General features: G+C 42.4%; 2 protein-coding genes across 7 annotated transcripts; both read left to right on the top strand.

The window, feature by feature from the left end:
• Positions 1-3,112: 3,112 nt before the first annotated feature.
• On the top strand, positions 3,113-28,770 carry LOC124857698 (kinesin-1 heavy chain-like). Its single transcript, XM_047349070.1, has 26 exons — positions 3,113-3,636; positions 8,024-8,111; positions 8,200-8,273; positions 9,341-9,445; positions 9,529-9,577; positions 9,680-9,735; positions 9,985-10,072; positions 11,745-11,869; positions 11,947-12,051; positions 15,067-15,212; positions 15,478-15,626; positions 17,039-17,241; positions 17,483-17,551; positions 17,741-17,947; positions 18,044-18,187; positions 19,873-20,061; positions 20,255-20,372; positions 23,215-23,270; positions 23,357-23,466; positions 23,550-23,651; positions 23,739-23,799; positions 24,935-25,006; positions 26,952-27,053; positions 27,141-27,348; positions 27,961-28,072; positions 28,212-28,770. The coding sequence occupies exons 1-26, from the start codon at positions 3,511-3,513 to the stop codon at positions 28,216-28,218; spliced, it is 2,871 nt and encodes a 956-aa protein (XP_047205026.1). The 5' UTR covers positions 3,113-3,510; the 3' UTR covers positions 28,219-28,770.
• Positions 28,771-37,256: 8,486 nt separating this feature from the next.
• Positions 37,257-115,720, top strand: arhgap12b (Rho GTPase activating protein 12b). 6 transcript variants are annotated; one of them, XM_047349811.1, is made up of 19 exons: positions 37,257-37,399; positions 44,374-45,134; positions 99,380-99,652; positions 100,736-100,876; positions 100,953-101,033; positions 101,459-101,581; positions 103,934-104,008; positions 106,189-106,250; positions 107,112-107,193; positions 107,376-107,498; positions 110,386-110,490; positions 110,567-110,665; positions 110,749-110,851; positions 111,087-111,206; positions 111,310-111,408; positions 112,052-112,129; positions 112,234-112,368; positions 113,812-113,917; positions 114,541-115,720. In XM_047349811.1, the coding sequence occupies exons 2-19, from the start codon at positions 44,457-44,459 to the stop codon at positions 114,713-114,715; spliced, it is 2,658 nt and encodes an 885-aa protein (XP_047205767.1). In that variant the 5' UTR covers positions 37,257-37,399; positions 44,374-44,456; the 3' UTR covers positions 114,716-115,720. The 6 variants fall into 6 exon arrangements, with proteins under 6 accessions (XP_047205767.1, XP_047205770.1, XP_047205769.1 ...); XM_047349814.1 differs by lacking the exon at positions 107,376-107,498; XM_047349813.1 differs by lacking the exon at positions 103,934-104,008.
• Positions 115,721-125,611: the final 9,891 nt, after the last annotated feature.

A 125,611-nucleotide genomic window follows, 5' to 3' on the forward strand; every position in this document is an offset into this window, starting at 1 on the left:
CAGTCAAATTACACCATCTACTGCATTTTATTTTATTATTTATTTGGCCACAAGAGCCGTGTGCCACATTGTTCTGCGTTACCAGTTTTACATCGCCCAGATTGCCTGCAGGGTTTTTTAATGGTTGACCCTACTGTGTCTAATCAATAGTTTGACTTTATAAATACACTGGTCATTCCAATCAGTGCCATCAGAACCATTTACTTTCCCAGTGCCACATATAGAACTGTGAATTTTCTTTAAAAAGGTGGAAACTGAAAAAGATCAAGTGATAAACTAGCTGTAACCTTTCCAAGTGGTTTGTATTCCAAAGAAAAGGTTAGCAGCTTCTCTGGATCTATACTTTTCCAAAGTGGCTGGATTTAAGGATTTAGGGGTTTTTCTTTCAACAAAGCTGCAAGCTAAATTGTTTAGAGCACTGCTTGTGACACTGTGGAGAATCTCTTTTGCTCTGTCAAACTGCTTTTACTTGTGCAAGTTCCCTGTGTTCAGCCACCAGAGGTCCTCAATGTTTACTGTCAGCCACTTTAGCTTTCTAATAAAAGGATGGGCCTTCAGAAATGGTTATAGCAAAACATACTAAATGTGTTAAATTTCCAGAGTTTTTATCATAGCCATTCACTCTTTCAAGGTTGTATGAACATTTAATTGCTGAAACTGTCTGGGTGATGTAAGGACAGTCCAGCTGGAATAAAGTTAATTCAGTTTACTATAAATCTTGCAGGAGTTGATGTCAAAGTGAAAAGGTCCTCGGTAAAAATAAGACAAAATTGACTTACATAAAAATAAAAAAAAATAGGTGGAGCATTTATTTCATGTGCTTGATTTCAGACATTGTTGCCCTCTTCTAGTTTGCAAAATATCTGCCTAGTTTGACCTCTCGCTGTGTTGGTCAAGGAATATCACTTACGATGAACACTTTATTGCCAGCTAGTTGAAACAGAATCTGTACAGGTCAGCCAATGTGATAGTTGGTTAACTAGGTAACCTACAGCTCCCTGTTGACTGTTCCAGTCCACACAGGTGACCCAGAGTGAAAGTCATTTGTTCTTGGTTCTATAAGAGGTTGAGAAATCAGTAATGTTATAGTACTTATGCTGTACTATTGGATGAATACTATGGCACTATCTGGGATGAAGTGTTTGGAGTGCACAAGGTGTCAACCCAGTGTAACCAAAATTCAGCTTATAAAGAAAAGTAGAAATCATGTTGAGGGAAATCTTGCCTGTCCTTCACAGGAAACAAATTCTCAGAGTAAACTGATTTGGTGCAGCCTATTCATACCAGCAATGGATTTCAGTTTCCAACCCACCAAACAGTACAAAAGACTTAGAACCCAACAACCCATTAAGTATAAATGTTTTACTAATAAATCAATTAAACAAAGGTTAAATAGCAGGAACAGCCTAAACAGCCATAGATGTTTATCTATTTGCAAGTTAGCGTGATGAATGTTTTACTTGAGCCTTAAGCAGAACGTGTGCAATACTAAATACACGATGATTACATGAGCAGAAGATATAAGCAGCAGTTCAGATGGTGTTCTGATGAGAAGAAGGCAGGTTTTCCATGACTGTAGATCAGTGTTGTCCAGAGTCAGTCTTCCAGAGCCACTGTCCTACATGTTTAAGGTCTTTCCGTGCTCAACACACCTGAATCAGATGAATGATTCATGGCTTCTGCAGAACTTGATGACATGCTGAGGAGGTAATTCATCCAATTAATTTGGGTGTGTTAGAGCAGGGACACATCTAAAACATGCAGGACTCCAGCCCTTAAAGACTGGACGTGACACCGTTGATGCAAGTGATTTAGCATAGGCCATGCTTGAGAAGATGGAGGTGGTTTGCTGGGACGGCAACTGAGATCCTGTGGAAGGCTGAGGATATTGCTGTGAACAGACATAAGTAGGATCCAGAAGGCCAGGGCTAGGTTCTTTGGTGCCGGCACGAGTTGTGAGGAGGACGGCTGGGCAGGTTGGAGTGTTTGTCAGAGGCAGAGGAAGACACTTTTCAAGGCATGCATTGATCGAGGGAGTATTGGAGATTAGGTCTTGTAGAAGAGTCATTTGGCTCTCAAGGTTTCTTCAGTGGAGGGGCAGGATAAGAGATTGGTAAGTATCTCTGGCCCACAGGGAGATGCCATGATTGAAAGGCAGAAATTTGTCCTTTTGTTTAAGGTGGCAAGAAATAAGTTATTACTTGCTAGTATATCTCATATCTCACAATAGCAGAACTCCTGGGAAGTCCTCATAGGTCCCTCCCGTTGTAGTGTATGTCAGTGTTGTAACCCCTTATAATTCAAATTTAAGACCAATCACACAATATTTGTTAGATGTTGCACAAGAAAAACATTCTAGCCAGATAGATGAGTTGTCAAGAACAAGCTACATGAACTCCCAAGCCAGGGCTGCAAGAGCAGAATAATGTCATTTTGTTCTTATAGCCTTGAGAGAGGGAACAAATGTATCTGATCTTGCAGAATATGTCAGTAACAAAGGAACTGAAGACATAAGACACGTGTAGAACCTCCGCTTGTTGTTGAACATCAAGAGTCAAATTAGCTTCTTTCAGGAGCTTTTCTGCAGGTTTTTCAGCAGATCCTGGAGATAGTCCTGCCCTCACAGCCAGGTAAGCACCACAAAACTGAATGGATGAGGAAGCAGACAACAGCAACAGCACCCAACTACCTCAGAATCATGATATAAGAAGAAGTTATAACATTTATAGCATACATACACTAATAGCAATACTGTTTCTGGTATATTAGTTTGTTTTCTGAGATTCTCAAGACCTGAGACTTATTTATTCAGAGGGGATAGAGTGCAAGTGGGGTCCCGACCCCAGCTAAATCAATGCTGCTTTATGGTGGACACTTTAAGACTCTCTTATTAAGGTAATGTAATAATTATTTTTATTATTATATAATTGTGTCATGGCTGAAAAGAGGCCTTGGGGGACACAACAGATCGGAGATTAAAAATAACTTCTTTTATCAAGCCTTTTTTAGTTTAGCTTTATACAGCCTAAAAAGCCATGTGATTGTTCTCTGCACAGAAGGACATGTGCTCTGCGTCTTTAGTTCTGCCCTCTAACAGTTTTAACTCTTTTATAACACAGCCAGTGCATGCAGTCACATCCAGACACTTCATTTCATTAGAAACACAGAATCCTTTAAAGCTCTGTCTAATCTTTCTGAAGGCTTTGAACTACTGGTCGCTTTTTGCTGATGGACTGTATCATTTGGAGGGATTTTATTCTTAACATTTAAGACTGTTAATGTTAAGACTAATGTTTTCCTTTTTGCCTCAGCTGAGTGGTAAGTGCCAGCTGGAGGAGCACCAGTGCTCAGATTGTATTGAAAACTCTCTTTAGTTTTTTTCGTTGTGAGAATCGGTGCTGAGTTCTCCTCCAGGATCCTCCCTTTCAGCTGAGCAGCAGCTTTACTAGAGGTGCAGCCTCCCCTCCTGTGGCTCTGTGAGGCTCCATCCATCCATCCACTGCGGCGGACATGGCGGACCCCGGGGAGTGCAGCATCAAGGTGGTGTGCCGCTTCAGGCCGCTGAACAGCTCCGAGGTGGCCCGGGGGGACAAGTACATTCCCAAGTTTATAGGGGATGACTGTGTGCAGATTGCGGTGAGTGTGTGCAGGCCCCTTAAGCAGATAAGGACATTTGTCAGCGAGTTGTTGACAACAGAACATGTTTTGTGAACGTTTTGTAAAGTTACAATTTCTATACATAGGCTATTTTTCACAAAAAGAACTGTTAGGCCTCACATTTGAAGGGCTGTGGTGGAAATGCTTCATTAAATTACTTAATCAACAATCCATTATTGAGACGTTTGATTTATTATTATTTAATATTTACAAATGATTGTCACCAGTTGTTGAGGGGAGATGTTTTTGCTGTGATGGTCGAGCATTAGACCGAGGTTGGCAGATTCTCCCTAACTAACTGTAAAACACAACCACAGTCAACATGTTGTCAGTATGCCTGCTATAATGCTGAAATGCATGCATTTCAAACTCCCACAGTTTGTTACTTTAGAACCAAAACCTTTATTGTATTTTAATGGGAATTGCTATGATTTCCCAACATAAAGTAACACATCACTGTGAAGTGGAATAAAATGGTAAATGGTTTTCAAAACTTTTTACAAAAACAAAAGATCTGCAGTGTGCATTTTTATTAATTCTCTTTCATTCAGATACCCCTAAATTAAATCAACTGTGACCAACTGCCTTCAGAAGTCACCTGGTTGGCAAACTGTCTCTAACTGTTTAATTTAATCCTGCTGTTCTGTGAAGGCCTCAGAGGATATCTGGAGAACATCAATGAACAAACAACAGCATGAAAATAAAGGAACAGAGGAGGCAGGTCAAAGAGAAAGTTGTGGAGAAGTTTGAAGAAGAGTTAGGTTACAAAACAATATCCCAGGCTTTGAACACAATTGAACACTTTTCCAGATCACCATCTAAAAATGTGAGGGGCTGCCAACCTACTAAAACATGGCCGTCTAGTTATAAACAGGGTGGGCAAGGAGAACACTAACCAGAAATGACCCAAAATGAACCCATGGTAACTCTGGAGAAGCTGCAGAGATCCACAACTCAGGTTGGATAATTGCTTGTGCACTCCACAAATGGGGGATTTTTTTTTTTTTATCATTGCAAAGAGAAGGCTATAAAATGTTCTGTTTAAAGACCACCACAAGTCATTTCAGGGACACAGAAAACATGTGGAAGAAGGTGCTCTGATCAGATAAGACCAAAGATGAACATTCTGACCCACAAACAGAACACTTTTGTATGACCTCCTTGTACATACAGCCAGTTGTACTAAGCAATGGTTTCAATCAAAGCATATGTATGTTAGAATGGCCTAGTTGAAGTCCAGACCTCAATCCGAGTGAGACTCGTTGACAAGAAAATTACTGTTCAAAGGTGCTCTCCAGCCTGTCTGATGGATCTTGAGCTATTTTGCAAAGAATTGGCAGAAATCTCAGTGTGTAGATGTGCAAAGCTGGTAGAGATGTACCTGAAAAACTGCACCTAGAAATGGAGCAAAAGATGATTCTATGAGGTATTGACTCAGGGGGCTAAATACACATGGTCACAGTTTTATTTCTAAAAAAAACTTAAACCATGTATAATGTTTATATTGTAGTACATCCACTTTTTAGTTTAGTCTAAAATCTATGTAACATACATTGAATTTTATGGCATAAAGTGACTAAATGTGGAGAAGGTCAAGGAGTATGGATCGTTTTGCAAGGTACTGTACACTGTTCATTTAGTATTTCTATTTGTTCTTCCTCAGACCTCAAGTAGGTGTTTTTAATGTTCTTGGCAATTCAGCATATGATCCATCCTGTCATTGACAGGTTGTGCCACCCTTCTGATAACTAACAACCTGTGTGAGGTCATGATACAGGATCTCTATCAGATTTAAGTCCAGAGCATGCCACTCCAAAACCTTAATGCCATCCAGAGATGGACTTGCTGCTCAGCGTTGTATCATTATGCTGCTCCTTAGCACAAGCACGCTTGAGCTTAAAGTCACAAACTAGTGGTCGGACAACCTCCTTTACGATTTTTTGCTAGAGAGTTGAATTTACGGTTCCTTCAATTGTCTTGAGTCGTTCAGGTCCTGAAGCAGCAAAGCAGTTCCAGACATTAAGCTACTGCTGCTATGTTTGACTGTAGGTTGTCTGTTTTTTTTCTTTTTCAGAAAATTATTTTATTTCATGTAACAGCAGGAACACCTGCTGCAATGTTCCACTTTGGACTCTTCAGTCTATAGAATATTTTCCCAAAATTATAGGGATTATCAAGATGTTTTTGTGTTATTTTAGGTCTGAAGTGGTTTTAGCCTGGGAACTCTACGATGGAGGCCATTTTTGGCCAGTTTCTTTATTGTTGAATCAGGAATCCTGATCTTATGAAGGAAGTGAGGCCATCAGAGGTTTAGATGTTCTATTTTTTGTGACTTCCTGAATGGATTATTGCAGTGCTACTGGAGTAATTTTGGTAAAGGGAAGTTTGGGAAGTTTCACCAATGTTCTATATTTCCTACATTTGTGGATGATGGCTCTCACTGTTGTTGTCTGGAGTCCTGTAGCCTTAGAAATGTGTTTGTTTCTCATGTGTTGTTGAATTTCTTTAAATTGGGACACCGTGTGTTGTTTTTGGATAGGGTTTTCCCTTAGTAAATGAAAGAACTATTTGTATTTCCAGACATTAAAACATGTTTGATTACCTGAAACAGATTAAACAATGGCAAAGAAGCAAAACGAGTATTTGATTTTGCAGCATCAACACAGTTTTAAAATAGCCCGTGGTATTACTGTACATACAGCCCACAAAACATCTTTGATGCTTGTCTTTGTCCTTTTTGCTGTGTTTTTCAGTTACTCCTGTCAGAACCTTTTCTCCTCTCCTGGATTGGAAGGACATCCTGTATGTTCAAACTTGTATTTATGTTCTGATTAAATGTGCTCGTATCATTCGCACGACCACAACAGAAGCACATTTGCAATGGATGGATTTTATCTTCGCCTCAAATACAAGAAATAGCCAACCATGGTATAAAGAGGTAGCTCAGGCCTCCACAACACTAATACTTTATATGCTTTTTTTCCCCCGATATGCAAACACGTGTGATTTTCCTATTACTGTAAACTTAACCTTTTACAGAACTTATTTTGTTGTCATGTTTGAACAGAATCATAATTTGTGCAATATTAGAATGCTTTATTGAAGGAAATTAGAGATAAACCCTGCTATGGCTAAATATTTCAATGTTTCTTTATGCTTGGATCCTTGGAAACTTTGTTAAACAGATGCTTATTTTTAGAAGTTTATTTCAGTAATTTAATTCAAAAGCAAAACTTATATTACTGTATGGATTCATTGCACACACAATCATGTATTTCAGTAGTTTATCTGTTAATCTTAAAGATTTGGATCTACAGTTAATTCAATGCAAACTGCAGTTTCTCTGAAAACTAGATTATATAGGACTAATAAAACCAATATTACAGTATTTTATTCAGAAATGTTGGCCTGCTGAAAAGCATGCTCATGTTCTGGTCAGAATATGCCCTCAATTCTTGATCATGGCTCTTTTTGCATGCATTACTGTATCAATGCTGTGTGGCCTGAAGAAACTCAGCTTGTAACTCTGCTGAAGCTTTGACTCCTAGTTATTTTCCTCACAACTCTGGAAGGGGCTTTGCTCACAATCTTCTCTAGGTTGCATATTTTTTCTACCCCAGCTGTTCCACATTTTTTCTTTCCACTCAACTTTCCATTGATAGCACCCAGAACTTGCTTGAGGAGGGTGTCAGTGACTGTCTGCTGGACATCTGTCCATTCAGCAGTCTCACCCATGATCATGCAGCCCATAACATGGGCTACTCATGTTAACTCTGGAGATACCATGGGAATAGATCCCCATCTAGGCTGGAAGAATAAATTGAAGTTGGACTACTATTAAGTATGTAAGTATGTAAGAAAGGGAAATCGTGTATTATTTTGGGTGGTGGTGCTATAATTAGCACTGTTGCCGTTCAGCTAGAAGGTTCGGGGTTCAAATCATGGCCTGGGATCTGTCTGCAGGCAGTTTGCATCCCCTCTTCTTCCATGCATGGGTTCTGTTAAGGTACTTTAGTTTCTTCTCACACCCCATAAAACATGACTGTTAGGTTAATTGGTCTCTCTAAATTGCCCTTGGGTACCAGTGTGTGTGTTGCCTGTCCTAGGTGTGTTTTTGGTTGTGTCGAAATGTGAAAAAGTTCAAAGGGTGTGGATAATTTTGTAGGGTACTGTAAAAAATATTGTGCATCTCTAAACTTTTGCATCACACTTACCCAAACAGTATCTAGAGCTAACATTTCATAGTAATGAAAAACAAAACTCTCCCCTGCTGATGTGACTTGTTAACATGGAATGACTTTACATGGAGTTACGATGGTCTCTTTCCATGTTGTTCCTCACTTCATCCTCTCTTTTTGGCTACCAGGGTAAACCGTACCACTTTGACCGTGTGTTCCAGTCCAACACAACTCAGGTCCAGTTCTACAATGCTGTGGCCTTGAAGATCGTCAAAGGTAAGCCCTAGTATTAGTAGAACACAGTAAAGTCTTGCATATTCAAGCTCCACCCTCAGTACTGAATGGGTTTTTATAAATGTTGCAGATGTGCTGGAGGGTTACAACGGGACAATATTTGCTTATGGGCAGACGTCTTCTGGCAAGACACACACAATGGAGGTAATGCAAACCGATGTTTGATACGGTGTTGTAAAAGATAGTTGGCCCACTGCTAGTTTCTCCTGTTTTTGCTATTCTTGCCCCACTTAAATGTCTGAGATCGTCCAATAAATTTCAATATCAGACAACGATAGCCTGATTAAATACAAAAAGCGCAACAGATGAGAAACAAATTCATTGACATCTATCGGTCCGGAAATCTGGAAATGGCGACCATGGTCATTTCTTTGGTTTTAGGACTCCAGCGAGTAACTATATGAGCCACTGTCCATAAAGAAAACATGGAACACTAGGGAACCTTCTCAGGTGTTTCCAACCTACCAAAACTCCAAGAGCAGCAACTCATCCAGAAGATCACATCAGAACCTAGAACAACATCCAAAGCACTGTAGGCTTCACTTGCCTGAGTTAAGGTTAGGGTTCATGCTTCCGTGTGAAGAAAGATACTGAGCAAAAATGGCCTCCATGAGGGTCAAAGCCACTGCTGACCAAGAGGAACACAACTCACATATCAGAAAGACATCTTAATGATCCTCTAGACATTTGGGAAAATATTTTGTGAAATTATGAAACTGAACTAGAACTTTTGGAAAGGGGTGCATCCTGTTACATCTGGTGTAAAGCTCACAACAGTGTTTCAGAAAAACATAATCATACTGACAGAGAAACATGGTGGTGGCAGTGTGATGATCTGGGGCTGCTTTGCTCCTTCAGGACCTGGGTAATTTGCAATAGTTGATTGAACTCTGCTCCAAAAGAAAATGCTGAAGGAGACTGTGGTCAACAGCTCGTGATCTAAAGCTCGAATGCATTTGAGTCATGCAACAGGACAGTGACCCAAAGCACACCAACAGGTCAACTTCTGAAGAAGGGTTTGAATGGCCTTTTCTTTTAACAAATGAAATCATTTTTTTAAATCAGCATTTTATATTCACTTATGTTTGTCTGTGTCTGATATATTACAACATTTAAGTGTGACAAAAAAGCAAAAACAGAAAAAATCTGTGGGGGCTAAAGATTCTGTCATCATTTCTAACTTATATTTTGTTCAATATTTCCATTTGAAGGGGAAACTTCATGACGCAGAAATGATGGGAGTCATTCCTAGAATTGTTCAAGATATCTTCAACTACATTTACTCCATGGATGAGAACTCGGAGTTCCACATCAAAGTATGTAATCGCCCAGCCAAGCAATCTGGAGCTCACTTGTACATAAGTGGTAAAGGTTCTCTTATAGCGCTTTTGTTTGGCAGGTTTCATATTTCGAAATCTATTTGGACAAAATCAGAGACTTGCTGGACGGTAGGTATTTGGATTCCTTGTGTGCTCTTTTAATAAGCTTTCATCTTCTGATGCAGACAGCACATTAACTGCAGGCATGTTGAATTTGACTTTTCTGTACAGTAACCAAGACAAACCTTTCAGTGCATGAAGACAAAAACAGGGTGCCCTTTGTCAAGGTGAGACGTCTCCTATCAGTGTGTTTGATGCTGCCCTCAGCGATTAATAGTTCAGCATTTATCTGATCAGATGATAAACATTAACAATACTGAGAAGATGAATTAATGAGGTCACTTTTTCTCCGCTTTTTCTGAGACTGTGCACCATGTCATTGTCTCTCTGTGAGTCATGTCTTCCTCTGTGTGGCCCTTCATGCTGTGCAGTGGGTGAACACAGCGTCTCCTTGTGATGTGCCTTTGTGTCCGCAGGGATGTACCGAGCGTTTTGTGTGCAGCCCTGAGGAAGTAATGGATGCCATAGATGAAGGCAAAAGCAACAGACACGTGGCGGTCACAAGTGAGTTTGCACACTGAGTTCCTTCACAACTGCTGGTTCTCATGGGTTTAGCCTCAGAGAGTCTCCTGACTGCCATCACACTCAACGCCAAGCCGCTGCCTCCGCTCGCTCCCACAGTCTTGATTCTTTAACTTATTCAGACCTGTCATCAGTTGTTGATTTGTAGAGCTGAACTGTTCTTTTAGATAAAAAATGGAATGTAAATCATGCCTGGCCAAATTATTCATGCCCCTGCAACTTTAGACATTTTGTCATGTTATAACCACATGCTTCAATCTTTTTTATTCGGATTTATGTGATGGACAAATGCAAACTAGTGTGTTATCGTTGCTAAGGAAAATATTCCCCACAGCATGATGCAGCCACCACCCTATTTCACAGTGAGGGGGTGTGTTCAGTGCAGTGTTAGTTCTCCACATAAAGCGATTTAAAAATATTAAATAAATATTTAAGGATTTGATCCAAATGCAACTCTTAATCCTAATTTCAATGGCTGCTGCAAAATAATACTTCATAGTAGCACACATTTCAAATCATATGTGGTCTGAACTAATGAAGCCCTTTGATCAGTTGCATCAGGTGTGGTTAAGATGGAACACCTCAAATACCTGGTCTGTTGTTAGTAATGTTTCATGGCATGTAAAGTTCAGAGAAGGCATCATTGTCTCGATACAAACAAGTAAACGGATACAAAAAGTCAGCGCAGACCCTGAATTTTCCACGAGACCCAGTTGGAAGCTTAGCTCCTTAGTTGAAGAAGAAGTGGCTACGCCACCTAGTGGCAGAAAGATGAAACTATCAGTTTCCATATAAAGAGAACACACAAAACGCTGAAGGCCCCCATGCCAGAAGTCAGCTCCAATTTGCTAAAAACTTTATAAATAAGTCAAACAGGTTTTTGGATTCTGTTTTGTGGAGTGATGAATCAAAACTGGAACTAAACAGGCCTCTGGATCAGTGATATGTCTGGAGGGGGAAGAATGAAGCATGCTCTGAAATGAACACCCCACCTACAGTGAAGCAAAGGGGTAGCTCAATGATGCTCTGGGACTTACTCTGGCACTGGGAAAACTACAGCGTATGGAGGGTAAGGTGTTTTCAATGGAGTACCAGGAAATCCTGGGAGAAATATGCAGTCTGTGAGGCAGCTGAAGCTTAGACATTATTGGTAAATAAAACAGGATAAAGATGTATGCCTCTCACCAAGGCCTGTTTTCAAAGAAAATCCTGGGAGATACTCAAGTGGCCTTTATAGTCACCTTGACTTAAACTTTATTGAAAATCTCTAGTAGGATTTTAAAACGATTGTTGTGATAGGCAAACCTAAAAATATTATTGAAGTAGATGCCTTTGCCAATGAGGAGTGGGCTACAATGCCTCAGGAACACTGGCAGAAGCTGGGGTCTGGCTATGTATCACATTTACAAAGTGCTGTTCAAGATGCTTGTCATGAAAGGGTTGAATAAGTTTGAGACTGCAGAAGTCAATAAAAGAAACATTTTGGGTATAATGTAAAGAAACCACTTGAATATTTACAGTATATTGTCGAATGTATCTGTCTACTTTTACATGTACATAAACTTTGATGACATCCTATTCTTAAACTATAAGGTCAAATTTGTTCTGGATGATGCTCAATTGACATTTGTGAGCTTTTGTCTGTGCACCTCAGACATGAATGAGCACAGCTCCCGGAGTCACAGCATCTTCCTCATCAACATAAAGCAGGAAAACACTCAGACTGAGCAGAAGCTGACCGGCAAGCTGTACCTCGTTGATCTGGCTGGGAGTGAAAAGGTAAGACTCCTCGATTCATGTATTCTTCTTCTATTCTTATTACTAATGTGCATGTGTAATGTTTGTTTTATTCAAAGGTGGGAAAAACCGGAGCAGAAGGCACAGTTCTGGATGAAGCAAAGATGATCAACAAGTCTCTTTCGTCGTTGGGTAACGTGATCTCTGCCCTGGCCGAAGGCTCGGTGAGACAGCTCAGACAGCAGGAAGAGTAGGAATCCTCCCATGAGAAGAAAATGGCAGCATAATGGTCAAAATAAATACTATGAGCCTATACTGATACATGATAATCATTCTTCAGAGCTAGCACATAGCAGCCATTAGTACAATTACACTATCTGACATTAGATGATCATGCCCATTGTTCCTCAAAAAATGGATTTTTACATCTTGAACCTTTTCACATTTTGTGTGTCTGGGGTTGCTGTCCAGGTCAAGCTACACCCCTGTCTCAAATCCTTTGCAGCATCTAACAGGTTTACTTCCACGATTGCCTTGTATTTAGCTCCATCCACCTTCCTTTCTACTCTATCCAGCTTCCCTGTTCCTGCCTAATGGGTATGGTGTTCAAGGTTATGTCCAGTGTTAGTTTTCCTTCACACACAGCACCTACTTCCACATGTTTCCGGTGTCCCGTACATGGCTTGTGGTAAACTGAAAATGGGACTTCCCATGTCTTCTTTTCATACAATGGCTTTTATCCTTCTGCACTTCCATTAAGGGCAGATTTGTGGAGTGCACAAGAGATTCACCTGAGCTATGGATCTCAGCAGCTCCTCTAGAGCTATCCTGGGCCTCTGTCTGCTTCTCTGGTTTATGCTTTCCTTGCCTGGTCTGTCAATTTAGGTGGACTATCATGTTTTGGTAGGTTTGCAGTTGTGCTTTACACTCCATTTCCATATGATGGATGAACAGAGCTCTGTGTGGTGTTCTAAGCCTGGGATATTGTTTCAAAGCCTAACTTTGTATTAAACTTCTTGACAACTTTCTCAATGACTTGTCTGCTGCGTTCCTTGGTCTTCATAATGTTGTTTGTTCAATGATGTTCTCCAACAAACCTCTGGAGCCATCACAGAACAGCTGGATTTATACTGAGATTAACACAGTTGGCTGAACTGGATTTTATTTAGGGGTATCAGAGTGAAGATTTTTATTTGTAAATAAAATGAAACCATTCTTCAACTTTATTAAAGTGTCTGGTATTAATGTGACGAAATGTGAAAAAGTTGAGGGGATATGTGCAGTCCAGTGAAAATGTATTTGCCCTTCTCAAGATTTCTTCTATTTTTGCTTTCTTGTCACATCTACACATTTCAAGTCAAACAAATATGGCAAAGACAACCTAAGTAAATACAAAATGTTGTACTGAAATAATCATTTCATTTACTAAAGGGAACAAAACTATCCAAACCAACCTAGCCCTATATGAAAAGTAATTGCCTCCTAAATACTCCTAAGTGACGGTGCCACCATGGTGGCAGAAGCTATCATCTAGTGTTTGCTATAACTTGCAATGAGTCTTTTACATCACTGTGGCCCACTTTTCTTTCACATTTTCAATTCAGTCCCATCAGAAGCTTTTTGACCATGGACAACCTGAGATTTAAGTACAGACTTTGACTAGGCCAATCAAAAAAACGAATTTAATCATTTCAGCCATTCAGACATCATTGCGCTGCTTACTTAACCAAAGTATGCTTGATCACTTGCTCGGTCACAAACCTATGGCCAGACAGTATCCATGAAGATGTTATGATTGAGGGTGGAATATAAGGTTCCATCAATGATATAACGGTTTTCTGGTCCTAAAGCAACAAAGCAGCACAAGACTACCGCCTTGTTTGTCAATTAATATGATGTGCTTTTTCCAGAATGGTGTAAGGTTTAATGTAATGGGAGGCCAGCCTTCTGTAAATTTTCACTTTTTCTCGTCAGTCCAAAGAAGATATTACAAAAAGTCTTGGGGATCATCAAGATGCTCTTTGCCAAATGTGAGACTGGTCTACCTGTTCGCTGTCAGCAATGGCTTTCACCTCGGATGTCTCCCAAGGAGGCCCTTTTGCCCAGACTCTTTCTTTGAATCATGAAAACTCTGAGTTAGATCTGACATTTATTTTCTTAGTTCTTATGTGACCTCCTTGATGAGTAGCTGAATAATTTTGGTAGATCTCTCTTTCTGTGTTTACTCTATTTGTGGATAATGGCTCTGATCACGGTCTGCTGTCTCATAGCCTTAGACATGGCATTGTAACCCTGTGCAGACTGATAGATGCAATGACTTTGTTCCTTATCTGTTGTTGAATGTCTTTAAATCAGGGCATAATGTGTTTTTTTTTTTTTTTACAATCATTTTGTTGACTTCCTTTTGTCAGAGAGATTTTATTTAAGTGATTTCTTGATTCTACAGGTTAGATAGTAACAAGGCCTGGGTGTGAAAATAAACTCAGCTGTCCAAACATTGGGTTAAATACAGTTCGTTCATGATTCAACAAGAGGGCAATTGTATCGTCACACAGGGCCAGGTTGGTTCGGAAAGCTATTTTTCACTTCATGAAAAAAAATCATGAGCTAAAAACATCTGAAACATTTAGATTTGACGACAAAGCAAAACCTGAGGAACTCTGTAAAAAGGCAAATTCATTTTTAGGCCCTTTACTTTGCATGGCACAGTATTTTGTAGGGAACCACCAGTTTGTTTTATGTGTTGGTTTAAAGACCAGACATTCGGGCGAGGCACTGGTGGTGCAGAAGGTTAAGCGACCCATATACAGAGGCTCTAATCCTCGATGTGGCCGGTTTGAGTCCCGGCCCTAGCAACATTTGCTGCATGTCTTCCCCCTCTCTCCACCCCCATTTCCTGTCTGCCCACTTTTAACAAAATACTGTAAAATAAGGCCACTTGTGCTGCAAAACAAATCTTTAAAAAAAGACCAGACTTTCTTGTTAGATGGGTCTTTCCATGACTGTAGCTATCAATGACTTTTTGTAATCTTGATAACAAACGTCATCTGAGTTTAGTTCAAAGGGTTTATTGTAACTCCAGCTAAACCACCTTCCAATGTGTTAAGACACACGGAGGTGTTTCTTGACATAATTGTTATTACTTGTGTTAGAAAATGTATGTAGCCTAAATTACCTCCACATAAAACATCAAATAAAGCCCAACAATTATAGCTATTTCATATTCCATTCTCTGCCAGAGCTACGTACCATATAGAGACAGTAAGATGACCAGGATCCTGCAGGACTCCCTGGGAGGAAACTGTCGGACAACCATGGTCATCTGTTGTTCACCTTCTGCGTTTAATGATGCAGAGACCAGGTCGACTCTGCTGTTTGGACAAAGGTACACACACTTGTGTGTTGAGCAGCATTGTTTTCCTCAACATGTAAGAAGGTGCTTTGGAAAGATGGTAGGGATATGAATTTTGGGATAGATTTAGCAAGAAATAATATTCTGGATAATAGTGCTATACTTTTTCCCTTCCCCTAAGTATTGCCATGCCTAAACACCTTACAGAACTATATCATTCACAGGTTTAGCATCTCACCCACACATTATGAATAAAAGCTGTGAAATGCCAATGACTTTCCTACATCTGACTCAACAGGGCAAAGACGATCAAAAACACGGTGAGTCTGAATGTTGAGCTGACTGCTGAGCAGTGGAAAAAGAAGTGGGAGAAGGAGAAGGAGAAGAACAAGACTCTAAGGACCACCATCACCTGGCTGGAGAATGAGATCAATCGCTGGAGGAATGGTGAGGGCCAGCAGCTCCAAAACACACTTTACTGTTTATGTGTTGTAAATCCGGCTGTTGGTGTGTGAAACAGGGGAGTGAGAAGAAGTCAGGATTTATTTAAATTTCCTGCATTTCTGTGGTTTTGAAAAACTACACTCTAAGAATTTTTAGGTTTAAGTAACCCAGTCTGATGAACCTTACCATACTTTGAAAGGTATACAGATGAAGATTTGCTCACACCGGTATGAAGCTTCCAACTGTGCATAGCATTCAAGCATCTTTGAGATGGAGTCAGGGCATCATCAGGGAGCAAGAGGAAAGCTGTGATGGGCCCACAGAGTTGCAGTGGACTGTTACACTGCAGTTCTGTAAGATCTGTCAGGATATTTGCAGGTGCTCCCCACATCAAACATGAATGGATTACAGAGCAGTTGCATGCTATTCTTGCGCCTTAGAGACATTGAACGGCATGCCGACTTGGAAAAAAATGGGGTTGAGTTGGTTTGTCATTTACTGGCAACACGGAAAATCCAGCAAGTCTCCTGCATCTGACTGTCTAACCAGCACAGTTTATTTCCATGCTTTGAACCTTGAGTACATCTTGCAGTGCATTATAGGATATGTAGTGTGATTTGTGTGGCACTGGTCTTGACCCTGACATGTCCGATCTGAATCTAGCTATTGAGTATGCAAATGAGCAAAATATATACACCAACAGACATCAGTGGTATGCGTAGACAACCTTTGCTGGTTTGATGCGAATTCTGAACAATAGTCTATTAGGGGTTAACTCTTTGACTAATACCAGGAAATAAAACAATGACGGTATTTTATTGAGGAAAAGAAAATGACGATAATGATGAAGGCAGGCTTTAAAAGCTCAGTCAGAGAGACAACACATGTGGCCTATCACACTGTGCCTGGGCCACCATTATTTAAGCATGTTTTAAAGATGAAGTAGAGGTTGTAATAAGAAGTCTAGACTTAATTTGCATTATTTTATGCTTTTACTCGAACATATTTGCATTCTTCAAGAGGACTGCATACAGTTTTATACATTGATATATTACGAATTGTGAAAGTTACATTGTGTACTTGTTATCTATAGTGTCCCACAATACTCAAGGAAATTGTGTGTTTAATTTATAATAGTTAATAGTTCTATTTATAATAGAACCCAACATTCGGGTTAAAAAATGTACCAGTAGACTTTAGAGTGTAGAGGGAGAAGCTCTTCGGTCATGCACACAAGATATTCTTGTCAATGCATTCCAGAGCTGAGTCACACACTGGTTCTGTTTTTGACCCAAAAGAAAGAATCCTTTGTTTTCATGTTAGCAGTCTCAAAACACAGCTGAGAATGGATATAAATATAATTTTCTGAAATGATTTCAGAATCACTCAGTTTATGTCTCTGCTGCCTTCTGCAGGAGAGATTGTTCCCGTGGAGGAGCAGTTTGACAAAGAAAAAGCTAAAGCTGAGGTGGTGGCCCTGGATGCTGTGCTCAACAACAATGATAAGGCAGCACCTAAACCTTCCCTGGGCAGCCTGCCTGGAGTGGCTCTCACAGGTGCAGAGAAAGAGAAGTATGACACAGAAAGGGCCAAGCTCTACAAGGAGCTGGATGACAAGGTAACAGTTTTGTGTCACTAGGTGTCTATGACCCATATAAAACATTTTTATGACCATTAGTAAAACAAAGCCTATCTTATTGCATAATATGACATGATTAGCAAAGAGTGCAGCATTTCTTTTTGACAGCAGATGTCGCAGCTGTTTATCTGTTAAGTAACAGGCTTATAAAAATGATTGAATGACTTTTTTATTTATGTCTTTTTGCCCACCCTTCATCTCATCCTTTTCCTCTCTCCAGGATGATGAGATCAACCAGCAGTCCCAGGAGGTGGAGAAGCTGAAGCAGCAGCTGCTGGACCAGGAAGAGGTGATGCCACTGTCTCTCTGCTCTGCCTCTCCTGACTCAGTCTGAATCTTGAGAACTGGTTATTAGTGAGACCCTGGTTGTGATTAGGAATATCATTACTTCACAAAAATGTTATTAATACTCCCCTTATTTGCATCTGTTTCTAAACCCAATCACATCACAGTGAACATCTTTTTCCTTGTACACCAGCTGTTGGAGTCCTCCCGCAATGACCATGACACATTGCAGACGGAGCTGAACAGACTGCTGGCTGAGAACGAAGCCTCCAAGGAGGAGGTTAAGGAGGTGCTGCAGGCACTGGAGGAGCTAGCCGTCAACTACGACCAGAAGAGTCAGGAAGTTGAAGACAAAACGAAGGAGTTTGAGGCGCTTAGCGAGGAGCTGAACCAGAAGTCTGTAAGATAGTTAAAGCTCAGATGTTTGGAATCTGGTCCATGCTGTGACTACTTTTACACATACTTGCTTTAAACGAGTGCTTATCTCCATCCTTAGAGCTCCCTGGCCTCCATTGACTCTGAGCTGCAGAAGCTGAAGGAGATGGCCAACCACCAGAAAAAGAGGGTCACTGAGATGATGTCTTCCTTACTTAAAGACCTGGTTGAGATTGGCATTGCTGTGGGAAGCAATGACATGAAGGTGCCTCTCTGCGTCTTGTCCTACTGGTACCTGCTGTGCAACAGTTTTCAAATCCTTAAATGTTTTCATATTACGACAACAAACCTGAATGTATTTTATAGAGATGTTATATGATAGACCAACAAAGAATCCATATTTCAAACCACTTTTTGCTACAGTTATAGCTGCAACTCTCCCATAGTAGTTCTGGCTGTATGTTTAGGATCTTTGTCCTGCTAGAAGGCGAACCTCTGGCCCAGTCTCACGTCCTTCACAGACTCTTATAGTTCCACCAATCTTCCCAACAATTCTAAGAGCTCCCCTGTCCCTGCTAAAGAAAAGCATCCTCACAGCATAATATAGCCACCACCAGGCCCCATGGTATGTTCTTCTTTTACGTTTGCTGTGTCCCTACATAGCTTGATGCAAAATGCAAAAGAGACTTCTTAAGGCTTCCTTTCTACTCTTTCATAAAGGCCAAATTAGGCCCTGTCAACAACCACCTGAGCTGAGGACCTCTGGCACTCCTCCAGAGTTGCCATGGGCCTCTTTACTACTTCTCTAAATACTGCTCTCTGTACCCACGCAGCCAGTTTAGGTGGATGGCCATGTCTTGGTTGGTTTGGACTGATGTAGCACATTATTTCCAGCTCTTCTAGGAATCAATGACACAGAGCTGGTCTCTGGTTACAAACTGGTTACTTTCTGAAGGCAGTTGTTTACTCTAGATTAGTTTTTGGGTATAAGAGTAAAGGGAGCTCAATGCAAATTTGCTTACATTTTTAAGATTTGCATCTGTAAAAGAAAAAAATTAATAAAACCATGATCATCATGTTCCTTTGCAGTTATGCTTTGTGTTGATCTATAGCATAAAATCCCAATAAAACACTGTAGTTTGTGGTGTTAATGTGACAGAATACAAAGAAGTTTAAGGGCTATGAATACTTTTGCAACGCATTGTATTTCCTAGACCACAAGATGGCGCTCCTTTAATATGTTTCATGCCTTTCAGTTAGTTCACTTGTAGCTCATTTAACATTACCAGATATTTGATCTGGTAATGTTAAATGACGAATCATCTGGCCAGAACTGCAAATAGCAATTGATTACCATGGAAAAGGCTGAAGGGCCAGGCAACACACTAAAAAACCTTAATGTAATGCCTAAAACAAAACACTGTTCACAGCAAAGGCAGAAATAAACTGATGATTTATGTTCCACATTTTCATCTGGAAATGACTCCATTAACACTCATTGATGTAAGAAGAAAACAAGAACAGATGATAATGATATATCTCGCTTAAATTGATTAGATAAGTATGTTTTTATGTTTGAGAGAAACTGGTTTTCTACCTTTTCCATTTATCTAAAAGCTGAAATATTCAGGGGTATCAGACAGAAGCACAGGCATAGGCATGATTGAGACATTTAATGTTCAGAGTGTTTGCTACTAACTGTTGTTATCTCTTAGTCATCTGTAGGTTATATCAGACGAATGTTGCACAAGCTCAAGTACCTGTGATTCTGGAGTTTGTTATAGACAATATGCAAAATCTTTATCTGCGGTGGAGATAAGACAAACCTTTCACATCGGTTATAACAACACTGCTGCTGCTGCTTCTGCTCTCCTGCCATCAGAATGCATGTCAATTAATGGTACCCCACATACATCAAAGCTACAATGTGCCGTTTTTATAACCACTCAGCAACAGGACAGCAGCGGTCTCATTGACGAGGAGTTTACAGTGGCCCGGCTCTACATCAGTAAGATGAAGGCTGAGGTGAAGACCATGGTGAAGCGCAGCAAACAGCTGGAGAGCAGTCAGGTCGAAAGCAGCCAGAAGCTGGAGAACACAGAGAGCGTTCTGACTGCCTGCCAGCTCCGCATCTCTCAGGTAACTGCTGCTGAATTCATCCACAAGCACACATGCTGTCAATATGGTGACAGATGCTCCATTCGGATCATTTGGTTGTATGTCAAACAGCTGTTTAACAAGTGAACAGCTGTCTGCAGATCTAACATTCTTCATGTGGGCAAGCATTCATGCAGACTATTTGTGTTGTTTCTCCTCTCCTGTTGGTGTCCAGTATGAAGCTAAGATCAAGTCCCTGACAGACAGCCTCCAGAATGTGGAGCACAAGAAGAGACAGCTAGAGGAGAATGTGGACCTTCTGAATGAAGAGATAGTCAGAGTCAGAGCTGAGGGTGAGCATGATCAAAACCGGTGCTGGGTAAACCTAAGGTGTGCTAGGCTAACTTTAAACTAATTCAACTCTTAGATTTTGATAGTTTGTGTAAAATCACAAACCAGAAAAATGTACCCTGTCTCTATAACCCCTTACTTAAAGTAAATTTGGGTAATTCTTTCTTAGAAAGACAAACATTTGGTCTTGATGTAAGAAGTTAAAATCAAATAAAGCTTTATCCATATGGAAAGGGTAATGTGCAAAAAAATATAGGTTCACCAAAAAGTACAGTAGCATGAGCTTTTGAAAACAAAAGGGGCCAAGCAATCAGCCCTGGGAATACCTTTTCTCTACTGAGCTGAACTAAGGAGCCGAACTCATTAAGTGATGAAAAACCAGCCAAAAAGCTAAGAGTCAAGCCTTTGATTTTTAAAAAAAGACTAAATTATGATGTCCAAATTCTTTAAGCATCTGAACCAAGAAATGACATTTGCATAAACGGGAGCTGGTTGAAACATACGAACATTAGTAGCCACTCAAGACCAAAATAAGATGTTAGCAATCCTTTTTAAATAACAATGTATTTATCATTTCAAGACATCCACACTGAAGTTCCCTTATCGACTTCTAGAACTGCTATATTTAGTGATGACATAACAAATTTAAAGATGGTTCTTGATCTACTAAAATTAAACTTGAGCCAGTCTTTTCTCTCTGCACTCATTAATCACCTTAACAATTCCAGTCTTTTAAACTAGATTGCAGCCTGTGTAAAGTTCCTTCATTTATTGACACTACAGTTTTCCAGATTTCTTAGAAACATATTTTAAAAATACATTTGATGCATGGTATCCACATGGGTGTAGAGTACATCTTTGTCTTCTCTACTATCACCAAAGTAAATGTGATATTTTGATATAGTTTGCTAGAGCTTTAATACGAACAGTGTGTGTTGGTAAATGAAACTAAGATTGACGCCAAACTCCCCAGGTTGTAAACAAGGAATGAATATGTGGACAAGTACTTCGTGTATGGTGAAGGATCTGTGATGCTGTGGGGCTGTATCTTTTCCCAAGACCCTGGGAACCTTGTTAGTGTGCATGGCATTGTGAACTCCTTAAAATAACTGGAAAATGCAGTACAGACCAAAAGTTTGGACACACCTTCTCATTCAAAGAGTTTTCTTTATTTTCATCACTATATAATGTATATATAAACTATAATATTGTAGCTTCACACTGAAGGCATCAAAACTATGAATTAACACATGTGGAATTATATACTGAACAAAAAAGTGTGAAACAACTGAAAATATGTCTTATATTCTAGGTTCTTCAGAGTAGCTGCTCCGCACACTCTTGGCATTCTGTTGATGAGCTTCAAGAGGTAGTCACCTGAAATGGTTTTCCAACAGTCTTGAAGGAGAACCCAGAGATGCTTAGCACTTGTTGGCCCTTTTGCCTTCACTCTGCGGTCCAGCTCACCCCAAACCATCTCGATTGGGTTCAGGTAAGGTGACTGTGGAGGCCAGGTCATCTGGCGCAGCACCCCATCACTCTCCTTCTTGGTCAAATAGCCCTTATACAGCCTGGAGGTGTGTTTGGGGTCATTGTCCTGTTGAAAAATAAATGATGGTCCAACTAACCGCAAACCGGATGGAATAGCATGCCGCTGCAAGATGCTGTGGTAGCCATGCTGGTTCAGTATGCCTTCAATTTTGAATAAATCCCCAACAGTGTCACCAGCAAAGCACCCCCACACCATCACACCTCCTCCTCCATGCTTCACGGTGGGAACCAGGCATGTAGAGTCCATCTGTTCACCTCTTCTGCGCCGCACAAAGACACGGTGGTTGCAACCAAAGATCTCAAACTTGGACTCATCAGACCAAAGCACAGATTTCCACTGGTCTAATGTCCATTCCTTGTGTTCTTTAGCCCAAACAAGTCTCTTCTGCTTGTTGCCTGTCCTCAGCAGTGGTTTCCTAGCAGCTATTTTACCATGAAGGCCTGATTCACACAGTCTCCTCTTAACAGTTGTTCTAGAGATGTGTCTGCTGCTAGAACTCTGTGTGGCATTGACCTGTTCTCTAATCTGAGCTGCTGTTAACCTGCGATTTCTGAGGCTGGTGACTCGGATGAACTTATCGTCCGCAGCAGAGGTGTCTCTTGGTCTTCCTTTCCTGGGGCAGTCCTCATGTGAGCCAGTTTCTTTGTAGCGCTTGATGGTTTTTGCGACTGCATTTGGGGACACTTTCAAAGTTTTCCCAACTGTTCGGACTGACTGACCTTCATTTCTTAAAGTAATGATGGCCACACGTTTTTTTACTTAGCTGCTTTTTTCTTGCCATAATACAAATTCTAACAGTCTATTCAGTAGGACTATCAGCTGTGTACTGTATCCACCTCCTGCACAACACAACTGATGGTCCCAAAGCCATTTATAAGGCTTGAAATCCCACTTATTAAACCTGACAGGGCACACCGGTGAAGTGAAAACCATTTCAGGTGACTACCTCTTGAAGCTCATCAACAGACTGCCAAGAGTGTGTGGAGCAGTAATCAAAGCAAAATGTGGCTACTTTGAAGAACCTAGAATATAAGACATATTTTCAGTTGTTTCACACATTTTTGTTCAGTATATAATTCCACATGTGTTAATTCATAGTTTTGATGCCTTCAGTGTGAAGCTACAATATTCATAGTCATGACAATAAAGAAAACTCTTTGAATGAGAAGGCGTGTCCAAACTATTGGTCTGTACTGCATGTTGGACTGTAAAAGTAAATAGATCCACAGTTTCACCAGATTTTACCATTTTAGTGAAGTATGTGCAAATTTGTTTATTTTGTGTCTTGTCAGAGAAAGTTAATGCCATGGAGAAAGAGAATGAGATCCAGTCGGCTAATGAAGTCAAGGTATTCTATGTCACTAAGCTGACAGTTCTTAAATCAGCTCAGACACATGACAGCATGTAAACGAGTGCTTGCATATATGTGTCCAGGAGGCTGTGGAGAAGCAGATCCAGACTCACCGTGAGGCCCATCAGAAGCAGATCAGCAGCTTGAGAGATGAGCTGGACAGCAAAGAGAAGCTGATCATGGAGCTGCAGGAGTAAGACAAACTCCTGTATAAACATCTCGCTCTGCCATGAGAATGCGTGAACCTGTGCTGATTCGTTCATGCGGTCTGCACAGTTCTAACCAGGAGATTGTACTGGAGCAGGAGAGGCTGAAAGTGGAGCATGAGAAGCTCAAAACAGCTGACCAGGAGAAGAGCCGCCAGCTGCAGGAGCTCACGTACAGCTTTATATTTATTCACAAGGGAACCTGTTACTAGAAGCAGGTGCACATGATCATATTAACAACCTGATTATTGTGCTGCAGGTTGCTGCAGGACAGACGGGAACAGGCCAGGCAGGACCTGAAGGGACTAGAGGAGACTGTGGTCAGTTATTTTCTCAATTATTAAAAGTCTCTCTGCAGCTAAAGGGGTGTGTTCACACTAAGGATGAAACAATATCTATTCACTCAGTACACATTCATAAGTAATCTGACAGGTAATCTGTCAGTCTCGTTTTCATCTAAGCAAAGCACACACTCATCCATCCCTCTATGGTCTTTACAGTCTTATGCATTCAGGGTGCAGGGGAGTTGGTGGTTATCTCCAGTCGAGAGGCTGGGTACTCTCTGAGACAAACTGCCAGTCAATCACAGGGCAACACAGAGACAAATGAAACAAATATTCAAAGACACGCTCATACCTAAGGGAATTTAAGAGAGACCAATTAACTTAACAGTTGGATTGTAGAGGAAGCCGGAGTACCGGGACAGACCCCATGCATGTACGAAGAGAACATGCAAACTACGTGTGAAAAGGTCCCTGCTGCAAGGCAACAATGCTAACTACTGTGCGAACCCAAAGCACACAGTTCCAGTTATAGTTTAGCAAACTTCACATTTACATATGTGGTGGTAGGACAAAAAAAAGGCATTTTTTTCAGGCAACGTTCCCAAGCAACCCGTTAGTGTGTAGACAGTATCTAGTGGTTGTCATAGAGACCTGGTGACCCCAAGATGCCACTCTTTGCTGCAGTGAGTGTTGGAGTTTTTTGGCCAATGCCTAGGAGTAAAGGGCCTCTGTATCACGTAATGTTTATACACCATAGAAACAGGAAGTCTAATCCAATTTTTTTTTTAAACGATCAACTTAAAAGATATATAAGACTAAATCAAAATATTTCGTTACATTTATTTAAAGGGATTGTTACATGTAACAATAAAAATTGCCACTGGAGCTCTGTCAATGTTAAATTTTTGCTTCTGAAGAAATGTTATAAAACTATTGCTTTGATTTTTGATTTTTCAAAAATTGTCAGTTTGAGATTATGTTGCTGCAACAAAAGATGAAAAAATGAAAAAGATGAAATTATGTTACGGGTTTCTGCACGTTTAGTAGAGCGGCCAATAAATGTGTGTGAATATTGAGAACAGGTTACTGACAATCAAGTCAATCGTTCTTAGAGGTCCATTTAAAAGTTAAAAGTGAGGTAATATTTTTTCTCTCTCTCTCTCTCTCTTAGGCTCGGGAGCTACAGACACTTCACAGTTTGCGGAGACTTTTTGTGCAAGATTTATTCAGAAGAGTAAGAAAGGTAGAATTCGTTATTTTGTCTTTCATTTTTACAGTAAAACATGTTCTTTAAAAAATTATTTTCAAGTAATAACTATCATCATTGATTAGATCACTGCGTTTACCTGAAAAGAGTCAAACATCTTCAGATTTTGTACATCAGCCTGCTGTGCTCTGCTTAATTTGCATCTTGATGATTTTTTTATGAATCCAGGGAACACAACAGACAGCGTTTGTGATAAGTAGGCCATCTGATTCTTCAAAGGTAGCGGATGAAAATTAGGGACCCGAGGATCTGCAGCCCTCAGCCTGAGGCTTGATTAAATAAAAAAGGCACATCCAAGCTTTTCCTATAACTCACAGAAAATGCAAATCTCCTACTAATCATGTCATTTAGCCTTAGATTTAGTGGGACTTTTCTAGGCTCAGTGTAATTGGATATAGTGTCTGTGAATAAGTTTTCTTCCAGGATGGTCCTGTATTTACCTGTATCCATCTTCTCATCAATTCTGACCAGATTTCCTGGAAAAGCATTCCCACAGCATGATGCTGCCCTCCCCTTGTGTCACCATGGGAATGGTGTGTTCAGGGTTTATGGGGAGTGTTAGTTTGCCTCATATAATATATTGCACATAGATTTTTTTCCACATGTCTGCTGTGACCTCTAAATGGCTTGCGGCAAACAGCAAAAAGGATTTGTTATGGTTTTTTATCAGCAATAGCTTTCTTCTTGCCATTTTTCTATAAAGGGCAGATTTGTGGAGCGTATAACTAATGGATGTCTTGGACCTGCGTTTGGGTTTGGGGGCATGTGTTCGATATCTGTGTTCTGGTTGGGGGTGGCCCTGTGGTGAAATTCATGTTGGGGTTCATGGGGAGTGGGGGGTTCATGGGGTTGAGATTGGAATTAATTAGGGGGGTTGTGACTGTTTCGTCCTGGGATGGCTCTGATTGGCGGGCTTGTTTGGACCAGGTAGATCCCTCTTTTGTTTGTGGCCCCCTCTCTGGATGGGGATGGGGGTCGTTGGGGGCTGGGGTCGGAGTGGGGGGTCGGGGTCTGGGCCGGGGTTGTTCTGGTTCGGGCTGTGCTGGCAGTAATATGGGCTGGTGCTGGGGATGGTCTGCCCATCTCCATCCGGGAATGAAGGGAACCATATTCTGGGTCTGGGGGCTGGTTGTCCCTCTGGAGTATCGGTACTTGGACCTGGGAGTATAGAGTATGTATGGGTAGTGTGAGTGAGTGTACGACATCTGTTGTTGTGTGTCTTTACGGTGGGTGTGTGTGAGTGTTTTTATGTGTACACATGAGGGTGGGAATGTGTGATTGTGACTGTGTGTGCATGATTTTGTATCGTTTTGGGTCTTGGGCTGCTCCCACTCCTGGATTAGCTTAGGCCCCCCATCAAATGTTGGGCCTATTTCCACTCCCGGTGGTTGCTTGCCGGGGCCTGAGCCCCCTGGTTCTAACGGGTCTCTGTTTGTGGTTGATGTGCCTCCCAGGACCCTTTGGATGTCTGCGGCTCAGCTCCGTGTCTGTCTCCAGACAGGGGGGTGCAGGGGTGGACGTCTGTGGCCCCTCACACTCGCTATTGCATATTTTTATGGATAATTTTCCTTTTTGCCTGACCTCTCTCCTTCTTTCATTTTTTTTCCCTTTTCATTTCCGTCTCCGTGTCCATTGCAATTGAAATAATCCCAAAGCACTTTCTATTAAAATGTTTTTTATATATATCAAGCAGAGCATTATAGCCTTAGCATCACTTGTGAAAGTAAATCTGTTGGGCTTCTTCTTACCACTCAGACAACAATTTTGAGTGCTACTCTGCTGAAAAAAAGAAAAAGAACAAAAAGAAAATACTTTGTTATTGTAACGTCGAAATAGGTGGAAACGTTAAGGGGTTTGAATGTTTTACCAAAGCACTGTAAAAATCAGGTTAAAGATAAAGCTCTTTGCTCTGCTTGGACAGAATGGGCAGGACTTAGATGATGCAGAAGTCAGTGCTGCTCAGAAACAAAAGATTAGCTTCCTGGAGAGCAACCTTGAACAGCTCACCAAAGTTCACAAGCAGGTAAAACACACAAGATCCCCATTTGAGCTCCTCATATAAGTTGTCTCCATCATTAGAACCTTTTGTCTCAAAGCTCTCCTTTTGCAGCTGGTGCGAGACAACGCCAGCCTTCGCTGTGAGATCCCCAAAATGGAGAAGCGCCTTCTTGCCACAGTGGGGAGGGTACAAGCACTGGAGGCCGCACTAAAGGAAGCCAAGGAGAGCGCGGCTCGTGAAAAGAAGCGTCATGAGGAAGAGGTGGAGCGCATAAAGGATACGGTCAAACCCAAAAATATGGGCAGGAGAGCTTCTATAGGTAGGTGAAAACAAGGTAATAATATGGTAATATTTTGATCAGCAGGCAGGGAATACAGTAAGGTAGCCGACAAAGGTAGTAGGTCTGTCAGGGTCAGGTAAACGGAATTTAATTCTGAAGCTGGAGTAAGGAATGTCACATCTTTTAATTTGTCAGCAAATGTAGCTTCTCTTTGGATCCCCTCTGTGACTTTTTCTGCAAATAAGCAACTCACAAAACAAACAACTTGTCAGATGAAACTTCTCCTAGAATATCCTAAAAAAAAAAAAAGCAAAGCTTCTATTCAGATGCACCAATACTTTTTCCTGGTGCTTAATACTTCCGTCACTCTATCTGTGCATGAAGAAGACAGTAAAACGTGACAGTGACGAAAGTAACGCCCTTGCACAGTAAGACACTGTGAATTCTACATCCCTCCACCCTATTGCACACACCATACTAAAAACAATTGTATCATAAGTGACTGGTGTTACTTACCTCATGATTAGATCTGCATAAAAACTGGCAGCAGCAACAACATGCAATAGGAAAGGTTTAAAAGTATCTCTAAATGACTAATCTCTTGATTAGTAATTGTATTAATGAGACATTTTTTCTTTTTGTCAAACCTAGTGAAACCCATAAGACCAGGGCAGCTGCCTGGAGCATCTCCCTTGATTGGCATTAACAGGGCCCTTCTTCTCCAGAACAGCCAGTCTGATACCATTGGGGAGGACAACGACAGGTACAAGAAGGATGTATTAAGTACAATCACTCTGTGCTTCACTGTTGAAGAACTCTATTTTTCCCTTTAGTATTCCTTCAGTGTAGATAGGACCTTAGAAAGCATTGGTAATTTATTGTCCTTTTGTTTTACCTTACAGCAGCTAAAGATGAAGACAGACACCCAAACCTGACGCCAAGGCCTCAGCAGACTGAATTAACTCCGGAAGACTGCAGAAATATTCCAGTGTCAAAGCGTGTATATCATGTAAATTAAAGCTACTCTTTAAGGCTTTCACTAACAAGCTGCTAATGCAAACAAAGTTGTTACAACTGCGCAGCAAATTCTGCTTACGATGTAAGAACTTTGTGTTTTCTTTTCACTGGCACATTAATCAGCAGCTTGTAAAAGAAAGCGAGCCCACACTGCACCAAAAGCCTTGTATACACCAGATCCAAGAAGATGACAAACCAGAGAAAACAGCTGAAACAAGACTGTACAAGACTTAAATGTTTTTCACATGTTGCTTCTTTAATGTTGCTGATGTATTTCCTACTTGGCATTGTCTTATCTCCCCTTAAACACCACAGAATGTGCACTTTTCGGTAACAATGCTGTTGTTTCTGCAGATGTAGAAGCAGTCTTCTAGGGTGTTATCTTGTATACACTTTACCCTTCTTTCTCTCCTCTATTCTCTTCTCATCTCCCTTTATCTCTCTTGCCCCACCTCTCTCCCTTTTTTGCTTCTTTTTTCCTTTCAGTTTCCGTCTCTGTGTCCATTGCAAGTAAAATAATCTCAAAGCAGTTTCTAAAAAAAAAAAATAATAAATAAGCACCACAGACCGACAAACTACCAAATTCCTGATTTGACAGAGGTGGTCGGACTTGCTGATGACGACTTAATCACTTGCATTTTTTACCAGCATAAGGCTGTTACTTTCTCTCTTACATGTTCTAAAACAGGGAAGGGTGTACTTCATTTTTTATATGATGGTATTTTTTAGTCCCATGACTGTCTGTTTGTATGTTTCAAAGTTTACATACACTCATCACTGACATGAATGTCAGATTAATTCAGGTGATTAATTTGAACTCTTTTTTTCTCTAATCCAAATGGGGTTAAAAATATTTGCTTATATGTGTTTTAGCAGTATGCAAGGAGACCAGACAAATTTTTGTAGGCATCAACAAACTTCTGGCATAATCTAACTGGGTATTTGATTGATCTTTGTATCAGAAATAGTAGAACTCATTTAAATTGACTGGTTTTCTGGGACAGAGTTGGGCTTTAAGCATAGTCTATATGTCAACCAGGGGTTGAGGTTGAGGCTATTCCAATAGCTTGATGATTGCCTGCTTTATTAATTCTAAACCCAGTTTGGTTGTGTGTTTGAGGTCATTGTCCTGTCAGAACACGCAATCGTATCCAAGGTTCTAACATCTAGCTGTTGATTTGAAATAAAGACTCAAATCAATCCTCATTTTAATTTTTTCCATCCACTTTGTGTGATGTCCCAGTACCACTGATAGCAAAACAGACCCTGTGCATGATGCTACCACTCCCATGCTCAACAATTGGCACAGCTTGCAGATTTAATCTGAGCTTGAAGAGGTTGAATTTGTAGAAGGTGCTTCTTTGTTGGACGTCATGGTCTCGATCCATGTTGATGATTTCCATGGACAATCTAGGACTCCTTGAGTCTTCGTGGCTCTAGGACATTCTTAGACATCATGACAATTGGGTCAGCTAAATGAAACTAAGCAATCTATTGGGTTCTAACAGGACATCGATTCCAAACATATATTTATTCTGGTTTTGGAATGGTTAAAGCAGACAAACATTAGGCTCTTGGAATGCCCCCAACTTCAAGCCTGATACAAATTCATGGACAATACTTTATGGTGTCTCGCAACTTAGGGAAGATTTATCTCAATATTACCAGGTGTGTGAATATTTGAGGAAGGAAACAGTTCAAATGCATCATTAAAAGCCCAAAGATGAATATGATATTCTCTGCAGTAATGAGTACTAAACACTACGTCTGTGACCACATCTGACAAAGATTCCGATTTTTTTGTGCACCTAACAGGACCTGAACGACACAATGGATCAAAAGAATCCTTCATTTCCCAGTTTTTGTTGTTTTTTTCTTTTCTAAACATAAAAAAACTGAAATGTAAAAAACTCATATTGGTGGATTTATTTCCTTAAAGCATATCTTTAGAGTGAAATGTATTACTGTTTACTCTATTTTATTGTATTTGAAACAACCTGATTCTGGTTGTGATATCCCAGGGAAAAAAGTGCATAATTAAATGATGATATTGCATTCTATGGCATCCATATTTCCATCCTGGAAAGCGGCTAAGTCTTAGTGAAGTCCCATTTCTGTTTATGTCTGTCACTTCCTGCTCACACCAACAGGCTGTGCTTAGACCCTGTGAGACATATGGTGCTTTTCATACAGACACTCCTACATTATCCTGAAATACTGTCCACTTGTTCTTTGTCCTGAGGCTGGTGTCATTGCGTCTGTAGTCTGAGTGAAGACCTGCTGTGCTCTTGGATCATCCAAGCTTTAAATCATTCATGATCCTGCTCAGATGGTGAAACAAGCCGCTGTGTTTGCCAGAGAGAAGACAGCACCGCGGGGTGGGGGCCTGAAGAATGTGAAAATAAATGCCATGTGCCATCAACCTTAAAAGACTCGACTAGATAAGTTGAAATTGTAAATATTCCATATCATGCAGAGAAAGTCCTGTGGTTTCAGCGGTGCTCTCAGGCTGGAAAGCTGTAGGTGTCGAACCGGGAGGGGGTGCACGGGGCTACGGATGCGCTCCATCAGCGCTGAAGACGGGCGGGGTGGGAGAGACAGCCCGGAGTCTGCAGGGTGAAGACCACAGATGCATCAAGTTGCCGAGCAGTGCTAGAGCTATAACCGGCAGGTGCTTCAAAGTAAAAGCAGCGGCAGACCAGCAGGAAACATATTTGGAGGTGACGCTTTCACATTAACAATAACCGACGATTGTGTGTTTTTTTTATGATGGATAATGTAAAAAAAAGAAAAACATTTACACCCCCTACACAATTACACATTGTTTTACATTAAGACCGCAAGCTTCAATGTTGCTTATTCAGATTTTACGAGGCGGGTCCAGTCCCGAACTTCAATTAGAATACCATGGCTGCTTCCAAGGGTCTAAACATTTTGTGAGTTTTTTTTCTTTTTTTTTGTGTGTGTGTAGATAACCAATACCCAAATTTTTAAAAACAATACCACAACTTTAACCTTAATGCAGAATGTTTTTGGAAATTCCAAATAACTTAGAGATATCTAGAATAGCTTTTCATTTTGCATGCCTGAACATATAAACAAGGGGAGTGTAGATATCTTAAACTGGAGCGTTTCCTATGACAGATTCTGTTGCATATGTCCACAATTTCCATACAAATGGAAGAATGTACTTGTGAATTTCTGAACCTGAGAAAATTGGGGTAAGTTGTCATATGGAAAACGACATTTGAAATGTTGACTGTGAATAGTATGAATAGCTTTCTGGATGTTAAGAGGCCCTTGATATTGTGGGAAGCCAAGCTGATGCTGTCTACCTTTGGTTAACGGTTAATTCTCTGGAAGGAGGACTTCCTAGCAAATGAATAATCATGGAATTATTTGTTATGTTTAGAGAAGAAAATGTGAACTGCAGATCGTGAAATCTCTAACATCCAAAAACAAACCAGGACAGACAGAAGGAATCAAAGAGAGTGAATGGCAGAACAGGAACTAAACACAGACAAGAAGAATATGATAAAGTCCAGCATATGACAAGATGGGCTTTTACCAGTTGTTGGGGTTTCTCCTAAAGAAGATATTAGGAAAAACAATAAACTATTTGCATTACAAATTTGAAGCAAAAAGGTCCATATTAAAAGTTGGAAAAATATACAAGAATGCTGCTGAAGAATTCCAGATGTAAATACGTATGTTTCTCACCAACCCCAATCTCAAAATCCAACATGGCTGCCGTGCATTTAAAACATGGCGATAACTGCAGCAATAAACTATTTATTTTCACTTCTGGCAATTCTCAAATACATAAGAAGCAGAGACATACATTGCTATTGGCTTGTATTACTAATAGCAAATAGGTTGTATAGGCTTACTGATTTACGACTAGAACATGATTAAGTTGGGCTTGATATTATTCCCACCTCCTAATTACAACTTCAGAAGTATTAGGAAAACAGCAGGTAGTTATAGACAGGGGTGAAAGTAGTTTTAAATTCTTGCCGGTACTTAGGGGCGGAGCTAGAGGGGGGGCTGGGGAAGCACTGGGGGTAATATATATATATATTTATATATATATATATATATATATATATATATACACAAAATGTGTGTGTGTTAATTGTTACTCTCATCTGTGGCCCCCTCGAGATCATGTGGAATTATATACTGAACAAAAAAGTGTGAAACAACTGAAAATATGTCTTATATTCTAGGTTCTTCAGAGTTGCTGCTCCGCACACTCTTGGCATTCTGTTGATGAGCTTCAAGAGGTAGACACCTGAAATGGTTTTCCAACAGTCTTGAAGGAGTTCCCAGAGATGCTTAGCACTTGTTGGCCCTTTTGCCTTCACTCTGCGGTCCAGCTCACCCCAAACCATCTCGATTGGGTTCAGGTAAGGTGACTGTGGAGGCCAGGTCATCTGGCGCAGCAACCCATCACTCTCCTTCTTGGTCAAATAGCCCTTATACAGCCTGGAGGTGTGTTTGGGGTCATTGTCCTGTTGAAAAATAAATGATGGTCCAACTAAACGCAAACCAGATGGAATAGCATGCCGCTGCAAGATGCTGTGGTAGCCATGCTGGTTCAATATGCCTTCAATTTTCCCCAACAGTGTCACCAGCAAAGCACCCCCACATCATCACACCTCCTACTCCATGCTTCACGGTGGGAATCAGGCATGTGGAGTCCATCCGTTCACCTCTTCTGCGCCGCACAAAGACACGGTGGTTGGAACCAAAGATCTCAAACTTGGACTCATCAGACCAAAGCACAGATTTCCACTGGTCTAATGTCCATTCCTTGTGTTCTTTAGCCCAAACAAGTCTCTTCTGCTTGTTGCCTGTCCTCAGCAGTGGTTTCCTAGCAGCTATTTTACCATGAAGGCCTGATTCACACAGTCTCCTCTTAACAGTTGTTCTAGAGATGTGTCTGCTGCTAGAACTCTGTGTGGCATTGACCTGTTCTCTAATCTGAGCTGCTGTTAACCTGCAATTTCTGAGGCTGGTAACTCAGATGAACTTATCGTCTGCAGCAGAGGTGACTCTTGGTCTTCCTTTCATGAGGCGGTCCTCATGTGAGCCAGTTTCTTTGTAGCGCTTGATGGTTTTTGCGACTGCACTTGGGGACACTTTCAAAGTTTTCCCAATTGTTCGGACTGACTGACCTTCGTTTCTTAAAGTAATGATGGCCACTTGTTTTTCTTTACTTAGCTGCTTTTTTTTTGCCATAATACAAATTCTAAGAGTCTATTTAGTAGGACTATCAGCTGTGTACTCTATCCACTTGCTGCACAACACAACTGATGGTCCAAACCCCATTTATAAGGCTTGAAATCCCACTTATTAAACCTGACAGGGCACACCTGTGAAGTGGAAACCATTTCAGGTGACTACCTCTTGAAGCTCATCAACAGAATGCCAAGAGTGTGCGGAGCAGTAATCAAAGCAAAAGGTGGCTACTTTGAAGAACCTATAATATAAGACATATTTTCAGTTGTTTCACACTTTTTTGTTCAGTATATTATTCCACATATTCCACATTCCAAGAACTGCCATGCATCAAACAATGATAAACCATTTTCTGATGCATAACTTTTCATCTTCAGTTTCCGTCTTTTCTTTTGAACAAAGAAGTTATTGTTCTCTGCATTGTGGTCAAGTTTTGATTTCATTTAAATAAAAAATTTGACATTTCGGTTGTTTTATTTTTTATTTAAATCTGTAGATGGTGATTTTTTGTTCGTCCTGTCCTAATGCAAGCGGCGGTTTTCTGTTTGTGTAAAATCTCCCAGTCCGTTAAATCGAACGCACCGATCTCCTTGGCAACCGCTCTGTTTTGGAGGAAAGCGCGCATGCGCTCTCGTGTAGCGTATGTGAAATCTCTGGTCATAAGCGGTGTTTTCGAGCTGTACAGTGTTGTTGTAATTCAGGAAAATAACATGAAACACAACTAGTTTCTCTCCCTTTGCTTTTAACTGGGGTATTTAGCAGCGACCAGACAGACATTAAACGTAGCGGTGCTCGTTTTAAAGGCTGGCCGTTCACAAATGCCTCGAGCTCCGAGGGGAGAGAAGCAAAGCAAGAGCATTGAGGCTCCAGCATAGCAGAACAGTTCAGAAACTATTTGGAATGAGGGGAAAAAAGCTATATTTATGTTTTAGACAGCCTATTGGTAGCGGATCTGATCTTCTTTGTGAATTTTTGCAGCCGTAACTGGTTCTGGATGACGGCTTCTTCCCTCTTCCCGGTACTGCGTACCGGCGCAGAATCTTTTAGTGGTACGCAGTACCGGACCGTACCGGCTCACTTTCACCCCTGGTTATAGACCTATCTCAGTTCACAGTTGTCTACTTCATTTTCTATAGGGAGGAATCTGAAATGTTCTCTAGTGCTCTTCTCTCTAGAGTAGTGTCTGTTCAAAGCAAGGAGCAATGTGCATCAACCACTTACAGGTCCTTCTCAAAATATTAGCATATTGTGATAAAGTTCATTATTTTCCATAATGTCATGATGAAAATTTAACATTCATATATTTTAGATTCATTGCACACTAACTGAAATATTTCAGGTCTTTTATTGTCTTAATACGGATGATTTTGGCATACAGCTCATGAAAACCCAAACTTCCTATCTCACAAAATTAGCATATCATTAAAAGGGTCTCTAAACGAGCTATGAACCTAATCATCTGAATCAACGAGTTAACTCTAAACACCTGCAAAAGATTCCTGAGGCCTTTAAAACTCCCAGCCTGGTTCATCACTCAAAACCCCAATCATGGGTAAGACTGCCGACCTGACTGCTGTCCAGAAGGCCACTATTGACACCCTCAAGCAAGAGGGTAAGACACAGAAAGACATTTCTGAACGAATAGGCTGTTCCCAGAGTGCTGTATCAAGGCACCTCAGTGGGAAGTCTGTGGGAAGGAAAAAGTGTGTCAGAAAACGCTGCACAACGAGAAGAGGTGACCGGATCCTGAGGAAGATTGTGGAGAAGGGCCGATTCCAGACCTTGGGGGACCTGCGGAAGCAGTGGACTGAGTCTGGAGTAGAAACATCCAGAGCCACCGTGCACAGGCGTGTGCAGGAAATGGGCTACAGGTGCCACATTCCCCAGGTCAAGCCACTTTTGAACCAGAAACAGCGGCGGAAGCGCCTGACCTGGGCTACAGAGAAGCAGCACTGGACTGTTGCTCAGTGGTCCAAAGTACCTTTTTCGGATGAAAGCAAATTCTGCATGTCATTCAGAAATCAAGGTGCCAGAGTCTGGAGGAAGACTGGGGAGAAGGAAATGCCAAAATGCCAGAAGTCCAGTGTCAAGTACCCACAGTCAGTGATGGTCTGGGGTGCCGTGTCAGCTGCTGGTGTTGGTCCACTGTGTTTTATCAAGGGCAGGGTCAATGCAGCTAGCTATCAGGAGATTTTGGAGCACTTCATGCTTCCATCTGCTGAAAAGCTTTATGGAGATGAAGATTTCATTTTTCAGCACGACCTGGCTCCTGCTCACAGTGCCAAAACCACTGGTAAATGGTTTACTGACCATGGTATCACTGTGCTCAATTGGCCTGCCAACTCTCCTGACCTGAACCCCATAGAGAATCTGTGGGATATTGTGAAGAGAACGTTGAGAGACTCAAGACCCAACACTCTGGATGAGCGAAAGGCCGCTATCGAAGCATCCTGGGCCTCCATAAGACCTCAGCAGTGCCACAGGCTAATTGCCTCCATGCCACGCCGCATTGAAGCAGTCATTTCTGCAAAAGGATTCCCGACCAAGTATTGAGTGCATAACTGTACATGATTATTTGAAGGTTGACGTTTTTTGTATTAAAAACACTTTTCTTTTATTGGTCGGATGAAATATGCTAATTTTGTGAGATAGGAATTTTGGGTTTTCATGAGCTGTATGCCAAAATCATCCGTATTAAGACAATAAAAGACCTGAAATATTTCAGTTAGTGTGCAATGAATCTAAAATATATGAATGTTAAATTTTCATCATTACATTATGGAAAATAATGAACTTTATCACAATATGCTAATATTTTGGGAAGGACCTGTATATGTTTGGCTAATAGAGCCTATTAAGCTCTACATCATACTTAAACAGCATTTTGCTTGAGGCCCTTATTCAGTCATCTTACACACACACACACACACACACACTTCAAAGAAGGCCATTTTGCAAATAAAACATTTGTATTATGAAAATTTTAAGAATAAGTGACAGTGACTGACGGGATTTTATTTCATCTAAATGAGTGGATAGGTGGAGGAATGGATAGACAGCAATACTTATGGAAAGTTTGATACATAAATATATATAGAGACATTTCATTAACATTTCAAAGAAAACTTATAACACAAATTTTTTTTTTTTTTACAGATCAGAGGTTTCACAAACCACAAAGGTTTTTTTCAAGCATCTGTAATCTGTGCAGAATAATTCAGTCTACATTTGACCAGTCTGTGTTTTACTGTTTTTACTAATAGTACAATTTCATAAATCTCAAACTGAGTTTTTGAGAATCTCTGATCAGTGTAGAATTATTCAATGTCTGACCCGTGCAAATATTTAAGATTTTTAAACTAGAAATGATCAGATTCTTTTTTTTTTTAAAACACAGTGTAATTGAATTTAACAAATCAGATGCCTCTTCAGCATCATTAGCCCATCTTCGCCAGAGAGCCATATCGACCCCACTGATCATAGATACTTTATTTCATATTTAGCTAGTCAACAATAGACAAAATAGAATTCGAATTACACAGTAACTCTATTAATAAATGGTAACCCACTGAACAAAAATACAATAAAACAATAATTTTCGTATCGTTTCGAAGCTTTTATTCTGACGGCGCTGACCGGATGTCGCCCCTCTTGTCACCCTGAACTTGACAGCCAGCAGAGGGGCGGGGGATCGCGAGCCGAGCGGCTGACTGGAGGTCTGCTGTGGGCTCCGTCGGGGTAACACACGTTATAACAGGGTTCGGGAAAGCCCGCTCTGCTTTCCTTCAGCAGGTGGACACAGAGGCCGATACCACAGGAGCTGTTTCGGGTGAGTGCGGTTCGGTTTTACGTGACGTTATGGCCCGGTGAGAGGCTATTGGCTTCTAACGGAGTTACTTTGTTGCTGTGCACGCTGTTGCAAAGCGGAGGCTCCGAACATGCACTGCTTTCGTCCGCTGACTAACCCTGTGGAAATATCCACGGTAGCGTTCACGAGAGGGAGAAATAACCAAATGGTGTTCGGTAACATCACTTTCCTAGTGGTTGTGCCAGGTGCTGGACATACCAGGTCATAGCATCCCTCTGTTTGGCACACACCTCCCTAATTGTTGGGCTCATTTCCTCCCACTGTTGGGCTACCAGGTCGCGGGTGGGGGACTGGGGGTCTCTGCCCTCGCTCCTGGGAATCTCTGGTGATGGCGAGTGGAAGCCCTTTGTTGTCAACGCACAAGGATTAAACTCCTTTGTGTTGGGTTTGTGGCAGGGAAGGAATGGACCCTGCCCCCCATCTAAACGCCCCTGGGCAACTCTCACCCATCCCTGTTAGCAACCCCCTGAAAAACAAACCAGAATTATAAACCCGGGGTGCTTGTTTACAGGGTTTTAACAGTTCTGCAAGCGTCTTAATAACCCACAGAGGCTGCAGCACATGTTGAGTGGATGCTGGGTCACATCTGTTTTGAATGAGGCACAGGGACAAAGGCAGTCAGTCTCTGTGTGTTTTGCTGCTGAGGTAGCAGCTCTGCAGATGTGTGTTGACAAAAAGCCCATTATCTCTAATGTGGTATTTTATAAAGTCTTTACTCCAACTTACCAATAAGGCTTTTATTTAGATGCTTCAACTGTATTTTTAACTTAAAACTGTTTGAAGCAGTTTGAAGAGTCAAATGGCATGTTGTGAGAACACTAACTGTGGATAGAGTACACAGTTACAGTTAAACAGTGGCAGGACAGTGTTCTTTGAGTAACATTTTGCTATGTGCTCTTTTATAATCTTTTATAAGCAAATGGCAGATTAATTTGTTGTAGAAAAATGAGACTTTCAGCTGCTTCCATTCACTGCCACTGATATTAATGTTAATATGTCAGTTCTTTGACTATGATATTCATTGAGACCTTAAAACGATCCAGCAAAAGGAAATCCATTCCATACTTTCCATGTTGTTGGTTACAATGATCAAGGTTTACCAGGGTTTTAAAGTTTCAGTTTCCAAACTGCTAAAAATGTCTGGCATGGTGTTCCTGCGGTTTAATGTTCTTTAATGAGATGCCAGAGAAAGTGGCAGAGTGAGCGGAGTTTTCTCGAAAAGCTTGGAGCATACAGTCACCCAGTCCTGCCCCTCCCCCACCTGTTACCTAGCACTGCCTTTCTGCTGGTCGCCAGGAGGCTACTACACTTATCGTTTACTTAGTAAAGGTGCAGCTATCCATGAATCAAAACTGGAATAACAGCAAGTTGATGTTATAGATAATATTGTGGAAGCTATGTGTTTAGATCATGCTGTGCATCTTTGGTTGTTTGTAAATTCCTGTGTAATTTCTTTGATTCACTAAAACTTTTATGCAAGGTTCTCATGCTGTGAGAATTTCATACTGGCCCCTGAGTACTGCAGTCAGACTCAGAGTTTGAGTGTTGTTGTAGACTGTCTTTGGGGTGGCATTTTGACTTCTACATTACTGTAGTAGAGGTAAACCTTCATGAAAAAACACAGACTAATAATGTGTAGAAATGTGGGACTTTCAGCTGCTTCCATTCACTACCACTATGTCTGAATATGTTGGTTTTGCAAAGCTGCTGGGATAGGTGGTCTGCAGATGTTGACCTAAGCTGGTTATCTCTACTTTGATATTATTTATTTTTCACTTTCCAGCTTTTCTCCTCCAGATCAGGTCAGATTTTTCAGCCCATTTTTATCCTGATAGCTGATTGAGAATTTCTAGAATGAAATGTATGATGTAGAGCCCACAGCTTTTAGAACCACAATGAAATAACAGCAGAGAAGGGGTCCTGGATGTTTTATCTGAATAGACAGCAATTTGCACAACAGGCTTTCAAATCCCCTCTGAGCAACAAGTTGGCCGACATGATGCTGGGTGACTTCACTGTTCTGTGACACCACACACCTCCAGGGATCCATTTCTCTTCAAAGTTTACTCACTTGGGACATCTGGCAGAGCGCTCAGACTGCAGAGCAGCTGGAAAGAGAAACTGAGCTGTCAGTTTTTTTTGTTTGAAGGATTTTGTGTGGTGAAACGGTAGTGACTCGCCGTAGTGGGATTGTGGGCCCCTGCCAAGGTGAGAGATGTCATGCCTGAACCTCAGCCAGTTTTGGTTTGGTTCTTAAAGCTTTCTCTGGGTTTGATTTCCTACATCATTCATGAACACCAGAATCAAGCTGTCTCTGTCGGTGGAATAGGTTTATTTATAATGGTACTACAGACTGGAACCCTCTATGTGGATCTGGTGTCAGCCAATCCCACCTGGTAATGACTTATGATCAACATCTGTGGCATCAATATGAGTTATCTGAATTTCCTTCGCACAGTGAAGTCACAGTGGAGAGGGTCTTCCACTAGTTCATCTCTGCTGCTGGTCTGAAACGTGTGTGTGGTGTTAGAGCTCTGCTGTTACAAGATTTGCACCCACTTGTTCATTTGTTTGTTGATGTCTTGGCTGCAACCAAAATGTGATACAATGCAGGATGGAACTGTGTTGGCAAAAAGCACAGCCTTTCAACCTTTTCCACATTTTGTCACATTACAACTGGGAACATCAACATATTCTTTTGAAGTTTTTTGTGATAAGCCCACACAGAGTAGTGCGTAATTGTGTGATGGGAGGAAACTGAATCATGCTTTCAAAAACGTTTTAGTGCCGTACATGTGGAATTAGTTTCTGTCAACAGGACAGTCACAAATCTGACATTTTTAATGGAAGAGAGGCAAGAGAGATCAAAGGGAAACTCACTCTTCAAATCAGCCTGAATGCACATCTCCACCATGAGGCACAGAGGTAGCAGTATTATGATGTGGGGATCCTTTTCTTCAGCAGGGACAGGGATGCTGGTTGGAGTTAAAGGGGGAGATGGACAGAGCTAAATGCAGGCCAATCCACTATGAGACATGGTAGTGGCAGTATTATGCTATGGGGATGCTTTTGTAGCTAAATACAGGGGTCTGGAACCTGTGGTTCTTCAGCACATCGACTCTGGATCTTGGTTACTTCAACCAAAATTATTGAGAACACTTATAATGATATTTAAATACAATTATAGGCTAGTATAAACTGTATTATTATTATTATGTATCACCACAATGGAATTTTCATTAGTAAAACAGTAGGAGTTGAGCTGCCTAGTATTTCATTGGCAGAATTGGCTAAATATGACGTGTCAGGAGATGAACCAATCAGTTGGCCAGAGGCTTTAATTTCCCTGGTCCAGTTCTGATTGGTGGTCAGCAGGTCTGACACAGAAAATCTGAATTCTTTTTTTTCCTTTTTTATTAAATGAATCAAATTAAGAGCTCCCAACATTTTCAGCCTAAAACACACATGCCAGTCGTGGCACCTTTTTTTAGCTGAATAAATATCAGATAAATGTTATCCGCATGTGCTGTGATTTAAAACTGTCCTGTAGCAGTTTTGTGTTATAGTCAGTAGGAATCAGTGACTCAGACCTCAAAGAACCAGTTGCAAATGTGCTGGAGAGAACCCTGCTATTAAAATACATTGATGTCTGTGGTTGCAATGTTACAATATGGTTTACTGAAAATGCTTATTGGAAGCATCTAAAACAAACTTTTTCTGCTCAGTCAGAACAGCTCCCCTGAGCGGTAAGCTGGCTCTCAGCGCTGTAAATCTGTTCAGGGTGTGGAGCTGTCACCAGGAGCTGCACTGTTTGCAGGCGTTCTCCTTCCTCTTATAGATTCAGCAGCAGGTTCTCACGCCTCACTAAAAGCACCTGTCTTTTACTGACTGCTGCACCAGCAGTGGCAGCCGCTATTTTTGGGTGGATGAGAGAGAATCTGAAACAAGGGGATCCACCACTCGGCAGCCTCTGTATTTACAGGTCCTTCTCAAAATATTAGCATATTGTGATAAAGTTCATTATTTTCCATAATGTCATGATGAAAATTTAACATTCATATATTTTAGATTCATTGCACACTAACTGAAATATTTCAGGTCTTTTATTGTTTTAATATGGATGATTGTGGCATACAGCTCATGAAAACCCCAAATTCCTATCTCACAAAATTAGCATATTTTATCCGACCAATAAAAGAAAAGTGTTTTTAATACAAAAAACGTCAACCTTCAAATAATCATGTACAGTTATGCACTCAATACTTGGTCGGGAATCCTTTTGCAGAAATGCTTCAATGCGGCGTGGCATGGAGGCAATCAGCCTGTGGCACTGCTGAGGTCTTATGGAGGCCCAGGATGCTTCGATAGCGGCCTTTAGCTCATCCAGAGTGTTGGGTCTTGAGTCTCTCAACGTTCTCTTCACAATATCCCACAGATTCTCTATGGGGTTCAGGTCAGGAGAGTTGGCAGGTCAATTGAGCACAGTGATACCATGGTGAGTAAACCATTTACCAGTGGTCTCCATAAAGCTTTTCAGCAGATGGAAGCATGAAGTGCTCCAAAATCTCCTGATAGCTAGCTGCATTGACCCTGCCCTTGATAAAACACAGTGGACCAACACCAGCAGCTGACACGGCACCCCAGACCATCACTGACTGTGGGTACTTGACACTGGACTTCTGGCATTTTGGCTTTTCCTTCTCCCCAGTCTTCCTCCAGACTCTGGCACCTTGATTTCCGAATGACATGCAGAATTTGCTTTCATCCGAAAAAGGTACTTTGGACCACTGAGCAACAGTCCAGTGCTGCTTCTCTGTAGCCCAGGTCAGGCGCTTCTGCCGCTGTTTCTGGTTCAAAAGTGGCTTGACCTGGGGAATGTGGCACCTGTAGCCCATTTCCTGCACACGCCTGTGCACGGTGGCTCTGGATGTTTCTACTCCAGACTCAGTCCACTGCTTCCGCAGGTCCTCCAAGGTCTGGAATCGGCCCTTCTCCACAATCGTCCTCAGGGTCCGGTCACCTCTTCTTGTTGTGCAGCGTTTTCTGCCACACTTTTTCCTTCCCACAGACTTCCCACTGAGGTGCCTTGATACAGCACTCTGGGAACAGCCTATTCGTTCAGAAATGTCTTTCTGTGTCTTACCCTCTTGCTTGAGGGTGTCAATAGTGGCCTTCTGGACAGCAGTCAGGTCGGCAGTCTTACCCATGATTGGGGTTTTGGGTGATGAACCAGGCTGGGAGTTTTGAAGGCCTCAGGAATCTTTTGCAGGTGTTTAGAGTTAACTCGTTGATTCAGATGATTAGGTTCATAGCTCGTTTAGAGACCCTTTTAATAATATGCTAATTTTGTGAGATAGGAAGTTTGGGTTTTCATGAGCTGTATGCCAAAATCATCCGTATTAAGACAATAAAAGACCTGAAATATTTCAGTTAGTGTGCAAGGAATCTAAAATATATGAATGTTAAATTTTCATCATGACATTATGGAAAATAATGAACTTTATCACAATATGCTAATATTTTGAGAAGGACCTGTATTTAGGCCACCAGGCGAAGGGGTATTCTCTGACAGGCGGATCAGTGACGGGCCTCATCACCAAAATGAGCCCTGAAGGAATGGAGAGGGGGGACAGCTGGTTCCTGACTCACATGCTGCTTGTGTATGATAGCAAGAGGCTCTTAAAGGTTTCTAACTGAGTCTTGTCTGCACTGATGAGTAAATACGGCAAACTGCAGAGCAGGGCACCAATAAGAAGACCAATGCTATTTTAGGATGTGGTCTCTGAGGGAATAACGCCTTTTGTAAAGGAGTGGATGCAGAATTAGTGTTTGAGGTCATGTTGTCATCACCTTTAGCTCCACAAAGTGGGATCAGGTTCCCAGGCTGCTGTGGTTAGTGGTCATACGGGTAACCAGAGCAATCTGAGTGTGGTGGGTTGTGATATTTTGGAGGAGGAGTCACCCTGCAGTGCTCCTTATTTGACTCACCAGTCATGTAAAGCAGTCGATCATATCAGAGAGTGAGTGTGCTGCAGCAGTAGATGTCTGTGGTTGTGGTATTAAGGGTGATTAATAAGCTGGTGAGTAGAAACCAAGACCCTGGAGGCTCTGTGGTTAAAGAGTTTCATGATCATGTGTTACAACATAACAATGAAAAGTAAACACTTAATGATATGAGGTCTGCAATAGCTCCTGCTTTAGTCAGTGGTTCCGTAGTTGAGCAGTAACACACATGCATTGCATTACAGTAAAAAAAATTTTAAAAACACATCTCTACAGCTAACATTGGAATAAAGAAGGTTAGTAACATCCAGGTGCTAATGGTCCAATATGCTCATCAACAGCAAGTGAGACCACTTTAGTAGAAGCAGGAGTTTTGACTGTTTGCTGCTGTGGTGCATTTAGCCGTGTAACATTTGCCAGGGTCGAAAGACACCAACAATGACCTTTTTGAAAACACTTCCACCTACCACGTATTCCACCACTCTGCAATGAGAAATATTAGTCATTACTGGAAAACAATTACTGTACCAATCTTTCCTGAAGTTAAAATCCCATGAACTTCATCTGAAGGTCAGACCATGTAATGTTTGGAGACAAAGCTCCAGCAGCTACATCCCAGACTACAGGTAACAGATAAAATATTACAGTTCAGGATGGTGACTTTATAAAATGACCAAACCAGTAGGGCTTATTTTGAAACGTCACGGCAAACTAGAGGGACCCGGGGCAAATACCCATTTAACAGCTCTGTATAATTTTCTTATTTGACATTCTTGTGAGATCCAGAACATCCTTCATCCTGTGCGTTTGTATAAAACCTTAGAAATGATGGAGGATGTAGTTCATTTTTATGACTGTATGATGCCCTTTGATTTAGATGTTGTGATATTCAGCTACTATGTAACCTCCACTTTCTGCCTTATCTCCTACAGTGCTCAGTGAACAATGAGGAGCCCCCCAGGTCCTGGCCTCTGAACAGCTGAGGGTCAGAGTTGAAGCACTTGCTCCGGCAGTCATGGCGGACAGAGAGGGGCTCCCCATCGCCCCGGGTCAGGTCTATGTCGAGGTGGAGTATGACTATGAGTACAAGGCTAAGGACAAGATGGTGACCATTCGTCAGGGAGAATGTTACATACTGGTGAAGAAGACCAATGAGGACTGGTGGCAAGTGAGGAAGGAGGAAGGTGCAAAAGCCTTTTATGTTCCAGCACAGTACGTCAGGGAGGTGCGGCGGGCGTTAATGCCCCCCCATAAACCCCCCTTGAAGGCCAAGCCCACTGTTTTGGACATTTGCCGGGAATCCAACGACAACCTCAACAGGCCTCAGCCGGAAATGTCCAGCTTTGGCCGCCCGTCACCTTCCTCCACACCCTCACCATCCTCTGACCACGTCACGCCGCCCGTCCTCCCTAAGGACACTAACCAGAACCTGGGGAGTCCTCACCACTGCAAGCTAGTGGCAGAACTAGTTCTCCTTCACAACAACAACAACCATCACCACAGCAACAACTCTTCGTTGCCACGGACACGAGCCGATTCGCCTCCGGTTAAAGTGGGAAATAGCCACAATAAAAGTCTGGATAGCGACAAGAGCTCCGCTCCGGGTGAGGTACCAGGAGAGGGGCCCATCAAACACCGCAACGACTCAGAGTCTGGGGACGAGCTGAGCAGCAGCTCAACAGAACACATGCAGGTAGGAAGAGATTCTAATGCTTATCTCCAGGATCTGAGTCTTTAATGGACTGGAGAGGTTTTAGGTTTGTTTGGTAGTTTTAGGAAAGTAATCCCGATAAATGTCCCTGTGCCAAAGTTTGAAATGACACTAAACACCTTATTAGGTAGCAGAGCGCCATCCCTTCTGGTACCCACTCAGGGATTGTTGAGTTTTGTAGATTTCTTCACGCCTTCTTCCATTTTAACCTGTTTATTTCTTCCTTTCCCCTTTTTGTTATCTTTGCTAGCAGCTATTGTCCCAGTCAGATCCTGTCCTTTCATTCAGATTCCAGGTGGTTTCCTCACATACTTTTAAAAAATGACATTCCTTGATCACCCAGTTCACCATTCTACTTCAAAAGAATCAGTCACAACTAATAAGAGAGGAGAAAAAACTACCAAGAAGGTATTGATTGAAATGGAAATTGGGAAATAAAGGCTAAATGTGCTTTACATTTCATTCAAAATTGGCTTTTTTTTTTACCTCTCTCCAGCTCCTCCAGAGTTACCATGGTCTTTTAGCTGCTTCTGTGATTGATACTCTTCTTGTCTGGCATGTCAGTTTTGGTGGACAGCCATGTCTTTGGGTTTGCAGCTGATCTGTAATCTGTTCATTGTCAGAGTTGAATTGAACAAAGCTCTGTAAGATGTCCAATTTTGGCATAGGGTTTTATAACTTGGTTTTTTACAACCTGCTTTAAAGTTCTCCACAACCTTCCCAGACCTGTGCTGTGTTTGTTGGACTTCATGATGGTGTTTGTTTTCTAAAAATATGTTGCCATCTGAGACCTTTATACTACAGATTACATTGCACACAGTGTTTATAGTTTTACCTCAACTTCACTATTATGCACTACTTTATGTGTTCATCACTAAAACCAAAATAAATACGCAGCCATTTGTGGTTAAACATATGGAAATGTTTATGGGATATAAATACTTCTGCAAAACACTGTAATAAAATGAAATGTCAAACACAGCTGTTAGTGAGTTGTGTTGCTGTTCCACTGTTATTTGGCTTGTAGGTCAAGGTATCACCACAGCCATTGCTGGCGCTTGAAGGTCGAGATTATTTCTGCAAGGTGTCTGCAGGAATTGAGAATTTATAATTCTCCCCTAGTGAAAACATTCAATCATTTCCTTTCAGTTTCCACACTGATAAGTCAGGCCTCCCCGTCTCATCTCTTTGAGCCTGGAGAACGGTGAGAGGGCGACAGGAGCTGGGGTTTATCCTCCTTCGTCTGCTGTGTAGGTAGATCAAAGTAGAAAATAGGAGCTGATCTCGACACAGTGGGAGTCCGAGCAGTGCCGCCTTCGCAAACTGTTTTACATTGTGGCTGTATCCAGGCAAGGGCCAGCTTGTTTGAAAGCTCCAAACGCTGCTTGTGTTCTTTGTTCCACGCGCTGCTGCAGCAGCCTCTTCCACCATGGAGTGAACAAAGAGAGACGAGCTTGAATAGAAACTAGGTCAAATCTGCTGAGGATCCTGCGTAGCCTGCAGTCCCCCTGCCACGGGGACCACTGTGTGAGCACGAGCATGTTGGAGTGTGAATGCCATGTGTGATGTGCCATGTGAAGAAAGGACGTGAGAATGGCAGCACAGTTTGCAGCATCAGAGCCTCCAGTGTTATGATGGCTAAACAATGTGTGGGTCAAGTCTTAAACACACGTCAAAGGGTCCAATCTGGGAGAGAAACGTCTTGCTTTCTTTGTTGCTATTAGTCTTCATTAATGTAGGAATTCATTTCATGCTTGTCAAATCCCACAGACCATTTCATTCCACTCACTTTCCATTGGCAGCTCTTTGGATATTTGTCTCTTTTTTTTTCAAACATCTTTTTATAGTCGAGGTGCAGTAGATCTGGTAGGGTGTTTCTGAAATACACAGCTGACAGGATTCAGCCAGAACTTCAGCACTGTTTGCAGTCGCAGGGGCAGGTGGAGCCCACTCCCACTCTCCTTTGGTGGGTTTGGGGAGTTCTGTTCGGTCATCCTGTTTGGCCTGTTGCCATGCAAGTGAATGGCTCTGTAGAAAACTCAGTTCTTTCAACTCGCCTGCTTGATCTGGTGCTGCAGTTGAGAGAACCAAGATCAAGAGATGTCCTGCAGAGTTTTTAGAGCTTAATGTCCCTTTAAAAGGAAGTCTAATCTCAGTTTAGCAGATATTTGTTTGGGTTTTCCCTTTGCAGCAGGTTTACTACTGGACATGGGCTAGGTACCAGTATTAACGTATATCAAGGATTATAGACGTTACAGTTTCAAAACTGCAAACATTTGCCCTCAAACTCATCCTACAGTTTCCTGTCTTCCTTGTGTCAACATGTTCTCACATTGGCAAACTTCCCAAAAGTGTTGGACGCCCATGATGTCTTTCAGTGGCAGCACTCTGAAAGATTAGATCTAATTGGTAGAGCTGTCTAATATATCAAACCAGATATCAGTGTGTGCAATAATGGCATTGCAAAGGGCTGTTTTGCTACAGTATGGTAGGCTATTGCAAGTGCGATCCATCAATGCTCTGGATGCATTTAATATACGAGTTTGTTGGATGAAATTTGACTGCCCTTGATGCACACACCGGATGAGGCATTTGCTCAAACCCCCAGAGACTGTTGACGACGACATTGCGATGAAAGGGAAGAAAAAGAAAGGAGCAAGGAAAAAGTGGGCTGACCTTAATCTATATTTTCATTGCGATATTCCAAAAATAATATTGCAATTACATATTATTCCATCATCACATGGACCTACTAATTGGATAAAGTTCTAACTCTTCCTGTCCTTCTAAACAACTCGAACTGGATGTGTTTGGCTGTTATTTTCCCCCAAGTGTTTCACTTTTTCACACCTAACAGGAGATCTGGTTTGATTTTTCCCTCCGTTATATTTTCCTTTCCTTGTAATTTTTTTCATTAAAATTTCAGTCCATTTTGTTTAAAAAAAAGCACTCCCCCACTTTTGTTTTATGACTGCTAATCAGCTGGCTGAAAGTAGGCTAATGCCTTTCCCGTTGCATACAAAAAAGACAAGTTTGGCTGCCGATAACAATTGAAGCTGCTTCCAGTTTCTCTTCAGGGGTTTTAATATTGGTAGATTTAAGAACATCTTTCAAAATGCTTTTCTAGCCTCTCTGCTGTGATTAGTTAATAATCACTCATATTAAGAGCAGTGGCTGGTTGCAAACAGAGCTGAAAATACCTGTTTTCTAAAATATCTGTTATTGTTGACCGGTCCTTAGTAATTAGCATGTTTTTGTGGTTTGCATTACAACAACAGCTCTGTTTACATAGCCTAGTGAATATAGATCCCTACGAACATTTCTAAATTCAACATTTTGAAAGGACAAAGGAACTTTGTTGCCCTCCGTTTGGCCTTCCTGTTATCTGCTGAAGGCCTTGCTTTCTTTCAACCTCAATAAACTGCAGATATGTCTCAACATGTTATGGAATTTGTTTCCTTTAAAATAGTTTCTTGCATCTCTGTGCTTCCCGGCTTCAAGTTAAACACCACATTTATATTGCAAATAGCCCACTTTGAGTCTTCTTCACTCAGTAATGGTGTTCACACTAAAGAGTGTGAACACCTGCTAGATATTGGTTATGATTAGTCCACTGATCAGGAAGAGATCCGATGTTTAAGTTTCCAACCACATAGTCACTAGTCAAGGCCGATCAAGCTAAAAATTGGCCGATTGTATTCATCGGCTGATGTCTCGGTGCATTAGAGGGTGACACGGGAGTGGATTTTCTCTCCTGTCCCATCCCGCTCCCACAGAAAAATGTCTTGTCCCATCCCAATCCCAGGCCAGTATAACGAAACAAATCCTGTCCCGTCCCACTCCTAGTAAATTGACTCCCACTCCCATCCCGCTCCCATTCAGAACGACTCCCACTCTTGTGACTCTCCCATTTTTGTTTTCTTCATTGAGTATTTGGCAATTTCTTTGAAGGACCAGTTAGGTCCCTGTTTTTAGTTGTAATAAAGGCCAGTTAAAGTAAAACGAATAATAATGAAGAAATAATAAAATATCAAACAAGGAAACAGACCATGCCTATCTTAGTTGAATAAACAAAATGTACATAGTTGTATTTTACTTATTTATGAGGTGATCGTTTCCATTGAACAATGACATTACTTTTATGTTTCAAGTTGCTGAAACAAAAGAAAAATGCACCTAGCAAGAGAACTGTACTTGTTGAACAAAAGGGCAAAAAGATATTACCTTCACAATTTAGAAACTGTACCTCAATGGTTCACAGCCCTGGTCCTCAGGGACCCCTTCCCTGCAAGTTTTAGATGTGTGTCTGCTCCAGAACACCTGATTCAAATTCTGACATGACCTCCTATACAGGCATCAAGAATGGAGGGTCAAACTGTACAAATTTAATACAATAAAATCATCATAAAATAAATAAATGTTGTGAATGTCCCATAAGTGAAGTAAATGTAACATGAAAGAAATGTAACATTAAATGTGCCATTAAATTAAAGGTACCATTTATTTATTTAATACATCATTAGAAACAATAAATGTACATTATATCATGAAATGGACTATTATGCAATTAAATGTGCCACTGAATAATTAAGTATAATTTTAAAGACGACATGACGTAATTAGTGGTACACTTAATATTTAATGATGTATTAAAATAAATTGTACATTTAATGGTACATTCAATGTTTTTCTATTTCACAACATATTTATTTAATATCTTCCCTTGATGAAGCCTTTCTATACGGAGCCCTCGAGGGGACAAGGGGGGATTTTTTTCTTTTTTGTTTCCCCACGCAATAGTCTTTGCGTTATTTCGCAATACTTTGTGGGATAGTTTCCAAACCAGATAACTGCAAAAATGAAACAAACACTACACCCGTTTTGAGATTTATTGAGTTTTATTTTGAAATCAGCATTAAATAAAATTATCTTCAATCAGACTAAAAGACAGTTTTTATCCACAAGCTGTCAAACAAACTACTGAACAATAAAACTGCACAAAACCACATCTGTGACACTTTATTTCCTTATTACTGCTGCATGATGTGTACTTTTTTTTGTATGCCATTAGTGTTTTTGTTTTTATCGTGATTTGAACGGTTCTTCTTATCCTAAGCATTTAATCGCATTGTTTACTGCGTGTTAACCTGCATATGACAAATAAACCATATCAATGACATATCAGTGTTTGTTTTATGAGTAGTTTATCATCTGTGCTGTTGCTCCAAAATGCCGAACGCAAAAGTATTGCGTAGGGACGCAAAATAAATAAATTTCCCCATGTCCCCTCACGGGCTTCCGTACCTTACCTCTTAAATCTTTAGTGCACATGCAGCAATTTTGTTGATCAGATGAGACTTGACACATGATGGTACTTTTGGTTTGATGAATGAAGATATGCAGGACTGATTTAATCCAGAATCTGTCTTAAAAGTGTCCCTTAATCACTGGTGAACTTGATTACAACTAAACACGTTTTACAAGCAGCAGAGTTAGACATGTTGCGTGTTAAAACCGCTACATTCAACTCTCCTGAAGTTCGGTAATATTTGTGACTTTCCTGTCAGCTCTATGAGTTTAATAGATAAGTCCTTACTTCTGACTTTACGTTGCAAATCCAATTTTACCACGTCCAGTTCTCCACCTGCGTTTGCTCCCTCCATCCTGAACGCAGGTGGAGAACATCGATCAGAAGAACTGTTGGCTTGTGGGTCGTGTAGTTCGTTTGACTCGCATTATAGTATAGGCTTCTTGGAAATAAAACTACACAATGGCGGCGTGGATTCAAGTTTTTTTTTCTTAAAGTTTATAACAAAGTCTCAGTTTTACATTTCCAAAGACAATTGATCCTAGTTTATTTTCCCTCCTATTGGTTAGCTTCCGCTCCCGTCTGCTCCCGTTCATTTTATCCTGTACCGTCCCAATCACGTGATCTTTACTAATGCTGTCTCCCGTCCTGCGGGATTCCCATGGGAATCCCGTGACCCGTGGGACTCCCGAAAAAATGTCAGCCTCTACGGTGCATCTCAAAGAATGACTATTTATAATACTCACTGGTCGTCAAGGTGGGTAAAAAATGTCCCCAAAGCAGGACAGAAAAATGCCCGGTTAGTATGAGTGATTTCTAAGGATGTATTCACACTTGCCACTTTTGGTCCGCTTTAAACGGATCAGAGTTCGTTTCCCCCCTTGGTCCGGAACCTTTGTGCAGATGCGAATACACTCAAGCGAACCCTGGTCTGGACCAAACAACCGGACAGAGACCCACTTTTTGAGGTGGTCTCGGTCCGCTTCCAAACGGACTCTGGTGCGGTTCGCTTATGGTCTGAATATAAACCGCCCCCGATCAGAACCTACTTCAAAAAGCGTACATTTCTTTGGACATAAAAAGCCACCGTAGCCGTATTTGCAAAGGTGTGTGTTGTAATACCTGATAAGCTGGGTGTTACTTAGCAACGCTAACGGCTTGTTGTGGGACAAGGCACGTAGAGAACGTCGGCGTTCAGGACGCATTCTCCGACAGGGTTCCAAAATTATAAATGGAACGTCTCAAAGTCTATGTTGAATGAGCTGCTCTTCACCCTCACAATAATATTACAACTGTAATAACGGCACAAATATGCAGAACAGAGGTGCTGCACGCAGCACGTCTACAGATGTTTTCCCAAATTTCTGGGTCTGGGCTCTGCGTCCCGCCCCCGTCATTTCTGTCCAATGGGAACAATGATCGTCACTCGCGTGGCTTTGTTTACAAGTAATAGTTCACTTGCAAAAAGTACAATGTGAAAACAAATCGCACCAAATGAAAAAAATAAAGTTCGCTTTTGGTCCGGACCAAACAAGCGTACCAAAGGACTTTCCTAGTGTGAATACACCCTAAGAAAGGAGTGTAAGAAAGCCCAAATGTGCAAATGTGTAAAATGCTGAAAGAGTGATAATGACCAGCACCTTTTACCATGTGGTGGCCCTGCAAGTATCACTCACGGCATGAGCTCTGTTAATACTCCCTGTGATTACAAGACAAATCATTCACTTCCATAACATTTATTGACGTCTCTAAGGTTTAGTGATGCTCTAAGGATTCCAGTGGCCACAACAATGCGAGTGGACCAGAAAAAGCATCCAGGTTGTAAAAAAGAAATGGCTGAGTCGAGGCCAGCGCCTGGCTTCCTTATGCCTGCTGTGTGGTCTCCTTATTTGCTGGCAGTGCTTGAAGGGGCATGGGAGGGAGAAGGAGGAGGAGGTGGGGGTGTCCACTGGACCCTGACTGCCACTTGCAGTCATGTATGGGCTTTCAGAGGCCAGACGGATCTATGCTTTTCATGTTTGAGTGGATCTGAGATTAGCCGTGGCCTCTGAACCACAAATGCTCGGACTGCTGCCAGGGAGAGATGAACAATTTGTTACAAGGTCACCGTTAAAGATGGAGGAGAGCAATAAAGCTGCAGGGACATAAATGTCTGAGAATCTCTTCAGATTTTGAAGGATTGTCCATGCCCTGCGAAGAAACACAGAGTGAGCACAGGCTCTGTTAGGCTGACTGCTGCTGAGCAAAGACTGAGTGTGTATCAGTGGAAATATGTGACTGTGTGGGGTTGCTGGGGATCTCTAAGTAAACTTTGAAAATGCTTTCTCTCCTAGGATGGGCTGATCAATTTACTACTGCTATTTAGGCCCAGTGATTTGGATCATTATTGCTGTGTGACAAGAGCTTTCTCCCACATGAAGCAGAATGCATTGTTCTTGGGTATGACACTGCGTTAGCCAATCAGAAGGCTCCTCAGTTTACTGTATGAAAGTCTGTTAGTCTGTTCCTAAGCATCCATTGCCACAATACACGGCTAATTGTATGTTTTGCTGAGTGGATTCTTTGTCTGTGGAATCAGGATCTTCTGTCTTACAGCCCACATCTAAATAAGCTAAAGTCCTTTTAAAGTGTGTCCAAGAAAGTTCATGCTCTCTTTTTATTAAGACCTCGTAAATCCCAGCAGAAACAAGTGTTTCCGATGGAACTCTGCTGTCTTACTGCAGCACAGGCTGAAGATGAGGCCCCAGCTTGTTTTCCAGTGCATACTTGGCATTCCTACCTCCAGCCCTGCCTGCGCGCACACACACACACACACACACACACACACACACACACACACACAGAGGCAGCACGGGAGCTCAGCCAGAGAAGGTCTGCTTTACCTTCTAGAGGGAAGTGCCTCAGCTCTATAAATCTAATATTAAACTTGAGCAAACGGTGCATCGTCTGTGCTTATGTGAAAGGCTGGTTCTTTGATTGTCTGCCTGCCTGCATCTTTCCTAGTTCTCCTCTCTGTCCTCCTCCTGGCCCCCATGGTTTCTTTTCAGCATGTCTACAACTCTTCCTCCACTGCTACAGACCTCGTATTCCTCCCTGCACAGCTGTCTCTGGAGCTCACCTATAAATTTAGAGGACATTGTTCTCCTCCTCACGTCTGTCTTGATAGGTGCCTCTGTGACATAAGTCTAGAGTTAAACCGACAGGCCCCAAAGAGCTAAGATGTCAAGTCTTCCACCAGAGCTGATGTTGACATCAGGCCCAAGGTTAAAGAGAATCATGTCTTTTCAGTTCTCTTAGTAAAGTGCAGGCTCAAGGTGAGAGAGAGTTCTTTATGTGCACGACATTTTTCACTATCAGGTTTTAGGTTAGGAGTTTTAACCACAGCCTGGCTAGGCTGAAGCAGCCAGTAAAGCCAGAAAAACAGTTTATTTTGTTTTTACCACAATGACACAATTGAAAATTGTAACTTGGACAGAGAACAGTTCATCTCAGCTGACTACCCACTCTGTTTGTACATGCTAACCTAAGAAAATTATTCATCATGTACACCTTCCGGTTTACTTATGATCAGAGAAGTTAAACCTGCTGCTGTGTGGGAGGGAGGTTTTGACACTAACTTTTTTTACTTTTGTTACTGGACAGTCTGTCGCTTCCCTCGGCAGAAACTAAAAGGCAGATGTTTCTGTTCATCATCCACTGATAATAAACAAAACGACTGCATAAAATCTAATTCAGCAGATAGACCCAAATGTTCACCACCCTCTCCACCACACCCACCTTCTCCCTCCATCTCTGCCTCTTCATTGTGTTTGGATATAACATGGCTAAAATGCAACATAGGACGGAAAGATAAAATACTGTCACTTCGGTCATCAGTCCAAGGAACACGTCCCTCCAGCTGTGTGTCCTGTTGAGGAGCCTAAGTTGGTTCACTCTTATCCTGAATTCCATATTTTTTCTTTCATTTTTCTAGATTTCATGTTTCACTGTGTAAACATTTTTTTTTCACCAGAAAATGTCACCAAAAATATGCAGAGCCGTCATTGTCCTGGATCAGGCCAATCACAGTGTCTGCTGAGTCTACACTGTCAGAGAAAAGAGTAGTGGGGAGAGACCACCTCCCTGGGGATTGCCGTGTAGTGCCTGTGCAGCTGTTTGTCATTATAAACCATTTATTAGCACTTCTGATGGTTTATATTATATATACTCAGTGGCACATATAGTACTGAACAACCTCTGTTTGTAAACATGTTCCTTTCAGATTGAACACATAACATAATAATACACTTAAAATTGGCTTGTACTGCCCGTAGCAGTAAGCATGAAAACAAATAGAAATCAAAATTCCACTGTTTGCTACTAGAAGAGTCCTTTGTTTTGTAAACTCAAGGCAGATCACACGAACAAGCACTTCAAACTACCTTTCATAATGTAGTGTTGGGATCACTGACTCTCTCCCCAGTTCCGGTGTTGAGGAGCAGTGATATTAATTGCATAAATTGTTTTTACTCTAACTGTTGCCTACTCACAGAATGTCTTTAGATTTTTTTATGTTATGTTTTTAACTCTAGATTTTTGCCAATGCTGATTATCGGCAAACGGGATGTCATTATTGTTATAGCCTGTTTCTTTTAAATTATGATGTCTTTATTGGTTTTTATTTTATAAACAGCAATTATTACATAACATAAGGTGGTTGTATTTACTTGAAATGGAAAATAAATAGCATTATGTGTGTGTATGATGTGCTGAAAGGATGACGAAGACTTATTGCACAAACAGCTTCCACAAAAACAGCGGCAACCGCCGTGGCAGGCTTTTACGGTTGGTCTGGCACCTTCTGGCATCCTCGCAGAATCCCCAGGCTCCCTCCGGCATGCTGTCTTCTGGCAGGCAGCGACATGCTTCTGCCGGCCACTGCCACGAATTGAGCTCCGCCCTGCTGTCCCAGCGCCACCTAGCAGATAGGGAGGAATACGAGGCCTGCAGCAGTGGAGGAAGAGTTGTAGACAAGCTGAAGAGAAACCATAGGGGCCAGGAGGAGGACAGTGAGGAGAACTAGGAAGGATGCATGGAGGCAGACAATCAAAGAACCAGACCTTCACATAATCTTTAAGTGAATTAAATAAATCTTGAAATGAATTAAATAAAAGAAGATAAAAATTTCTTTTAACATAATTATTTTTTTTATTTCATGGGGATATTTACTAATAATTTATCAATAGCGAGATTTATTTACTTATTTCATTTTGAATGAAACAGCTCTCCATACTCAATGAGATTACTTATATTAATGAATAAAAGTAAAACATTCAAATAGAACTGTATTAATATTATGAATACTAACATAACTACAGGATAACTAGTTATTTTTACATCAATAATTCAGGTGAAATCAACCATTTCTGACACCAAACAGAACAGCTATAAAGAGATGAAGTTTTTACCATCGGGGTGATAGTTTCAAGGAGTCCAACAAGTGCTGGATATTAGATGATTTAAATATTTCACTGTTTACTCTCTGCCGGGCATCACTCATGGGATTCCCATCATTAAGACTGTCTAATAGTTTTACAGGCTGTGATTACCTAACTTGTCAACTGTCCTTTAAGCGATGTCACAAACCAATTACAGTTCGCAGCCAGACTACACAGTGCACCCAGCATACTAATGTGTGTAAGCTGTTTTCCTTATGTTTTATACACTCAAAAAAATAAAGGGAACACTCAAATAACACAACCTAGATCTGAATGAATGAAATATTCTCATTGAATACTTTGTTCTGTACACAGTTGAATGTGCTGACAACAAAATCACCCAAAAATCATCAATGGAAATCAAATTTATTAACCAATGGAGGCCTGGATTTGGAGTCATACACAAAATTAAAGTGGAAAAACACACAACAGGCTGATCCAACTTTGATGTAATATCCTTAAAACAAGTCCAAATGAGGCTCAGTATTGTGTGTGGCCTCCACATGTCTGTATGACCTCCCTACAACACCTGGGGGTGCTCCTGATGAGACGGCGGATGGTCTCCTGAGGGATCTCCTTCCAGACCTGGTCTATAGCATCCGCCAACTCCTGGACAGTCTGTGGTGCAACGTGACGTTGGTGGATGGAGCGAGACATGATGTCCCATATGCACCAGCATATGGTCTCACAAGGTGTCTGAGGATCTCATCTCGGTACCTAATGGCAGTCAGGCTACCTCTGGCGAGCACATGGAGGGCCATGCGGCCCTCCAAAGAAATGCCACCCCACACCATTACTGACCCACTGCCAAACCGGTCATGCTGAAGGATGTTGCAGGCAGCAGATCGCTCTCCATGGTGTCTCCAGACTCTGTCACGTCTGTCACATGTGCTCAGTGTGAACCTGCTTTCATCTGTGAAGAGCACAGGGTGCCAGTGGCAAATTTGCTAATCCTGGTGTTCTCAGGCAAATGCCAAGCGTCCTGCACGGTGTTGGGCTGTGAGCACAACCCCCATTTGTGGACGTCAGGCCCTCATACCATCCTCATGGAATCGGTTTCTAACCGTTTGTGCAGACACATGCACATTTGTGGCCTGCTGGAGGTCATTTTGCAGGGCTCTGGCAGTGCTCCTCCTGTTCCTCCTTGCACAAAGGTGGAGGTAGCGGTCCTGCTGCTGGGTTGTTGCCCTCCTATGGCCTCCTCCACGTCTCCTGGTGTACTGGCCTGTCTCCTGGTAGCGTCTCCAGGCTCTGGACACTACGCTGACAGACACAGCAAACCTTCTTGCCACAGCTCGCATTGATGTGCCATCCTGGATGAGCTGCACTACCTGAGCCACTTGTGTGGGTTGTAGAGTCCGTCTCATGCTACCACAAGTGTGAAAGCACCACCAACATTCAAAAGTGACCAAAACATCAGCCAGAAAGCATAGGTACTGAGAAGTGGTCTGTGGTCCCCACCTGCAGAACCACTCCTTTATTGAGAGTGTCTTGCTAATCGCCAAAGATTTCCCCCTGTTGTCTATTCCATTTGCACAACAGCTGTGAAATTGATTGTCAATCACTGTTGCTTCCTAAGTGGACAGTTTGATTTCAAAGAAGTTTGATTTACTTGGAGTTATGTTGTGTTGTTTAAGTGTTCCCTTTATTTTTTTGAGCAGTGTATATCGGTAGTTCAGAGCACTGAATAAATGCTAAAGGCTCTTATTGTCATTGTTGTTTCTCACTTTATTGCTGTGTTGATGTTGTTTAGAAAATAAAGACACTCCACAAACAGTTTGAGGTGTAAAGCCTCGTGTTACTTAGGCTGTTTTAGGGAAGACCTTTGCTGCTACAACCACAGTCCAATTAACTTGACAGGGTGGTAACATAATAGAGACAAAGCTGGCTATTCTGAAGGGTGTGGCTATACTGGCTGCTGAGTGCAGCGTTGTGTTGCTTGCCTTTAAATGTTGTAATAAAGTAATTGTTCACCAGAATATCAATAAGGTCTCTAAATACTTGTTTTCACCTGAGAGATAAATGATTTAAACGGAGAAGACAGCAGACTTCTCCTCACTGTATTTCTAAAAAACATTCATTTCTTCTCCTTGTGATCTGCTGAGGATTTGGTACCACCCATTGGCGCCCTGATATCCAATTATTGTCAGAGCCACTCAGCTGTAGATCTCTGCAGTTCATCCAGAGTGATCATGGTCCCACTTTTCAGTTTTTTATTTGTTAAAAAAGTTTGACACATCCAATAAATTTCATTCCACTTCACGATTGTGTCCCACTTGTTGTTGATTCTTCACAAAAAATTTGAATTTTATATTTTTATGTTTGAAGCCTGAAATGTGGCAAGAGGTTGACCAGTTCAAGGGGGCCGAATACTTTCGCAAGGCACTGTATCTGCTCTGTCGCTATATGGATGCAGGACCGCACTATTTGCAGCTCCAACCACCTACCAACACTCAGACCTGGAATATAAGATCCTCAGTTTGAACCTCCTGCATATCTAGACCCAAATGTTGAGAATGAAGACACATAATTAGCTCCAGCTATACTAAGGAAGGAGTGAATAGATATTCACTGTTGTGTACCAGCTGAAGAACAGCAGAGAATGCGGCTGACAGAGAAGAGACATCAGGCCTGTTGTTGTTTGCAGCTCCCTTCACTCCAGCACCATAAAGTGGCTCCACCAGTCAACCTGTGCCGATTCAGAGAGGATGAGGGCAAGCATCACCTATCTCATTTTCTCTTTTGTTCTCCTCCTCCTCACTCCACTGCTCCCTGTAGTCCCTCCATACCCTCACCTGTTGCTTAGCACCCCTCTCTCTGGGCCTGGCTCACTTCTGTAGCTCAGTGGACTGGAACTGTATGTACCCTCTGAAAGGAAGGACACCAAGCTGGCCTGGTTCTGATAGCGCAGCTCTAATTAATCCTGAGTCCTCTGTTTACCCCTGCCTCTGCTCTTCTCTCCTTGTCCTCCTGAGTAGGTCCAGTCTAAACCATGACTGGGTTTTGACCCACCCCACTAGGTGACATTTCACCGTATAACTTGGAGACTGCCAACACCAGTTGTTGTGTGTAATGTGACTTTATGTCAGGCACTTCAGGGTGTTTAGTGAGTAACATGGCCACCACTGAGCAACAGGCCTCTGTTTGCATACAAGTGATGATGCTCTGGGCGCACTGTGCTCTGTTACATAACCAGCACTAGCTGTGTCCAGAACCTTTTTTTACAACAGCTGCTAGACCTTCCACTAAGCAGCCATTCACTCTGGAACAGACAGACCATGTGATAGTTAAACTGAGCTGATCTGAGAACATACATCAAGTCACCAAGTGCTTTTGGTTTCTCATCTTTTCTCTGCAAAGCAGGTTTGCAGTTGCGCCATACTCTTTCACTGTCAGATGTTGGATTGAACAGTGTTCTGTGAATTAGGGGATCAAAGAAAAAAAAGGGTTTGAAATCTATGTATTATTTATTTTCCAGTTCACCAATATACAAAATGTTTTTGTTTTGGTCCATTTTATAAAATCTCAATAAAATGCATTGAAGTTCTAGCATGTGATGATCATTTCTCAGTTGTAAGCGTTCTGTGACCATGCTTGAATCTGCAAGGGTATTTTTTAACATTAGACATGAATTCTCATTCATTTGGATTATTCTGTTGCTGCATGATTCTTGTACTTCACAGCTCACCTTGAATGTATCTGATCAGTGGCACTTTGTCACATTCCCCTTTGATTGTTTAAGTCACAGATCAAATATGTACAAACCTGTTGTATCGCAGCATAAGATACCCTGTCTTGTTGTGGTTTTGCAGTGATTTGATGGAACTCTGCTGCACATTATTGCAGGTCAGAGATCTGATTTGTGAGCCATCCACAGTTTGTCTGCTCTGGCTGATTTTCCTCAGGAGAGATGGAGCTGGAGGCCAGCATGTGGGAAGATTGCTGGAAGCATCAGAGCGTAGGAGTCTGGAGCCATCAAGGGGCATGTATTGTCTCTGTCATACGCCTCTGATATCCTTAATTATGCGTTGTGGCTGCCAAAGAGACAATAGCTGAGCTGAGAATTATTTGATTTGATTGGGTTTGTCCTAGTTGTTTAAGCAGCAGTGGGTGTAGCAAATATGTGGAAAGGTGTGCTGCGATGTATTATTAACATCATTCATTACTTTGTGGTTTCAGTTTATTTTTAATGGATGTCATTGACTTCCCAGAACTTTTGGCTTGTTTTTGGCCTCAGCACTTTCCAGCATTATCTGTTGCTGAGCAGAGATGCTATAGATTAAAACACAAAAGAGGATACAGAGACAGTGCCCCATCCCACTGTGGATGAGACTGGGTCTTTCTGCTAGCATCACAGTCATTTCACACAGAAAGTCTAATTGTACCACAGCATCAACAGAGTCCTATAACAGCACTTAGATGAACTTTCAGCTCAGTGAGGAGTCTCTGCTAAACTCTGCCATTTGGGGTTATTGTTTCTGTCTCTGTTCTGTGCCTCAAAGCGGGCCAGAAATAGCCTCAGTGAAAGAACAGACATTAGAAGCAGGATCAGAGTTCTCTGCTGTACAAAGCCTGCAGCCTTTCAGTGTCCTTATGCCTGACGGCAGAGAGCCTCTCCTGGTGTCCATTAATGAAATGGATCTGCCAGCAGTAACGGATGGTGCAGTGTTCCCTCTATGCTCTGATGCTCTGCCGGCTCTGCAGCACCATTGGCTGGTTTCATTACCTCTTTGCAAACATTGGCAGTTTGTTCATTAGTCTGTCAGGGAAGGACGACACACACACACACACACACACACACACACACATACACGCACATATACTTGTTAGCGTCACTAAAAACGGCATTCTCCTTGTGTATATTATAGAGAATGTGGAGTGTAACCTTTGCTCAGACATTTCCAATTCCAGCATGTTCTGCAACCAAGGTTAAATGCTCAAAATGGCAAAAGGGAGCACCTTTGCCATAATCCAGTCAGCCTTTCTGTTATCTGTTGAAAGTCATGCTCTGTCTCTCTCATTCACTCACAGCATGGACAAACAACAGATAAGTCTCAATATGTTCTGGAAAAAATCAAATAAATTATTTTGCTCTTTGCAGCTTCTGTGCTTTGTCTCACATTTTAAACACCTCACCTAAACTGAAAATAGTTATCTTAAAGTTATGTCATTCAGTAAAAGCACCCAATCTGAAGAAGGTGATTTAGTGCAACCTGGTATGCGTAGTATGGTGTGTTGACTGTCTGGAAAGGATGGGATGTTTGAGTTTTTGACTGGCTGGCTACTGGTCAAATTCTGAACCACAACGCACACCAGAAGCAGTGGACACAGAGGAAGAGGCAGAAGACTTTGAGTGTTCTTAAGGCCAAAGGGAGTGAATCATCGGCGCATACAGAGGGTTTGCATAGTGTTGCATGGGATTGTGTAAAGTTATTGCGGCTTTAGCTTTAATTTCAGTTATGACCTTTTATGGCATTTTTGAATTTGTTGCATTTCTAAAGTGCTACGCTGATGCTGGAATTTGCCAACAGTACCAATAAATCTGTGGCAGTCTGGCACTAGCATCAGATCCATACATGCATGGAAAACCTGTGAAAACGTAATGTTTTGTCACACCATTGCACCATCTCTATGGAAGCAAATCGTTACCATATTTCAAATGAAAAAGCATTTCAGAAATTCATTTTAAGAATGTGTCTGCATTGTTTGACTCATAAATGAAATTAGTTATCAATAATCCTATTTGCATTTAAATTTTCTTCTTCAAGACTGCTCATTCTTTCACTTAATTAAAAGGAAAAAGAAAAAGACATTTGAGATTTATTTTTCAAAATGTACCCCAGCAAATAGATACCAAAATTCAATTTGAAATGTAAAATTTGAAAATTAAAAAGCATTTCCAGAAATGCTTTTTCATTTTAAGAATGTGGCTGCATTATTTGACCCATAAATAAAATTAGCAATCAATCATCCTATTTGCATTTGCATTTTCTTCTTCATGACTGCACATTTTATGCCATAATCAAAAAGAAAACAAAGCAGACATTGCTTTTTCGCTTTCGTGGTCTGCCCGCAAAGTACTGCCCAGAACTCGAAAATGAAAAAACATTCCGAGCTGCGGGCGCAGAAGAGTGACGTCACCAGCCGCTCTTCCTCAGCTCCCTGCTGACCGAGCTACCCATCTTGTTCGGTGGGAGGCGCTGTGCACGTCTGCATTGCATTACATTGCAAACGTGCCGAGAAATTGATTGAATTGCAGCAGGACCGAGCTCAATTTGTGGCAGTGGCAGGCAGAACTGGTAGTTCCGCCACAGCTCCACAGTTCCGGTGGCAGCTTCGGTGCCACCGAAGCTGCCACCGGAACTGCCACAGTCTGCCGCACGGTGGCACGGGATTCCGCGAGGATGCCAGAAGGTGCCAGACCGGCCGTAAAAGCTTGCCAATGCGGTTGCCGCTGTTTTTGTGGAAGCTGATGCTGATTATCGGCAAATGGGTTGTCATTATTGTTATAGCCTGTTACCTTTAAATAATGATATCATTATTGATTATTATTTAATAAACAGCTTTAGACCCATAACATAAGGTGATTGTATTTACTTGACATGGAAAATAAATAGCACTATGTGTATGTGTGACGTGTTGAAAGGATGACGATTTATTGCACAACCAGCCGGTTTATTATAGAGCATGAGCGGCTATTCTGAATTGTCACTCACAGAAAAATATAAATAAATGCTTAAAAACACGCTGGATCTCCCAGGCCATAAGGCTGCCAGCGGAACTACCAGTTCTGCCTGCCACTGCCACAAATTGAGCTCGGTCCTGCTGCAATTCAATCGATTTCTCGGCACGTTTGCAATGTAATGCAATGCAGACGTGCACAGCGCCTCCCACCGAACAAGATGGGTAGCTCGGTCAGCATCTTTTTCTTTTTCGAGTTCTGGGCAGTACTTTGCGGTCAGACCACGAAAACGAAAAAGCAATGTCTGCTTTGTTTTCTTTTTGACGTGCACAGCGCCCCCTACCGAACAAGATGGGTAGCTCGGTCAGCAGGGAGCTGAGGAAGTGCGGCTGCTGACGTCACTCTGCTGCGCCCGCCGCTCAGTATGCTTTTTCGTTTTTCGAGTTCTGGGTGGTACTTTGCGGGCAGACCACGAAAACCAAAAACAATGTCTGCTTTGTTTTCTTTTTGATTATGGCATAAAATGTGCAGTCATGAAGAAGAAAATGCAAATGCAAATAGGATTATTGATAACTAATTTCATTTATGAGTCAAACAATGCAGCCACATTCTTAAAATGAAAAAGCATTTCTGAAAATGCTTTTTCATTTGAAATATGGTAACGATTTGCTTCCATACACCTCAACGTGTGATTTGTTTTTTCTTTCCTCATAGTGAACTTTGTTCTGTTTAGTGTTATCTAATCAATAAATAAGTAAAACAAACAGGCATGGTTGTGAGTCACAGTGAACAAAGCTGCTGAACAGAAAATATTTGAAATTGTAGCAATTGTTTTCCTACAAGCTGAATTTCACTGAATCTGATTGCAGATTGAGTGAAAACATTAAATTGAGCTTTTATTGATAACAGATTAGGAACATCAATAAAACTTAATGAACTAAAAATGTCATGTTGCTGTCTAAGCCAGCAGAAATTCCTTTGCTGTTTTTGTTTCTGTTGCATGATGTGATTGTTTTCCCACTGTGGGAGGTTGACCAAACTAAATGCTTTCTGCTCATTTCCTCAGCTGATGAACACATTCATCCTATCTTCTGCTATTACAGCCATCTGCCAAGACAGGCCCAAAGGCTTGTTTATGTCTTTTCATGGTATTTCCTTCATAAGATGCAGTCCTGACTGCACAAAGCTGGTCTTATTTATTCTATAGATGCCTGAATCTTGTGCTCCTGTTTGATCAGAGAGTACCATTCTGACAATGTGTGTAGATGTGTTTAAAAAAGAAACAAAACTGATCTGGACACTAACCGAAGGTTACTGAAGGGTGACGCAGTGGGGAGAAGCCTTCAAGGCTTAGAGTTTGTTTTACCAATGGTGAGGAAGTAAATTTGAGCACAGAGCAAAGACTAGAACAGATGGGTCGCTTCAAATAGATTTCTTCCAACTAAAATGTCTGCTACAAATCATGTAAAACAAAGGTAATAAAACTTTCACTGGAACATGGCGTCTTTCTGAAAAGCCTGTATTCTCACTCCATCCATGTTTCCATGGTATTGGGCAACAAAGGGATTTGGAATATTCTGATGGAAAGAAAAATCAAATACAAAACCAAGTTTTAGTTGTTTTTTACAAAAAAGTAATTGAAGCCCCTCCAGACCTCATCCAAGGGTATCCAAATATATGGTCCACCTTCCCTTCCACGCCATCTCCTTAGCAGTATAAGAAACTGTATGATTCCCAAATAGACGATTTTAGGGATAGCTGGGCATACTCACTCTGCTTTGTTTTGTTGCCGCTTTCTAAAGTTGCAGGCGAAACGTAGAGTTGTGCACTTTAGTTCCACACAATAATGTTTTGCTTGTATACAGGTTTAAAACAACGCTGCATTGGTTCACTACATATGCATGCCAAACTGAAAGGGCTGTACACAACATTTTTTATATAAATACATAGCTTCAATGAAAGTATTTAATTAACAGCATCTAAATTTATCTGTCATTTTATAAGTGCTTACGAGTATACTCTGAGTTTTATAAGGCTGTACATTACTATTTATTTATTATTTATGTTTGTCATCTTGAAGCCAAGGACAAGTGTAGTGGTCTTTTTCCAGCTTGCTGATGGGCAGTGTGCAGCAACTGGTAAAGAAGGAGCGGTGCTGTGTTACTAAATGTTCCATACATGATACATACATGCATCACCCATTATAAATCTCCAGTCACTCTAACATTTTCTCTGGTATTTTATTAACAGTACTTGAAACCATAGATATGGCATGACAAAAGATTTTGATTTTCTGAAACACATATGTTTTAAGCCTTGTCATACCTTCGGTTGGCACAGTAGTGCCTTCCTTCACATCTTTCACTGTTTTTCTAAAAGGAGAAAGAGCTACTTAGTTCCAGCTAATTGTTGATGCCTCATTCACAAACTCATCTCTCGTTTATTTCTCAAACAAAGCCCTGAGTAATTATTCCATGCATTTGTTAATTACTATCAGGATGTCCACAAAATGCAGTTAAAAGCCTTCAGCTGATCCAAAATGCTGCAGCAAGAGTTCTGATGAAAATTAAAAAGAGATCATATTTCTCCTATTTTAGCTTCCCTTCATTCTGTTAAATCCAGAATAGAATTTAAAATTCTCCTCCTCACATATAAAGCCCTTAATGATCTAGCTCCATCATACATCAGAGATCTGATTGTTCCATATGTTCCTAAAAGAGCACTTTGTTCTCAGACTGCAGGTTTACTGGTGGTTCCTAGAGTCTCTAGAAGTAGAATGGGAGGCAGATCCTTTAGTTATCAGGCTCCTTTCCTGTGGAACTAGCTCCCAGTTTTAGTCCGTGAGGCAGACACCCTGTCTACTTTTAAGGCTAGGCTTAAAACTTTCGTTTTTGATAAAGCTTATAGTTAGAGTGGCTTAGGTTATCCTGAGCTATCTCTGTAGTTATGTTGCTATAGGTTTAGGCTGCTGGAGGACATGACCACTTTCACTCTCTCTGCTACATTTTCATACTACTCTCCAATTTTGCATTATTTGCTGTTATTTCAGCTTTTAACTTTATGTTCTCTCTCTTTTCTCTTCCTAGAAGCTACACCTGGCCTGACTCTGTGTCTACCTATGACACCTTCCTGGAGGGGGGCATCATCCAAGGTTCTGCTGCCAACAAATTAATGTTCACCTTCTACCGATGATACACTCTGCCCTGTCTTTCAGAGTTTAACCCTATTTTTCTCCTAGGCATAGGTACTGACTGATCATTTAGTGTGACTAACTGTATGTGCTCCCTATCATACTCTAAACTTGAAAACTGGCTCAGAGTTCATCTGTTCTTTCTTTTCTAGATGAAGCCACTAAAGGAACTACATCCATTAACATTTTACTTTTCCTTCCCATAGAAAGTACTCCTGGATTAGTGCTTCTGTGTTCTTTTTGTGTCTCTGCTCTGTTCTCTCAAACCCCCAGTCGGTTGTGGCAGATGTCCGCTCACACTGAGCCTGGTTCTGCTGGAGGTTTCTTCCTGTTAATAGGAAGTTTTCTCTCCACTGTCGCTACATGCATGCTCAGTGTAAGGGAATTGCTGCAAAGTCGAAGCAAGCGACTGTTCACTGTCGCTACATGCTCATCCAGGAGGAGTAAATGCTGCAAGTCACTGACTACAATCTGCTGGGTTTACTTAGATAGAAAAACTTTTGAACCAATTTGAATAAATAACTGAATCTGACTGCACTGTGTGATTGTTAGGTTCTTGCATTCCAGTTAATCCTGACTTGAAATCTGTATAATTCGATTGAATTGACTATGTGAAGTGTCTTGAGATGGCAAGTGTTGTGAATCAGCGCTATATAAATAAAACTGAATTGAATTGAATTATTGAAAGGCGAGTAATCCAGTGTACTTGGAGCTGGGGGTTGGGGGTGGCTGCTTGTGGGGGGTGGCTGCTTGGGTCAGAACCCCCTTTAACGGCTAAAGAAAAAGTTTATTGTTGATGGGACAACCCATCCACAGGTTGGTCAGCCACTGCTGATCTGAAAGGAAAGTGTGTTCGAAACCATGATTACGCATTCAAATCAGGCAGAAGCCCATTTATTTCACATTGGGTTGCTTTTCCTCATGTTGGCCATGCTGTGGCTGTGACATGTGACTATAATGTTGGTGGTAACCCACTTTCTGCACTGAAATGCTCAAATTATGAAACGGTGGCTAGGAATGCTATATATCCTAGGTGAACAATTTATTAACAGGTTTCTGCTATTGTATGTAGGATAGAGCAACTATTCCCTTCCCACACCTATTGCTGCAAGTTCTTACTAAGCCAGAAAAAGAAAAAAACCTTTTCCCTCTAGAAAAATATTGTGCCTTTAAAAAGATTCTCACCTGTTTGTATGTTTTTTTGGAGTTATGGTGTGGCTATAAAGAAACCTCATCACTCTTTGAAGCTGCTTTAAAATGCTTGTATCAAACTATAAGAAGTACAATTTCTGTCAGTAAAATAAACAGCTTATCCACACTAGTTACCAGGGTGGGTAACCACATTGAATAAGGTAAAATTAACTTTTAAGACTCGGTTTCTTTCTGCAAAGCTGTATTTGCATCATACTTACGCTCTTAGTCCTCAACATTACCTTTGTAAGGGGTGGGCGTCTTTACTATATGTATTACAATCTATTGCATTTGGTATTTCCTTCAAGTATTGGTAAACAACAGTTCAATGGCATAGCATGGGTTCATGGTTTTTTTCTTTATAGATGTTGTTCTACTAGAAAGGCATCAGTCATTTGAGTCTAATCAGCTCTAATCGGTTAGCAGTTGGCAAAATATTGAAAATTTTAATGTTTTTTTTTCCTGTTAATGTCAAAGAATCTGGAGCACATATTCATTATCTTGTATGTGTTTTAGTTCTAAGTGAAAAGATTAAGTTAATTTATTCATTCATTCATTCAATGAAGATTGAATTGATAAAACAAAATTGGAATAAGCAGGTCAGATCTTAAAGAAAACAAAAAATCCACCAGGGCCAGGAAAAGTTTGATTGATACATCCCTACTTTCTAGAAAGGACGGAAAAAACAATCTAGGATAGTGTTGTTGGGAACAAAGGGAGATGGAGGTTTATTATCTTAATAACTTCTCGAACAGATAGTAGGAACATCTTTAAATCATCTCAGTGGCTCATTTTGGTCCATTTCCAGAGTCCCTCTGTCACTCAGAAGCTTACCCACTGCTAATGAAGTAGCAGCTCTGCTTCGGATGCCTGTCATTACCCCTCTGCAGGAGAGGACCACTTCTTGGCTCTGGGTTACTGACTGCCCCATTTCATGCCATGCTCGGTACACTTTCTGTCAGCGACCCATGGAAGGATTGGCAGGCAGAGCTGCATTTCACGTGCTCTCACTGTTTCAACAAAACAAAGGCACCAGTCTAGTTAATGTGGCAAAACATGAACAGTGGAAACTGAATTGCGTTCTATAGAAGTAGCTCCGTAACAATCAATTAGCCTACTGGGACCCTTATTCAGGTCACCCCGAGGATGACTGAGAAGAGGCCTCTCTGCTCAGAGGTATTAAAGCCTGGGGAGCAGCTGCTGGGTTCTGCTAATGCTGTCGGTACAGTACTTTCTTTCCACTCATTTGTTGTGGGACAGGTTGTGAAGGGCAGCAGACATTCAGATTCGACAATATGTTGATGAGCAAATCATGAAGAAGTTCAGAGGTCAGCATGTGGTCATGTTTTCAATGTGGAATGCTGGTGATGATTAAGTAATTTCTTTAAAAACCCTGAACATGTGATGGGGTTGTATAGATGACAAGACAGCCCTCTCTGTGGCAGGGACTATACGAACAATGCCTCTGACAGTGTCTGGGCTCGTACTGGAACTGTCATCTGGATGGAGTCACAGAATGATGGGAGCAGTGGGAAAGGCTGGTCAGCTTGGCAGTCTCTGGGCAGTGGGCTGACTGAATTATCCATGACCCGTGACACAATGCATCTTTCTTTCACTGCCTCTCCACCCCCAACTCGCACAGCTGAGCACCCTGAGTCATGGTATGTGGGCCACTGGGTAGAGGCGGCGAAGGCTTAAATATGCCCTTTTAACTGTGTGTCTGTGTAGCCTACTAGCCTACTTTCCTTTCCAATCTTTTGCCTCAGGTTGTTGAAATCATAACTGATTTGTAATGACAAACACCATTCACAAGTCAATATGGCCCAAAGCTATGTTTGCTACTTATTTGCTGCGTTAGGAACCAACATAATGTTAGTTCGTTTGACTGAAAGAATAAAAGCCAAAACATTATTTCAATCAAGATTAGGTCTGTATTTTTACCGGTTTTTAAATGTTTTAAGTTATGTCCAACCAGGACATTGATGACCTGTTTTGTAACCAGTACGAAAAGCTGTCAGAAATGAATTGTGATGATGATATGATGAAGTTATGTTTTCCTGTGCTGATCCTATTAGAGACAAATAAAGGATTTAGCTAATGTAAACACATTAAATGTGTTTTATGTATACCAATGAACCACCACCTTAACGTGGTGGAGGGGTTTGAGTGCTCGAATGATCCTAGAGGCTATGTTGTCTGGGGCTTAAATGCCCCTGGTAGGGTCTCCCATGGCAAACAGGCTCTAGGTGACGGGTCAGACAAAGAGCGGTTCAAGAACCCCTCAGGACGACTACAAAATCGAGGCACGTGACGTCGCCCGGTACGGCGGAGCTGGGTCCCACCCTGGAGCCAGGCCTGGGGTCGGGACTCATCGGAGAGCGCCTGGTGGCTGGGTTGCTCCTCGCGGGACCCAGTTGCTCCTCGCGGGACCATCCCCCAGTGGGCCCACCACCTGCAGGGGGAACCGTGAGGGACCGTTGCAAAGAGGATTGGGCGGCGGACGAAGGTGGAGACCTCGGTGGCCCAATCCCCGGATGCTTAGGCTGGCTCTAGGGACGTGGAATGTCACCTCGCTGGGGGCAAGGAGCCTGACCTGGTGCGGGAGGTCGAGAGATATCGACTAGAAATAGTCGGGCTTGCCTCCACGCACAGCGTGGGCTCTGGAGCCCATCTCCTCGAGAGGGGCTGGACTCTGTTCTACTCTGGAGTGGCCCACGGGAGAGGCGGTGGGCTGGTGTGGGTTTGCTTGTCGCCCCCCAGCTCAGCCGTCTCGTGTTTGGGTTTACCCCAGTGGATGAGAGGGTCGCATCCCTGCGCCTTCGGGTTGGGGAGAGGTCTCTGACTATCATTTCAGCCTACGGGCCGAGTGGTAGAGCGGAGTACCCGGCCTTCTTGGCGTCCCTGTCGGGGGTGCTGGATAGATCCATTATTCTGCTGGGGGACTTCAACGCCCAGGTGGGAAACGACAGTGACACCTGGAGAGGCGTGATCGGGAGGAATGGCCTCCCCGATCTGAATCCGAGCGATGTTTTGTTATTGGACTTCTGTGCTAGTCACGGATTGTCCATAATGAACACCATGTTCAAACATAAGGGTGTCCATCAGTGCACTTGGCACCAGGACACCCTAGGCAGGAGGTCAATGATTGACTTTGTTGTTGTATCATCAGACCTTCGGCCGCATGTTTTGGACACTCGGGTGAAGAGAGGGGCTGAGCTGTCCACTGATCACCACCTGATGGTGAGTTGGATCCGCTGGGGGAGGAGAAAGCCGGACAGACTTGGGAGGCCCAAGCGCATAGTGAGGGTCTGCTGGGAACGTCTGGCGGACCCCTTGGCCAGGGATGCATTCAACTCTCACCTCCGGGAGAGCTTTGACCAGATTCCGAGGGATGTTGGAGACATAGAGTCCGAGTGGACCATGTTCTCCACATCTATTGTTCTCCACATCTATTGTTGATGCTGCTGCCCGTAGCTGCGGCCGTAAGGTCTGCGGTGCCTGTCGCGGCGGCAATCCCCGAACCCGGTGGTGGACACCGGCAGTAAGGGACGCTGTCACGCTGAAGAAATAGTCCTATTGGTTGTTGTTGGCTTGTGGGACTCCTGAGGCGGCTGATGGGTACCGTGGGGCCAAGCGTGCTGCGGCCCGGGCTGTGGCAGAGGCAAAAACCCGGACCTGGGAGGAGTTCGGTGAAGCCATGGAGAAGGACTACCGGTTGGCCCCGAAGCGATTCAGGCAAACCGTCCGGCGCCTCAGGAGGGAAAGCAGTGCTTCGCCAACACTGTTTACAGTGGGGGTGGGGAGCTGCTGACCTCGACTGGGGACATTATTGGCCGGTGGAAGGAGTACTTCGAGGATCTCCTCAATCCTGCCATCACGCATTCCCTGGTGGAAACAGAGGCTGAGGACTCGGGGTTGGACTCTTTCATCACCCAGGCTGAAGTCACCGAGGTGGTTAAAGTTTTTGTCTTTGGATGTTGTGGGGCTGTCATGGTTGACACGCCTCTTCAACATTGCGTGAATTGGCAGACTGGGGTGGTGGTCCCCCTACATAAGAAGGGTGACCGGAGGGTGTGTTCCAACTACAGGGGGATCACACTCCTCAGCCTCCCAGGTAAGGCCTACGCCAGGGTATTGGAGAGGAGAGTCTGGCCGATAGTCGAACCCCAGCTTCTGGAGGAGCAGTGTGGTTTTCGTCCCGGCCGTGGAACACTGGATCAGCTCTATACCCTCTAGAGGGTACTCAAAGGTTCATGGGAGTTTGCCCAACCGGTCCACATGTGTTTTGTGGACCTGGAGAAAGCATTCGATTGTGTCCCTCGTGATGCCCTGTGGGGGGTGCTCCATGATTATGGAATCGGGGGCCCTTTATTAGGGGCCATCCGATCTCTGTACAAGCGGAGCAGGAGTTTGGTTCGCATTGCCGGCACTAAGTCGGACCTGTTCCCGCTGCATGTTGGACTCCGGCAGGGCTGCCCTTTGTCACCGGTCCTGTTCATAACTTTTATGGACAGGATTTCTAGGCGCAGCCAAGGGCCGGAGGGGGTCTGGTTTGGGGACCAGTGGATTTCGTCTATTCTTTTTGCAGATGACGTGGTCCTGCTGGCCCCCTCTAGCCAAGACCTACAGCATGCACTGGGGCAGTTCGCAGCCGAGTGTGAAGCGGCTGGGATGAGGATCAGCTCCTCCAAGTCCGAGGCCATGGTTCTCGACCGGAAAAGGGTGGCTTGTCCTCTTCAGGTTGGAGGGGAGTTCCTGCCTCAAGTGGAGGAGTTTAAGTATCTCGGGGTCTTGTTCACGAGTGAGGGAAGAATGGAGCGGGAGATCGACAGACGGATCGGTGCGGCTGCCACAGTAATGGGGGCGCTGTGCCGTTCTGTTGTGGTGAAGAGAGAGCTGAGCCGAAAAGCGAAGCTCTCGATTTACCGGTCGGTCTATGTTCCTACCCTGACCTATGGCCATGAACTTTGGGTCATGACCGAAAGAACGAGATCCCGGATACAAGCGGCGGAAATCAGCTTCCTCCATAGGGTGGCCGGGCACTCCCTTAGAGATAGGGTGAGGAGCTCGGCCATCCGGGAGGGGCTCAGAGTAGAGCCGCTGCTCCTCCACATTGAGAGGAGCCAGTTGAGGTGGCTCGGGCATCTATACCGGATGCCTCCTGGACGCCTTCATCGCTCCCGATGAAGGCGTCCAGGAGGTGTTCCAGGCACGTCCCACCGGGACAGTTTGCTGTTGACACTTTTTATGGACTTCCTGACAGCTTTTATAATCCAGCAACTGTTTTAAAATAAAAACTGTGCTTGGCCAAATAAATAATGTTTTCATTTTAGTTTTCAACTGTGGAAATGTATTCTATTTATATATATAGCTTTTGCAATCTGTTGGTGGCGTACTGTTCAGATCAGTACTAGGAATGCAGCATCCTGTCGCACCCCTTACCGAGGCACCTTTCACCTCAAGCTGAGAGAACACACACTTCCTGATGGTTGGCAGTTTGCGTTTCCAGTGCTGTAGGTGTCGCATGTTGACGTGGTACACCCCGCCACTTGTCCTACAGCTTTACAGTGGATTCACTTAGCATTGTGATAACAGCAAGGGACTAATAAATTAAACCCTGTGTTCCCATTCTGAAGGGCTGGTCTGCACACCCTCACATCTCTTCCAGAGGCACCATGTGCTGCTCCCCAGGAGTGACAAATTAGAGTGCAGGAGCAGTGAGCAGGATGTGTGAGGAATTCTGCCACTCAGAGCTCCGGGGTGGCTGAGTGGCTCTTATCTGGGTCACATTCTGGAGAGGGGAATGTGGAGCTTTAGAAGTTAGTTACATGAGTGCAAACACACTGATGCAAATACACGGCTCTTATGCACACACTGCTGTCTGCCATCGCTCCCTTTATTCTGGTTGTGGCTTAAGATTAAATGCTTCTGTGAGATATAAGCATTCCTCACTGTATGTTAGGATTTCTCAATTAACTCCAGTTCTCTGAGGTCAACAGCCAAATGTGCCATAACTTCCATGCTTAGCTTCAGAGAGCTCTTACTCTGCTCTTCTTTAATGAGTCATCAGGAGTTTGAGTCCAGACAGAAATGTTTGTCTTGGTTTCTTCCATTTAGCTTTCTCCAAATCTCACACAGTAACTAAGTAACAAACTCTCAGGTAATGGAAGCTCTGAAGCTGAATATTTCCTCTCACATTACTGGACGTGTCAGCTTGTTGGGGATTTCTGCAATAACCTAAATATGGAATAGCTTAAAAAGAAATGATCTGTCAGTGATAATATCATCCACAAACAGGTGCTGAAGAGGTACACCACCCATCTGTGAATAATATCAGCTTTCACTGATAGAAAAATATCTTTGCTGCCATTAGTCTGACCCCACTTTTTAAGTTTTGGAGTAAAATGTGAAAAAAGGAATTGATGTTTGAAGTATTTACATATATTGTACGAAGTAATTACAGAGTTTTAGTCTTTACTCTTCGGGACATAGTAAAAAGGATCTAGTCTCTACCAGGTTCTAAATGTATTTGAATCTAATATTAGGTACAAAAACACAAAATAGAATGTGTTCTTTGACTGGGCCATGAGAACACTCCTTTCCTGCGACTTTGCTGTAGATTTGTTGCTGTTTTTAGGCTTGACCCAGTTTGGGTCAAATGTCAGACAGATGGTCTGACATTTGACTGGAGTAGTGTGGTATATGGTCAACACAGTGACTTCAAGGTGCCCAGAAAACAAGTCCAAATCATCACCCCTCCACCACCATGCTTGACAGTTGGGATGAGGTTGGTATGTTTGATTTATCTCCAGACGTGACACTGTGTATTATAGCCTGGCATCTCTGTGTTGGCTTCCTCTGTCTAAAGAACATTGATCCAGAAATCTTGTGCTCAGTTCAGATTTTGTTTTGTAAACCTAATATCTGCTGCCATATTCTGAGCGGGAAGGCTTTCTCCTGGCAGCCCTTCCAAAGTTGCCATACTTGTTCACACTTGTGATCTTTTTTCAGTTGTACATTGAATTGCAACTACTTTCACCTGCCAAGTGAAATATGTAGAGGTTTTTCTGCTGGCATCTCCACTCCTGTGAGGTTTGGCAACTATCTTAAATGTTTTCCACTTGTGAATAATCTCTCTCCCTGTATAATGATGGATGTTACATTAAATGAACTCGCCTCAGATTGCTGGATAGAGATAATTGTTTCCCTAAGGTCATTGCTGATGTTTTTCCTTCTTGACACTAGGTAAACACCAACTTTAACCCCAGAGCAGCTAACTGCTAAACGTCCTGCAGAAACAGAGGTGGCTACACTGCTGAGGATCTGTTAATGATGTATTTTAATCAGTAGCACGTGACTGCTGATTTCCTTCCTAAATTCTGTGGAGGCAGTGAAGGTGTACTCTTTTTCACACACAGCTTCTGGATTTTGGTTTCATTTTTGTTTCACATATAATAAATGTTCTCTGCTATGTTGTTAATTTTGAGGTTAGATGTGATTAATTTTAAACAAATTTTAATAAATTTTAAAATAAATTTGAAAGATGTTTTCCTCCTCCCACCCTGTGACTGTATTAATGCAACTGTATTGATGAGATGGGAACATAGTGCTGAGGTACTCTGATTCCAAATGTCAAAGCTCCAGCTTAACAGTATTACAGTAAATGTCTGTTTTTGTTTGTAAAAATAATGAAATAAAAGTGAATTAGCTGCCAGGTTAGTTAAAGAGGTTAGTGGATGGGCTGTTCTGGTGGATGAAATCTGCATCCAGGACTTTCCTGGGTGTTGCTTTCAACCTTCAGTCAGTATTTAACCTCTGACTGAGCAGCATGGCTTTGGACTGCATGCTCAACATTTTCCATTGAACGCATATTCATAATCCTGCTTAGAGTGTGAGCAGCTCAAGAAGGAAATAAACGTTCCCCTTGTTGTGCAAAGCACCTTTCATTAGGCATCACAGATATGGATCAGACTCAATGAAAAAGGGAAAATTTATCCATAAGGACTCTGTTACAAGTTTGTGTCAGCTCAATTTAACTGTATGCCTAAGACTGTTTGACCCCGTCATCAGTGTAAGGGAACAGTTGAGAAACGGTAAAAAGGTTAAAATCACTCAAACTCAGCTCATTAGCTGTTTCTCCATTCCTTTGTATTCTCCACATCATCAGACAAGATTGTATAATGAGAACAAGATAGTGAAAAAAATATTTTCCTTGCTCCTAGTATCAAGAAACTGTCTGAACATATTACTGTGTGGTAGTTTATAAAGTCTCAGACTGTGTATCTGTCTGTGTGCTCTTAGCGGTGTATCAGTGTCACTTAGACACAGGATATCTGTTCACAGTGAATAGTCCAGCATCAACACTCTCATTGACTCTTATCGTCACCTGGGTCATCAAAACCAATCCCGTGACACGCTCTGGACAGAAAACTCCTCCCCCTAATCTGCCACCACCCTAACGAGGAAGGTAACTGTCATCGTCTTCATCTGTTCTGGCTGACCTCTCCATTGAGAGGCGTCTGCTAGGATCAGCTGCAGGCAATTTGCTCTCGCACACAGCTGGTGATGCACTCTGCCACCCTTCAAAAATCCAATCTCGGCAATCTTCTCCCAACACCCTTCTTCTGTAAACATGCACAGTGGGTTTTGGCAGCTTGCTGACTGCAGCCGCTCGGATGCTATCTGCTGTGTAAAAAAGGGTTTTCAGATGGCTTCCACAAAGCGCTTTGTTTTTTTTTTTTGCTCCAGCACTGCAGACTGTAGGCCCACTGAACTGCCTCCGGCGTATTTCTTGGTCGCCATTAGAACTGATCTAACCGCAGCATCTGTCACTGTAAAAAATCAACCGTGTGAACCACAGATGTTGTGACTTAGGGATCATGAACTCTGACATTTCACAGCCCTAAAGCATGGCCACTCTTGAAGATATCCATCGGGACTCTTTCTGTTTGCTTCTCTTCATCTAGCTCTGTATTCTCTTTGCCTCTCTGTCTCTAAAAGGCTCAGGTCAGCAGGCTTATGAGTGCTCCTATTTAAGGCCAGCTCCAGGTCCCTAAATAGATCCCTTTAGATCCTTTAATCGTCCACAGAGGCCCCTCCTTTTCTGTTTGATGAAGTTCTGAAGGCAGCAAGACTGTCTAGCACCAACATCCACATACCTGCATGGGACCCCCCTGTCCCCCAACCCCAGACGGACTCGCGAGCTGGACCATGTTTTCATACCTGAGGAGCCCCCACTATATTGTAAGTAGCTGGCTTGGTGCTGTCCGGTGTAAGTGAACGTGTGGAGGCTTAGACTACTTGGCTGCTGGAAAGGTAGGGCAGGTATTAGTGGGTGTCAGTTACTGTTGTGATAACTGGCATGGTCTGCTATAGTTTTACTACAGAATCATCACGTGTTAGTTTCATGAATTGTTTCACTGTTTAGCTCTTTTGTGTTGAAGATACCTTTAAACAATAGTTTAACAAGTATCTTCTCGATTTGTAGAGATTTAAAAGAGATGATTTTGGCTGACTAAGATTTCTTTTCAGGAAGTATAAGTATTGAAAATATTTCTTTCTAGCATTTCTGCTGTGGGTGATCATTAAATATTTATACTAGAGGCAGAGGTGATGTGACACTGTGTGTGAGAGAAAGGCTATCAATCCATCATTTATCCATTAGCTACACTCTCTTATCCTTACATTTTAAATTGTCTTTTAGAATCTTATATTAGCTTTTAGCATGATTAGTTTTAGTAACACTTAGCCTGACTAACGCGCTTGGCCTCACGGTACCCGTCAGCCGCCTCAGGAGTCCACACAAGCCAACCACAGCCGATAGGACTCCTTCTTTAGCTTGACAGCGTTCTTTACTACCGGTGTCCACCACCGGGTTCTGGGATTGCCGCCGTGACAGGCACCACAGACCTTACGGCTGTGTCTACGGGCAGCAGCATCGACAATAGATGCGGAGAACATAGTCCACTCGGACTCTATGTCTCCAACATCCCCCGGAATCTGGTCAAAGCTCTCCCGGAGGTGGGAGTTGAATACATCCCTGGCCGAGGGCTCCGCCAGGCGTTCCCAGCAGATCCTCACTATGCGCTTGGGCCTCCCAAGTCTATCCGGCTTTCTCCTCCTCCAGCGGATCCAACTCACCACCAGGTGGTGATCAGTGGACAGCTCAGCCCCTCTCTTCACCCGAGTGTCCAAAACATGCGGCCGAAGGTCTGATGATATGACAACAAAGTCGATCATTGACTTCCTGCCTAGGGTGTCCTGGTGCCAAGTGCACTGATGGACACCCTTATGTTTGAACATGGTGTTCATTATGGACAATCCGTGACTAGCACAGAAGTCCAGTAACAAAACACCACTTGGATTCAGATAGGGGAGGCCATTCCTTCCGATCACGCCTCTCCAGGTGTCACTGTTGTTTCCCACGTGGGCGTTGAAGTCCCCCAGCAGAATAACTGAGTCCCCGGGAGGGGCACTATCCAGCACCCCCGACAGGGATGCCAAGAAGGCAGAGAACTCCGCACTTCCGCCCGGCCCATAGATTTTTTTTTCCATTTTGTAAAAAAAAAAAAAAAAGGAAACCACATCTTTTTTTCCACTTTATGTTTATCACATAACCCTTCAATAAAATATAGGGACGTTTGTGGTCAGAGTCTGATGAAGTTTAAGAAGTGTTAATACTGTTAAAGAGGTGGCAATTCCCTTTTGGATAATCTGGCATTGATGCTCTTGATAGAACAGACGCACAACAAGACTTAACACATCAGACAGCATGACTATGGATGTACTTGTGTCACTCAGTGTTTAATGGCATTTATTTTCCAGGTCTTTGGGTGGTAACGTCTCTGCTGGAGGTACTGGAGACACTTCTTCCAAAAATCACGCTGTTATGACTGAGACCACCAGCCAGAAAAGCACCAACCATAACAAATGCATCAGAAGCCTGCAACGTTTAGGCCACAGGTTGTGGTTTTTCCTGTAATTTGCGGCACATTTCTGGAACCAATTGACTGGTGCTTGTTTACCCTGGACTGTGGAGGAGTAATGAAAGCAGTAGAAACCTCTCAGCTGGCTCTCTGAGGCTGCAGGACACAGTGGAAGTTGATGGTTGTTTTTAGTATTGAAAGAGTCAGAGAAAGCATAAAGAGGAGCTGACCATCTCACTGAGGGCCAAATGCAGTTGATCCTGAACAGGCAGCTGACGAGGACAGACTTTGTCAGCGAACACTGTTGATATTATGGGATGCGACAATGCCTTAAGGTTGAGCACACAATTTCCTGTCTGTACACTCAGGTGATTGATGCTTTGCTTTAAAAGTTGAGGTTCTTCCCCCTCGGCCATGTCTGTCCTCACTGAGAACGAAAGATGGAGAAAACAAAGGTACAGTGTACAGACACCCAAAACGTTCCCCTCGTCTCCTTGGTAACAGCTGTTGGCTCTACCTTACAAGGCTTCATTATTCTCTGTTGTTCCCTTCCTTCCAGTGTTTATTTCTGTTTCTGCACATTTGCTCACTTTCAAGGGAGGTAAATAAACCCATGTGAAGCCTCACACCTCTCATTAACCCACCCTTTCAGTTCTCCCTTCCACCTCTCCTCTATTGTCATTGTCAGACAGCCAGCTGTTGTCATTGGGCTGACTGACTATTGTTTTCCTCGGTACCAACAGCCCCTCTGTCCCAGGCTGCCTCTGCACTTCATGTGTCGCAGCATTGATAGACCTCAGACATACTGGTGCGGTGGTCCCCCGGCCCAGGGCCCGCTCAGCCAGACCCGTCATACCCCGACACACTCTGCGAGTGTCCCTGACTGTGTTAGAGGTCATGTTGAGAATGTTCTCTTACATTTGCTCTGGCATGATTAAGAGAGCTGCTAATGAGTTTCAGTAGAATCCTTTTTAGGAGTATCCATTGTTTTATAGTACTGTAAATAAATCCTGGAATAGCTTTGTTTCTAGTTTTTTTAGCTTGTGCCATAGTAATTACCAGTTTATCGACATGTGACAAGGTTTATAATTTTGACAGACATATTTGTCTCTAAAAAGCAAAACTGTGAGCGACTCTACCAACGATAGCACTAGTTTAGGTCCAATGGGGCCTGTTATCAGTGCTGATATACATCTTGAATGAATTTCTGGTTACAAATGTTTTGGTGATTGTTTTTTTCGCAGTCTGTCGTCATCTGCAAGATATTACAGTTTTTGATGATTTAAACTGAAAGGCCAAAATGGAAGTGGGGCGTGTGTGTGTGTGCAATCTAACATTATATTCTGAGTAGGATTATGTCAGCAGACTGAGACACACACTGTTATAACAGAACTATTAATATATACTTGGTTACACTTTTATGTTTTTTTTAACATGACACAGATGAATGAGACCATAATCTCTGTGGGTGGCGTATAAAAACCCTAATCCTTCTATTGTGCATGGCTGATTTGTCCTTTATGTTTGGTGAGTAATTCTATAGTCAGGACATAAATCAGGGTCAGTTCATTTGACCTATAAGTGTATTGCAAAGTGATTAATGCAGTAAAAACTGACTGGAATATTTAAGGTAGTCAGGGTGTGAGGTGTTTTGTGTTGAAAACATTGAATTCTGCATGGAAAGACCTGAGTCGGTGCCCATTTCATGCTTTTCCCTGTTATTTTCTGCCAGATAGGAACATCATCAGTGAGCTAAAGTAAGTGCCTATTCACAACAGATGTAGATTTCCTATGTGTATCTGTAGCCTGGGGTGCAGAGTAGCAGCTATGTTTGAACCAGTGTTTTTCTCAGTGTGGAAATTGACATGTGTATTTAATGAAGGTATGTAGGGCTACCTATGTAGTGATGTGTCAATGAACTTGGGCCCTCATCAGGGCTTTTTTAATAGCCAATGAGACTCCCTGATTAGATTTGACATCCAGTACTTGTTGGTGTACTGAGTCCTGTTTTCATGTGTGCAATGGGTGCATTGATCTACATTCTATGTGTTTTTTCTAACCATTTGCATGGACCTTCACAGTGATACAAGAGGCTTTATTTCCTTCTCCACCTTCTTGTTTGTCTGTGTGATCTGCTCTTGGTGCTGTGCTCATGGTGCTTTAAATTTTGAAACTAAGAATGACGTCAAACCCAAGTTGACCGCATTCTGGGTGCAAGTAGAAAAATTGTGAGATTTACGTTTTTTTTTTAAGGTAAACTACTATTAGCATAACGAATCACAATCTATTTCCTGTGTTTTTGTGTTCAGATACTAAAGGCACATGTTCGGAAAAAGGGGTTGTACTGTGGTTCAGTGTGGAAAGTTGTGAGTTCGATTCCAGCTTTCTGCCACTACATGTTGATGTGCCCCTGGGCAATACTCTTCCCTCAAGTTGCCTACTGATCTGCGTATCGGTGTATAAATGTGTGCGCATGAGTGCGATTGGCTGAATGTGGCTCTAGTGTTAAGTGCTTGAACATAACATAATGATATGTACTAAGTAAATAAATGAGTGTTGAGCTTCTGAATGAACAGACAGGAAGAGTTTTTATTTTGATATTTTCAGCTGGCTTTACAATGATTTTGCTCTGAAATGATCCAAAGTCATTTAATGGAGTGTTCATTTACCTAAACATTCATGTGGTCATTATTGTGAAGCTACAGCTAACATAAACAGATTTTTATGAGTCATTAACATCCCATAATCCACCAGTGTCAATGGTTACAAATCAAGCTCATCTTTCACAGTAAAACATGAACAGCAGCTGCAGTCTGGAGCTTGCATTCCAGCTTCCTTTGACTCTATTAAATGAGCTAAAACTTGTACTACGACTCGAGTCTAAGACCCAGAGTCCAATGTCAAGTGTTTAGGGCACAAGTCTAAGTCAAGTCTAAAGTCTTTCATATTTGTAACTTAAGTTTGTCTGGAGTCGGAGTCTCAAACCCCAGACGCCATCTGGTTATCTAGATAGTTACCTAGTTATCATGTTTTTGTATCATGACGGCCCTTGTGGTGAGTCAGATATATCTTTAAAAAGAAAAGGTTGTCTAAAAAACATACAGCAGTAGTGAGGGAGTTAAATAAGACACAATCTCAATACTACTGCAGCCCATGTAATACTGAGGAATTAGGGATTTTTAAAGAAGTATCAAACTGTGACTGTGTGGATTTGGCACACGCCTACTCTAAGATGACTGTCTTCAGTACCACAGTCAAAAGATTCTGATCTAACATCCATGTCTACCTTATGGAACCAAAATATTGCAGAGGAATGTCCATTTACTTTTCCCTCTTTTCTCCATTTTTACATCCAAGCTTTTCAGCAACGGCAGCCACCAACACAGTAGCTGAGCCAAGAAACTGTCAAGACTACAAACGTGCAGTGAGCTTTCTGACTCATCCCATTATTTTCTTCTCAGGTAACATGGAAATACAGGTCCTTCTCAAAATATTAGCATATTGTGATAAAGTTCATTATTTTCCATAATGTCATGATGAAAATTTAACATTCATATATTTTAGATTCATTGCACACTAACTGAAATATTTCAGGTTTTTATTGTCTTAATACGGATGATTTTGGCATACAGCTCATGAAAACCCAAAATTCCTATCTCACAAAATTAGCATATCATTAAAAGGGTCTCTAAACGAGCTATGAACCTAATCATCTGAATCAACGAGTTAACTCTAAACACCTGCAAAAGATTCCTGAGGCCTTTAAAACTCCCAGCCTGGTTCATCACTCAAAACCCCAATCATGGGTAAGACTGCCGACCTGACTGCTGTCCAGAAGGCCACTATTGACACCCTCAAGCAAGAGGGTAAGACACAGAAAGAAATTTCTGAACGAATAGGCTGTTCCCAGAGTGCTGTATCAAGGCACCTCAGTGGGAAGTCTGTGGGAAGGAAAAAGTGTGGCAGAAAACGCTGCACAACGAGAAGAGGTGACCGGACCCTGAGGAAGATTGTGGAGAAGGGCCGATTCCAGACCTTGGGGGACCTGCGGAAGCAGTGGACTGAGTCTGGAGTAGAAACATCCAGAGCTACCGTGCACAGGCGTGTGCAGGAAATGGGCTACAGGTGCCGCATTCCCCAGGTCGAGCCACTTTTGAACCAGAAACAGCGGCAGAAGCACCTGACCTGGGCTACAGAGAAGCAGCACTGGACTGTTGCTCAGTGGTCCAAAGTACTTTTTTCGGATGAAAGCAAATTCTGCATGTCATTCGGAAATCAAGGTGCCAGAGTCTGGAGGAAGACTGGGGAGAAGGAAATGCCAAAATTCCAGAAGTCCAGTGTCAAGTACCCACAGTCAGTGATGGTCTGGGGTGCCGTGTCAGCTGCTGGTGTTGGTCCACTGTGTTTTATCAAGGGCAGGGTCAATGCAGCTAGCTATCAGGAGATTTTGGAGCACTTCATGCTTCTATCTGCTGAAAAGCTTTATGGAGATGAAGATTTCATTTTTCAGCACGACCTGGCACCTGCTCACAGTGCCAAAACCACTGGTAAATGGTTTACTGACCATGGTATCACTGTGCTCAATTGGCCTGCCAACTCTCCTGACCTGAACCCCATAGAGAATCTGTGGGATATTGTGAAGAGAACGTTGAGAAACTCAAGACCCAACACTCTGGATGAGCTAAAGGCCGCTATCGAAGCATCCTGGGCCTCCATAAGACCTCAGCAGTGCCACAGGCTGATTGCCTCCATGCCACGCCGCATTGAAGCAGTCATTTCTGCAAAAGGATTCCAGACCAAGTATTGAGTGCATAACTGTACATGATTATTTGAAGGTTGACGTTTTTTGTATTAAAAACACTTTTCTTTTTTTGGTCGGATAAAATATGCTAATTTTGTGAGATAGGAATTTGGGGTTTTCATGAGCTGTATGCCAATATCATCCGTATTAAGACAATAAAAGACCTGAAATATTTCAGTTAGTGTGCAATGAATCTAAAATATATTAATGTTAAATTTTCATCATGACATTATGGAAAATAATGAACTTTATCACAATATGCTAATATTTTGAGAAGGACCTGTATATCAATCATTATTTTCATTTCTCACAACCACAAAAACTCATCAAAACTTCACTGAAATATGGAGACCGTCGTGGCTTGGCCAAGCATATCATATAGAGCAGTGTTTTTCAACCCTGGTCCTCAAGGCATGTTTTAGATGGGTCCCTAGTTCAGCACACCTGATTTCCAATGATGGTAGATGATGCTATTGCTGAAATGCAATCATCTGAATCAGGTGTGTTTAAGCAGGGAAATTTCAAAAACATGCAGGGGACTGTGTCTTGAGGAATAGGGTTGAAAAACACTGAAGTACAGAGAAAATATACAGTAAGTTGAACAGTCAACCGGTTGTAACACAGTTATGAATATGAGATCAAAGGCCACAGTCACCTTATGCATGTCTTTTAAAACTGGGTCACTGCAAACTGCCATCCAACAATGAATAATCACGATGACATTATTGCTTGAGCGTTTCATAGACAAGTACTAGGGTAAAATCTCAAATTTGCTACAAGAGCAGAATATTTTACCTTCTGAAATAGTATTTATTTCTTATTTTCTGTTTCAAGACAGGTTAAAAGGTCAGTGGTTCTAGAGTACGTTCCCCAGTTTAATTTAAACTAAGCTCAAAGGAGATGTCGAACAAACATGAGTCTTTGAGTCTTTTCACACCCAATTCAACTTGACAGATGTTCTTCAAACTAAATGGGATCCTATTACAGCAGAAAGGTTTCAGGCTATAGATTTTCTGATAGCACATGGTTGAAGGCATCTGGGCCAAATTTGTTTTTCACAGTTCTGGATCAGCTGTAAACATTCATATATGGATAACTTTTTGTGCTGTTGTGTAAAGTATTTCTTTCATAGACGGGCCAACTGTTATAGTGTAAACATGTTTGTTTATAATTGAAATGTTTTGTAATTTCACCCTAATCACTTTTACCCTACTTTGTGATTTGGTTAGAGTGGTCCCTCTCTAAATTTCATCTCTTATTTCCTGCCTCCATCGTTCTCCAGAGATCTTCGCCGTCTCTCGACTGGTTTCCACATAAACAGAGCAGATTTCAGGAAATATTAATGAGCAGTTAAAACCACCGCCAGCTGCCGCCCATACAACTGAGACTGCCAGTGAGCTGCTGGTGGGCTTTTTACTTGGCATGTATGGAGTGCTTCCAAAGGACAAGGACATTTTAAAGAGTGATGGTTTGCTTTAATAAGGTACTTTGTTCTGCCTGCTGGTGTTATCTCTAAAATATAGTCATTTGTAAAGAATCAAGTATGAATTAATGCTACACTAGAAAAACCGTTCTAGTTTGAGCTTAAAGGTTCTGACGTTTTATTGGGCTGGACTTGGACTCTGTGCAGCTGAGAAACTGTTTCCTATAACGTTGTTTTTTTTTTGCCTTTGACAAATGATGCTGGTAGCTAAGGGCCTGTTTACATGACGTTTTCTGGTGAAAATTGAAAAGTTTAGTTGCGTCTCTACTGTTCGTTTTGACACTACAATAGCGTATGTTTTCTCTGAAAATGGCACAGTTTCAAACGGGTTCCAGAGTGTAATGGTTTGAAAACATCTCGGTTTTTGTTGTCGGGAAAAATGTCATCTTTCGTGCAGGGAAGTCCTGGCTCATGCGCAGTATTAGAGCAGACTACAAGCAGAATTTAGAAGATTACTGGAGCTGATCGGTTATTGAAGCAGATATGAAATGTCCCGCTGCCAGGTACACATTCATTTCTTGTTGGTAAGAAAACTTCCAGTGGTAGCTGGCTTTACTTTTTACTTTGAAAAATTTGGAACAAATCAGAATCAGAAAAGCTTTATTGCCAAGTACGTTTTTGGACATACAAGGAATTTGTTTTGGCGTAGTCAGTGCAATACAATACAAATTAAACAGTATAAACATATCTACAATATAATATAAATATATGTGCACAGTTTTAAGTGAGTGAGAGTAAATATAGAGCAGTATAAGATGCAAGAGCAATACAACAGTGCAGGTGATCAGTGTGCAAGTATGGCAGTGCAAGTAAAGCAGGAGTCCAAGCTGAGCGTTAATGTAACGCATAGAGTTACAGTTTACAAGTGTCCTGTCAGCAAAAAAAAAAAAAAAAAAAAAGGGGTGTGGGGGGGTGGGGGGGGGGGGGGGGGGGGGGGGGGGGTGTCAGTATGGTTTCTGGGCTTTGTTAACAAGGCTGGTGGCAGATGGGAAAAAACTGTTCTTGTGGCGTGAGGTTTTGGTCCGGATGGACCGCAGCCTCCTGCCAGAGGGGAGAGTTTCAAAGAGTCTGTGACCGGGGTGGGAGGGATCAGCCAGAATCTTCCCTGCCCGCTTCAGGGTCCTGGAGGTGTACAGCTCCTGGAGCGACAGTAGACTGCAGCCAATCACCTTCTCAGCAGACCGAATGACACGCTGCAGCCTGCCCTTATCCTTGGCTGTAGCAGCGGCGTACCAGATGGTGATGGAGGAGGTGAGGATGGACTCAATGATGGCTGTGTAGAAGCGCACCATCATAGTCTTTGGCAGGTTGAATTTCTTCAGCTGCCGCAGGAAGAACATCCTCTGCTGGGCTTTCTTGATGAGGGAGCTGATGTTTGGCTCCCACTTGAGATCCTGGGAGATGATGGTTCCCAGGAAGCGGAAAGATTCCACAGTGTCAATTGTGGAGTCACAGAGGGTGATGGGGGCAGGTGGGGCTGGGTTCTGCCTGAAGTCCACAACCATCTCTACTGTCTTTAGAGCGTTGAGCTCAAGGTTGTTCTGGCTGCACCAGTCCAACAGATGGTCCACCTCCCATCTGTACGCGGACTCGTCACCATCAGAGATGAGTCCGATCAGGGTGGTGTCGTCCGCAAACTTCAGAAGCTTGACAGACTGGTGACTGGAGGTGCAGCTGTTGGTGTACAGGGAGAAGAGCAGAGGAGAGAGAACACAGCCTTGGGGGGAACCGGTGCTGATGGTCAGGGAGTCAGAGACGTGCTTCCCCAGCCTCACGCGCTGCTTCCTGTCAGACAGGAAGTCAGTTATCCACCTACAGGTGGAGTCGGGCACACTCAGCTGGGAGAGTTTCTCCTGGAGCAGAGCTGGGACAATGGTGTTGAAGGCAGAGCTGAAATCCACAAACAGGATCCTGGCATAGGTTCCTGTGGAGTCCAGGTGCCGGAGGATGAAGTGTGAAGGGCTAGGTTGACTGCATCATCTACAGACCTGTTGGCTCTGTAGGCAAACTGCAGGGGGTCCAGGAGGGGGTCGGTGATGTCTTTTAGGTGTGAGAGCACAAGGCGCTCAAAGGACTTCATCACCACAGAGGTCAGGGCGACGGGTCTGAAGTCATTAAGCCCTGTGGTCCTTGGCTTCTTGGGAACAGGGACGATGGTGGAGGACTTGACGCAGGCTGGCACATGACATGTCTCCAGTGAGGTGTTAAAAATGTCTGTGAAGACTGGAGACAGCTGATCAGCGCAGTGCTTCAGGCTGGCTGGTGAGACAGAATCCGGACCAGCAGCTTTCCGGGGGTTCTGTCTCCTGAAGAGTTTGTTTACGTCCCTCTCCTGGATGGAAAGAGCCGTCCTCGGCGTGGGTAGGGGGCTGGTGGGGGGGAACTTCAGGGTGGGGGTTGGAGGTGCCAAGGCCCCTCTTGAGGTTGGAGATGGGGGTGGTGGATTGTGGCTGCAGCTGTTGGGGGGCATTGTGGGGGATGGTTGCAGGACTGTCCCTTTGTCTTTCAAAGCGGCAGTAGAACTCGTTCAGGTCGTTGGCGAGGCGTCGGTCGTTGATGGAGTGGGGGGCTTTCGGCTTGTAGTTGGTGATTTGCTTGAGCCCTTTCCAGACAGACGCAGAGTCGTTGGCTGAGAACTGGTTTTGGAGCTTCTCAGAGTACAGTCGTTTGGCCTCTTTCACTGCCTTGCCAAACTTGTACTTTGCCTCTCTGTATATGTCTTTTTCCCCACTCCTGAAGGCCTTTTCCTTATCCAGTCTTAACCTTCTGAGTTTAGCTGTGAACCAGGGTTTGTCGTTGTTGTAACTCACCCTGGTGCATGATGGTACACAGCTGTCCTCAGAAGCTGATGTAGGAAGTCACAGCCTCTGTGTACTCGTCCAGACTGTTGGTAGTAGTCCTGAACACATCCCAGTCTGTACAGCCTAAACACGCCTGGAGATTCTCCACAGCCTCACTGCTCCACTTCCTTGTCGTCCTCACAACAGGTTTGCAGAGCTTTAGTTTCTGCCTGTATGCAGGAATCAGGTGGACCATGATGTGGTCGGATTGGCCCAGTGCAGCACGTGGGACGGCGTGATAAGCGTCTCTGATGGTGGTGTAACAGTGATCCAGAATGTTGTCCTCTCTGGTCGGACATTTTATAAACTGTCTATATTTGGGGAGTTCGTGGGTCAGATTACCTTTGTTAAAGTCACCAGCGACGATTACTAAGGAGTCCAGGTTGGTCCGCTCCACACTCAGTATCTGGTCGGCGAGCATGCGCTGTGCGACCTACACGTTAGCTTGCGGCGGGATGTAAACACCAACCAGGATGAACGAAGCGAACTCACGGGGGGAATAGAAAGGCTTACAGTTTATGATGAAGGCTTCCAGATCTGGAGAACAGTGCTGCTGAATCACTGTCACGTCGTTGCACCAACCACTGTTGAGGTAAAAACAGATTCCTCCACCTTTCGCTTTGCCGGAGAGTTCTGTGTCTCTGTCCGCTCTGTATAGCTGGAATCCTGCCAGCTGCAGCGCAGAGTCCGGTATTAATCCACACAGCCACGTCTCCGTGAAGCACAAAACTGCCGATGAATAAAAGTCCCTGTTTTTCCCCAACAGCAGTTGTAGTTCCTCAATTTTGTTGGGAAGTGAGCGCACGTTAGAGAGAAATATTCCAGGTAACGGTGTTCGTAGTCCACGCTGGCGAAGACGTACCAGCACCCCAGCCCGTTTCCCTCTCTTACGGCGTTTCACCGCGTGAACAAAGGTGAGCGCACCTTTGACCAGAATGTCCAAAAATTCCAGAGCAGTAGGCAGAAAAGTTGGAAATAACTCCTCTGGTGTAGTAGCCCTGATGGTCATGAGTTCTTCTCTGGTGAGAGAGCTCCGGGTACCATCACAGAAGACCGTTTTAAAGCAAAAAACAAAACAAAATAATGCGCACCAACACGCCGAGGCGACCATCTGCCGCGCCATCTTGGATGTTTATCCAAGATGGATAAATCGATCTATACTGCAGATTTATTCAAATCCAGTTGCTCTCCAGCAGAGAGCATCTATACTTGGTGTTGTTGCAACACACACCACCGCTTTGTGTGGTGCAGGCTTTATGCAGATAAAACCTAACTATGTAACATTTTCTTCTATCAGTTAAAGATTGAGCGAGCCTCTTAAGAGTTTATTGAACTTTACACGATAAAATACAACCCCCAATAATGGCTGCAGGCTGTTGTGACCTGTGTTTAGTTGTATATATCTCTCTATATTGATCATGTTGCTTTGCTTTTTCAGTATAAGAAATCTCTGGCCATGTCTGATTTAGTTTACCCCTGAATCCAAGGTTCAAATCATTGTCATCTCAGATCCACCCCAGTCTGGTTTAATAAAGATCATGACTAGTTCCAGCTTGGCGTCAGGTTGTTAACCGCAGGCCGATTCAGACACTTCTTAATTTGAGTGTTTTTTTAAATTATTATTATTTTGAACAGTTTTACAAGAACCACAACTGGATTTAAATCAATTGTGAGGTAAAGCAAGTAGAACCTTTCAGTAACTCCATGAAGACTAACACTCCGCGGGTCCACTCAGCTTCTGCCTTCGCATCGCCCAGCCAGCCAATCAGCAGCTGAAGAACGGAGCTAGTGTAATTAGCTTGAACCAATCCTGCTGATTATAAGGAAAGGATTAGTCCTTAACTGAGGGCCTAAGCTGTCAAACATAGAGGAGCTCTGCTAAGCCTCCGCTTCAGCTCCGTTCTCTTTGCCGCCCATAAAAAACGAAAAATCTGAAAGCCATATACAGGTCCTTCTCAAAATATTAGCATATTGTGATAAAGTTCATTATTTTCCATAATGTAATGATGAAAATTTAACATTCATATATTTTAGATTCATTGCACACTAACTGAAATATTTCAGGTCTTTTATTGTCTTAATACGGATGATTTTGGCATACAGCTCATGAAAACCCAAAATTCCTATCTCACAAAATTAGCATATTTCATCCGACCAATAAAAGAAAAGTGTTTTTAATACAAAAAACGTCAACCTTCAAATAATCATGTACAGTTATGCACTCAATACTTGGTCGGGAATCCTTTGGCAGAAATGACTGCTTCAATGCGGCGTGGCATGGAGGCAATCAGCCTGTGGCACTGCTGAGGTCTTATGGAGGCCCAGGATGCTTCGATAGCGGCCTTTAGCTCATCCAGAGTGTTGGGTCTTGAGTCTCTCAACGTTCTCTTCACAATATCCCACAGATTCTCTATGGGGTTCAGGTCAGGAGAGTTGGCAGGCCAATTGAGCACAGTGATACCATGGTCAGTAAACCATTTACCAGTGGTTTTGGCACTGTGAGCAGGTGCCAGGTCGTGCTGAAAAATGAAATCTTCATTTCCATAAAGCTTTTCAGCAGATGGAAGCATGAAGTGCTCCAAAATCTCCTGATAGCTAGCTGCATTGACCCTGCCCTTGATAAAACACAGTGGACCAACACCAGCAGCTGACACGGCACCCCAGACCATCACTGACTGTGGGTACTTGACACTGGACTTCTGGCATTTTGGCATTTCCTTCTCCCCAGTCTTCCTCCAGACTCTGGCACCTTGATTTCCGAATGACATGCAGAATTTGCTTTCATCCGAAAAAAGTACTTTGGACCACTGAGCAACAGTCCAGTGCTGCTTCTCTGTAGCCCAGGTCAGGTGCTTCTGCCTCTGTTTCTGGTTCAAAAGTGGCTCGACCTGGGGAATGCGGCACCTGTAGCCCATTTCCTGCACACGCCTGTGCACGGTGGCTCTGGATGTTTCTACTCCAGACTCAGTCCACTGCTTCCGCAGGTCCCCCAAGGTCTGGAATCGGCCCTTCTCCACAATCTTCCTCAGGGTCCGGTCACCTCTTCTCGTTGTGCAGCGTTTTCTGCCACACTTTTTCCTTCCCACAGACTTCCCACTGAGGTGCCTTGATACAGCACTCTGGGAACAGCCTATTCGTTCAGAAATTTCTTTCTGTGTCTTACCCTCTTGCTTGAGGGTGTCAATAGTGGCCTTCCGGACAGCAGTCAGGTCGGCAGTCTTACCCATGATTGGGGTTTTGAGTAATGAACCAGGCTGGGAGTTTTAAAGGCCTCAGGAATCTTTTGCAGGTGTTTAGAGTTAACTCGTTGATTCAGATGATTAGGTTCATAGCTCGTTTAGAGACCCTTTTAATGATATGCTAATTTTGTGAGATAGGAATTTTGGGTTTTCATGAGCTGTATGCCAAAATCATCCGTATTAAGACAATAAAAGACCTGAAATATTTCAGTTAGTGTGCAATGAATCTAAAATATATGAATGTTAAATTTTCATCATTACATTATGGAAAATAATGAACTTTATCACAATATGCTAATATTTTGAGAAGGACCTGTAGTTCCTAAAATACAGCGGCACAGTCTGCTGCTCTGATCTGTTAATAGCCAGAGCCGAGGGCAGGTGGATCAGACAGCAGCTGGAAATGTCTGTCACATATGCAGCCTGTTTCTGCTCTTTTCATGAGTTTTGTGCCTTGCTGCAGCCATTAAGTCTGTGTGGCTGCATAAATGGTGCTAATAAGCGCACCTGAAAGAGCCTCACAGTCATTAGGCAACTTCTTACTATGCGAACTACCAGAATGTAATGTATAATGTTCAGTGGTGTTAACACCAAACGTTTTATTTCTGACCCAGCGCTGCGACAAGACCCACAGTCTTTGCAATCTGAAAAAAACACTCAAAATGAGAAATAAGGGTTGTCTCAATAGAGAAGGTAGAGGTTCTGTCGGCCATTCATAATATTCTTCTCTCAAACTCCTCTGCTAGTAAACAGAACAAATAGTTGCTGTCATAGTTCTGGCAGCTCATCTGACTTCTGCAGCCAGAATTCATTCATCAGAGCTTTTTCAGCAGGAGCCACCGCATCCTGTTCCTCCCCTGATATTTGGCTGGTTTTTCAGGGTAACAGATTGGAGTGCAGCTTTGTCATCCACTCCCACAAACACTGACTGGTGGTCTCGCACGTCGGCGGGTAAGCTCAGGCTCGTAGCGTTTGGACTGCCCAGGCTCCTGGAGGCGTTGGCTTTCTCTGTGCCTCAACCTGTAAGCTTGTAATGTGCATGTCAGCTTCAGCAGATGATGCCTGTGAGGAAAGTCACTCCATCAAGCTTCAAACAGCAAATACCTTTCAGAGCAACATAGTAATTAGTGTTGGCCGCAGGCTGTAGATAACGGTGCTGATATTGTAAAGATCTGATGAGCATGCAGGGAACAGAACACAGCACGGGAGAAGATTTGTTCCAGGAAGAGCAGGTGATATCAACCTACTGGAGGATGCTGGTCTGTCGAACAAATTAAATCATAGGCTCTCTAACAAAGCAGCACATGTGGAAACATGTGTCTCTTCTTTTTCTTATACTAAAACTAAAGCGGCAGTATGATCTGATCTGGTTGGGCCTTTTCATATTTTGTCACATTACAACCTAGAACTGAAATGTACTTAATTGTGATTTCATTTGACCATAAAACTGGAACCATCACCAAAATATGGAGACGTTCAAGGCGTATATGAACACTTTTCCCAGGATCTACATGGTCTTCTGTATTAAAAAAGGGAGCGAGACAATTTTCAAATATCTACGATATTCGCTCCCAGATAAAAAAGAACCCCTCATCAGAACATAACAGCAGATGTGTTGCCCCAGATTCCCTGTCTCGGTCTCCCCTCTTCAGCTAACTCACCTGCAGGCACACCCATGCTGCAGAACATACGGTGCAGTGCATCACATTATGTCTTCCCCAAAACAGTGTCCCCCAACATACACTCAAAGCTGAGCGTGGCTGAAGGCGTCCCCCGACCTCAGATTCCCCCCTCTGCTACTTCCTCATTAACATTTCAATAGGGAGAGACTTTGTTCTACACAGTAAGCCCCTTATGTTCCACCCACAGATGACATGAAGGATCTGAGTTAGTACAATTCTCTAAAAGGATGTCAGATACAACATTTTGACACAAAAGCTTCAAGTCAGCTGTCGATCATTTCTGTTTTCAGTACAACTAAGCCAGTTTCATGCAAGCCTCTGCCTTTGCTGTAGCTGCAGCCGGCAAGTTATTTTCCCCTCAGCTTCCAGCTCATTATCAGAACCGGCATGTTTTTCCACACACAAAGTGACATTTTAGCTGAGCGTTATCAGCTCAGGACCAAAAGGTTAATTGCTTGCGTCTCTATCAGCTTGTGAGCCTCAGCGGATCCTCTGGTCCATGAAATGAAAGTAGCTGTCATTGCTCTGAGGACTGCTGACTCATGCTCAGTTTTTTTTTTTTTCCCACTCTCACTTGACAATCCTGCATGTCGCTGACTCTACATATGTGTGCGAGATTCATTCATTGGCCAACTCCAAAAAATGCAGATTTCATTCATTAAACAGTCCGTGTCCTTAAATGCCATCTGCCGAGCTCAACATCATGCCTCATCATGTTCCTGTGCTGTTCTGCTGCACCTCAGTCTGTTTTACAACTGGTACTCAGGTTGGGTACAGGAGGGGGTTGGTTGGCTTGTGAAAAACAACAAATGTGTTGATGGCACAGTTGGACAAATGTGGTCTGACTGACCCTCAGCCATGTGGAAATGTAGGTTAATCTGCTCATATGGATGTGAACATCACCACCATCAGTCCTACCTCGAGTAGCAGAAAGATGCATGAGAGGTGACAACTACAAGGGGTGTGGGGCATTATTGGCAAAAGAAAAAGAATGGCCAAGCAGGTTCAGAGACAGAGTATCAGAATGAGGAGAAACATGTTGCCAGATCTGTGTCAGAGAAGAGCTGGGTGTATCTAACTAAGACCACAGCACAAAAGATGGAGTCATACACCACAGCTTACAGTTCAGATCATCTACTATTGAGGAGCTCAAAAATTACAAAGTGGTCATCTCACCACACATGGTGAGCAAAATTACAACAAATGACACACTTTACCGATATCTATCACTTAGGCGGTCCTTTATGTGGTTGGTCACCTAACCTTCCCATTGTTGTGGCTCAGACATGTACTGCTGCACACTCCAGATGCATCCTAACATCATTATTGATGTTCCCTACATCATTTCCTGTCAAATCTCATTTGATTAATATTGGTATTCTGAATTACTGCTGCAGTAATCCTGCTCCTTGATTTTAGAAATCTGTCATGCTGCTGTGTTTACCTGTGAGGCTGTTTCCTTCGCTACACACACCCTTTTTTCGCGACTTTATGTGTGTGTTTTGCTATTTTAATATCTGTTTCTTTTTGTTTTCTGTTTTTTTGACAGTTAACAAATGTCAAAACCATGCTCTACAGCCAGATATACACAAAACATTCATTAGAGGTGCAGAGTGGTGAAATTAGGCCTTTTAAAAACATTTGTATAATCTTTGATTTATAATTATTGATTGATTGATTTATTTATTACTGTGAAATTCCTCCAGGAGTGGTGATTTCATCTTCTTTAACAGGAGTCATAGTCAGCTGATTGTGCAGAATCAATAAGGACATTGGAAAGACCGGATTCTAGGAGAACACTGTGGGCAAGGCACTGGTGGCTGACTTTTAACCCCTGAGATGAATACTGTAAATACAGCCCGGCTTCGTTAGTAAGAGTGAAGGTTTGTTAAATTTGCTATAGAATGATGGAGTGCAGACCTGATCAATGGGAATCTAAGCTGCAGTGGGGCTGGGGGTAGCCTGACCAACATTTCAGACCTTTCCCGCCCTGTCAGAACTGTTTTTGTGGCGGTTCTGTGCATTCTGCTGAGCAAATACCGATGACTGAGCTGCTGCAGGGTTGCTATGCTCACACTGATAGAAAACCCTCCCCCTCACTTCTCCCTACTTGCAGCCACATTCATCAGATGGAGACTCCCACCTACTCACCAGTAGCCCTGCTCTCTGTCCTGCCGCCTACACTGTGGGCACCACCTAGCGGAAATTCTAGGGAACTGCAGCCCTTGTACCCTGCTGCCCTTGAGGTGACCTGCACTTTTTTCCACACAGAATAATTTATGTTTTAATTTACCATGCACCACCAGGGACAGCGGTTTCTGGTGATTGTACAGGAGCAGTGGGTGGGCCATAAAACTGAATAGGCTGTGGGGAGATTAGGAGAGGGGAACCTAATGAACATCAGAATTACACTGAGCTAAAGAAAAGTTTAAACTCATTTGGCTCCATTTGCAAACCCATCAGTTCCTTTGTTTTCTGCTCTGTTTTCATCTGCTTTTACATTCTCCATTGTTTCTCCAAGCTGATACATTTTCATGCTGGGTGTGCTTACACATTGTCCCACTCACATAATTTGCTCTAATGCAGTTTGGCCTATACCAGCCTGAAGTCTGAAAAAGATTCTTCACGACCATGCAGGTATGCTGCTGCTGCAAAGAAGACTAAAACAACTTTCTATTGAGCAGCATATTTCTCTATCTCTGTCTCTCCATCCATCCCTCATTGAAAGCTCCATCCCCCCAGCTGAGCCAACGATCCACTGCCAACTCCTCAGGTCCGCTCAGTTTTAATTAACTGTCAGGGACCGCAGGATTTGATCCCCTGCATCCCAGCTCTCTGCCACGTCTTACTCTACTCCGATTATTTGCCCATGTTTGGGTATTTTAGTAGCATTTCCATGAACAGATTTGTAACAACAGTCTGTAGAAGAGCCTCTGTATGCAAAAAACAAGCTAAAGCTGACTGCTTCCTCTTCCTTCTTATTTCCCTGCTTCTGACAGAACTTTGGTGTTTCACAATCACTCATGTAGTTTTTGTTTGAGATGAACAACAGGTGCACAATATGAGTGGTGGTTTTAACTTTCCACAGCACACGATGTTTCAAGCTTCATTGTGGAAGACTATAATTCTCAGTGAAACAGTCTGACCTGCCAGTTTTTTACCAGCACTTCTTTGGCTGATAAACGGACCTCGCACTGCCATTTCCTGTTGTGTTAAATTTATGTGAGGTAATGAGATCCTCTTCCTCTCTGCCTCTGTCACAATCAGGCTCTATAATGTTCCTCGCCTCTTCAGCCGGAACATTATAGAGCATTAGAGAAAATAGAAGTGCGTGACTGTCTGCTGTCTTAGTTGATGGCCGCCAAGCATCGCAATGCACCGTGCATTCAGTGTGTTCAGACGTTACAGGAGAGCTGGGGAGGATGATGACGACGTGTTTGTGTGCAGCCCAGGATGCAAGGTGACAAACATGACACATAGAAATGGAATTGTGTATGCACTTATCCAGTTCAAAAGTGTGGTAGTATCAGGACAGCAGGTTTGGGTGCAGGGGGAACTGGGGGTTAGCTTCGCCAGCACAGATGGATTTTACATCCCCTAAGGATTCATGTCTCTGTCCTGTTCTAGTTGGAGAACTTTATCCGACTCTGGCAGCCAGCCAAGCCTCTAAATCTCTGAAAACGGTAGAAATGCTTTGCATGTAGTGTTTATACGATGCTAACAAAAGTTTGGCAGGCTAAAACGAAGGCGACCACAGCCGGCCAGTGAAACACTTCATGTTGACATCAATTATTCATTTTGAAAAGGTTCCCCGCCAAGTGTCAGACTGTCTCAGCATATGGTGTGAATTGCTTCTCTTTCTCATACAGAGCATTCTATTTATGCACTAAGGAAGAAACGGCGACCTGAAACTGAATGAGCAGTCTGTGTTAAAACGCTACAGTCTTTGTAAATTTTTTGAAGTTTCTTTCTGTGGTAGGTTGTTTTTTTACATTTCAGGCCTGGAATTATTGTGTGGTCACAGCAGTCGACGGTCCACTCTGTTATTGTTGCTCTAAATATAAGCTGGAGCATCATTTGGTAGCATGTTTCTGGACAACAAACAAACAAATGGTAAAACAAGCATAGAAATCTGGAAAATGTATAGTTGCTGCAGGTTTTTGGCCTGGTCCCAATTATAAATCACGTGACATTGCAGCTATTGGGAATATACTTATACCTAAATTGGTAGCTTTGCATTGAGCTCTCTCTATGGCAGCTAGGCAAGGGTCGGTTACTGATATTAATGTATACTAGTTTAAAATGATTAGTTTTAAAGATATACTGTTCCTTTCTACGTTCTAAACATCTTTTATTGAGATCCTGGATAAAGTCTTTATGGAGCATAGATAAGCACAGAGCATGTCTTGCTGTGCATTGCCAGTCAGCTGCTTGAAAGAAGTCTTCTTTACTTTTCCTTTGCTTACAAAAAATGTTCATTTGGCTCTTTAGAAATATTTTTGGATAACCTTGGGTTTTAGCTTGAGTTTAGGTACCAAAAGCAAACCTGCAATAAATAAATCTTATGAAGAATAATTATCATTATGTTTCATTATCTAAGCAGCAGAAGGAATTCTTGCTTTGCTCTTTTAAATAAACATGATTAGATCATGTTATGCCAGCTTTATTTACATTCTTATTTGCAAATGTAATGATAGATTGGACTGCACGGTGACACAGTTGCAGCAAGAAGGTCATGGGTTCAACTCCTGGCCGGGAGTCTTTCTGCTTGGAGTTTGCATGTTCTTCCTGTGCATTCGTGGGTTCTTTCCGGGTACTCCGGCTTCCTCCCACAGTCCAAAAACATGACTGCTAGGTTTATTGGTCTCTCTAAATTGCCCATGGGTGTGAGCATGGCTGTTTGTCCTGTGTGTCCCTGCAATGGACTGGCAGAGAAGTTGCGTACTTGGCTTTTAGATAATAGCCTTAATAAAAAGTGAGGTTGAATGGTGTAATTTACACCTCGACCCATACAGAACACACAGTGTGCCAACCACTGCTCCTTGAGTTCTCTCTGGCTTTCCTTTTATATCCAGTAATTTAATGTTTTTACAGCACAAAAGCCAAAGTACATTAAGTTCATTTTGAGACGCGCCCCCATAGAGAAAGCATGACTAATATGGGCTGAAATGATGTGGACATGTGTGGTGTGGCCTGCTTGTTAACAGTAGGGCTTTGTTCCTGCACACAGTCGTCTGTGTCCAAAGTCATTTCAAAATGGGTCTGAAAAAGGTTTCGGTTCTTTAGTCGGAAAGAGCCGACTTGGGCTCTTAACACATTTAGCCTCCTCCTCATTCCTCTGCATTTAGACCTGATCATTGCCACATTTTTATCTAAACTGAAACTCCAGCATGCCATCTCCGTTTTGCTGCTGATGGATGAGTATGAGCCCACGCTGAGCCAGACCATTATCTCTCGGCACTTTGCCGCATTGCTCCATCCTATGCTTGTGCGCCAGACTGAAAGTGAGAGGCAGCTCGGGTCTGGTATGTGTGCAGGATATTAAACAATAATTCATGTGGGAAAATATTCCTGTTATCCCATAAAGCGGCAGGAAGTCCCATCTGTGTCCTGAAAGCAGTTGAAGTCCTCGTGGCTGAAGCCTGTTTGTCTCCACACATTCCTCACCTGGATCTAACCCGAGGGGGAAGGCGTGGTGCCGACTCAGTCGGGATGATCCGTTTGATCTTTCGCTAGAGCAATGAGAGACGCCAGGCAGGCATCAGTGTCAGAGACGCACCTCTGCTCCAGAAACCTCTTAAATCATTCTGAGATACAAAAATGCTCTGAACCGTATCCATGGAGACGTAGCTTTCTGTCTTTGGTGGAGTGACCTTATGCTCCTGCCAGAGTTTAAAGAACACCTTAGAAAGGCTTCTCTGTGTAGATCAGTGCTATCACTATGCAGTGATGTAATTCTCTGGTACAGTTTATTCCCAAATATTCCCAAATCATTACAACATGAAGCAGTGGAAACTAGTTCTGATTTATTTGCTTCCATTTTATTTGTACTGAGCAGTTCAAGGATTTTAGTTTTATTCTGCTTCGTGTTTTTTTGGCTGCAAAACGTGCATTTTTTTTACATTATGTCTTCATCATGTCACAATTTTAGGCAGTGCTTACATGCAACAGTTGCTAAGACAACAGCATGGCTTCACTGTTCTCCTGCTCATATTTAACTGGATCCACTAACAACCTCTGTGCTTTTCTGGCTCCCAGCCTACTAGTCTTAAAGCACCTGGTCCACAGTGTGTTTTTGGGAGGCTGGAACTAGAGATGCATCAGTCAGAGATTTGCGGTCCTGTTTCTGGTCATCTCTTCAACTCTAACCTGCTCATTCTGGTTTTAGCAGATTCTTATTCTAAGAACTGAAAACAACAACAAAAACCTTGTTTTTCACTTTCTGGATAAATGTCTGGAAAAGAATATGTTTGAGGAAGATAAAACAATGATTTCTGTAAATTATCTCAAAGTTACAGAGCTGTCTCTGTAGATTAGTGTTGTAGTCAGGACCACTTAAGCTGAGAGTTAAGACCCAGACCAGAGCAGTGGAAGTTTCAAACTAAATGGGCCTATATAAATCTGAATTAGCTGGACTCTTGTTGTCTGTGAAACATTGAATAACCTTTCTGGATCTAGAGCAGCTTCTGGAAGGAGTTTAGGTCTACATACCATGGCCAATAAGCCTGCATTAAATGTAGGACTGGTTTAAATCTCTGGGAAACTGACCTTTAAATGTGTATCACACAAGTCAAGCTTAAACTGGGTCATGGGATCAGATTTAATACATTTCTTTTAGATATTTGTATCTTTGGGCTTTAACCACTTTGCAAACCTTTATACCATTTGGAACCCTTCATGTTTTGTATTTAAACACTGCCATATTAAAATACCATCATCTTCATCTTTCCGTGTTGATGGATATATGATTGGACAAGGTAACGTCCATGTGGTTAGGACTCAGAGTTGGACTGAGATGCTTTCTATAAGCCACATGTGGTTCCTGATGTGATCAGACTCTCTGCTTTTATCTGATCTTTCTGAATCACTTTCACACTAAGACATGGAACAACAGTTTCATGTTTTTGCTACTAGATTCTGTTTATGTCTGGCATATGTTATGCAACAAATATCTCATTTAATCATATTCCATATTCCGGACATGAGACCATGCTAAAGGTTCTTTCTAATACTTGGAGCTCAGTAGACCCTCGAGTGTTTTCATGGGTTCTTCTGGAGTTCCTGGAAGATCACTGTGCCTCCTCAAATATGAGCTTAATTCATCAAAACCAACGGCACAGATAGCTTCTAAAAGAATGAACACATAAGATTTCCAAATCTGATCATCCTGCTCCTCTCTTCCTCTTCAGACAACATCACCCACGGGTCCAGGCCGCTCAGACTCGCCGGTCTACACCAACCTCCAGGAGCTGAAGATCTCCCAGTCCAGCCTGCCGCCCATCCCCTCTGGCTCCCCTCTCCACATCCTGGGTGACTGGGAGACCCACAAAGACCTGACCGGCAGGTATTTCTACTACAACCGGGCCACTGGAGAGCGCACCTGGAAGCCGCCGCGCTCCAGAGACACCTGCAGCAGCACCAGCAGTGTCCGAGGAGACAGCCAGGGCACAGCAGAGAGCGAGGTATGGGATGTTGAGTGTGACAACGCCTCAGAGGGACTTACCTACCTAGCAAAGTATTCATACTCCTTTAACTTTTTCACATTTTTGTCCATTACAATGACGAACTTTATTGTAGTATCTTAAGATTTCATGACTGACAAATACAAAGTAGTGCATCATTTTGAAGTGGAAGGGAAATAAACATGATCTTTAGCTGGAAATTTGCTGCCTGTCCCCGGAACCGGGGACGGTGCTTTCTGCACCTCTACAATGTTCTGATGGGACCGTCAGCTGAAAGGCTTACAGCCTGCTGCAACACCTGTTCAGCCTGGAGGAGAAAAAACAGCAGTTGTTTTTTTAATCTAGCAATGTTAGGCAGGCAGCAAATACCGTGCACTCCTGGAAGAAAACCTGCAGAAAATGTTGGACTGGGGTGGAAGTTCAGTGTCTAACACAAAAACGACCTTTAACATCCAGTCAGAGATACAATGGAAGGGTTTGCAAATGCACGCCACACATTTCAAATTTGTATTTGTGGAAACCTATGAAGCCAATGTACAATTGTCCATCTGTTACACATTATTTACACATCAATTAAGGTTTGTGGTTGTAATGTGACAAATATAGCTTGTAAAATGCAGTGTTTATATATCAGAGAGATAAACTTTACTTATAGATGAAGTATTGCTATATTTATACATGAAAACACTGTGGTGAAGGTTCGGTGCACCTCAGTCTTATTTAGGGCTCTTGTGGTTACTGAATGGAGGGAAACAAGAGTACCTTTGATGTGGTGAAATTATGTCTTCCTGTGAGGGTGTTTTTTGTTTTTTTTTTCCTGCCAAATCATCCAACACTGACCCCATGTGGTGTTATTGCATACTGCCGCAGTATTTCACCTGTGGGAGGTTTACACCAAGCGGTTATAATTTTCTGACTGCTGACACAAGAGTTAAAGATTATCTCACCTTCCTGCATGAAATAGAACATTCAACTCCTGCTTCAGTTGTCATGTACAAGGCAGTAAATGTCCCCTTGTATGTTTTTGTAATGTGTAAATGCTCCTGAGGCATCTATCTTTGTCTTTTCCTTTGTCCTCTTCAGCCACTGTCCTCAGAGGAAAACTGCCACAGCACCCATTCTAGCCAATCGGAGAGCCAGTATGGATCGCCCCCTAGAGGCTGGTCAGAGGAGCTGGATGAACACGGACACACCCTTTACGTGTCTGAATATACACAGGAGAAGGTGGGAAATGGTCCACATGCTGAGTTTGTTTGCTCTTTAACTGCTTCACAATGTTGAGCGGTGTTTGTGCCTGCAGTGGATCAAACATGTGGACGAACAAGGCCGGCCGTACTACTACAGTGTTGATGGATCCAGGTCAGAGTGGGAGCTGCCAAAGGTGAGATTATCCCATTAGTGTCAGCTGTTTCTCTTCCTGTGGATAAAAAAACTCTGTTACATCACCTAACACCGCACAATATATTTGTCCTCCTGCTGGTTTGGTAGCTTAGAGCTTTGTAATAGGATGAGGGTTTAAAGTTCACAGAAACAAGCTTGGGATTGGCTATTTGTGTCTTCACTCCTACTAATCTGGAGGCTCTAAAGCGCATCGAGTCGACCTTCTGATTAGAATGAACAAACAGAGTAAAGCGACCGTGGCCACATTCAGTGTGCGATAGGCGATCCCTGTAGTTAAAGATGTTCACTGGGTCTCTGTCCAATGGTGCTGTGGGTAGTTAGAGGAGAGGTAAGAGGGCTGAACCTTTCTGAAAGACCTGCTGTGATCGTTTCGTGCGCCTTAAACTCTCTTCTATGTTCCTGCAGTACAACATCTCCCCTCAGTCTGGAGAAGTTCCTAAGAGTCGGAGTTTGGAGAGGAAGCAGCCGGAACCCATCGTCCTCACCAAGTGGAGGCACAGCACCTACGTTTTAGACCTCAACGATAAGGTATGAGAGGGTGGGGTAAGAAACAGTCCAAATGTGAGAGCAGGTACTCTGTAGACCCTGAGTGCTGTTTCATATCATTGCATTATTTTAGTGTCTATTTAAGAATCCTCAGGTTATTTTAGAGAAAGAAGATGAATGACATATTGCATTAAAAAAGAAGTTAAAAGAAGTAAAAATTGAGACTCTGTAGCAGATGGGCTCGTTGGAAGTCAGTGATGGACATGGTCATCATGTAAAGTTTGCTGAAGTTAAAAAAAAACAAAAAACGTTTAAAGTGAGTCTAAACCTGAGGAAATGAAGGGGATTTTGTTGCTTGCAGCTTCTGATGCGCTCCCGTTCTGAATAATCTGTCTATAATCTGTCTATAGAAGACATTAGTCTTCTGTGTCATCCTTTTTGGTTTATTTTTTCATATTAAAGCTTCATCCAACCACCTGGTCAAAACATTTCAATGCAGTATGAGTGCCCCCAAGTGGTAAGACAATTGTTAGCCAGTAAGGAATAACATACAGCTTTAGGTTTCAACCATCGCATATCTCGAGGTGATGTTGTTATTTAGCCACTTCTGCGACATTTCAGTCATAGTTGCACTGATTCTGCATATGTGTGGTATGCAGAATCCAATCAGAGCCAGCCAACTTTCATATTTTTGGTATGGTAGAGAAACCTGATTGCTTTGTGCGTCTCTACAGCTAATTCAGGCTGCTTAAGGAGAATGTTTTCTCTACATTTTAGTTTATTTAACACTGATTCACAACAAATGTGACCTCAAGGTACAAATATAAGTAGTCAATTCAGTCCAGTCTTATAGGTAGAATCAAAGTCCGTGACATACATTCCAATTTGATCCTAGTAATAAAACAATGAAGTCAGGTTCTATTTATTATGCTGATTGGTGAGACGTTTTCCATCTAAGGCAACTAATTGGATTGAGTCAATAACTTTGCAGCAATCCCTCCTCCTGAACGAGCACGTGGCAACAGTTGTATCGGTTTCTTAACTTTGCAGCCATTCCTCAAACTGAGCATAAATGTAGTGACAGTGGAAAGGAAAACTCAGTTTAAGCAGCAAGAAACCATCAGCAGAAACAGGCTTAGTGTAAATGACCATCTGCTATGACCAGCTGGGTTCTGCTGGCTAATTTGAAGCAGTTAATCAGCATCGCAGTCATCAATACAATCAAAATATCTAAATATTTAATTTGGAAAGGTCAGTCATTTTCTACCGCTTATTCCATAGTGGGTCACGGGGTAGCTGGTGCCTATCTCCAGCAGTCTATGGGCGAGAGGCGGGGTACACCCTGGACAGGTGGCCAGTCCATCACAGGGCAACACACAAACAACCATGCACACACTCATTCATACACCTAAGGGCAATTTAGAGCTACCAATTAACCTAACAGGCATGTCTTTGGACTGTGGGAGGAAGCCGGAGTACCTGGTGAGAACCCACGCATGCACGGGGAGAACATGCAAACTCCATGCAGAAAGACCCCCGGTCGGGAATCGAACCCAGGACCTTCTTGCTGCAAGGCAACAGTGCTACCAACTGCTTTATTTTCTATTATTTTGAAAATAAATTCCTTTGCAGGACGTCCTCACAGCATCTTGTCCAACGTCACCAGGATGTCATCTTGTTGTTCCTCTGGTACATCGAACCAGCAGGTTGACAGTTTGAGCCTTCACTATTTGGTCTCTTGAGTTACTGGTTATAATTTACATCCTAGGTGGCTATGCTTCAGGTCAACAGGACTTGTGTACAGTTTCAGTCTTTACTGTTTTAATTGAATGCAGGCTCTAAATCTTCAAGCATTGATGATGAATTTTAAATCCAAATACCATTAAACCTTTGTACAGTACCTGGAAGTAAAGAATGGACCCAAATTGACCAAGTTATTTCTAAAAGTCTGCCAGTGTTGACAATCTGTAGAAACGCTGACACCCAAACCTCACTTTGTTTTTGTTGCTGTTCTTCAAATTCTGGTGGTTCATTTCCAAGCGATGGAAGAAATGATATTAAGTAACGTGGGACCTCTCAGTCTGTTTTTAACGACTCCTTTCTAATTCAGTGTCATACAGACCAAATACCTGTGCAGGATTTATTCAGTCCCGCTTTTCTCTGAAGCAAACATGTCTGACTTGTTTTATGAAGCCTTAAACAGAGGAAAAACATCATCTCTCTCAATTAACATTTTTCATTTAAAATCCTAACCGGCCTTTTTTTCACCACAAATAACAAGTTATTATCCTCCTCCAGGGTTTCTCCTCTTACTAACCTCAGACTGTCATGTGTCTTCTTGTAGTTGGCTGCTAGTCTTTTAGCCTCTCATCATGTTGTGCCTTGTGTTGGTAGGAGTGTGCTTCGGCGCCCAAGCAGAGCTCTCCAGACTCTGACTCCTGCCCATCATCTCCTAAGCACCTTTCAACCGTTAGTATCCCTGCTCACGCAGCACACTGCATCAACAACCGTCTCTCTCACTGCTCTCGTCTTCTCTGCTGCATGCCTTATCTATCTTCTTAACTGCATTCAGGCTACCACCTCCAGGCAGGGTCACCGTCTTTCAGTCAGATAATGACTGGTATGGTTCCAAGCAAATAAATAGACTGTTTATATACAGTGAAAGGTTGTGTGTGTAAAGATGCATGAGAAACACCCACAAGTTTCTTCTGTATTTGCTTTGCTGTCATACTTAAGTTTCAAATCATCAAGCTTATTTTAGTATGAAGACAAAGAAAACCTGATTAACTACAGAAGGTTTTTTATTTGTCAAGAAGAAAAAAGTCATCCATACTAACATGGCCCTATGTGAGAAAGCAGTTGGCCTCTGATCCTAAATCTTGTTTGTGTCACCCTTGGCAGCAACAACTCCCATCAAGCATATGTAAAAACTGGCAATGAGTCTTTGAGATCGCTGTGAAGAAATGTTAGCCCACTCTTCTCTCCAGAATTTTTTTAATTCTACCACACTGGAGGATTTTTGAGAATTGACCACATGTTTAAGGTTATGACACTAAATCTCAATCTGGTTTGGCTTCAGACTTTGACTAAGCCACTTGCTGGTGGGCTTTGGATCATTGTTCTCCTGAAGAACCCAACTGAACTTAACATCAGGAACTGATGGGAGGACTTTTTTTCGGGATTTTCTGGTAGAGTGCAGAATTCATGGTTCTGTCAATATTAGCAAGTCATCTAGATTTTGAAGCAGAAAAGCAGTCCCAGACCATCATACTGCCACCACCATGTTTGCTTGTCAGTATGATGTTCTTTTTCTGAAATGTTGTTTGTTTTACAGCAGAGGTAACGGGATGCGCACCTTGCAAAACGTTCCGTTTATCTCATCAGTCCGTCGTGGGGATCATTAACATGCTGTTTGAATCATGTTTGAGACAGGTCCTTGCTCTTTTTGGTCAGGATTGGTTAAACCTTAGAACTCTCCCATTGCTGCCATTTTTTACTGACTGACCTGAACTGGAACAAGTGAGATCTGCTGTTCTTCAGATCTTCTTCTAGCTTATTTTGTGACATCCTGGATGAGTCATCCATTCCCTCTCAGAGTAGTTTTGGTTGGCCGGCCACTTTTAGGAAGCTTCATCAATGTTCCATGTTTTCTTCCGTTTTTCTAATAATAGCACTCACTGTGGTCCCAAAGCCTTAGAAGTGGGTTTGTAAACCTCCACAGATTGATAGATGTCAGGAACTTTGTTTTTCATCCGATCTTTCAGATCGAGGCAGATTGAGATCTTTCAGCCAGCTTCATGTTGTCAGACAGGTTCTATGTAAGTGATTTCTTGATTCTATTGGTCAGCTGTAATGTTGTGAAACTGAACCTAAAAATGTGGTTAATCACATTTAATTACTAATTAATTTCACATAGGGCCAGGTTAGTTTGGGTTCCTCTAATACATTTTGGATATTTTTTCGGCACTAGTGGCCTTTATTTTTCCATTTTTTGACAGTAGGTAGACAGGAAAGAGGGGTAGAGAGAGGGGGAGACATTCGGTAAATGTCACCGGGTCCGGGACTCAAACCCGGTACAGCCGCCATTCGAGGATTGTAGCCTCTGTATATGGTCGCGCGCTTTCGCCCCTACACCACCAGCGCCGCCCCTCTAACACATTTTAAAAACAGTTTTTTGTGTTTCCTCGGGCTATGGTGGGTTGTTAGCTGGGTAAGACTGGTGTATAATGTTATACAGGGACAGGTTTTAACAAAGACTTATTGGGTCTCTTTTCACTCACAAACTCAATGAATCATGGGTAGTGTCAGGACAAAAACTAAAGCTTGTATGACTGCCAAAACCTTTGGCCATAACTGTATATTTGGCTGTTTATCCATAAATATACATTTCTTTTATAGTCCACTATAATGGATGTCCATCTAGCCAGTCCTTTAGGATCAGGGCTCTGTAACTAACATCTGCCTGCCGTATAAAACTGTTTCAACATGTGCATAAGGCTGCCATCTGCTGGTAACAATTAGACATGACGTGAAGCACCAGCAGATTGAAGCCCTCAACACTTATCTTTGGTGCTTGTAAAACTTCAGTAAGTATATCTTTGTGTGGGCAATGATCCAGGCTTTAACTGTTTTTGTTTGTTCCTCTTTAGCCTTCAGAGAAGTGTGGAGTCCTCAATGTCACCAAAATCACAGAGAATGGAAAGAAACTCAGGTTGGGCAGAAGTTGTTTGTTATAAAGCTTGATGGAGTTGTGTTTCCCTAAAAAGTACTTCAAAGTATTTACTCCCCTTGAACTTTTTCATATTCTGTCATGTTGCAACCCCTGATTTCTATGTTTTCTGTTAAGATGTGATGTGCCAGACCAACACAGAGTAGTGCAGAGTTGTGACTGGAAAGAAAAACACAAGACATTTGGGGAACAAAGCAAACATGGTAAAGAAGGTTCTCAGGTCAGATGAGACCAAAACTGACCTTTGTGTGGTAAAAAACTGACACTGTACATCATCCTGAACATACTGTGAAATGTGGTGGTAACATCATGCTGTGGGGGGTCATTGATGGTCATTGATGATGGAAAGATGGATGGAGCTAAATACAGATCAATACTGGAATAAAAGCTTTGAGGTACTTCAAAAAACCAGCAGGACCATGACCTGAAACATACAGCCAGAGCTACGATGAAATGGTTTAGTTAGAATGGCCCAGTCAGTCCAGACCTAAATTCACCTGGGAGTCTGTGGCAAGACTTTAAAATGATGTTCAGAGACACACTTTCAAATCTCAATCTCTAGATATGCAAAGCTGATGGAGACATAACCCAAAACACCTGAAGGTGTAACTGAAGCGAAAAGGTTCTGGTTCTACAGAGTAATGACTCAGATGGGCTGATTACTAATGTATGCCACACTTTTCGTTTTTTAATCTGTAACACAGTTGGAGTGTCATGGACCATAAACTAAAATACATTGAAGTTTGTGGTTGTGACATGACAAAATACAAAGGAGTTCAGAGGTTGTGAATACCATTGCAAGACAGAGTACTAAATGCCTTTGTGTTTTGTTGTGACCGACAGGAAGAACTGGACATCTTCCTGGACCGTGCTGCAGGGTTTCTCCCTTCTCTTTGCAAAGGGGCAGGGGGGCAGCACCTCCTGGGTATGTAACCGTCGGCACACGCAAGCAGTTTTCTAGCTGCTTCTAGCGATCGGTTCATCTCTGTGACAATTCTCTCCTGGTTATCTTGGAGTAACCACCTATCTTCAAGCCATCTGTGCTTTGCAGTGTGTCGTCTGTTCATTGCTCCTCTCCTCTCCTCTCCTCTCCTCTCCTCTCTGAAGTCATACTACCGCAGCGGCTCCATCCCAGAGCTGCTCCTCACTCTTCTTAGCAGCTGGAAGCGCTCGGTCAAGCTCCGCCCTGCTGTCTCCTATGTGAACTGTCGGCCTGTGCAGGCTGCTGCTGTATGTCCCCCATCTCAGCATGAATTAGTGCCTCCTTGTGTCCCCACCAACCCCCACACCCTTACAACTGATTAATTTGTATGTTTGAGACCTGTGACCTTATCTCATTTTACTCCAAAAAATCTATACAACATGAAAGAGCTCTATAAGGCATGTAACTGCTGTCTAACCTTAGTGTGAAGCACAGTTGATCTTAAAGGCGTTTAAAACCTTTTTCCACATGTAATGTAACATATATCCTGTGTGATTCATACGAAAAACACATCAGAGGAAAATATAATATAACAAATGTGCCAATTCTTCAAAAAATGTTCTGCTGAAGAACCTTTTGATTCGGTTTCAGCATTCAGTTCTCTTGATTTCACACCTGCGATCAGTTCACGTGAATCTGATAAACTTGGAATGAAGTTCAGCTGGCCCCTGCAGGATATTCCTGAAAGTTGATGATTTGTGTCAATAAGATTACAAAATAAGAGATTACAAAAGATCAAAATCTTCTCGTTATATAAAAGTATTTCTCAGGAGGTGGGTGAAAAAAATACCACAGCATTTACCAATAACTGAAGAAAATATGGGACAACGGTGATGGGAAAAGACTGTACAGAAACTGGTCAGGGAGGCTCACAGCAGCACTGGAGGAGCTGCAGGAAGTCCTCACAGGTACGGGTTTTGTCTTCTACATGTGACAACCGGCTCATGTATGGCTCATGTATTCTGCCAATATCTGGACCGAGGGATAGGGTTAAAAAACTGACCTTCTTCCAAAGAAAACAGCAAGACCACAAGAAAATCTCCCTAAAGCTTGTGGGAGAACATGTTATGGTCAGATAGGAACAAATAGTGTTTGGTACAAAAACAACACACAGCACACAGTGAAATATGGTGGTGGCAGCATCATTATCTGGGGTTACAATTCATTATCTGGGTCTCAGTTTTTTTTTAATCAAAGTGGATGAACATTATGCACAGTTCCATCTAGCAGTCAGTTTTGGCCCCAAACCCAAAGTGTCTCCTTGAAAGATGATGTTGCAGTTGTCATTTAGTCATTTTCTATACCGCTTCTTCCATAGTGGGTCGCGGGGAATCTGGTGCCTACCTCCAGCTGTCTACGGGCAAGAGGCGGGGTACACCCTGGACAGGTTGCCAGTCCATCGCAGGGCATGTTGCAGATGTATTTCATTTAAACTCAAGTTTGGAACGGCCCAGCCAAAGTGCAGAAGTAAGGTCATCTGAAGAGAGCTGTGGGCAAGAGATGTCCCCAAAATTCGAAATGATTTGGAGAACTTTTCAAGGATGACAGATATTGTCAAGTCAAAATGTGAGCCTACCAAGGAAAACTGAATGCTGAAATTCAGAAGGTTCTTCAGTAAAGTATCAGTTAAAAGGTGTGTGTAAATGTCCAATCAGGTTAATGCAGCTTTATATATATATATTTTTTAGAGGATTTGTTAGTTTATTGTAAATTATACAGGATAAATGTCACATTATTTTAAACCATAAAAACCTGGTATTCTAACAGAGGTGTGCGGACTTTAGAAGCCACTGTACCTGGTTATTAAAGTGAGTTATTGGACTCCAGCAGTGAATTAAACCTGTAGTGGTTGTATCTTGGCTTCTTATTTCATTTTCAATGAATGGTGTCTGCAGGTGAAGACCAACAGTACAGCACCTTGGAAAAGTACTCACACCGCTTGAACTTTTTCACATTTTTTCACCTTTTCACAAATATACACCAAATTGTATCTTGTTGGGATTTTTCAGATAGACCAACACAAAGCAGTGCATAATTAAGTGCAAGGAAAATGATACATGCAATAAATATCAGGATTTTATGTAGATTAGTGGTGTCCAAACGTTTTGAACCAAAGGTTCATGAATCATAAAAAGTTTTTTTTTGGCCCTGTTAAAAGAGAGGCTTACAGTTTCCAGAGTTTGAGTGAATTTTAATTTCTTGGCCTTGGAAGAAAATGTCTATTCTAAGCAACCAAACCAGGATTTGGATCTCTCTTCCTCTAACGCTTGCTATGTCACATATCACCCTAGTCAGCTTTAGAGTACACCTCGGGATATTTTTGGTCCTGATTACTATGGAATTACATGATTATGAAAGATGAATACTGGGTCTTGTTCCTAGCGTTGTCCATTTTGGGAAGATTTCAATTTGTCAAAAAAAAACAAAATCTCCATTTGTGTCAACAGCCTGTGCTGGCGGGTCAAATACTTCTCATTCTTGAATGTAATCGGGGGGCCTCACGAAATTAGTCCAGGGGCCATAAATGACCCCCAGGCTGCCCTTTGGACAGAATGGGGTGGGGTGAATACAAATACATGCCATACCTTTTCGGAATTGTATTTGCAATAAGAAAATTAAGCCATCTATAATTTCCTTTCTGTATCACAGTTATTCTCTTTGTGTTGGTCCATCATAAAAAGCCCAATGAAACAGCTTGAAATGTGATAAAATGTAAAAATGTTAGATTTGCAAGGCAGAGCAGCTGCTTAATGAATAGTTTATGTTAACAAAGACTAACTACGTGTACAAAACAATCCAATGGGAAAATCCTGACAGACAACTGGTCTAATTTGTGAGCCAAATTCTTAAATATCGTATTTGGTGTTGAAGAAACATGTTTTTCTCCTAATGAAAATAAAGTTGAATGTGAGTCACTTGTTTAGTCTGGTAATGCCGCAGTTCGTGATGTGCCTTTGCTCTCTGTGGAATGTTGGGCAGAAATTACATCCTGAGAAGCTGCATCCCATCTTGGACTGAAACTCTTCCCTAATCCTGTTTCTTTGTCTCTAACTGGACTAAATCCTTTTGGAACCACCAACATGTCCTGTAATCTCATGTTTAGGGCTCATTCTGTATCTCAACTGTCCATTGCAGAAATTTGGCAGCAATCAGTCCAAGCCTGAGTTCACCGTTGATCTGCGCGGAGCGTCGGTGGAGTGGGCTTCCAAGGAGAAGTCGAGCAAGAAACACGTCATCGAGGTATGGAAGACCCTTCAACTTTTTCTCATTTGTGTCTGAAATCCAGCTTTGACCACTGATGGTTCCCCCCTTTCAGCTGAAGACCCGCCTGGGCACAGAGCTGCTGATCCAGTCTGAGATCGACAGCGTCATCAATGACTGGTACCGGGCCCTCACAGAGACCATCAACACTCATGTGAGTGCCTGTCATGTCCAGGTCTAGGTTTCAATCACAGTGAACACCTCTTATAACAAAACCCACTGTCTCCTGTGGTCCAGGCGTGGGAGTCTGATGAAGCCATCGAGGAGGACATGCCTGAGTCTCCGGGAGCTGAGAAACAGGACAAAGAGAAGGACCATCGGGACTCCAAGAAGAACAGGGGTGAGGCAAACCGAGGCGAGTGACCCGCCAAACCCTGCTCTCATTGATAGTCTGGGGTGGGATAAACTCCCCACTGACTGCACATGTATGACAGCAAAAGAAAACTCGTTCAGGGCACAACTGATATACCCTCCTTTCTGATGTCACCCTGAGCTACTGCCTGTATTGCCTAAATGAAAGACTGCTTCTGACACCATGTGTACATTTGTATCACCACTCTCCTCTGTGTGCTCAGTAATGAAGAACTCTGTGAGCATGGACTCATCAGACCAGAAAAAAACCAGGATGAAGCTCAAGAAGTTCCTGATAAGGCGGCCCACCTATCAGGCTGTCAGAGACAAAGGATACATCAAAGGTGAGCATGCGGGATGCATTCTCAGAACCTCCCCACTTCACACATGTGAACGCTGGGCAATCCTCAGCCCTGCTGCTATAAGTTAGTGTCTGTCTGTCCACAGACCAGGTGTTTGGCTGCAGTCTAAGCAGTCTGTGTCAGCGGGAGAGCACATCAGTGCCCAACTTTGTCAAGATGTGCATCGACCATGTGGAGAACACAGGTACAGCCATCTTGGATCAGACCCTATGACTTTCATACAGCAAAGACATAGGAGCTTGCTGAGATCTAGATTTTTCCCCCTCTTCATTTCTCATTGTTCAGTTAGGAAGATCCAGGTTTAATCTCACATCTGTTTTCATACAGATAAAGACAGTTATAAGCTGCTTAAACAGACTCCCAAGTTTGGGTTCTCCTTTAGTTTTTGCTCTGCTATTTTCAAAGCTGGACCATGCTTCTCTAGTATGACACCCAGCGGTTTTCTAAGGGTACTGTATGTCTGAAGGGAAATTCAGTGGAGGGAATTAAAGTATGACACACATCCGCTGTTCTGGGAGGTTATTGATACAAAGCTGCTCCCAGGCTATATTCCTTTACGTTCTCCTGCAGGACCGCTCCAGTGTCCAGCATTTGTTGGACAATGGAACTGATTGGAGCAATCTGTTTGTGTCCTGCAAACTGAGCAGTGATAAAAGACAAAGGCTGTTCTGTCTGACTGTTGGCTTCATATTAAATGAGAAATGCTGGTCCTGGGTCAAGGAGTGCAAATATGCTGTTGGTTCTCAGTTGGTAGATGGAAAGCAGATCAGTTTCTGAGTAGGTTTAGCATGACTCAAGACATGTTGGTTATTCTCCCACCTGTGCAGGTCTCTGTGTTGACGGCCTGTACAGAGTGAGTGGGAACCTGGCGGTGATCCAGAAGCTCCGCTTTGCTGTGAATCACGGTGAGGTTTCGTGCGGCTCCTGACCTCTGGTAACTGGTGTGGTAACTGTGGAGCACCTGCCTGTGATCAGTGCCGTTGTATTGATTGTCTCCTCCTTGTGTCAGATGAGAAGGTGGACCTGAACGACAGTAAGTGGGAGGACATCCACGTCACGACTGGAGCTCTCAAGATGTTCTTCAGGGAGCTTCCTGAGCCTCTCTTCACATACGGATCCTTCGATGACTTTGTGAACGCCATCAGTAAGTGGCTGATATTAAATACGACCAACACACGGCATTGATAAGTTTGTGCCTTTGAAAAGTATTCACTGTCCCTGAAAATGTTCTCATTACCATCACGGCTTCAGTGTGTATTTTGGGATTTTATGTGACAGACATGGAAAGTAGTTCATAATTTTAAAGTTGCAGGGAAACTGATTTTCAGAAATGTTTACCCATGTAAATCTGAAAAGTGTGGCTGGCATTTGTTTTCCGGTACTGAGTCAATACTTTCTAGAACCATCTCTCACTGCAGTCACAGCTGCTAGTCTTTCGGATCATGTCGCTACCAGCTTTGGGTTAAAACATTTGCTTATTCTTCTTTTGGCTGAAGCTCACTCAGACTGGATGAAGAGCACAGATTCCCATCGAGATTTAGGTCTGCACTTTGACTAGGCCATTCTAACACATAATTATTCTTTGATCTAAATGATTATATTGTAGCCCTTGCAGTATGTGTGGGGTTGTTACCTCCACTCCAGTCTCAAGTCTTCTGCAGCCTCTAACAGGATTTCTTCCAGGGTTGCCAAGTATTTAGCTCCATCCATCTTCCCACCAGTTCTGACCAGCTTCATTTGCCCCTGCTGAAAAAAAGGTTCCCACAACATGATGCTACCACCACCATGTTTCACCATGGGCATTGTGCATTCTGGGTTATTTGCAGTATTAGTGTTTCACATTACATGGACTTTTGCTTGCAAGCGAAACAATTTAACTTTAGTCTTATCTAAATACAGCACGTTCTTCCATTTGTTTTTTATTATTATTGTTTTTTGCAGCACTAGTTGCCCTTATTTTTTTCACTTTATAAAAGTGAGCCAATGGGCCAGGACTCGAACCCATGACGGGCCGTTTCGAAGACTAAGGCCTTCAGACATGGGTCGCACCCGTCCTTCCACATGTTTGCCGTTTCTCCCAGATGGCATGTGAAAAACTGCAGAAAGTAATTCTTATGGCTTTCTTTTAACGTTGGCTTTCTTGTTACCCCTTTTCCAACCATTCCATCCTCCAGATCTTTCTGCCTGACTTGTCTGCTGTGTTCCTTGGTCTTCATGATGCTGTTTTTTCACTATGTTCTCTAACAGAACTCTGAATGCTTTTAGAGAACATGGTAAATTACATTCAGGTGGATTCTGTTTGCTAATTGGGTGACTGAAGGCAAGTGGTTGCACAGGATTTTATTTAGGGGTATTAGATGAAAAGTGGCTACACTGTACAGTTTTGAAAACCCTCGATCATTTTCCTTCCTCTTCCGAATGCACTACTTTATGTCGACCAGTCACACAAAATCCCAATAAAAATAGAACTTGTAAAGCTCAACTCAGCGCTGTGTTTAATATCCTTTAATAGTGAAATGATGTTTTAGGTTCTAATGTACCCACAAGAGGGCGCTCTTGACATTTCTTGTCTGTTTCTGTGCTTCAGAATGCTCTGACTATAAGCAACGAATGAATTCAGTCAAAGACTTGATCAAGAAGTTGCCAAAACCCAATCATGACACAATGCAGGTTCTGTTCAAACACCTGCGCAGGTAAGACACACTCTTCTAGATGATGGATACATTAAATGTGTCATAACTTGTAAAAAAGATTGGATGTAATGGAGTGATGGTTAAACTGCAGTCTCTTCCTTTCATTCTTCCCTCACACCGATCCGCCGCTCAGCGCACACAGACTGCAGCCAGCGTATTCTTAGCCCAGCGCAGCCACCGGCTATATGATACGTTCACAATGACATTTGCTTAGCTCTCAAATTTGCATTTACACAGCGCTGTGTTTGCTGTAATTCAGCACCTTATGAAGTGCTGTTTCTCTGTGAAATTTATAGCGTGACATTCAGCGTACAGAGGTTTGCGTACATCAGCAGGCGGATTTAATCTGCCTTTTTTTCCACTCCCTTCCATGAATATGTTATTGTTTTGTGCATCTGCATGCAAGGATGTAGATTCTATTTAAAAAGGCTATTATGCTTTGGCCTGGAGCATTCCAGAGGTTTTGTTTGCCTCCACGCTCCATCCTGAGATGTTGTTTTTCTGCATGAAGCCTTAAATTGGTGCTAAAACCAAACCACCAAGACAAATGGACTCACCTAAAGCCATTTGTGACATATCTAATCTCTAAATCTGCCCTTGTTCTAATTCTCCTTCCCCCACAGGGTGATAGAGCACGGAGAAGTTAACCGCATGACCACCCAGAGTGTCGCCATCGTGTTCGGACCAACGCTGCTGCGGCCTGAGACGGAGACTGGCAACATTGCGGTCCACATGGTCTACCAGAACCAGATAGTGGAGCTGATCCTGCTTGAGTATGAAAGTGTGTTTGGGAGGTAGAAGAGGAAGAGCATTCCCAACTTCCCAAAGACAGACTTTTGACCTTATGATTGACTAAGCTGAACAATGCTGTGGACCAAGCAGTTGGGAAGAATAAAAAAAATTAACCGTTTACAAAAGTGTTGCACTTACAAAGAATTTGGGGATGAGTTTAGGAAATAAAAATAGATGTCTAGATGTTGCCCGTATTTCTTTTTTTCAGTTGCCATTCCTGCTGCGAGTAGCGGGTGGATGAGGCTTTCAGAATGTTGCCGTGGTGATGTGTGGGCGTCTGTGTGAGTTGGTGTATTTTGAGCGTTTTACACATACACTGGATCTTTGTGGCCAGAACAGAACCGGCCACTCCTTTTGAACTCCGGCTGGGATCAGACCAGGATTGAACTGGCAGCCTCTTCATTTTAATGAACCAGGTCCTTTCTGTGTCTGAGATGGTGAGGAGAAATGATCAGTGTTAAGAAGACAGTGTTCTGGCACTTGGATGGGCTACCCTTTTCCCTTTTTAGCAATGTAAGGCAAGAACGTTGAAGATGGATGAAATCACCCTGAGCTGGACCAACTGTGGCGGGCTACTGTAGAATTTCAGCTGGGCTCATCGCCCTCTTTCTGGACTAACAGGACATTAACAGAGTGGATTAACATGATCAGTGGATTTCCTCCTCATTAAGCTAATATTAAAGAGCATTTAGAGAAGTGTTGCTGCAGAAACTGTATGGATGGTAAAAACTAGCCATTGAACACATTTCAGAGCATTTGTACAGAGCGTTGTAAAAAAATAAAAGTGTTCCTGTGACTGAGGTGTGTATGCTTGATGGTGAACCAATGAAAGATTGTGAATTTAAATATAAAAAGCATCAAATGTGGGGAAAAAAAGCGCTAATGGACTGTGAATATTGTTTGCAGGTGTGTGTGAGGTGTTTGCGCATGGTCAGCTGCACATTTTGAATGTAACTTTCCGGCTAACTGCTGTTTGTGAATTGTTATGTCTAATAAAATGGACAAACGAGACACTGGGGTGTATTTGTCAGCTGGTTTTAAAGCAAAGCTGGTTAAGCTTATCAAGGAGTATGAAGGTTTTACAGTTTGAACAGCTAAAATCTTCCATCATACCGTTAGTGGAGTCTGAAGTCCTTCTAATGAGATGTCAGAGGAAGTGCTGAAGTGATCAGACTTCTCTGGTTTCTGAAGTCTACAGTACTACTGTGCTGCCCCTCCCCCACTTATTGCTGTGCACTGTGGGTCAGCTGGCTGAAAGATAGCTACTTCACTTTTCCTTCACTTACAAGTGAGACAAAATTGGCTGCTTGGAAATATTTCCTATTGTGTAAATCACACTCCAGAGGGCTTGGAATCTAAAGGAGCGCCAGGTATAAGACTCCATTAAAGTAAGGCTGTTTTAAAACTACCATTGGAAAGTCATGTGGCAGGCTCTACTGGGGAACGTAGCCTAAATGTTATGTTTTAAAATCCATCCATCCATTTTCTATACCTGCTTCTTCCATACTGGGTCGCGGGGGAGCTGGTGCCTCTCTGCAGTGGTCTACAGGTGAGGGGGGGGGTATAACCAGAACAGGTCACCATCACAGGGCAACACAGAGGATAAACAACACCCATTCACACCTAAGGGAAATTTAGAGAGGCCAATTATGTTTTTAGAGTGAGGGAGGAAGCCAGAGTACCCATAGAGAATCCATGCATGCACAGGGAGACCATGCAAACTCCATGCAAGAAGACCTCCAGCCAGGAGTCGAACCCAGGACCTTGGTGGCAACAGTGCTACCAACTGTGCCACCAGCTGTTTTAAAATCAACATGCTAAATTATCTGGGCAGCAATGAAAATAAAAGAGAAATTGGATGATGTCGATTTTTAAAAGTTTTGTTCTTCTTTCTCCCTTTTTTTTTCCCATACCATGGGAATCTTACACTGGCATTTGAATAAAAAGTAGAGTTGCAGAGAGAAAGAGGCTGGTGACCAGAATCGGATGATATTTGGCCTAATCAGCCCTGACTGGTGACCAGCTGGCCAGAGATGGAAAAATCCAATATTGTTTGGATTAATGAACACATCATACCCAACGGCAACCAGGTCTCGGTAACAAGAAGACTCTTCAGTGTGAGCGCTGTTGCTGAGTAAAGAAGATTCAAATAAAGTTTTTTAACCAAATTAGTTCAGGGCTGTCTATTTTCAAGATTTGTGGTGTATTTCAAAAGAAGTCAGAGAAGCACATTTCCTCTGTCATTAGAGTGAGAAAGAGCAAGACTTTCATCAGATAACAGGAAGGCTGAACAGACAGAAGGGACATTCTGTTTCATTCTGTTGAGAATGTTGCCAACAGCCTCTTGGACATCTTTAGGATCTATATTTTCTAGAATGTACACACTGTTGTAGTAATGCTAGCTGCACTAACTGCATTAATCGATGATACAAGATTACAAAAACATATTTAAATTAATATCACATAACCACTGCTCCTAATATAGATGGTCTGTTCACGACAGGAACGCTAGTGAAAGTATTTTTAAAGCTGTTGTATATTTTCTTATGTTAGTGTTCTTAAACTATCTTAAAATTGGAATTTTGCCTGAATCTGTATCAGCCGCTAGAAAATATACAGATCAGACATTGGCTACAGATCTCTGGTGCATCGCTGGTAAGACGAAGGCGAGGCCCTGTTTAACCTTCAATCAGCTCTATAGCTTCCCACCCCCTCAGCTTTAATTATATCATTGAAACAATCCACTCAGCACAGAGATCCTGCTTATTGAATTGACTGATTAAGCTTTCACATCTTAATCAATTATTTTCTCTACCTGTTAATTATAAAGTGAACTGCACTTTATTTCTTGGGATTTCTGAAAGCAGGCCGACCTCTTAACCCCTGGATCTCCATCAATCTGCCACCACCGGGGTTTGGCTCTGCAGGTCAAATGCGGCCACGGACCTGAAGGCTGTGGATTAATTGATGTCTAATTAGGTAATTGCCACAGTGCCAGTTTTGATTAAGAAACATGAGGCGAAGTGAGAGCTGAGCGAAGCTGCTTGCTCGGTGCCAAATGCTGGTGTTTGTGTTTTCTATTGGTCCGCCACTAATGAAGCCTGTTTCTGGCAATGAAAACGGGGGCGTGTTTGAAAGGCTGGGAATAAGAAGCAGTGGGTGTATGTGCTGCTTTTAAAATAACATGGCTAGTGAAACTAGAGATAACCTACTTAATTTTTATTTAGAGTTTTAAATCCTATGTATTTTAAATGTTCCTAAATATATATTTTTTTCTTTTTTGTTGTTTTAATTTAGTTACCTACTTATTCAGAGATTCTTCCAGCTGCTCCTGTAGTTGGATGACCAAAGGCAACACATTGAATTTGCGTCATTCGTCCAGCTGGTTAATTGCTAGTTTCACCACTTGGAGGAGCCAAAGTCTAAACAGGATTATTAGGGGCTTAAAAACATGTTTGTAAGACTAACTTATTAATTCTTTTAGAGGTTTATAATTTTTTTTTGGTGAGCAGAAATAATCAGTTCACAAAGTTTATGAAAAGCTGTGTCTGCTGCACCGTCTGAAGTCTTTGCTGATCAACGACTCCACCAGAAATGAATCCAACTTATTTTTCTTCCATCTTATATGCTAAAGTCTTGCTTCAGTTCTCACACGACCAAGTTAAAAAATACAAACCTTGTCTCTCTCTGCATTTTATTTTTGGATGACCCCACTATACTTGATCTCCTTCTGTATCTGAGACATATTCTTGTCGGTAACTAACAAGAACAAACAAGAAATCTTCTGGAATTGTTGTTAAAACTTTAATACCCTCACTAACAAAACCAGTTACGAATTTAGTCAGAAGGACTTGTCCAATTTGGATGTAATTTGATACAAATGAAGACCAGACATTGGTTATGTATGTACAGTAGGTTCAAAGCAATAGCAGGCCAATTTTACTCGCTAGATCAATCACTTCATTTATACAAATAACAACTTAGGTGTAGTAGAGTAATAGAAAACCAACGGACCCAAGAATCGTTCCGTGTGTGCTCCTGGTTTTTATGAAAGAGTTGTGTCAATTAAAAGGAGTGTATTCAAAATAGCAGCAGGATGGATTTCAGTCAGCGAGTTCGTTCATTCTGTGCTTAGGTGTTAAGAACAGGCAGCCCTTATGTAAGCATCAAATGTTCTATATGCTGGTTAGAAGGACGTCCTCTCTGAACATCTGAGCAAAATGGGTCATTCCAGACACTCTTCAGAAGAACTTTGATAAGAACGTTGGTTGGAGAGGAAACAGCATACAAAGAAATGAAGAAAATGAAGGCTGCTTGGCTAACATGATTGTAAATGTTTTAAATGTAAAGCAAATTCTGAAAGAAGGGGAACAAACTCGGAAACTGTCATGGATCTGAATGTGCATTGTGTTGTAAAGAGCATGCCCAAGGACAGGGGTTATCATGTTTCTGTCGAATCAAATAATTAAATCACCAATATGACTGTATAGAACTTCACTGCATGCTGAGGAGGAGCTTAAGCTGTTGATCCACATTTGTTGGACAAGGGATGTATCTAAAAGTTACAGGACACCAGCCATAAAGGACTGAAGTTTGAGACTCCTGGTCTACATGCTGCTCAAATGCAATGTACAACCCCACAGCATCATAAAACCCACAATGAGTCCTAATCAAACTCCACCAGGTTTTGGTGATGCCGTCAGACACATCTATGAAGCTTCCTTTGTGTCTGATCACTTTCATCCAATGCTTTCCAAGCTGGTAGAGACTCCTGCACACAGAGAGCATCTGTAACACTCTTGCTCCACCAGCGATGTCAAAACTTAAGCTTCCCGGTCCCGTTCCAGATGCATGAGTCGCTTGTTAAATTATTTGCACAGACATGTCCGGATGGAACGATGGTTTCTTCAAAACTGAACTGCGTCTCATTTTTATTTTTATGCTTTGGTTTTGAAATTCTCATATAAAAATCTTTAATTTTACATCATCTTGATGTGATTTAGTGAGTTTTGTTTCTTTAAACTGTACTTACTTTATTTACTATTGAAGGTCAAATGCCATTTAACCACAGTAACAAACGCGCTCCAGATACATGCAGCACTAAAAGGCAAGCGTTGATGATCACTGGAAGTTAAAGGGGTAGTGGCTATAACAGGTCACCAACAGCTCTCACACGTTATGTTGACCAGGACAGGGTGGTACAGCACCTCACTAAATAACCCAAACTCCTTCAGCTTTTTAACATTTTGTTACATTCTAACCACAAACATTATTGAAATTTATTGAATTTTATGTGATTTTATGATGTGATAGACCAACATAAAGCAGTGCATAAATGTAAAGTTAAAGAAAAATTGTGTAAATTTCAAAATGTTTCACAAATAAAAATCTGGAAATGTTATTTTTGTGTTCAGCCTCCCGAGCTAATAGTTTGTGGAACCACCTTTCACTGCATTTACAGCTTCAAGCCTTTGGGGATTTGTCTTTACTGGCGTTGCACGTTTTTTTGCAAAACAGCTCAAGCTCAGTTGGATTGAATGGAAAACGTCACTTTTCAAGTCTTGCCACAGATTCTACTTGGGATTTAGGTCTTGATTTTGGCTGGGTCCTTTGAAGAGTTGAACATGTTCTTCCTGTAGCTCCGGCTCTATGTCTAAACATAACTTAATAAATGTATTTAGTTCTGTTTACGGTTTCTGCTGCTGGAATGTGGACGTCTGCACTATATTTCACTCCATCCATCTCCCATCAGCTGTGGTCAGATTCTTTGTTCATTATGAAAGAAAGCATCTCCACAGCATGATGCAGCCACGTCCATGTTTTACCATGTAATTATGCTTCTAGATTGATCTGTCTTAAATCCATGAATGTTAGCCTCAGAAAAGGAGAAAAGTTCCTTCTTCTACTATGATCCAGGATCATCTGCTCTGCCATCACGTGGCTGAACCACCCAACTGTTGAGTGTGTCTCTGTGAAACATTCCACATCAGTTTCTGATGACATGGGACATTATAATGTAGCTTCCAATCAGGGTGTTTTATATGATCATTCATACATGACTAATATCAGGTACATGACATAAACTTGGTGAAGAAGGTAAAAATCCTCCACATCCAGAGCCTTCAGGAAATTCCTAGTCTAAGTACGTTCACTGCCACATGTTTTCTCCTTTAATCACAAACTCTGCTCCCCATTCCCATGTGTTAATTTACTACAGCAGCTTTGCCTTGCACCTCAGCTCCAGGTTCGCTTTGACAGACAGACCACCTTGGATTCAACAACCATGTTGTAGACAGGCAGCACAGAATCGTGTGCCCCTTTGCAAACTTTAGGCTGTTAAAACTGAGAAAGAGGGAGCAGGGGCCCTGGTGTTTTTAAATGAGAAAACAATTAGATCATTTCTATAATTCATGGGTGCGACCGCAGCTCAGGGCCCGACGAGGCTCTAAATGTTTGAAGTGCTCCATATGCTCACAGTGGGCCTGACCCGCTCGATGCTGGTATGGCCCGCTCCGTGGAGGCTGAGGTGTGGGCAGGTAATGTGAGCAAGTCATTATGGACCATAAAAGATTTATGGATCCGCAGCACTCCCCCTCCCCTTTCTCCTTCTGCTTCATCTGCAGGTGGGTTGTGGGCAAAGCGGCTGGATGGGGAGGCTCTACCACTTTGTGGTGAACATCTTTGTGCTTTAGACACCACTTTCTACCGGCGGCCCAGTGAGCTCCTGATTGACTCAGAGGCTGATTATAAAACAGAGATAATCTCCACTGTAGATTCAAAGTTAACAAATGTGCCGACCATAGCTCCCAGAACTGCATTAAATAGAATCTAAATGCATGCACTGGTGCAGAAAATAATTATAAAAAATGTTGTCACATTGTTGTTTTTATGCTGCACTTTATCTCCACTCTAATCAGCAGTACTGATGTTCCAGAGCCTTCTGTATATCCATTTTCCTGACCAGTAACAGGGATGGGGCAGCACTGATCTCTCGATGTTGGGTCCTGGTAAAACGTGAGGACCCTCTGCTGGCTCTCCTTCAAGTAACAGGACTGAGATGTTTACAGGGGACACTTTTGAAGCAGCAGAGTTTTGGCTCCCCTACTGCTGAAGATACATCTCTGATGTTCAGCTGCTGCCTACTCCTCAGGAAGGAAGCTCTGCACTAAATCTGAGGAAATTAAGATAATAGACTTATGGCAGTCTTCTTTATTTAAGGATGAGTTTATTTAAGGATGAGTTTGTATTTCATACTTACCACATTTTAAGGTATGAACAAACTTACCTATTACAAAGTTTCCTCTGAGCTTTAACCTCAGACTGCACATCTTATATACTCATGATATACTGAGGAAGCTCTTTTATCAAATTCATTATATTCATTATAGCCTTTGGTACATGATTAGCTCATAGTTTAAATAATATATAAAAACTATTCCAGATATAAAGAAACTGTTCAAAATAGCAGACAAAGGGACCATTTAATAGAAGCTGTCCGTATATTATTTTAGAGTTAATACAATATAACGTTACATTTGAGGTAATAAAAGACACAGAAAATATTTGACCCTCTACATCCAACTAAATTCATCATAATCAGAAACAGTTTTCCTAAATGACTTTTAACATTTTGTTTGTACGACAATAGTATTTTAAAGTTCACTCCAAGTATATGGAACATATAAACAGAAAGTACTTGAGTCATTTAACACACCTAGTACTGGACTTATTATAGTAAATATCTGTAGACATATACAAACAATGAACAGCATATTGTACAAATATCTCCTTGTTTCCAACCCTAAAAATTAAAATTTTCAACAGTTTAATGAAAATTAGGTAGCAGGTTCATAAAAATCAGTTAACAGACTTTAACTCACCATTACCTTTTCTTTCTTCGCTTTCACTAGAAATACACTGGAAAGGCGGAGTGTGGTCACAGGAAGTGCTACAGGCATTCTAAACAGAAAAATCACTTCATCAGAAAATCCAAAACTTAGCACTGATCTCAGCAGAGAATATTTCTCTTTGATCATTGATTGAGTTTTGATATGAAGAGGTTTTTCACATTTATCGACCTAACAATTGATTAATTTAGACAAGAATCAGTGGGTCTAAAATAAAGTCAACCGTTATTGGCAAACCTGGAGGACTGTTATTTGGCAATTAGAAATGTAAATAAACAACAGTATCATGTGCTGTTCCTCTAGGCCCCATGCTTAGACCTCGGTTATTCAATATGTACATGCTACCCCTAGCTCTGAGCAGTTAATAATAATATTATTTTTCATTTTACCGCTGGAGACCAGGGTGCATTGTTTTGTTCCTTTGTGTTTTTTCTGCGTGGTGTGAATGACAATAAACATAAAGACAGTGAGAAAAAACATACAAACAGATCACAGAGTATTGATACATCTCTATGCTGATGACACAATTCTATAGTGTATCTATAGTAATGTTAATTGAAGGTAGTAGTTTTATATACACTACCAGTCAAATGTTTTAGAACACCTTTCTCATTTAATGGTTTTCTTTATGTCTATGACCATTTACATTGTATGTAGATTCTCACTGTAGGCGTCAATACAGTGAATGAGCATATATGGAATTATGTACCAAACAAAACATTGTAAAAAAAAAACTTTAAATGTGTTATATTTTAGATTCCTTAAAGTAGCCGCCCTTTGCTGTGATGACTAAAATATTAACCTTTGGCCGTCTCTCAAGGAACCTCGGGGATGTTCTTTCAATGCCCTTTGGAAAACCATTTCAGGTGACCACCTCATGAAGCTCAAGTTGTAAGAGGTCGTCATGTATCCGGTAGGTTTGAACCCCTGTTTCATCTGTTTCAGTCATTCGGTCCCTGAGCAAGACCCTTGGCCCCAGAAAGCTCCCCAGGCGCTGCACAGTGGCAGCCCACTGCTACCCAAAGTGATGGGTTAAAATGCAGATGTCAATTTCTCCAGTGTGAGATCAATAAAGTCTAAATTATTATTATTATTAATTAAAGCAAAGGGTGGTTATTTTGAAGAATCAAAAATATAAAAATTTTCAGAGTTATTTCAAACCTTTTGTTTACCATATAATTTTATGTGTGTTCATTCACAGTTTTGTTGCCTTTGGTGAGAATCTTCATAAATAGTCATTAAAATAAAGAGACCCTTTAAGGGAGAAAGGGTATCTAAAACCTTTGACCATTAGAGTATTTAAAAAATGTAATCCAGTCATTTGCGAGATATGGGTCCCAAGGAGCATCAAGTTTAAAACAATGTAATGGCCATGGAGTCATTACTGCTACTTAAGCCAACACCTGAAGGCCTGAACACTTCCTGCCCTTCCTTCTTAACACAGTTAAAGACTGACCAAACACTCTGAAGCATCGCATCCTGAGTCAGAAGAAGCATCACTTCCTGCTACAGGAGGGAGTCATTTGGCTGCACTCTCATCCTTTTTCCAAATGTGCTGCCAGAGCTGTGTTCCTGCATGCATGGCGATGCTAAGCAAGCATGTAAGTATTCCAAATGTCAGACCGGCTTGTCGTTATTAACAAGCTTCAGCCAGCCGGAGTGGATCATTTTCCATGGAAATTCAATGCATTTTAAATAGCAGTGGATCAACATTCCGGGCCAGGATTTACATAAGGTAATTGCAGGATGCTGAAAGCACCTTCTAGCTGGCACTGATTTTTTCTCATTCTCCTTTACCTTCAGTAATACAATCAAGTCCATTAAGTAGGCAATAAATACAAGGCAAGACTGTATCAGCGCTCCGTGACAGATAATGGCCCTTCTCCAGAATATCTATTTATTTAACCGTGGACAGCTCCTGCACACCTCAACAGTCTCAGGCAGCTTCCTTTCCCCACCTGCTCCTCCTGCTGTCTGTGACTATTAAAATGAGTCTTTCTGATAAAATGGAGGGGCAGATGAAACCATGATGCACCTCTCTGAGGTCTACCTGCTGCAGCTGCTATGAGGGTCTGGGGAAATTAACACTCAGACAATAATTTGCGGCGTGTATGTCTGTGTATACAGAGGTGGAGAGAAACTTTGGAATTTAAAAACCTTTTCCTGAAGGTAGCGCTATAATCATCCCCTCTTCATGATTATTATTTGATTGACTCTTGGGACTTGTTATGCAGTGATTACACTTTGATAATATTCAGTGTGTGTCTTTATATTTGAGAGAGGTGGTGTTTTTGGAAATAAGGGCATGAGTGAGGCCTGGATGAAGATGTGAGCTAAAAGCTGTCTGTGATCATCTCTGACGGTGAGACAAAGTGAAACTAGGTGCTCTGATTAATATGAGGTGATGTGTGTGTGTGTGTGTGTGTGTGTGTGTGTGTGTCGCGGTGGTGGTGGAGGGGGTGGGGGGTGTAACTTGTGTCTCATTAACACTGCTGGCTCTGAAATCTGTTAGCTAACAGCGCATGTACTCCCCTGCTGTAGCCATGCTCCGCCGAGGATGTAATTAGGACATTTCAGCCATAGCCTTTTCAACACAGCTGTCTGATTGGAGGAGAGCCCCCCCGCTCCACCCCCGCTCCACCCTCACACCCTGTGTAATTACAGAGGCCCAAACCCCTGACGCTGTCGCAAACAAGAATCAAATTAAGGGATCAACAGCCACACACGCGACCATCTGCATTTGATGTGCTCATAGGAGCCTCTGATAGGAGCCTCTGATGAGAAGTTTTCCTTGCTTCTTCCACAGGTTCCACCTTCAGAGGGAACGGAAGGCCGGACTACTTTGCCAGCTCTCTCAAAAGCCTATTGGATTTGCTTCCGTGCCAACGTCTTACTTAATTAGCCCGCACATTTTTACGGGCATAAATCGCTTTTACATCACTGCCAACGGAGCGCACCGCAAAGTGGGTCGATCATATATTATGTTGATCCTCCT

Source organism: Girardinichthys multiradiatus, chromosome 21 (assembly GCF_021462225.1).
Source record: "Girardinichthys multiradiatus isolate DD_20200921_A chromosome 21, DD_fGirMul_XY1, whole genome shotgun sequence".
Lineage (NCBI taxonomy): Eukaryota > Metazoa > Chordata > Actinopteri > Cyprinodontiformes > Goodeidae > Girardinichthys > Girardinichthys multiradiatus.

Coding starts and splice junctions, on each gene's coding strand:
- LOC124857698 (XM_047349070.1), top strand. CDS start 3,511: ATGGCGGACCCCGGGGAGTGCAGCATCAAGGTGGTGTGCCGCTTCAGG. Junction 12,052..15,066: donor CTGCCCTGGCCGAAGGCTCG/GTGAGACAGCTC, acceptor ATTCTCTGCCAG/AGCTACGTACCATATAGAGA. Junction 17,552..17,740: donor AGCTGCTGGACCAGGAAGAG/GTGATGCCACTG, acceptor CTTGTACACCAG/CTGTTGGAGTCCTCCCGCAA.
- arhgap12b (XM_047349811.1), top strand. CDS start 44,457: ATGGCGGACAGAGAGGGGCTCCCCATCGCCCCGGGTCAGGTCTATGTC. Junction 101,582..103,933: donor TTTTAGACCTCAACGATAAG/GTATGAGAGGGT, acceptor TTGTGTTGGTAG/GAGTGTGCTTCGGCGCCCAA. Junction 112,369..113,811: donor TGACTTTGTGAACGCCATCA/GTAAGTGGCTGA, acceptor TCTGTGCTTCAG/AATGCTCTGACTATAAGCAA.